General features: G+C 38.5%; 1 protein-coding gene, 1 long non-coding RNA gene, 1 other non-coding gene and 1 pseudogene across 7 annotated transcripts; 1 reads left to right on the top strand and 3 right to left on the bottom strand.

The window, feature by feature from the left end:
• Positions 1-62,956: 62,956 nt before the first annotated feature.
• On the bottom strand, positions 62,957-66,679 carry LOC103401686 (probable mediator of RNA polymerase II transcription subunit 26c). 5 transcript variants are annotated; one of them, XM_029094100.2, is made up of 11 exons: positions 66,390-66,578; positions 66,251-66,278; positions 64,966-65,800; positions 64,787-64,855; positions 64,516-64,601; positions 64,326-64,393; positions 64,151-64,200; positions 64,034-64,067; positions 63,764-63,894; positions 63,414-63,507; positions 62,957-63,307 (listed from the first exon to the last, which is right to left on the bottom strand). In XM_029094100.2, exons 3-11 carry the CDS (start codon positions 65,329-65,331, stop codon positions 63,171-63,173), a joined length of 1,035 nt encoding a protein of 344 aa, XP_028949933.2. In that variant the 5' UTR covers positions 65,332-65,800; positions 66,251-66,278; positions 66,390-66,578; the 3' UTR covers positions 62,957-63,170. The 5 variants fall into 5 exon arrangements, with proteins under 5 accessions (XP_028949933.2, XP_028949932.2, XP_008338618.3 ...); XM_029094099.2 differs by having other exon boundaries at positions 64,966-65,803; positions 66,390-66,551; XM_008340396.4 differs by lacking the exon at positions 66,251-66,278 and having other exon boundaries at positions 64,966-65,803; positions 66,390-66,679.
• A 3,768-nt stretch (positions 66,680-70,447) lies between these two features.
• Positions 70,448-70,777, top strand: LOC103401685 (small ribosomal subunit protein eS27y-like; annotated as a pseudogene).
• A 10,327-nt stretch (positions 70,778-81,104) lies between these two features.
• On the bottom strand, positions 81,105-81,209 carry LOC114822365 (small nucleolar RNA R71). The gene has a single exon (XR_003770441.2). It is a non-coding gene; the product is annotated as a small nucleolar RNA R71 (small nucleolar RNA).
• A 17,080-nt stretch (positions 81,210-98,289) lies between these two features.
• LOC139192233 (uncharacterized) lies at positions 98,290-99,376 on the bottom strand. Its single transcript, XR_011576224.1, has 2 exons — positions 99,322-99,376; positions 98,290-99,195 (listed from the first exon to the last, which is right to left on the bottom strand). It is a non-coding gene; the product is annotated as an uncharacterized lncRNA (long non-coding RNA).
• Positions 99,377-144,179: the final 44,803 nt, after the last annotated feature.

The raw sequence follows: 144,179 nt of genomic DNA, 5'->3' as shown, positions 1-144,179 counted from the left end.
TTTCTCCAATTGATCCACCCTTTTGTCTTGGTTTTGCATTGCTTTGGCTTGATTTTCTTGCCCCTGAGACAAGTTAGTTAGTAACTTAAGGAGTGTAACATTGTCTAGAGATGTACCTGAAGCATTTGGGGCAGATTGTTGTGGAACATGTGGGGGTGCATATGGCTTGGTGAAAAACCCCGAGGGTTGTTGCCTAAAGCCTCCTTGTTGTTGGGGTTGTTGGGCCTCCCTGGGTAACCATTGTTGTTGGGGTTGTTGGGCCTCCCTCCACTTGCAGTTTGGATGGTCTCTCCAACCTGGATTATATGTGTTCGAATATGGATCGTTCCTCGGTTGGTTTTGGCCTTGAAATCCAATTGCGTTAGCGCTCTCCCATCCACCATTCTCAATGAGTTGAGGGCACTTTTCCGAGGCATGTCCTTGGATAGAACATACACCACACACCATTGACCCTTGCATTCTCATTCCTTCGGCCATCTGAGACACAATGGAAGTAAGATTAGCTAATTATGAATGAATGTCGGATGTGGAACTTACCTCATGCACTTGTTGCCGTGGGGGTCCTCTTTGTCCAACGCCTTCGTATTGTTGAGCGTTCAATGCTCGATTAGCAATCAAGATCTTGGCAGCCATGGGTGTTTTGTCCACCAATGCTCCACCCGCTGAGGCATCGAGCATTTGACGTTCAAGTGGTAGGAGCCCCTCGTAAAAGTATTGTAGAAGTAACTCCTCCTTCATCTGATGCTGTGGACAAGAAGCAACAAGTGATTTAAAACGTTCATAATAAGTAGGAAAAGACTCACCTTCTTCTTGCTGAATACCACTAATCTTTTTACGTAGGAGAATGATTCGAGAAGTTAGGAAGAACTTCTCCAAAAATGCCCTCTTCATACTCTCCCAAGATGTGACAATTCCGGGAGCTAACTCGTACAACCAATCTTTGGCTTTATCCATTAAAGAGAATGGAAAAGCCTTCATCTTCAAAATACTTCCGTCGACGTTAACCGGAGTCATGCTTGAACACACCACTTCAAATTCTTTTAAATGCTTGTTCGGATCCTCCATGGACAGCCCATGGTATTTTGGAATGTGGTGGAGCAAACTTGACTTTAACTCGAACTCTTCGGTCTTACCTTGCGCAGTCGTGGGATATTGGATACACAAAGGTGTGGCATTATCTAATCCCGAAGCGGCGAGCTCCTTGAGTGTTCGGTTGTCCATGGCTTCTTCTTCTTTTTCTTCAAATTCAGATTCGGCCTCTGAACTTGAACTAGGTTCACTAGGTTCTGGATGCCTCTTCTTTCTTCTCAAAGTTCTTTCAAAATCCCCGTCGAACTCCGAGATGTTTGTACTAATATGTTGAGAACTACGAGTCATAAACTAGTACCTGAAAATAAGAAATAAACCCAATCAGCAAACTAAAATAAAAACACACAAAAATAAACAAAAAGAAACAACGAGGGATTAGCAATTGTTAATCCCCGGCAATGGCGCCAAAAATTTGATGCGAAATATATAAGCACACAAATTAAACCCTCTTTTTATCAAATGTAGTAAAGTATGTAAGTAGGGATCGTTCTAGGCCGGGGATTAGGAGGGATTTCTAAATCACTTGGAAACTGACTTGAAAACGTAAAAACAAAGTTTAAAACACTAAACTAGACTCAAAGAATGCAAAACTACACTTTAAAACACTAAAACGAACCAAAAGACTCAAAACAGCACCTAAACACTCAAAACTGCCTTAAAAACACAATATGGGCAGTTTTGAACACTAAGGAAGAATTAAAACACTTAAAAACATAATCTAAGACAAGTTCTAATTAATATGACTCAAAGAAATAAGATGGGGTTGATTTTGGACGAAAATAATTAAATTAAGACAAGAACAAAGTAAACAGATTCTTAGACAAATTTGGGTGAATCAAAACAGATTGTAAATGAATTTGAATTTAACTTATGGATGGAAGGCTAGCTAGGAGGTTCATCTCCACACATGTCACACTTGCATACAAAACAATTTCCAGTTGCTTTTCGATAAACTATGAATACTCAACGCCCCAAATTAACCGTGAATTGCACTAATTAACCCTCAGTTTTTCCACAAGTTATTAGGTTGGATGATTGCATACGACAACCCAAAACATTCCCTACAAGTTCCCTACATGAATTGCATAATAGAGATACAAGCAAGAATCATTAAGTTCTATGAAAAACATAAGCATTGACGAGGCACTCGTTACTATGATTTGCATGGAACTTATGCCAAGAATTTACTTAACGTGATTGTGACTAGCAACCTTTACTACTTGTGAATATAAGTTCATAACGATTAGGTGAAACTCCCTTATATTCTAGCGTCAAATTCATACATGAAAATTAAGCGTGCACTCTCAACCAACATACACAAATCAGTTTTTATACGAACGGATAAGTAAATTGAATTCACAACTTATGAATCACAACTGGATGTAATCAAATCATATTGCAAGCATGAACATAGTTTCGAATCACCCCTTAACTAAGAGGGGTTTAGTTCCTCATACTTACAAAGCAAAGATGCATAAATTTAGACATTAAAAACAAAGATAGAAAACACCTAGAAATGCTCCAACACTCCCAAGGCTTGGGCATAGGCACGGCACAAGATGTTCCTTCTCTTTCCTTCCTTGCCAGCAGCGGCACTAGAGGTTTTGGACGGTTTTAGGTGGTTTTTATGGTGTAGAATGGATGGGGAATGGTATGGAAAGGTTTAGGATTGATGGGTGGTGTGGCTAGGGGTGGTTTTTGGCTGAATTTGGAGAGAATGGAGGTGGGAATTTTCGGCCAAACAAGGATCAAAATCTGTTGTGTTGATGAATATGGGAGGTGATATTTATAGGTTTGAGAGAGGACCACTCCATTTCCTTTGCATGTGCATCTTGTGTGGGTGTGAGTTGTCATGTTTCCCCTTTACATTTACACACACATGCTTCATCATTTCAACCACCAAACACACACATTTTCTGCCATGTTTTCCTTTACATTTACGCACACATGCTTCATCATTTCAACCACCAAACACCCACAATTCCTACCCATGTGTGTGTGTTTCCTTTGCCCATGTGTGTATGTTTCCTTTGCCCATGTGTGTGTGTTTTTCCTTTGCATTTGCAGACACATGTTCTTCATTATTTCAGCCAACAATCCACCAATTTTCTGCCCATGTGTGTGTGTTTCCTTTGCCCATGTGTTGCCTTTCTCTTTTTATTAGCCAAATCTGCTTAGCCCTTTTCTGACCTTTCAGTGTTATAATGCCCATAACTTCTTCTAGAAAAATGAGATTAACAATCCGTAAATTGATCATGACAATAGACATCCGTAGCTTTCCAAGCTTATAAGGCTCATTCTCCCATTCATTCTGAGCTGTTTGTAACATGCTTCCAAAGTCAGATAATCTGCACAGGCAGTTTTGACGAATTTGTTACTTAATAATTCACTTGTGCTACTTTTCTTTTCTTTGCTTGATAAATCACATAAAACATAAAAACATAGTAAATAGCTCAAAAATATAAGGAACTAACTAAGAAAAGACAAGTGAATTTTATGTAAAATATATATAAATATGAGCTTATCAGGTAACCCAAGAACTTTTCAGACGCTATTTCGAAAGTGCACTTTTTCGGATTGAGATTCATGTTGTACTTCTAAAATAGGTCGAAGATTCCTAAAAGTTGTCGAGATGGCCTTTTCTCTCCTTACTTTTGACAACCATTTTGTCCACTAGACCTCCATGATCCACAATACCTCTGGTTGACCAACTTTTGATATGTTGCCTTTGCATTTTTTTAGACCAAATGGCATAACTCTGTAACATTACGTACCTCGTACATCATAATCTGCTTTTAACCAGAATAAGCCTCGATAAAGCTTAGCAATTCATGCGCTACCATGGAATCTACTAGCAAGTCGATCTGAAGGAAATGATACAGATCCTTGGGGCAATGCCTTGTTGAGATCGATGAAGTCCACGTGAATTATCCACTTTCAGTTCTTTTTTTGTACGAGCACCATATTCTCCAACCACTCGGGGTGTGGACTTCAACAATGAAGTTAGAGTCTTTGGGTTTTTCGGTTTCTGACTCAATAATCTTGCTCTGCTTTAAGACATGATTTGGTTTTTGTTGGATAATAGGCTTTGTAGTTAAGTCCAAGTAGAGTTGATGGTAAATGATGGAGGGGCCGATTCCTAGCATATCTTTTGCGGACCATGTGAATAAATTCTTGTTAGTCCGTAAAAAAGCTGTAAATAACTCTTTCTCACGGTCATATAGCTTTGACCCTATCTTGGCTCTACACTTTGGCTTGTCGGGGTCGAGGCTGATGTAGACAGCATCCTCATTGACTTTGGACTTTAGAGTGCTTTCATCTTTGGGGTTAAAGTCTAACTTGAATTCTTTGTAGTTTGACTGTTGACCCCCTATCTGTGATCGCTATATCTTTTCATCTATGGTGGTGTTGGAGCTCCGTTCCCCAATTCGAATAGCGTTTATGCTTTCTACTACGTAGCAATGACCCGTTACTTAGTCTCCCCTGATTTCTTTGACACCCCTAGTCCTTGGATAATGAAGCAATTAATGGTAAGACGAAGGGAACACCTTCATTTTGTGCAGCTAGTTTCTTCTAAATATGGCATTGTGAGGTGTTACGCAATCAATAACATGGAAAAACACGAAGTAGGTATATAGTTCATCTTGAATCGCGAGTTTTACCATTCCGAGAGACCGGACAAAAGTTCTGCTGAAGGTGTGGCGCAAGGTCTTGCTTTTGTTAATGTTATCTAGTATCCTTATCCTATTGATTCTGTCTTTGAAAAAGATGTTGACCCCGATCACGTTGTCTATTAAAACGCAACTAACCATAGCATTGAAGATTTGGACTTTGATGACAAGAGCATCATCGTGAGGGGAGTTGACGTCCTCCAAATCCTTACCAGAGAACATCAGGATGTTGGAGTCTATTGGGAGTGGTTTTTTTATGGTTTCTAACAATCGAGGCTTTTCCAATCTGCTTTCCTTTCTTTGTGGGTTTTTCCCAAGTACTCTTGTTCCCCAAAAATGTAGTTGATGTTGAGTGTGGGGCCTACGGCTAGGTCCTGGCCCTTCGAGGTTTCCTAAGCTCTCCAAGGTTTCTTACACGAAGTCTTAGGAGTGCGGCGAAGGCGCTTCGCTTGTGAGTTTAGATCAGTCGTTCTTACTAGGGTCTGAACATGGGTTGCCTCCGCTGCAAGCTCTGCAAAATCAGAGACGACCTCCTTCAGGGTATTTACTCGTCTTTCGAGGTCGACAAGTCTCATGTGCTCTCTATTTGGCAAGTCTCTTCGAAGCTTGTCGACGGTCTCATAAATCTTAGCAGACTCTCCCATTTCGACTTATAGGTGAAACATCTTCGTTGACAGAAGCAATGTTGAGCTCGAGGCGGCGTAATTACACTATAATGTTAATGCAATCACAGTAGTGGTAGAGTGATCTGGTCGAGAAGTTCTTGAGTTCAACTCTCAATGAAAGCACCAATTGTTGAAACCAAATTTGTACACCACCGCTTGTGGTGAAGACGCCCAACCTTGTTAACTTGTAAAAAAACAAACAGTCATTGTTGGAAATGTGCCCTAAAACCAATCATATGATGATACTTTACGGACATTTCACATGTTAAACTAATCTAGTTTAATATCAAGGGCAAAGATTATTGTTTTAAGCCGTCTCATATAAATGTTATATGCTTAAATGATAAGTCCAAGGAATATGTAATTAGGAGAATGTGATTTAAACAAGTTAGATTAATGAGACCATTCTCTTTCGTATACATATCCTAAACGTTCCTGATCATAGGATTGCCAATTGGGCATTGACAGTCCGTTAAGATCAGTACATGCTATGTCTTCTCTTAGTGATAGTGACTAGTCTCGAGTCATTGGTGTGATTGACACCAAGACAAGCATGTAGGTGCTCAATAGCGAATGAGTCCACTGAACACGATCAACGAGGAGTTCTCATACTCATGTCACATGAGAACTCATTGTTGGGATAATGCAAAGTAGTCCTTTGACCTGAGGCATCATAGTTGTCTTGTGGTTAAGTCCTTGATCTTTGATTGTGTTAAAGTCACTCCATTCGAGGGTGTCCACGGCATGATTGGGGTTAAGCCATTTAGCCATGAAGGCAAGTGAATGCGCAACAAGGGATCTCTAACCTTCAAACTGTTTGAGGGAGAATACTCTATGATATGATTAAGAATCTCTGGCCAGAGTATGAATGAGATTTAGGAAGTCGTTCCAAATCACATTCAAGGTAATCATATAAGCACACGAATCACATTGAATAGTAGACATGAATAAACTATCAAACCAAACAATGTGGTCAAGAGTATTGTATTAGGGAAACACCGTATTGCATTTGTAATCCTAAACTGAGTAGGTTCTCCACCTCTTCTGATTAGCTTGGGTAACCATGATATGCTGCTAGGTGTCACTTATGGTTTGTGGAAGCCCTAAACGTGTATAATCACTCAAGGGAGAATTGAAAGTAAGTTTCAATTCACAATCGATTTGAAATGGCAAGGATTAATTAATATGTTAATTAATCAAACGAATAAGTTCGTTAAAAGACCACGGGTTAGTTTTGGGCCTCAAGGCCCAATTGGCTTCGAACGTCAAGCCCATTGACTTAAGTTGTATGACAACTTAATGACAAATAATTCACAAAGGCCTTAAAAGCCCAATGAAACCCTATCGGCCATTTAGTTAAAGGAGTGGGTTTTGGACTTATTTACAAGTTTGCCACTCCAATGAATTAAGGTATAAATATGACTTTATAGCCAAAATTCATTTAGGGTTTCTTTTTGGAGAATTGGAGAGAACATATCTCTCCCTTTTCTCTCTAAGAGGCCGGCCCCCTTGGAGGGGATTAGCTAGTAATCTTTCTCCTCCAAGGTCACTCATTTCTTCATCAATCTTTCCTTGGTGTGGAGACTTAGAGGTTCTCAATTTTGAGAACTTGGAGAAACCAATTCTTCCATCCAAATCCATGGATCTAAGAAGTAAGGAATGAAGGCCCTATCTCTTGGGTGATTATCCTTTGCTTATGCAAAGAGGAATCAACAATGGTATAAATTTCTCAACTCACTTTATTTTGAGTTTAGTCTTGGTTCACCAATCTACTAGGCTTTGAATTTCATGGTTAAATGTTTTGTTTTTAAGTGCATACAAGCATGATTCCGCCTTTAATTGTTAATTGCATGCTAATAGATGTTGCTTAAATGAACATATTTTTCACAAAATTTCCTTCAAGTGGTATCAGAGCCTAGGTCTAGTAGTTGGTGAATCCTTTTGGGTTTTGTAGTTCATAGTCTTTGATTTAAAAGTTGTACTATGTTACAAGCTTTATTCTTGCTTTTTGAATGCAAATTTTGTTAGAAAATTTGCCATCTCAAATGTTGTAGATGTAGTTCATATGAGCATGAATATTGGAGCTAAATTTTGGTGCCATGTTTTTGGGAATTTTCGGCCAAATCCAAAGGGTGGATTTTTGGTTTCTTGTTTGACTTGTTAAAAGTGTTTTCAAGTAACTTTTGGAACCCCTATGTGCCCTAGTTTGGTTATATGTTATTTCCCTTAAGTTTGAATGGTTTTGGGATGTTTTTGGGTGAAAAATGTTCATGGAAATTTTTTGAGTTTTTCATGAGTGTTCTTCATTGTTCTTGACATTTTTGCCAAGAACAAAAAGTTTGGTGTTTTGATTCAAAGTTTTGATTTATTTCATAAAGTTTATGTTTTATATTTTTCAAATGTTTAAATGTGTTAGATATTTATTTAGAAAGGTGTAAGAAATATTGGTGGGTGTGTAAGGATTAATTCCCTTTCACATACACCACTTGCATGACATTTATGTCATGCACCACTTGCATGCTTTATGTCTAAAACTACAATTCAACACACACATCACTCCCTTCTCTCTAAAACCGGCCACCCTATTAAAATAGGGTACTTTTGGGGCTTTTATGCAATTACATAAAGTTTTGATACTTTTGTGTATTTGCACTTTGGCCCAAAAGTTTACGTTTTTACGTTTAGGTCCAAAAACGCTAAAGGACAAGTTGTTTTGTTCCTTTAATGATGTTTTTGCATTTCTTGAAATTTTTGGGTTCTAGTTGTAATTACATGAAGTAGTGGACTTTTGTATTTTTACAAAGTGACTCCAAAAGTTTATGTTTTTGCAATATAGCCCAAAAAGTTGTGGTAATTGCATTTTGGCCCAAATTAGGTTGAGAACAAAATTGTTTTGTCTCTTTAAATGAGAATTGGATTTTCATTTATTTAGCTCCATTTAAATCAATTTTATGGATACAAAAACCAAATTAAAATGTTGCATTCAATTTAATTAATTAAAGTGTTGATTAATTAAAGGGTGATTATGAACATAAGCCTACGATAATTGAGCTATGTGAAAGGCCGTTTCAAATTTGTTTGAACCATGGGAATGAGTAGATTAGATTTTGGTTGTAATTTGATTTGATCAAATGTTGTAAAAGAGCATAAGCTCTTCTTTACTTTAAAGTAATTTGAATTATTCAAATGTTGTAATGAGCATAAGCTCACCTTTACTTTGAAGTAGTTCTTTCTTACTTTATTTGATATGCATGAAAATGAAGTAGTTGGGTCCAACGCCCCTAAGACAACACGCCTTAATGTGATTAAACGCGTAACTAAAATCAATCACCATCCCTAGACCGAGATTCAACACTAGGCTCGTGTTGAATCTAAACAAAGGTTCATAGTCATCCTAAGGCCCTAAGGCAACTATATAGTCCATAAAATGAATGCAAAGTTTATGTTAGTAGTATCATATACTCTTGCTTTAAAAACCGTTTTATAAGCATAGTGGGAGTATTATATACAACTAAAACAATCAAATGGACCAATAGTTGTAATAGGACCAAAATTGTTTTAATAAAGATTAAAATGAATATTTATATGTGATGAGACCTAAAAACCCTCAACCAAACCATTATTAAGTTGATAAGCGTGAGAGTGCTTTGAACACTCTTTCGTGGCCTTCCACCGTGGTAGGCTCCGATCGTTTGTGACTCGTACACCGGCTTCACCCTATCATGGGGGAGTACAAAGTGCGTGCTTACACTCAGGAGGAGTCTATATGCATACTTGATGTTGTGAATCGTAGGCAATGAGAATGATCAACATCATATCATTGTGAGGTTGTTCTTGAACCCCTACCTGAACTTGCATGGTGGGAATGACTTAACTAAGTGCAATGGAGCCAACATCATATCATTGTGAGGTGACATTCTCTAGAGGCCAAATAAGATGGGTACTTGCAAGAGATGCAAATCAGTAAGCATACTCTCTCATTATTATTAATGCTAGCCAACATCATATCATTGTGAGGTGGGCTTGGTAGTAGTGAGTCTCCCATACCCTACTAAGAGTTTCCTCCAAAACTCTCGAATTCCAATGAGGGATATGGAATTTGCCGAAAATAGTGGGTGGTGCTATATGATTTAAAGACCCGGATCAAATGGCTTAAAATCAATCGATTTATATTCGTTATGTATTTATTTACCAATATATTTGTAAACGCTATCCAACACTTGACAAATAAAAGCCGAAAGCTTGAGTTTCCGGACTTGGTACTACAAAACCATAGATTGTCTTTAATGGCTTGTAAATGTACCTAAGTAGTCTCATCCTCACAATCTTCCTATTGATAATGTATCTGTGAACAAGGAAAATTCCTGAAACGAAAGAGACAAGAACAACGTGCACAAACAAATATTTGTATTTGATGATGATTTTGGGTTACAATCTCTCTCTAATTTGATCCTCTGATTCGATCTCCGTAAGGTGTGTATTTGTGGATGTGTGATTGATCCAAAGGGTCGTTGGGCTTGATCTAAGGATGAACGTTCTTCAAGGGCCGTGGACTTGATCTTGAAGGTGGATTTGAGCGGATTTTCAAAGGGGCTTTTGGGCTTGATCTTTGAAGAACAGTGATGAACGGATCTCCAAGGGCTTTTGGGCTTGATCTTGAAGAACAGTGATGAACGGATCTTCAAGGGCTTTTGGGCTTGATCTTGAAGAACGGTTGGATGTGTGGATTTGTCGACGTTGTTGATCCAAAGGGCCGTTGGGGCTTGATCTTGGATGAACGGATGATGAACGATGGTGCTTTCTTCAAGGGCCGTCGGGGCTTGATCTTGAATTGGTGGATGATTGTTGATCCAAAGGGCCGTTGGGGCTTGATCTTGGAAGAACGATGAACGAAGAACGAAGAACGCTTTCTTCAAGGGCCGTCGGGGCTTGATCTTGAAGGTGGATGATTGTTGATCCAAGGGCCGTCGAGGCTTGGTCTTGGAAGAACGATGAACGAAGAACGAAGAACACTTTCTTGATTCTTCGGGAACCTGGATGCTTGAGAGCTTCGGAGTTTCAGAGCTTCAGAGCTTCAAGGTGTAATATGAATTGGTTCCTCAAAATGAATGAAATGGGCTTGTATTTATAGAATTTTCCAAGGCCTAATTTTGAATATAATATCCCAGATGAAATAAGTCGTTTCTGCCAGGTGTTGACACGTGTCCTATTTGATGACTTTTCCAACTCATTTCAATTTTCGTTGAGTCACACGCTACGTGTAAAATTTATGTAATACATGAGCGTTGACACTTTGATTTATCGGTCAACATTTATTTACCGAAATTTCGATGTCTACAAATGCCCCCACTTCAAGGCACGTCGTATACATGTGCTTGTCACGTGTAGGAGATGCGTTTTGAACTCCCTTACTGTAGATGTCGATCCAAGGGCCATCGAGGCTTGATCTTGAATTGGGCTGGAGATTTCTTCAAGGGCCGTTGAGGCTTGTTCTTGAACTTTTATTTGAAATTTCTTCAAGGGCCGTCGAGGCTTGATCTTGAAGGTTGAAATTGGACCACAAGGAGCTTCATGTGGTAGATGATCTTTGGCTTTGGTAGTGGGTGAATCGGCACGTATTTTGTCGCACTTGTTGACTTTCCACAGCTTTGATCTTGAACTGGGTTGAAGGATTTTCTGGATTCCTCCAATTGTTGATTTTCCACAGCTTATTCTTGAACTAGGTTTTGATTCAAGGGTGGTAGACACTTAATCTTGAATCGGACTTGTGATTTCTTCCAGGGCCGTCGAGGCTTGATTTTGAATTTGGCTGGAAGCTTCTTTAAGGGCCGTTGAGGCTTGATTCTTGAAGGCTGACTCGATGATGTGAAAATTATTTGACACACAAATTAAACCCTCTTTTTGACAGTTGTAGTATAGATGTAAGTAGGGTATCGTTCTAGGCCGGGGATTAGGAGGGATTGCTAATCTATTCTAAATTAATTTAAAAATATTAAATAAGACTCAAGGACACAAAACTAGGCTAAAAACTCTAATAACTCGAAACACACTTAAAATGACTCAAAATAATGAAAACAATCAAATTAGACACTAGGAATTGAAATGGACGGAAATTGAATTAAAAGACTAAAAACAATGAAAACTAACTAAATAATATAATTTAATAATGAGGGGGGTTTGGTTTTGACGAGACGTAAATTAAACTTAAATAAATTACAGAATTGACAAAAGCATGAAATTAAGGTGAAATGATAAGTGACGGATTAGCTAGAGGGTTCTTCTCCACACATGACACATATGCAACCTAAATTGATTTTCAGTTGTTCTTTCAATAAATTGTAAATCTCAACGCCCCAAATTAACCGTGAATTGCACTAATTAACCCTCAGTTTTTCCACAATGTTATTGGGTTGGATGATTGCATACGACAACCCAAAACATTCCCTACAAGTTCCCTACATGAATTGCATAATAGAGATACAAGCAAGAATCATTAAGTTCTATGAAAAACATAAGCATTGACGAGGCACTCGTTACTATGATTTGCATGAAACTTATGCCAAGAATTTACTTAACGTGATTGTGACTAGCAACCTTCACTACTTGTGAATATAAGTTCATAACGATTAGGTGAAATTCACTTATATTCTAGCATCAAATTCATGCATGTAAATTAAGTATGCATCCTTAATCGACATACAAAAATAAGTTATAAATCAAGCAGTTAAGCAAATTAAATCACAACTCAGAAATCACAACTGAAGGTAATCAATTCATATTACAAATATATTCATGGCTTTGAATTAACCTCTAGCCAAAATAAGTTTAATTACACATTATTAAAACACAAATAAACCAAAACTAAAATATAAGTTGGAAAGTTTTAACCGAAAGAGGAGAAGCTTGCTGCTTTTGTTTCTGTCCGTGCTCTTTGAACCCCTGCCGAGGCTCACGCTGCTCCCGCCTTCTCTCTCTGTCCTCTCGCGCAAAGCAGCTCCTCGCAAGTCTCCCCGCAAGTCTCCCCGCGCTGGCACTGCAGCTTTGCTGCTTCTCTCTGACCTCGCTGCCGCAAGGCAGCTGCCTCTGACCTCCCCAAGCTGCCAAAGGCAGCTTTCCTCCTCTGCCGAGCTGCCAAGCAGCTCCTTTGCTTCTTGGTTTTCTTTCTTCTCGCCCCAGCTGCCAAATGGCAGCTCTGATCTTTTCCCCTCCGAGGCTCCTCTCTATTTCTGTGCTTCTCTCGATCTTCTTCCCGAGCTGCCAAATGGCAGCTTTTTCTCCTACTCTCTAACAGCTTTCTTTCTTTATTCTTCAATCTGCCAAAGGCAGCCCTCGTGCCTTCTGTTTCTCCCCTTTTCATGCTGCCCAAGCAGCTGAATTCCTCCTGGTGCTGCCTCTCCTTCCTTGCGTCTCTGCGAGCTGCCCAAAGGCAGCCCTCTCTCCCGTTTCCCCCCGAGCCTCAGCTGCAAAGGCAGCTTATATTTCTCCACGTGCTGCTTCTTCAAATGCTGCCAAGTTCTTCTTATTTTCTGTGCTCACCAACCACACTGCACTCAAGAGTTTTGTTTAATCCTCTTTTCTTACACTAGCTGCAAGTGCAGCTTTCATTTCTTTTGTTTATTAGCTGCACACGCACCTACCGCACTTCACAAATGCCATTCACCAACTCCCTCTATATATAGATATATATGTGATATATATATATATATTATTTATATATCTATATCTATTTATATGTATATATATTATATATATATATATATATTTTATGCTCTCCATTATTTTTCTAGTGGTCCACCCGTGTTCCACTATTTTCTGTTTATTATTTAAAACTCATTTGTGCTATTTTTATTTTCTTTGCATAACAAATCCTATAAACACAAAAATAACGTAAATAGCTCAAAAATATAAGGAACTAACTAAGAAAAGACGAGTGAATTTGAAGTAAAAATATATATAAATATGATCCGATCACTCGAACACATGGCAAGCAGGCACGAGGTGAAGGTGACGACTTGTTGCTTTGTTCAATCTTTCTAATTCACACCTGAGCAGTTTGGTCAACGGTATGATCTTCAAGATTGATTGGCTTTTCTTCCAGTTGGTGACTTGGTCTTTAAGGATTTGATTCAAGGGTGGTGAATCGGCACGTGCAGCCCACAACGCCTAGTAAGTCGACCCAAGAATTTGAGGGTCAAAACGAGTTCACCGTCCTCAGGCAGATGCGGCATCTTCTCGAGTTCTTCATCTCAGACTCTTTCTGCTGAGTTGACTGTGCATGCTGCATTCTTCTCTGCTTGTTTCTTCAGGCAGATGTGGCAGCTTCTCGAGTTCTTCAGTTCGGACTCCTTCTGCTGAGTTGACCGTGCAGACCGCATTTTTCTCTGCTTGTTCCTTCTGCACCTTGTCTCCACATGCTGCAAGGTATCATTTTCACTTGCCTTATCTGTCCTCCAGGCAGATGTGGCAGCTTCTTTGAAAGTACAGCAGCAGTGGAAGACGAGTACTCGAGAGCAGTGCTAGGTAGGCAATCAGGGAAGGGTTCCAAGCAGTCGGTTCCTTACCCGAGTTTGAGTGGAAGTTCCGGCATATTGTTTTCTTTATCCTTGTCTTTGTAGGTAGGAACAAGGACAAAGGAAAGGATGGGGAGAGTGCATGATATGAGATACTCTTGCTTTCTACCCTGGTGATATGAGATACTTTTGCTTTGGAGTCATTGGCTTGCAGAGGTACCCCAAGGAATAAGGAACACTGAATGACTCGAGAGGTTTCGTTGGGAAAGCATTTTTTGAGATGAAGAAAGGCTCTGTATGTCTGCCTTGCTATGGAAGGTGAAGGTGGACAGTTATAGGAGGTCCCTTAATACCTGTAGAGGTACTATTCTTTCACTCGTGTCGGCAACCAATGCGTGATTGATCAGTATGGCTTCACGTGCTTTCTTCTTTATCAGAAATCTTCGACAAATTGTCCGTAATTTTCGTCAAGCTGAGTGTGTATGTGATAGGTGTTGACGAGGCTGAAAAAGACTAGCGCCTCTTTGATATCTGGGATAGGCGCTTCGACAAATTGCCCGTGATTTCCGCAAAGCTGAGTTTGCGCGTGACGGGTGCTAACGCGTCTGGAAAAGCGAGATGCTTCTCCGATTTCTGAGCTTGCCTCTTCGATTTTTGAATCGGCATTTTCAAACTCTGAGCTCACCTCTTCGATCTCTGAAATCCCGTCGAGTGCCCATTTTTTTATAGAGGCACGCAGTTCATTTCAAAACACACTTGAATTTTCGCTTGTAGAAACTCCCTTCTTGCACTTCTAAGGTCTTGATTTGTCCAACCTCTTCTTTCTTCAACACCTTTGAAAATGTCTGGACCCTCCGACCGTCGTTTCGATTTGAACATTGGTGAAGAGGTAGTCCCGTCTTCTCCAGATAACATATGGCGCCCATCCTTCGTATCCCCTACTGGTCCTCTTACCGTTGGGAACTCGGTGATGAAGAATGATATGACCGCTGCGGTGGTGGCCCGGAACCTTGTCACTCCCAAAGATAACAGACTACTTTCCAGGCGGTCTGATGAGTTGGCTGTTAAGGAGTCTCTGGCTCTTAGTGTGCAGTGTGCGGGTTCTGTGTCCAACATGGCCCAACGCCTATTTGCTCGAACTCGTCAAGTTGAATCGTTGGCGGCTGAAGTGATGAGTCTCAAACAGGAGATTAGAGGGCTCAAGCATGAGAATAAACAGTTGCACAAGCTCGCACACAACTATGCCACAAACATGAAGAGGAAGATTGACCAGATGTAGGAATCCGATGGTCAGATTTTACTCGATCATCGGAGGTTTGTGGGTTTGTTCCAGCAGCATTTGCCTTCGTCTTCTGGGGCTGTGCCGCGTAATGAAGCCTCAAATGATCAACCTTCGATGCCTCTTCTTCCTGGAGTTCCGCCGAGTGGTGTGACTTCAAACAGTCAACCTCCGACGTCTCTTTTTCCTAGAGCTCCGCCGAGTACTGAGACACCACCTGAGCAATGAAGACTCCTTCCCGTTTGTTTGCACATTTGTAAATTTTTTTTTTTTTTTTTTTTTTTTTGTATGTAAAATGCAATTTTATGTAATCTTTCTAGAGAAATAAATAAAAATTCTCTCAATGTAATTTTTTTATTTTTTTTTTAATTAATTTTTTTTATATTTAGAAATAAATAAAATGAACTTTATTTCTCTCAATGCAATTATTATATATATAATTTTTATACATATTACATTATATATATATATATGCACACACCGCACCATCATGACCCCTTTTTTTTTATTATATTTTCTTTTTTTTTACTTTCGGTGCTAGCCACAACCACTTTCTTTTGCATGCACCATTCTATATCTTTTCATTATTTTTTCTTTCATGGTGCTGGCACCACCTTTGCTTTTCCCCTTTTTTTTTATTTTTTTATATTTTTTCTTTGCTTTCAGTGCCTGGTGCACCATGTCTCTTATTTTCCTCTTTTTTTTTTTATATTGTAATTTTTTATATGCACACATACATACATACGTACATACATATACATACATATATATATATATAGGATGCGGGATAGGATGGAGAGAAGGCAGGGAGGAGCCTGGTGGATGAAGATGGTGGCTTCGAGCTTCACGTCCGGCTAGTCGTTTGACGGCGGTCGTTGAAGTCGTTGGCAGCTGCGAGGTAAGAGAAGAAGGAGGTCTTTGGGTGTGTATTGATAAACTTTGGTTTCGTCAATCTCATTCAAAGGCGGCAGTCATGGTGGAGGTGCAGAGGAAGACGCTCCACCACTACTGTCACTGAGCACAACCACTGAGCACAGCCATTGCACTGCCTGCCGAGCACAGCCATTACACACCCGTTGCACTGCCACTGAGTACAGCCACAGAGCACAGCCGCTGTACACCCGTTGCACTGTCTGCCATCGCGGATGAAGGCGAGAGAGAGAGTATGGAGCAGACTTCGAGTCGGAGGCCGTCGTCTCTTGGCTTATCGTGTTCTTGTTCAAGGTAGTGAGAAGAAACATCATTCCAAAGGATCTGTTGTTAACGTGACGAAGCATCTCAATTTCCAAGATTTTAACTTTGTTAAAACAAAACCAGAGTTTTGCACGATCTGAGGCTCCTGGGCAATGCCACAATCTCAAGCTCATCGCCATCCATGCAGATCCCCGATGACCATGATTAGTACTCCGACACCGTATTCTTATCCACACAGCGTCTCCAATGCACTACCCATGCCCAACATGACACCGAAGGCGAGTCCGGCGATGACAGAATTTTCGATGGAGACGGAGGCTAGCTCGAAGTCACCGACAAACCCAGCAAAGGTCTGGGTGAGGGCACCCAAGGAGTACTGACAGAGGAAAAATACGACGAGGCGACCGCTGAAGGGCTTGGATTTGCTGTAGCCGTGGAAGAGCTTGGATTTGCTGCAGCCGTGGAAGAGCTTGGATTTGCTGCAGCCGTGGAAGAGCTTGGATTTGCTGCTGCGGCTGAGCTGACCAGGGAAGATGATTTACTTGGTTCTCCTGCCTCACATGGTGAAACTGAGGGAAGCTCTGGTTGGGGCAGAGACCAGGAGCAGAGTGTTGGGGAGCTCAGTGGTGGGGTGACTGGAGCACTTATGGAACCCCCTTGAACAAAGAATTAGGGGAGCTTGGACGGAGGACAGGGCAGCTGAGGGATCCGATCTGGTGGAGCCGGATTCTGCAGAAGCACAGAACGGCGTCGCAGCTGGCGTTGGGTTGAGGAATCCGGATGTTCCGGCTGACGAGCGAGGACTGCAGCGAGTTGACGTACTTCTGCAAGTCGTCCGGCATCATCGGCTGGTCGGGCACCGCCGACGGAGCCGGAGCCGAGGAGGGGAGCTCAAGGGCTGATCTGGCGTGGGCGGCAAAGAGCCAGGCGGCTAGAATAGGGCAGCATCGGCTCCGATCGAGGTTTCGGCCGCATGCTTGGGTGACGCCGTCGAAGAGCTCAGCGGAGAGGTCAAGGTGGCAGGTCTGGGTTGAGTTCTGGGTATGGGTGCGAAGAAGAAGACATGGATTGGGCTTTAAAGAGCCGGGCCTGGGCCTGGAAGGAGAAGAAGCAGAGCCCCTTGCACAGCAAGCTCAAAACAATTTGTGTGTTTGAGAAGGGATGGGCCTGGCATTTGGGCTAGTGGAATGTCCCTTCCTTGCTGGCTTTGGGCCTGAGACACACACACACAGATATATATATATATATATATATTTTTTTTTTTTGAAGAAACTGTATCTTTTTTTTTTCTTTTTTTTTTTTTTGTAAATACATAATAACATATGTATTCATTTTTTTTTCTTTTGTAATAAAATTGACTTTCTTTAAAACATTTATTTTTTTTTATTTTGATATGGTGCTAGGAATCTTTAATTTTGGAGAAGGCAAAACATGATGTTGGAACCCTCATGAAGCTTTCAGAGACCTGGTATTTAGAGTGAGCAAGATGTGGGCATATCTGTGCTTTCTGCTGCCTAGGGTTTATGCAAGAGACTGCAACGAGGTTTCGCTATGTAGTGCCTTTTTTATCACAGTTTTCCCTCGGTGGTGCCTTTGCCGTGTGGTGCTGTGATAGAAACTACAGCGGGGATTTGCTGTGCAGTGTCTTTGAGGCAGAATGTAAGGTGGCAAGCTTCGTGACCGGCTAGTCGTTTGACGGCGGTCATTGAAGTTTCTTCGTTGATTGGAGCATGGTGGCCAAAGTGACGAAGCTGGTGCTGACAGCCTTGCTGCTTGCCCTTGCCGCTTGGAGCTTGTTCCAGTACGTCGCTTTTACCGTGTGGGGTTGTGCAAAAGACTGCAGCGAGTTTATGCTGTGTAGTGCCTTTTGTTGCAACTTTCCTCGTGGTGTCGTTGCCGTGCACACCGACCATGCTGCCTGCCAACTCATTCCTTTAAAGAAATAAAGTATTCGTATTTTGGACTTGCTCTTTATTCTTCAAAGTGTTTGTGTTTTTGTTGATGATGTGACTGTACTTGAAGTTTTGACGTTTCAAGTTGCCTACGTACCCTCTGGTAAGGAGGGATCAAGTCATAACGTAGTTCAAATGGGTGATGAATTTAACAGTGATTTTGATGATGACTTTGATGATGATTTTGTCGTACACAGTTTATGCTCTTGCGGGCCAGGAGCCTTGTGCTGTGTGCAGTTTAGGCTCATGCAGGTGAGGAGCATTGGTGTTGCCTTTTATGCTCGTGCAGACCATGAGCGTTGTGCCATGCAGTTTAGGCTCGTGCGGGCGAGGAGCCTTGTGTCTTGCAGTTTAGGCTCTTGCAGACAAGGAGCTTTTGTTCGTCAAGCGATCTGAGAGAGTCGTTCCTCGCAATCTTCGTAGCAAGGAGCCTTGACTGAGTAGTTGAAGAAGTCTTCTGGGAAGATGTCACGCATCGTGATGGGGATGGATGATCTTCGTGTCAAAGTTTCATTATCTCCAACACTTTCACATTGTTCTAGAGGTGAACAGGAGCTGTTTTGCCCCATTTCCCATTGGTGAGCTTGTGGAGAAGACATATGCTTCTTGTGCAATTTCTTCGGAGTGACATAAGTCCATCCTTCAACTTCACTCGGCTTGACTGGCATGTTTTTGGAGCATGCCCCCAGCGATTGAGGTGAAAATTTTGAGTTGACAGAGCCGGAAGTGACGTCTTTTTCCAGGATTTCGTCTTCTTTGTCTTCTTGGGCCTTCTCTTCAGTGTGGTCCTCTTGGGTTTGTTGCCGTGAAGATTGGCCGGTGTAGATGATGGTGCGCCTCCTTACCTTCAGTGGTCCTTTTGTGTCGACTTCCAAAGTTGCTTGGCGCTTCATCCTTGAAGGAATCAAGCTGTGAACATCGTCTTTTCCTGCTAGACTGTCGAGCTTCTCTCCCTTTGGCATTGTCTTCCTGTTTCTAGAAGGCTTCTTAGTTTCTTCAAGTCTGTCAAAAGCCGACCGTTGCGGAGGAGATCTAGCTGCGCCGCTTTGTTTCTTGGGCTTTGATAACCTTTCAAAGACTGATCTTTGCGGTGTTGGCGTCTCAAGCCTTTTGAAGACAGAAGTTTGGTCTCGACCACTGATGCGATCAAGTACTGCAATTCTAGGTTTTGAATAATTCAGTCTTTCGAAGACTGAAGTTCGAAGGGCGGGTTTAGGCTCCTCTTTTGGCCTTATGGCTTGTGGTCTTGGCTTCCTCGTTTTTTTGTAGGTCACCGATGTCCGCCATTTCTTATCACCAGTAGATGCATCTTGGTTGCTTGCCCCCGGTGATGGTTGTGTAGGAGGTGCCATGTGACTTGAACATTGACGGGAATGATCATGCATGCTTCGGAGATGCACAGGATCGAGTGATTCAAACACGATAGTAGTAGTGCGTGCCGCCACCGTGTCTTCGAGGTCAAGCTCGATTTCCCCTTGCTGTGCTAGCTTCAGGATGAGATCTTTCAGTACGAAGCACTTTTCCGTTGGATGACTGATGAAGCGGTGGAATTTACAGTATCTTGGGTTGTCGGTACGATTCATCTCTTCCGCCCGTCTGCACTCAGGCAAACTGATCACCTTCTTGTCCAACAGGTCATCCAGCATGGCAACTACATCAGAGTCGGGGAATGGATAAATCTTCTCCTCAAGCTCCTTCAAAGTGCGTCTACGCATCTCTTGATCACGAAAGCCTTCGGCTTGAATTGCCTTGCCTCGTGTAGGGATTTTGACGGGAGCTGTGTTGACTGTCATTGCTTCTTTGGTGGATTTCCACGTAGCCTTCTCCACCTTTGGCCCAAGAACTTTATCGTTCTTGTAGTCGGCGATCGGTTCCTTCTTCCCATGATGGGCGATGCTTAACTCCATGTCATGGGCACGAGTGGCCAATTCCTCGAAGGTCCGTGGTTTAATGCCTTGAAGGATGTATTGCAAACCCCATTGCATGCCTTGGATGCACATCTCGATTGAAGAGGTTTCCGAGAGCCTGTCTTTACAGTCGAGGCTTAGAGTGCGCCACCTGTTGATGTAGTCAATGACTGGCTCGTCCTTCCACTGCTTTGTGCTCGTTAGCTCTAGCATGCTCACAGTGCGGCGGGTGCTGTAGAAACGGTTGAGGAATTCCCGCTCTAATTGCTCCCAGCTGTTGATGGACTCAGGCTCTAGGTCCGTGTACCACTCAAAGGCATTTCCTTTCAGCGAGCGCACAAACTGCTTGGCAAGGTAGTCTCCCTCCGTCCCCGCGTTGTTGCAAGTTTCGACGAAATGTGCAACGTGCTGCTTTGGGTTTCCTTTTCCATCAAACTGCATGAACTTTGGTGGTTGATAACCCTTTGGCATCCTTAGGGCATCAATCTTCTTGGAATAGGGCTTCGAGTAGAACAAGGAGGTATGTGAGCTCCCTTCATACTGTGCCTTGATGGTGTTGGTGATCATCTCCTGCAGCTGCTGGATAGAAAGAGATCCCATGAGTGCCGCTGCTTGGTCTGGCTCCGGCTTCCCATCGATTTTCTTCACCGGGGGTTCTTTGTCTCCGCCAGCTCTTCCCTTTAGTGGATCATCCTCTGGGTCGGGTTTATCGCCGTCCTGCGCCTCTAGTCGGTTGACTAGTGCTGCAATTTGCAAGTCTTTTTCTTCCACAGTTCGGGTTAGCCTTGCGATTGCTTCATTCATTTGAGCCAGCTGCTCATCGATTGAAGTTGCTCCAATGGTCATGACTTGCATGGCTGAACTGTCGCTTGAATCGGCATCGGAGAGCATGGATTCAGAGTATTTCCTTGGGCTTTCCCCCCTTGGTGCCCTTAGTGAGGCTAAGGTGATCAAGGGCTCGTGCCTTGGGTGCTTTTGTTCCCTTGGCAGAGTTAATGCAGAGGTGAAAGAGGCGGCAGAAGTAGCTCTTGCCATGCTTCGAGTCGTGATGCCCAAAGTGACACCAGTTGCGACGAGGACGCTTTTGTTCTTTGCGCCGGTTGCGGGAACAGTTTGAGCCTTCCTTGATGCCATTAATTTTGGAAGTGCGCTTGAATTTCTTGAACGGAGAAAGAGATGAGAGGCAGAGATTATCCCACCGAGCGTGCCAATTTGTGAACAAGGAAAATTCCTGAAACGAAAGAGACAAGAACAACGTGCACAAACAAATATTTGTATTTGATGATGATTTTGGGTTACAATCTCTCTCTAATTTGATCCTCTGATTCGATCTCCGTAAGGTGTGTATTTGTGGATGTGTGATTGATCCAAAGGGCCGTTGGGCTTGATCTAAGGATGAACGTTCTTCAAGGGCCGTGGACTTGATCTTGAAGGTGGATTTGAGCGGATTTTCAAAGGGGCTTTTGGGCTTGATCTTTGAAGAACAGTGATGAACGGATCTCCAAGGGCTTTTGGGCTTGATCTTGAAGAACAGTGATGAACGGATCTTCAAGGGCTTTTGGGCTTGATCTTGAAGAACGGTTGGATGTGTGGATTTGTCGACGTTGTTGATCCAAAGGGCCGTTGGGGCTTGATCTTGGATGAACGGATGATGAACGATGGTGCTTTCTTCAAGGGCCGTCGGGGCTTGATCTTGAATTGGTGGATGATTGTTGATCCAAAGGGCCGTTGGGGCTTGATCTTGGAAGAACGATGAACGAAGAACGAAGAACGCTTTCTTCAAGGGCCGTCGGGGCTTGATCTTGAAGGTGGATGATTGTTGATCCAAGGGCCGTCGAGGCTTGGTCTTGGAAGAACGATGAACGAAGAACGAAGAACACTTTCTTGATTCTTCGGGAACCTGGATGCTTGAGAGCTTCGGAGTTTCAGAGCTTCAGAGCTTCAAGGTGTAATATGAATTGGTTCCTCAAAATGAATGAAATGGGCTTGTATTTATAGAATTTTCCAAGGCCTAATTTTGAATATAATATCCCAGATGAAATAAGTCGTTTCTGCCAGGTGTTGACACGTGTCCTATTTGATGACTTTTCCAACTCATTTCAATTTTCGTTGAGTCACACGCTACGTGTAAAATTTATGTAATACATGAGCGTTGACACTTTGATTTATCGGTCAACATTTATTTACCGAAATTTCGATGTCTACAGTATCATTAGAAGAATATGTTAGAAAAAGTCTATCATAAAGAGGACAACACTTTTAATGTCATAATTCTTCAATTACAATTTGTTGTATGAAGAAATAAGAATTGCTTTGAACAACTCTTAGTTAAATGCAAACATTAGTGCTTGTTTCTTTGTTACATGAACAAGGAACTTTAGAAGTAAGCACAAGGGCATGGACACTTTATGTGCCATGATTCTTCACTTACAAATTGTTGTATGAAGAAATGAGAGTTGCCTTGAACAACTCTTGAAAGTTTGTTATTATGTTTAGAACATAATGGTTGTTTGACAAAAATAGTCCATCAACATGGACATATGATGATTTTGAATCATTGAGTGTTGAAGTGATAAACCACTTAACGAGGCGGAAACTAGGCTAGGACTTCACCTTTATGTCCCTATCCTAATGGTTCACTAAGTTTATTATAAACTATGTAGTGAACAATAAACACATGCTCTCCAAAATGTTTGATGTGTATAACACAATTGAAATAAGTTTCAAGAGAGATAGTGGGAGTTTAGGGACCATGACTATTGTAGTCAAAGGAGAAGTCAAATAAAGAAGATAAAATTAACTCCAAGGGAACAAACTTTCTTTATGAAAGGATGGACATTGGAAAGGGTATTTGCAAGAAATGTCTTGCAAGTGTCAAGAACACACCTTTCGAAGGTGTTGTAAATTGTTCTTGAATAGTTCAAAACAGTTGGTTCTTCTACTTGAATGCTTGATTCCGTATTAGTAACTATGTTTTACAATCGTTGTAAAAGTGTGACTAATAAGAAGTAGAAGATATATGAGAGAAGAAAAAGGTGCTTCACATTCGGAACGTGAATAAAATATAGATCTCTGCGAAAGCAGATAGTACTTACTTCCTCATATGAACTACCAAAGAAATTGGAAAAACCAAAGATTGTCTTTACATTCCAATTTTAAGGAACTTAATTCCGTCACTATAGTAGAGATGGATGAATGTTTTGTTTGACAAAACATTGTTCTTTATTAATCAATGATTGGATTATAGTAATCTAATTGATTGTCTCTATAGTAGAGATGATATGGTAGTGTTAACTGTTTAGAATATAAAGATGCTTAAAACCCAAAAGGTTGCAAGATAGTGACTAATCTCAACTGAGTTGTGATACCTCTAAAAACATAAAATACGAGTTAGTCATAGATGGATGCTTTGGATCGTTAGATCCGGATCCAATACCTTCTTGTTAAAATTGTATAGAGGCGAAATGTTCGAATCTTTATTCTTTTGGAAAGAAGAAAGAATCACAAAGTTGTTGAGGTTAATTCATATAGATGTTAGTGGCACTTGTCCACAATATAATACTACTCATGTTATATGACATTCACCGAAGATCACTCTCGGTTGGACTATAGTTTATTTTGAATAAACACAAGTCCGAATACTTTGCAAAAGGTTTCAAAGAATTCAAGAAATGTAAGTTGATGAGTAAGACGTCTAAGGTATTTACTTCCTTAGATTTGATCCAAGGAAAGATAACACTTTAGAACAGTTTCCTTGATAATTATCAAGGAAAGAAGCATCAGAAGATAATGTCTTCTCCATTAGGAGAAGAACAAACTCGAATAAGATTTAGTTCGTTAGATGTTATCAATTACCCATATATAAGATATACTTCTAAAAACAATATGATTGTCAATTAGAAGATCTTCCAAGATTTTCATGACTCCATAAGATGTAGTTGGAAAGAAAGACAAATCTTAATCATGTTAAGATTTGGGGTTGTGTGCTAATAAGCAATATTTGTTTGAGAATTATCTTGTGGGTATCCTTAAATTAACATTTGGATATCACTTCTATAAACCAACTAACAAATGTTGTTTGTTGGGTAGTTCATTGTAATCCTACACTAGGATTTCCCCAAGATAGAGCAAATGAACGAGGGATAGAACTCAAAGAATGGTTCTTTAAGAAACAAGATAGTGATCAACAAATATAACAACCTAGTTCCTATACCACAAGCTCCAAGGTAGTTGAGAAGGATTTATAAACCGTCTCAGTCGAGAAGGAAATGGTAAAGTACCATTTGACCCGAAATAATGAAACCTTTATAGCTAATTGGTAGCTTAAGGTGACTACAATTAAAGAGATTGGTTGACTTGGAAGAAACCATCTTTAACGTAGTCTTGGTTTCAATTAATTCGAAGATTGCTAGCTACAACTAAATGGTGATTCAATGTTTGGACATAATATAGGTTTCCGAAACCATTATTAAGATAGTCTTGATAATATATGTCTAAAACTATGAATCACAAGACATGTAAGTTGTAGAGATCCAACCATCATGGATCTTAGCAAGCTTGTGGGAGCTGTAAATGTCTTATGAGAGAAAGATCAAAACGTTTGATTTCTCATAAAGATGTAAATGAATCTTTTGTTTACTAGGTTTACAAAAGATTAGTGGGAGTTAATCATGTTCCTAAATTTGAATATATATATATATATATATATATATATATATATACACAAATATATGATATATTGATTTTGGAAATGAAAAGAATACTTCTTCGTTAAAGTTATGACTTTAAACATTCTATAACAATAGAATGTATATGGGAGACATAGTCTAAATACATGGGATAGAAATCTATAATGATATATTTCAAGATATAATTCGATTATATCAATCCCTAATAATAGACAAGAGATGCTAGGAAGTTTCTCATATGATGATAAACTTCAATTAGAAGGACGACTCTAGTGAGACTAGCAAGTTGCTCTTCTCAAAGAGAACGTACTCTTTGACTCCCAAAGAAATAATGCGTAAATAGAATCCTTTATGCATACGCAGAAAGGTGATTTATGAATTTCATATTGTATGAAAACATTGATATGAGTTGTACCTAGATAGGTACAAGACGATATCAGTGCAAGCCCAGGATCAGAACCACGGCAACTGTCAAGTGAATCCTTAAGTATTTAAGAAATACTAAAGGATAGATTCCTCAAAGAATGAGGAAGAATTAGAGTAACGTAAAGGAAGCGTAAATGTATTAGATTATGAATCTAATCCATCATTTGATGTTTCTTCATTATGAATGAAGAGATAATCAGATATCTCTTTATTATGACTAAAGAGATATTTGGATGGAAACATTAAAAGTAATGACTTTAGTGTGTTCTAATATGAATGCAAATATATTGCCATATAGAAGCTTACAACAATGTTGTTTGGATGGGAAAGTTCATTCATGAACTCTCTATACGGTTCCAACCAGAAAGTGTCTCTAGTGTATCGACACTACGACACTAATGGGGCGATAGCTCAAGCCAGGGAATCAAGGTCTCATCAAGATCTGAACTCATATGAGAGACTGAACCACATGATTGAGAATCATGTATAATGGTGACGTCGTTATTCTCAAGGTTACTTCTATGGATAACATATAGATATCTATTGCCTAGGCCTACTACTCAGCCATTTTTTGAAATGACTACAGAAGAGGTATCATCATTGATAACCAAGCTGATTGGCTCTAGTTTAATATCATCATTGATAACCAAGCTGATAACCAATCATATGATGATACTTTACGAACATTTCACATGTTAAACTAATCTAGTTTAATATCAAGGGCAAAGATTATTGTTTTAAGTCGTCTCATATAAATGTTATATGCTTAAACGATAAGTCCAAGGAATATGTAATTAGGAGAATATGATTTAAACAAGTTAGATTAATGAGACCATTCTCTTTCGTATACATATCCTAAACATTCCTGATCATAGGATTGCCAATTGGGCATTGACAGTCCGTTAAGATCAGTACATGCTATGTCTTCTCTTAGTGAGAGTGACTAGTCTCGAGTCATTGGTGTGATTGACACCAAGACAAGCATGTAGGTGCTCAATAGCGAATGAGTCCACTGAACACGATCAACGAGGAGTTCTCATACTCATGTCACATGAGAACTCATTGTTGGGATAATGCAAAGTAGTCCTTTGACCTGAGGCATCATAGTTGTCTTGTGGTTAAGTCCTTGATCTTTGATTGTGTTAAAGTCACTCCATTCGAGGGTGTCCACGGCATAGTTGGGGTTAAGCCACTTAGCCATGAAGGCAAGTGAATGCGCAACAAGGGATCTCTAACCTTCAAACTGTTTGAGGGAGAATACTCTATGATATGATTAAGAATCTCTGGCCATAGTATGAATGAGATTTAGGAAGTCGTTCCAAATCACATTCAAGGTAATCATATAAGCACACGAATCACATTGGATAGTAGACATGAATAAACTATCAAACCAAACAATGTGGTCAAGAGTATTGTATTAGAGAAAGACCGTATTGCATTTGTAATCCTAAACTGAATAGGTTCTCCACCTCTTCTGATTAGCTTGGGTAACCATGATATGCTGCTAGGTGTCACTCATGGTTTGTGGAAGCCCTAAACGTGTATAATCACTCAAGGGAGAATTGAAAGTAAGTTTCAATTCACAATCGATTTGAAATGGTTTTAATCGCCCACTACTTCGCTAAAAGGAACCTAATGGATCGTACACCGTGAAAGGTAGAGATTGAAGAAACAACGGAGATGAGTAAGAATAATTAAATGGTTTAATTATTTATGGCAATGATTAATTAATATGTTAATTAATCAAACGAAGAAGTTCGTTAAAAGACCACGGGTTAGTTTTGGGCCTCAAGGTCCAATTGGCTTCGAACGTCAAGCCCATTGACTTAAGTTGTATGACAACTGAATGACAAATAATTCACAAAGGCCTTAAAAGCCCAATGAAACCCTATGGCCAGCCATTTAGTTAATGGAGTGGGTTTTGGACTTATTTACAAGTTTGCCACTCTAATGAATTATGGTATAAATATGACTTTATAGCCAAAATTCATTTAGGGTTTCTTTTTAGAGAATTGGAGAGACCATATCTCTCCCTTTTCTCTCTAAGAGGCCGGCCCCCTTGGAGGGGATTAGCTAGTAATCTTTCTCCTCCAAGGTCACTCATTTCTTCATCAATCTTTCCTTGGTGTGGAGACTTAGAGGTTCTTAATTTTGAGAACTTGGAGAAACCAATTCTTCCATCCAAATCCATGGATCTAAGAAGTAAGGAATGAAGGCCCTATCTCTTGGGTGATTATCCTTTGCTTATGCAAAGAGGAATCAACAAAGGTATAAATTTCTCAACTCACTTTATTTTGAGTTGAGTCTTGGTTCACCAATCTACTAGGCTTTGAATTTCATGGTAAAATGTTTTGTTTTTAAGTGCATACAAGCATGATTCCGCCTTTAATTGTTAATTGCATGCTAATAGATGTTGCTTAAATGAACATGTTTTTCACAAAATTTCCTTCAGTCATAAGCAAGTTTATGACTAGGGAGGGTGTGCCGATTCGAGTCTCTCTAACAGTCAATTTAGCACTACGATCCATTAGGTTTTAGTGAGCAAGGCAGTGGGCAATTCGAACTCGTACTAATCGATTATGAATTGAAACTTAGTTTTAATTCTCCTTTAATGATTATTAATCATCAGGGCTTCCACAAACCATGAGTGACACCTAGCAGTATGTCATGGTCACCCAAGCTAAGCAAAAGAGTTAGAGAACCTATTCAATTTGTGATTACAATTCAATATAGTCTTTCTCTATATCAATACTCTTGAGCACATTGTTTAGTTGATAGTTTATTCAGTTAATTATCCAATGTGATTCTCTTGTCTATATGACTACCTTGAATATGATCACATTGTTTGGTTGATAAAGTATTATCCCTTAACAAATTGAAGTTTTGAGATCGTTTGTTGTATATTCATATGCCAACATAATTAAGTAGCTTAATTGTGGGACCATAGTTTTCTAAGGTTAGAGTAAGGCGGATTCGATACAATTACTTCAAAAGTCTAGTTATGGACTCAACAGCTCCAAGCAGAGCTGGATTAACGGAGTTGTGGTGCCACCATGTAACATCCCACATCGACCAACAGAGAGGGGGTGATGTGCCTTATATGTACATACCCACCTTCATATAGCACAAGGCCTTTTGGGAACTCACTAGCTTCGGTATCTATCGAACGTCTAAAGTTAAGCGAGTTTGGGCAAGAGCAATCCTTGGATGGGTGAACCATTGGGAAGTTTTCACGTGAGTTCCCAGAAACAAAACTGTGAGGGCGTGGCCCAAAGAGGACAATATAATGCTACGATAGAGTCGGGACTGGGATGTGACAGAATGGTATCAGAATCACTCTGTCATATGGTGTGAGTGTGCCGACGAGGACGTCGAGCCCCTAAGGAGGATGGATTGTAACATCTCACATCAAGGTTAACCATTCTTGTTCCACAAGACATGGAAACCTAATCCAACAACAAATCAACAGGTTCTTTATGTTATTGGATTTCCTACAATCTAAGAATTAGGTGCGCTGCAAGTAATCATACTCTTAAGAGGATACAATATCCACTCTTAGATATCCTTTTGGGCTCTTTCAGCTCGGTATAAGATTCTATCCTAGAAATGTGTCTTTCATGACTGGTATAAATACACCTTCCAAGGGTTCATCTCTGGTAAAGCAATCATTGCACTCTAACTCTCTTGCCCACTACTTGAGTCTTATATTTGCTTACTAACTTGATTGTCGGAAAGCCTTTGGCAGGCACACATACACAGCCTCTTCCCCTATCTTAGACTCACTCATAATTGTTTGCTCTTTTACAGATTACTCAGATTTGTGCATCTCCACACCTACAACAGTGTGGGAATTTGTTTCCAATATTAACCCCAACCATGTTATGGACACCCTCGCATTAGAGTGCATTTAACATAGTCAAAGATTGAGGACTTAATCACAAGGCGACTAAGATTTCTTAGGTCAAATGACTACTTTGCTATATCTCAACCAGTGAGTTCTCATATAACATAAGTATGAGAACTCCTGATTGATCGCGTTCAATGAACTCACTCTTTATTGACCACTTACATAATAGTCTTGTTGTCATTCATAATAATGACTCGAGACCAATCACACTCTGAACAGAAGACATAGTATACACTGATTTATCCAGGTTGTCAATGCCCAATTGTAAGAGCAACAAGACAATTACTTAATTTCATATTCCTCAAACTTATCGTTTAAGCGCATAACATTTAATGAAACGACTTTAAACAATAATCTTTACTCTTAGCTTAAACTAGATTAGTGTAATATTGAAATGTTTGTAAAGTATCACCTCATGATTGGTTTTAGGGCACATTAATTTCCAACACACATGGCATGGCATTTTGTGGAGGCGAAAATCTAAGCAAGAGATTCCCTGGGGTATATGGTGATTTATTCATATAAGGGATGATCAATATTCAATGTCATGGAGGTGATTGTCTCGTTGCAGCCAACAATCTTAGCCTTCTCCATCTTGAACCTATTGATGGAATTGCGAAGTAATTCACTAGGCTTATTTTTCCTCACTACTCGGTATGAGTGTGGAACCAATCATGGGCCACTTCTTGCAGGTTATTAGCAAAGACCTTGCTCATTAGCGCATCATTCCTTTTTTGGAGTATTATGATACTAGGTCGTGTTTCACATGCGGAATTTTGGATGGAGTCACCCTTAAATAGAGTGAAGAGCAGCTAGGTGAATCGCCTGACGGTGGGCACTTGTTCAATCTCATCGCTAAAAGGCAAACCATTAACTTGGGCCACTTTTCTTTGCAGAGCTTCCTTGACATAACCTTTTCGAGAAGGTTATGGACTCAATCGTTGACCAAGCGAAGGACATCGTTGACTTGAAAGGGCCTTGGTTCTTCTGTAGCTTGCTGACGCTGTGACGAGAGTTTAGACCGTGAAGCTATCTTCGCCAGTGGAAGACCTCTTCCATATTATCATGTAGGGCAACATGAGAGGAGTATACCTTAAACCTATAATGAATTCTTCTTGTGCCTTAAGTCTCTCAAAGATGTTGGTCTTTAATCCCAGATGTGAATGTACGCTAGCCGTAAGCCGATGGGCTTAAGACTCTGGGTGCAGATTGCCTTTAACAAGCATTGCAAGGATTGTCTGCATGTGCCCGGTATTTAGCTCTTGCTTATTAAGTTGGCTGACAAGGTGATCAATCATGGCAGATTACAGATCATCCCTTATTCTCAAGTACGTGTTTTGCACGCTAATGTCTTCTGTGATACTAGGGGAATGGAAAGTGCGATGATCATAATTATGGGGCCTTACGTTGATTGATGGTTGGGGTGTGTGTCAATGCCTAAGGGTTGACAAGGCCTCGAGAAGGTTGGCCTAAAGCTTTTAGGATTTCCAAAACAGATGGGTCGAAAGTAGTGAAACTCGTGAGGGGCAAAATATCTCGAGCTAGAGGAAGCCTAGCCATATCGCCAAGTGGGAGATGAGCCATCATCCTTATGGGTTGGGTCTGTCCAATCATAATCGTGGTGGCTAGGGTGGAGTTGGGTAGTGGCACAGTTGCAGTTGTACTTGTCATGGTGGTACTAGGGGTGGGTTTGAAAAATCGAAAACTAAAAAAAAATTGAACTTCTAAGCCAACTATTAACCCTAGCACATTTCTCTCTTCTTTCCCTTCTTTTTTCCCCATCCACATTCATTCTTTCACTCATCTCCCTCATCTTTCTTTTTGTTTTATGCCCTCTTCTGCTGTTCTTATCTCAGCCACATCTTCATTTTCTCACCCACCTACTCCATATCTAAAGAACTCAATAGCTTGACGGCTCGAATCCCTACGCCATTCCTTCATACTTTGTCGGTTTGTCCTTTGTCCTTTTGCCTCATGCCATCGCTCACAACTCTTCTCCTTGCACTGTCGCTCACAGGTTATCAATAATAAAATATTAAGTCTTGCAAATTACGTAATTTCTGGAATTTATCAAGATGCAAGTGGCTTAATCACCTCTCTCTCAATTATGTTGTAATTGAGTAATTAATTAATCATTTCTCATCTGAAGCTCCTTGTTGGATTTTAAATTGTATCACTGTTTTGGGTGCATGTTGCATTAAATTTGGATTATAGATTGAAAACTGATTAGATTCATCATTAGATGAAGACCCTGATTGTGTTCCTCTAAAATCACTATAGCCACTCCTAAAAGCTCTATTACCATATTCCATGACTTGGTTTTGAGCAGAAGCAGAATCCACTTGAAGAAAAAAATAGATGATTTGGATTATACATTCAAATTTAATAAGTACTACCTTTTTCTTAATTCTTCTCAGTTTGCAAAATTGGATCAAACAACGTATCTGAATCTCACTGCAATTCTATGGGTGGCTATATAGGTTAGCTAAAATGTGAAGAAGATACTTGATTTAAGTGTATTTTGTAATCATTTTCTGATTTTTTTTCTCTTTAAATCAGGTAGAAAAAATCGAACTGAACCGAACTGAATAGTAATTTTGGTCCAATTTTCAGTTTTGGTAAAAAATTGAACCCACCCTTAGGTGGTGCGCCATGGATGTCACCTCGCGGCGGTGCAATTCAGCCTCTTCGATTGGCAGCCACGGTGGAGACCTTGGTGGTTGGTTGCGAAAGAGTCGTGGCCCGAGATGTAGGGAGCGACTCAAGGCTGGTGATGAACAGGGCTAAGGTCGGCTGTGGTGCCACAACATGTATGTTACGCCTCAAAGATCTATAAGTTTCCACAATTTTTATATGAACACGATAAACATGAAGAACAAAATTTGAAAAATGGATTTGTGGATTTGGAATTTGGCTCAAAGGAAGAGCAAATCAGGTGTATTTTCAAACTTTCAATGAAACCACCAATTTGTTTTTGCAAATTTTCGCCGGGGTTCAATTGATGAGAAACCTGGAAGATAAAATCATAGAAACAAACAGAGTTATGATGCCTAAGTAGGGATAGAATTCTAGGTCTGTATAACTGTGGCTAGAGAGGAATTAACCTAAAAAAGGATGCAGACTCGGCTACTTATAGGCAAAGAAGAAGTAACCCATCGCGCCCAGGTTCATTTAATCTTAGAGTAGGGTAGTACCATGTTTGCAACATTGATGTGGAAGCATTCTACATAGTCGTTGCAGAAGACGCACTCCTCGAATGTCTCAAGTATGCGTTTTTTTTTTGTAGTTCTCACCAAGCGCAGGGATTGATAGGTAGGCTGATATTATATCAAGGTCATCCGCGTTAGGGTTGTTTGGTGACAAGATGAGTCTCAGGGCTTGATGATTGTGGACTTCTTAGGAGCTCTGCAGAGTAAAGGCTCGAAAGCCTGATGCGAATTTTTGCTTAACACACAAATTTGACCCTCTTTTATCAATTGTAGTAAAGAATGTAAGTAGGGATTGTTCCGGACCGGGGATTAGGAGGGCTTGCTAATAACCTCTAAACTGACTCAAAAACAAAAAACTAAACTTAAAAATACTTAACAAGACTTACAAGACTCAAATCAAACTTAAAATATTCAAAACAGCTTAAAACAACTAAATAAACTTAAACTAGACACTAGGAATGACTTTGGACGAAAATTGACTTTTACTTGAATCAAAACATTTAAAAACACAAATTAAAACAGATTCTAACTAATTAGACACACTAAAGTAAAAAGTAAAGGGGGATTGAGTTTTGGACGAAGTTGAAACAAACAAACAAGTATGAAAAACTAGACAAATTGTAAAACAAATTTGAGAAATAAGATGATGGATGGGATAGCTAGAGGCTTTTTCTCCACACATGATATGTATGCAAACAATTCGATTTCCAGTTACTACTTCATTGAATTATGAACGACAATGCTCCAAATTAACCGTGACATCACTAGTTAACTCTAAGATTTTCCTTGTTTTATTGGATTGGATGACATCATTCGACAACCCAAAACACTCTTCTAAAGTTCCCTACATGACATCATAATAGAGATACAATCAAAGATCATTACGTTTAATGAAAATCATAAGCATTGACAAAGCACTTGCAACTATGACATCATGTCACTCATGCTAGGAATTGAACTTAACGCGATCGTTTATAAGCGACCTTCACTACATGTGAATATAAGTTTGTAACGATTATGTGAAACTTCCTTATATTCTAACAACAGATTTATGCATGCCAATTAAGTGTCGACCCTTAATTAACAAATACAAATAAGTTATCAATCAAATAGTTAAGCCAATTGCATTCACGATTTAAGAGTTCATAACTAGAATTTATCAAATTATATTGCACACATAATCATGGCTTTGAAATCACCCCTTGCCAAGAGGGGTTTAGCCACTCATATTTACAAAAAAACGAAAGGAAATGAATTTAAACATTAGAAACAAAAGAAAGAAAACACCTAAACGCTCCAACGATCCAAGTTGGACAACAAGTCTAAGCACTTTCTTTCCCTTCCTTTGCTACGGCACAAGGTGTTGGTGAGTGTTTGAAGGTTTGTTTGTATGGAGGAATGGATGTGATGATGAATGGATGTGTTTGGATGAAGGTTGTGTTGAAATGGGAGTGAATGATCTAACAAAGTATGAACTAAATTTATGTTACACACACTTCCTTTTATAGAGGAAGTGCATGGCAATGGAGGGGAACATGGAGTGGTGTAGCAATTGAGTGCAATGATGCATGAAATCTGAAATGATGGAGGGAACAAGGAATGGTGTAGCAATTGAGTGCAATGATTCAATGTAATGATGCATGAATCTAAAATGATGGAGAGAACAAGGAATGGTGTAGCAATTGAGTGCAATGATTCAATGTAATGATGTATGAAATTTGAGATGATGGAGGGGACAAGGGTGATTATCCATGGCATGGGTGGAAAGGTGAGGAAGTGGTGAATCAATGAGTGCAATGAGGTGAAAGGATATTGTGCACATGGTAGACAAAGGAAAGGAAGTGGAATGATGCAACAAATGAGTCAATGGAGGGAACATGGATGATGATGCACGGCATAGGAATCCAAAAGGAGTGCAATGGTGGTGCACGGCAATGATGGAAAGGTGAATGATGGAGTGACACCCCTTTGTGGCTGAGCTCTTTGTCCTTTGTACATTAATTCTTTTTTCTCTTTAACACATTCCTAGCCTCTTTAGTCTTCAATTTCATCCATCCACCTTGCTCCATGCATGTGCTATCATTCCAAGCCCAAAAAAGCTCCAAAATGCATCTTATTGCTTTATAAGGCCTATGGGCCTACAAACACACGAAAATAGCTTAAAATACATAATTAACTAAGAAATAACAACATAAATGCATGAGAACAAGCTAACTCAGTCGCATAAATATACTCCTATGAAATTCCCCCACACTTAGCTTTTGCTAGTCCTCGAGCAAAACAAAACACACGAAACAATCAAAACACATCTTAGATCTTCCAACATTTGCCTCAGGGATTTTTAATGGCACATGACATGTTAAAAATCATCATTCCCAATGATTTTGGTCATCTTTACACTTGAGCACATACTTAATCACAGTCACCACTTACTAGTTCACAATTAACCAATTAAAACAATGTTTTGAATGTAGTAACATGCCTTAGAGAATTTGCTCAATTCCTTACAAGATACTCTCTATTTTCACACACATTTTCTGACTACACACCCTACACTAGTATATGTGAGAAGATTGATGTAAACACGAAAGACTAGGACTCACATATGTTATAACAAAGAAAGCAATTTTCTGGAGTTATTAAGCATGTTTAGATATGATCTCATGAATGGAATGCTACTACTTAGATGTGAGAACCAGTGACACCATATGCTCATACCAATTTCGAACTCCACAAATTGAAACACACAAACTCAAGATTGAAGTCAAGGGTTGTAACAGGGCTTGGGGGTAATGGCTAATAAAGAAAGGATAGGAATAACAAACATTCTTAAAGCGATAGCAAGCAAAGCAATGAAATAGACACTTGGAATTCACTTTAGAATGCAGAATCAACTTTTAAATACAAAGGGAAGATTCATGCAACACTTAGGGCTCTTTTTCATACTCTTTTCAATTCATTTTTTTCTTTTCACTCTTTTTTTTTTCTTTTCTACCCATGCCTTATTAAGGACTTTGGCACGCACACACACATAAGAATCACTTCCCCCACACTTGCTTTCTGCAATACATTGATAAAAAAGGAGTTCATTTTAAGTCATGCTTTACTATGCTTCAAGAATAAGGGTATGGATGGTCCTAAAACTAGGCTAGGTAAGGATAGTGTGGGTTAACAAAGAACATAGGCTTAACAAGGTTCAATGGGGTTAAACTTAAACACATAATGAAATAGGGGCACGACAATTTGGCTTTGGTGGTCACTACACAACTTCATCTTGAATATGTGTTATGCAAATCAATAGTATGCTTTGAATGAAATAGGCATGAGTTCTAGCATTTGGAACTAAATGATGAAATACCTTCTAAGTAGCAACCAAGCAAACAATAATGAGAGCATGCAACGACTTTAGAAAACAATGGTGCACAGATTGTTAACTCTCCAAATAAATGTTTAGGCTCAAGTCTCTTAAGGTTGTAGCGTTCATTTGAGTTCCTTCCTTCAAGCATGTTACAAAACTGATTTTTCCTTTATGATTGCATGTGAATTCATAAATTATAACCACAACCAAGCATACACCAAAGAGTAAATCAAATTTTCATCCATGTTTATAACTTTCTTTAATAGTCATGTAATTAAAAACCAAATCCTCGTCATTGTGTTGGAAGGTACCCTAAGACACAAATAAACACACAAAAACAACTCTTTTTGGGTTTTTCAAAACAATTTTTCAAATTTTTATGAGATTTTCGGATTTTTATGTCAAAACACACAAAAACACTCCAAAACAGCTTAAAAACACTTAAAAACAACAAGGAACAACACTAGAAGTAATGGGTGATAAACTCTTACGAATTTCATGCAAAACAACTTGGTTACCCCCTCATACTTAAATCAAACATTGTCCTTAATGTTTCAAGCATAAACTCACACAAAAACAAGAAAACAAACAAACAACGAATAAACATGACAAGTATGGCAAAGTAAAAACCAGACAGAGTAAAGTTTAAGAACGCAAATATGGTTTTCGAGATGGATGATCTTGTTGACTTTCCACAGCTTTGATCTCGAACTGGTTTGGAATTCTGAGCGAGGAATATCAGAGTTCCTTGGTTTCAAATCAGACTCCTTCTGCTGGGTTGATTTGATTATGCAATCTGCATTCTTCTCTGCTTGTTTCTTCTGCACGGCAGGCAGGCACAAGGTAGAGGTGATGGTCTGTTTCTTTCTTCAATCTTTCCAAGTGCCCACCATTTGCTTTATTTCTCCTTGTCCCTAGCTGAGGATGAATTAGCACATTGTCTCCACATGCTTCGAGGTATCATTTTCATTTCCCTTATCTGTTCCCTAAGTAGATGTGGTAGACGAAGAGGAAGCATAAGATGTTGAAGATGAGTACTCGAGAGCAATGCTAGGTAGGTAATCAGGAAAGGTTTCCAGGCAGTCGGTTCCAGATCGGAAGATTGATACCAAGTGCTGGCTGATTGCTCTCTTTCTCCTTGTCCGGCAGATGAAAACAACGACAAGGAGAATGATATGGAGAAAGCATGATATGAGATACTCTTGCTTTCAACCTTCATGATATGAAATACTTTTGATGAGTTGTTTGCAGAGGTACCCCAAGGAATAAGGAACACTGACTGACTCGAGAGGTGTTGGAAATATGCCCTAAAACCAATCATATGATGATACTTTACGGACATTTCACATGTTAAACTAATCTAGTTTAATATCAAGGGCAAAGATTATTGTTTTAAGCCGTCTCATATAAATGTTATATGCTTAAACAATAACTCCAAGGAATATGTAATTAGGAGAATGTAATTTAAAGAAGTTAGATTCATGAGACCATTCTCTTTCTTATACATATCCTAAACGTTCCTGATCATAGGATTGCCAATTGGGCATTGACAGTCCGTTAAGATCAGTACGTGCTATGTCTTCTCTCATGGAGAGTGACTAGTCTCGAGTCATTGGTGTGACTGACACCAAGACAAGTACGTAGGTGCTCAATAAGGAATGAGTTCATTGAACACGATCAACGAAGAGTTCTCATACTCATGTCACATGAGAACTCATGGTTGGAATAATGCAAAGTAGTCCGTTGACCTGAGGCATCATAGTTGTCTTATGGTTAGGTCCTTGATCTTGATTATGTCAAAGTCACTCTATTCGCAGGTGTCCACGGTATAGTTGGGGTTAAGCCACTTAGCCATGGAGGCATGCGCAACAAGGGATCTCTAACCTTCAAACCGTTTGAGGGAGAATACTCTATGATACGATTAAGAATCTCTGGCCAGAGTATGAATGAGATTTAGGAAGTCGTTCCAAATCACATTCAAGATAATCATATAAGTAAATGAATCACATTGGATAGTAGACATGAATAAATTATCAAACCAAACAATGTGGTCAAGAGTATTATATTAGAGAAAGACCGTATTGCATTGTAATCCTAAACTGAATAGGTTCTCCACCTCTTCTGATTAGCTTGGGTAACCATGATATGCTGCTAGGTGTCACTCATGGTTTGTGGAAGCCCTAAACGTGTATAAACACTAAAGGGAGAATTGAAAGTAAGTTTCAATTCACAATCGATTTGAAAGAGTTTTAATCGCCCACTGCCTCGCTAAAAGGAACCTAATGGATCGTACACCGTGTAAGGTAAAGATTGAAGAAACAATGGAGATGAGTAAGAATAATTAAATGGTTTAATTATTTATGGCAAGGATTAATTAATATGTTAATTAATCAAACGAATAAGTTCATTAAAGACCTCGGGATAGTATTGGACCTTAAGGCCCAATGGGCTTTGAACGTCAAGTCCATTGACTTAAGTTGTATGACAACTTAATGAATAATGATTCACAAAGGCCCAAATACCCCAATAATACCCTAAGGCCGGCCATTTAGAGGAAGGGTAGTGAACTTGCTTTAATTACAAGTTTGTCACTCCAATGAATAAAGGTATAAATATGACTTTATAGCCAAAATTCGTTTAGGGTTTTTTTTGAGGAAATTGGAGAGAACACAAAGCTCTCCTTTCTCTCTAAAGAGGCTGGCCACCCTTGGAGGGATTAGCTAGTAATCTTTCTCCTCCAAGGTCACTCATCTCTTCTTCACATCTTACCTTGGTGTGGAGACTTAGAGGTTCTCAATTTTGGGAACTTGGAGAAACCTATTCTTCCATCCAAATCCATGGATCTAAAAAGCAAGGAATGAAGGCCCTATCTCTTGGGTGATTATCCTTTGCTTTTGCAAAGAGGAATCTACAAAGGTATAAATTTCTCAACTCACTTTCTTTTGAGTTGAGTCTTGGTTCACCTAACTACTAGGCTTTGAATTTAATGGGTAATGTTTTGTTTTTTAGTGCATGCAAGCATGATTCCGCCTTTAATTTGTTAATTGCATGCTATAGATGTTGCTCAAATGAACATGTTTTTCACAAAATTTCCTTCAAGAGGCTTCGTTGGGAAGACATTCTCAGAGATGAAGAAAGGTTATGTATGTCTGCCTTGCAATGGAGGGTGAAGGTTGACATTTATAGGAATTAGTAACCGGTACTATTTTTTCACTCTTGTCGGCAACCGTTGGATGATTTAACAGTAAACTTCACGTTCCTTCTACTTCACAAGAAATCTTCGACAGATTGCCCGTAATTTTCGCAAGAATGAGTGTGCATGTGACAGGCCCTGACACATCTGGAAAAGCAAGTGCCTCTTCGATATCTGGAATCGGTGCTTCGACAAACTGCCAGTGATTTTCGTAAAGCTGAGTGTGCATGTGATAGATGCTGACACGTCTGGAAAAGCAGATGCCTCTCTGATTTCTGAGCTTGCCTCTTCGAGTTCTGAGCTCACCTCTTCGAGTTATGAGCTCCGTCGAGTGCAGAGGTTGCATGTGACAAGTGCAGACAAATCTAGAAAAGAAGATTGGCCCGTGGTTTCTGAGCAAGCCCAACTTTTAAGAAAGTTAGCGCCTCTTCGATTTTTGAATTGGCCTCTTCGATTTCTGAGCTCGCCTCTTCGATTTCTAAGCTCGCCTCTTCGATCTCTGAAATCCCGTCGAGTGCTGATTTTTATAGAGGCGCGTAGTTCGTTTCAAAGTACACCTGAATTTTCGCCTGTAGAAACTCCCTTCATTGCACTTCTAAGATCTCGATTTGTCCAACCTCTTCTTTCTTCAACACCTTTGAAAATGTCTGGCCCCTTCGACTTGAACCTTGGTGAAGCGGTATCCATGCCTTCTCCAGATAACATATGGCGCATATCCTTCATATCCCCTACTGGTCATCTTACCGTTGGGGATTCGGTGATAAAGAATGATATGACCGCTGCGGTGGTGGCTCAAAACCTTGTCACTCCCAAAGATAACAGACTGTTTTCCAAACGGTCTGATGAGTTGGCTGTTAAGGATTCTCTGGCTCTCAGTGTGCAGTGTGCAGGTTCTGTGTCCAATATGGCCCAACGTCTATTTGCTCGAACCCATCAAGTTGAATCATTGGCGGCTGAAGTGATGAGTCTCAAATAGGAGATTAGAGGGCTCAAGCATGAGAACAAACAGTTGCACAGGCTTGCACACAACTACGCTACAAACATGAAGAGGAAGATTGACCAGATGCAGGAATTTGATGGTCAGATTTTACTTGATCATCAGAGGTTTATGGGTTTGTTCCAACAGCATTTGCCTTCGTCTTCTGGGGCTGTACCGCGTAATGAAGCTCCAAATGATCAACCTCCGATACCTCCTCCTTCTAGGCCTCCGCCGACTGCTAAGGCTCCGTCGACTACTGAGACTTCTCCTAAGCAGCCTTTGTGAAGGCTCTCTCTTGTATTTATCTACCTCCTGTTCATTTTCAACGAATTTTAATGTAAAAATACCTTGCATATCTGTCAATGTTTCAAAAATAAACCCACACAAAAAACAATTAAACAAGCAACAAATAAAAATGACAATCATGGCAAAATAAAAATGCAGAAAATGGAAAGTTCTTAGAAACGCAAAACTGATTATGGAGCGATTCAAAGATCTTCCTTTTTTTTAATACATGGGTTGCCTCCCAAAAAGCGCTTGCTTTAACGTCTTCCAGCTGGACGAAACTTCCTTCTAAGCTTGGATAGGGCCCATAGCATGGAAATGATCCTTGAATGGAAGGTGATACTTGACGTGATCCGGCAATGGTTTAAATTCTAGTGTAAGTGCTGAAGGAAAATTTTGTGAAAAACATGTTCATTTGAGCAACATCTATGGCATGCAATTAACAATTAAAGGCAGAATCATGCTTGTATGCACTCAAAAAAAAACATTACCCATGAAATTCAAAGCCTAGAAGAAAGGTGAACCAAGACTCAACTCAAGAACAAAGTGAGTTGAGAGATTTTATACCTTTGTTGATTCCTCTTTGCATAAGCAAAGGCTAATCACCCAAGGAGAGGGCTTTCATTCCTTGCTTCTTAGATCCATGGATTTCTTGGATGAGGATGGTTGAAATGATTCTCCAAGTTCCCAAAATTGAGAACCTCTAATTTTTCCACACCAAGGAAGGACTTGAAGAAGAGATGAGTGACCTTGGAGGATGAGAGATTGCTAGCCAATCTCCTCCAAGGGGGCCGGCCTCTTAGAGAGAAAGGGAGAGACATTGTGTTCTCATCTTTTCTCTAAAAGAAACCCTAATGAAGAAAAGGCTATAAAGTCATATTTATACCTACCTTCATTGGAGTGGCAAACTTGTAATAAGTCCAAAATCCACTCCTTTATCAATATGGCCGGCCATAGGGTGTTATTGGGCTGTTTGGGCCTTTCTGAATATTTAGTCATTAAGTTGTCATACAACTTAAGTCAATGGGCTTGACGTTCGAAGCCCATTGGGCCTTAAGGCCCAAAACTAACCCGAGGTCTTTAACAAACTTTATTCGTTTGATTAATTAACATATTAATTAATCCTTGCCATAAATAATTAAACCATTTAATTATCCTTACTCATCTCCGTTGTTATTTCAATCTCTACCTTACACGGTGTACAATCCATTAGGTTTTTTTTAGCGAGGCAGTGGGTGATTAGAACTCTTTCAAATCGATTGTGAATTGAAACTTACTTTCAATTCTCCCTTTAGTGTTTATACACGTTTAGGGCTTCCACAAACCATGAGTGACACCTAGCAGTATGTCATGGTTACCCAAGCTAATCAGAAGAGGTGGAGAACCTATTCAGTTTAGGATTACAATGCAATACGGTCTTTCTCTAATACAATACTCTTAACCACATTGTTTGGTTTGATAGTTTATTCATGTCTACTATCCAATGTGATTTATTTACTTATATGATTACTTTGAATGTGATTTGGAACGACTTCCTAAATCTCATTCATACTCTGGCCAGAGATTATTCTTAATCATATCATAGAGTATTCTCCCTCAAACGGTTTGAAGGTTAGAGATCCCTTGTTGCGCATTCACTTGCCTCCATGGCTAAGTGGCTTAACCCCAACTATGCCGTGGACACCTCTGACAGAGTGACTTTGACATAGTCAAAGATCAAGGACTTAACCACAAGACAACTATGATGCCTCAGGTCAAATGACTACTTTGCATTATCCCAACCATGAGTTCTCATGTGACATGAGTATGAGAACTCCTCGTTGATCGTGTTTAGTGGACTCATTCTCTATTGAGCACCTACGTGCTTGTCTTGGTGTCAATCACACCAATGACTCGAGACCAGTCACTATCCCTGAGAGAAGACACAACACGTACTGATCTTAACGGACTGTCAATGCCTAATTGGCAATCTTATGATCAGGAACGTTTAGGATATGTATACGAAAGAGAATGGTCTCATGAATCTAACTTCTTTAAATTACATTCTCCTAATTACATATTCCTTGGACTTATCGTTTAAGCATATAAAATTTATATGAGACGGCTTAAAACAGTAATCTTTGCCCTTGATATTAAACTAGATTAGTTTAACATGTGAAATGTCCATAAAGTATCATCATATGATTGGTTTTAGGGCATATTTCCAACAATCTCCCACTTGAACTAGAGCCAATCAGCTTGGTCATCAATGATGATACCTCTTTTATAGTCATTTCAAAAATGGCTGAGTAGTAGGCCTAGACAATGGATATCTATATGTTATCCATAGAAACAACCTTGAGAATAACGACATCACCATTATACATGATTCTTAATCGTGTGGTTTAGTCTCTCATTTGAGTTCGGATCATGATGAGACCTTGATTCCCTGGCTTGAGCTATCGCCCCATTAGTGTCGTAGTGTCGGTACACTAGAGACACTTTCTGGTTGGAACCGAATAGAGAGTTCATAAATGAACTTTCTCATCCAAACAACATTGTTGTAAGCTTCTTTATGGTAATATATTTTGCATGCATAATGTAACACACTAAAGTCATTACTTTTAATGTTTCCATCCAAATATCTCTTTAGTCATAATAAAGAGATATCTAATTATCTCTTCATTCATAATGAAAAAACATCCAATGATGGATTAGATTCATAATCTAATACATTTATGCTTCCATTACGTTACTCTAATTCTTCCTCATTCTTGAGGAATCCATCCTTTATTATTTCTCAAATATTTAAGGATTCACTTGACAGTTGCCATGGTTTTGATCCTGGGCTTGCATTGATATCGTCTTGTACCGATCTTGGTACAACTCATATCAACGTTTTTCATACAATATGAAATACATAAATCACCTTTCTGCGTATGCATAAAGGATTCTATTTACGCATTATTTCTTTGGGAGTCAAAGGGTACATTCCCTTTGAGAAGAGCTACCTCCTAGCATCTTTCTCACTAGAGTTGTTCTTCTGATTGAAGTTTATCATCATATGAGAAACTTCCTAGCATCTTTTGTCTATTATTAGGGATTGATATAATCCAATTATATCTTGAAATCTATCATTGTAGATTTCCATCCTATGTATATAGACTATGTCTCCCTTATCCATTCTATCTTTATAGAATGTTTAAAGTCATAACTTTAACGAAGTATTCTTTTCATTTCCAAAATTAATATATCATATATATGTTAAATGTTTAGGAACATGATTAACTCCCACTAATCTTTTGTAAACTTAGTAAACAAAAGATTCATTTACATCTATATGAGAAATCAAACGATTTGATCTTTCTCTCATAAGACGCTTATAGCTCCCACTAGCTTGCTAAGATTCATGATGGATGGATCTCTACAACTTACATGTCCTGTGATTCATAGTTTTAGATATATATTATCAAAACTATCTTAATAATGGTTTCAGAAACCCATATTATGTCCAAACATTGAATCACCTTTTAGTTGTAGCTAGCAATCTTTGAATTAATTGAAACCAAGACTATGTCAAAGATGGTTTCTTCCAAGTCAACCATTCTCTTTGATTGTAGTCACCTTAAGCTACCAATTAGCTATGAAGGTTTCATTATTTTGGGTCAAATGGTACTTTACCATTTCCTTGAGTATATGTCGTATATACACTCAATGTATTCATAAGGATTTTCATTCTTATTTCGTTCAAATTAAGAGGTGTAACTCTATGACATAGTCATAAAGTTCAAACCATTCAATTGAGACAGTTTATAAATCCTTCTCGACTACCTTGGAGCTTGTGGTGTAGGAACTAGGTTGTTATATTTGTTGATTATCATCTTGTCTCTCAAAGAACCCATTCTTTGAGTTCTATCTCTCGTTCATTTGCGCTTAGGCAAATCATATTGTAGGATTACAATGAACTACCCAACAAAACAACATTTGTTAGTTGGTTTATAGAAGTGATATCCAAAGGTTAATTTAACGATATCCACAAGATAATTCTCAAACAAATATTCCTTATTAGCACACAACCCCAAATCTTAACACGATTAAGACTTATCTTTCTTTCCAACTACATCCTATGGAGTCATGAAAATTTTCGAAGATCTTCTAATTGACAATCATATTGTCATAGAAGTATATATCCTATATATTGGTAATTGATAACATCCGACGAACTAAATCTTATTCGAGTTCGTTCTTCTCTTAATGGAGAAATCCATTATCTTATGATGCTTCTTTCCTTGATATCTTTCAAGGAAACTGTTCTAAAGTGTTACCTTTCTTTGGATCAAATCTAAGGAGGTAAATACTTTAGACGTCTTACTCATCAACTTACATTCTTGAATTCTTTGAAACCTTTTGCAAAGTATTCGGACTTGTGTTTATTCAAAATAAACGTTAGTCCAACCGAGAGCGATTTTCGGTGAATGTCATACAACATGAGTAGTATTTTGTTGTGGACAAGTGCCACTAACATCTAAGTGAATTAACCTCAACAACTTTGTGATTCTTTCTTCCTTTCACCAAAAGAATAAAGATTCAAACATTTTGCCTTTATACAATTTTAACAAGAAGGCATTGGATCCGGATCTAACGATCCAAAGCATCCATCTATGACCAACTCATAATTTATGTTTTAGAGGTATCACAACTCAGTTGGGATTAGTCACTACCTTGCAACCTTTTGGATTTTAAGCATCGTTATATTCTAAACAGTTAACACTACCATATGATCTCTACTATAGAGATAATCAATTAGATTACAATAATCTAATCATTCATTAATAAAGAACAATGTTTTGTCAAACAAAACATTCATCCATTTCTCATACGGAATTAAGTTCCTTTATTCAAATTGGAATGTAAAGACAATCTTTGTTTTTCCATTTTCTTTGGTAGTTCATATGAGGAAGTAAGTACTACCTGCTTTCGCAGAGATCTATATTTGATTCACGTTCCGAATGTGAAGTACTTTCTCTTCTCTCATTAATCTTCTACTTCTTATTAGCCACACTTTTACAACGATTGTAAAACATAGTTACTAATACGGAATCAAGCATTCAAGTAGAAGAACCAACTGTTTTGAACTTTTCAAGAACAATTTACAACACCTTCGAAAGGTGTGTTCTTGACACTTGCAAGACATTTCTTGCAAATACCCCTTCCAATGTCCATCATTTCATAAAGAAAGTTTGTTCCCTTGGAGTTATTTCCCCTTCTTCATTTGACTTCTCCTTTGACTACAATAGTCATGGTCCCTAAACTCCCACTATCTCTCTTGAAACTTATTTCAATTGTGTTATACACATCAAACGATTTGGAGAGCGTGTGGTTATTGTTCACTATATAGTTTATAATAAACTTAGTGAACCATTTAGATAGGGACACGAAGGTGAAGTCCTACCCTAGTTTCCGTCTCTAGAAGTGGTTTAACACTTCAACACTCAATGATTCAAAATCATCATAAGTCCATGTTGATGGACTATTTTTGTCAACCAACCATTATGTTCTAAACATAATTACAAACTTTCAAGAGTTGTTCAAGGCAACTCTCATTTCTTCATACAACAATTTGTAAGTGAAGAATCATGGCACATAAAGTGTCCATGCCCTTGTGCTTACTTCTCAAGTTCCTTGTTCATGTAACAAAGAAACAAGCACTAATGTGAAGGAAATTTTGTGAAAAACATGTTCATTTAAGCAACATCTATAGCATGCAATTAACAATTAAAAGGCGGAATCATGCTTGTATGCACTTAAAAACAAAACATTAACCATGAAATTCAAAGCCTAGTCGATTGGTGAACCTTGACTCAACTTAAAACAACATTTGTTAGTTGAGAAATTATACCTCTGTAGATTCCTCTTTGCATAAGCAAAGGCTAATCACCCAAAGAGAGGGCCTTCATTCCTTGCATCTTAGATCTATGGATTTGGATGGATTTGGATGGATGAAATGGTTCTCCTAGTTCCCAAAATTGTGAACCTCTCAGTCTCTTCACCAAGGTTAGATTGGAGAAGAAATGAGTGACCTTGGAGTAGTAGGATTGCTAGCTAAACCCTCCAAGGAGGCCCGCCACTTTAGAGAGAAATGAGAGCTTATGTTCTCATCCTTTCCCCAAAAGAAAACCCTAAATGAATTTTGGCTATAAAGTCATATGTATACCTTGATTCATTGGAGTGGCAAACTTGTAAATAAGTCCAAAACCCACTCCTTTAACAAAATGGCCGGCCATAGGGTTTCATTGGGCTTTTAAGGCCTTTGTGAATTATTTGTCATTAAGTTGTCATACAACTTAAGTCAATGGGCTTGACGTTCGAAGCCCATTCGGCCTTAAGGTCCAAAACTATCCCGAGGTCTTTAACGAACTTATTCGTTTGATTAATTAACATATTAATTAATCATTGCCATAAATAATTAAACCATTTAATTATTCTTACTCATCTCCATTGTTTCTTCAATCTCCACCTTACACAGTGTACGATCCATTAGGTTCCTTTTAGCGAGGTAGTGGGCAATTAAAACGATTTCAAATCGATTGTGAATTGAAACTTACTTTCAATTCTCCCTTTAGTGATTATACATATTTAGGGCTTCCACAAACCATGAGTGACACCTAGCAGCATATCATGGTTACCCAAGCTAATCAGAAGAGGTGGAGAACCTATTCAGTTTAGGATTACAAATGCAATACGGTCTTTCTCTAATACAATACTCTTGACCACATTGTTTTGTTTGATAGTTTATTCATGTCTACTATCCAATGTGATTTGTGTGCTTATATGATTACCTTGAATGTGATTTGGAACGACTTCTTAAATCTCATTCATACTCTGGCCAGAGATTCTTAATCATATCATAGAGTATTCTCCCCCAAACGGTTTGAAGGTTAGAGATCCCTTGTTGCGCATTCACTTGCCTCCATGGCTAAGTGGCTTAACCCCAACGATGCCGTGGACACCCGCGAATGGAGTGACTTTGACATAATCAAAGATCAAGGACCTAACCACAAGACAACTATGATGCCTCAGGTCAAAGGACTACTTTGCATTATCCCAACCATGAGTTCTCATGTGACATGAATATGAGAACTCTTTGTTGATCGTGTTCAGTGAACTCATTCTCTATTGAGCACCTACGTACTTGTCTTGATGTCACACACACCAATGACTCGAGACTAGTCACTCTCCCTGAGAGAAGACACAGCACGTGCTGATCTTAACGGACTGTCAATGCCCAATTGGCAATCCTATGATCAGGAATGTTTAGGATGTGTCTACGAAAGAATGGTCTCATGAATCTAACTTCTTTAGATTACATTCTCCTAATTACATATTCCTTGGACTTATCGTTTAAGCATATAACATTTATATGAGACGGCTTAAAACAATAATCTTTGCCCTTGATATTAAACTAGATTAGTTTAACATGTGAAATGTCCGTAAAGTATGATCATATGATTGGTTTTAGGGCACATTTCCAACATAATGTTTGCGTTAGCTAAGGGTTGTTCAAAGCAACTCTTATTTCTTCATACAACAATTTGTAATTGAAGAATTATGACATTAAAAGTGTTGTCCTCTTTATGATTGACTTATCTAACATGTTCTTCCAATGATACATTTTCAATAGGAAGATTGTGAGGATGAGACTACTTAGGTACATATACAAGCCATTATAGACAATCTATGGGATTGTAGTACCAAGTCCGGAAACTAAAGCTTTCGGATTTTTCTTTGTCAAGTTTTGGATAGCGTTTGCAAATATATTGGTAAATAAATACATAACAAATATAAATTGATTGATTTTAAGTCATTTGATCCGGGTCTCTAAATCAAATAGCACCACCCACTATTTTTGGCAAATTCCATATCCCTCATCGGAATTCGAGAGTTTTGGAGGAAACTTTTCGTAGGGTATGGGAGACTCATCATTACCAAGCCCACCTCACAATGATATGATGTTGGCTAGCATCAATAATAATGAGAGAGTACACTTAGTCATTTGCATCTCTTGCAAGTACCCATCTTATTTGGCCTCTAGAGAATGAAGCCTCACAATGATATGATGTTGGCTCCATTGCACTTAGTTAAATCATTCCCACCATGCAAGTTCGAGTAGGGGTTCAAGAACAACCTCACAGTGATATGATGTTGATCATTCTCGTTGCCTACCTTCACAACATCATGTATGCATATAGAACTCCTCCTGAGTGTAAGCACGCACTTTGTACTCCCCCATGATAGGGTGAAGTCGGTGTACGAGTCACAAACGATCAAAGCCTACCACGGTGGAAGGCCACGAAAGAGTGTTCAAAGCACTCTCACGCTTATCAACTTAATAATGGTTTGGTTGAGGGTTTTAGGTCTCATCACATATAAGCATGCATTTTAATCTAATTAAAACAATTTAGTCCTATTACAACTATTGGTCCATGTGATTGATTTAGTAGTATATAATACTCCCACTAAGCTTGTAAAACGGTTTTAAAGAAAGAGTATATGGTACTACTAACATAAGGTTTGCATTCATTGATGGACTATATAGTTGCCTTAGGGCCTTAGGATGACTATGAACCATTGATTAGATCCAACATGAGCCTAGTTTAGATCTCGGTCTAGGGATGGTGATTGATTTTAGTTACGCATTTAATCATATTAAGGCGTGTTTTTCCTATTGGGCGTTGGACCCAACTACTCCAATTTCATGCATATCAAATAAAACAAGAAAGGAATACTTCAAAGTAAAGAAGAGCTTATGCTCTTTTACAACATTTGATCAAAACAAATTAATTTAAAGTAAAGAAGAGCTTATGCTCTTTTACAACATTTAATCATATCAAATTACAACCAAAATCTAATCTACACATTCCCATGGTTCAAACAAATTTGAGATGGCCTTTCACATAGCTCAATTATCGTAGGCTTAGGTTCATAATCACCATTTCTTTAATTAATTAACGCTTTAACTAATTAAACTTGAATGCAACATTTTCATTTGGTTTTTGTTTCCATAGAATTGATTTAAAGATACAAAACTATTTTGTTCTTAACTAATTTGGGCCAAATGCAATAACCTCAACTTTTTGGGCTATGTTGCAAAACACAAACTTTTGAGGTCACTTTGTAAGAACACAAAAGTCCACTACTTCATGTAATTACAACTAGAACCCAAAAATTTCATCAAATACAAAAACTTCATTAAAGGAGCAAAACAATTTGTCCTTTAGTGATTTTGGGCCTTTACGTAAAAACGTAAACTTTCGGGTCAAAGTACAAATACATAAAAGTATCAAAACTTAAAGTAATTGCATAAAAGCCCCAAAAGTACCCTACATGTAGGGTGGCCAGTCATGGTGAGAGTTTTGTCATAAAACTTTTGAAATTTTTCAACAAAGTGAAAGGTGATGGGTTGAAAAGGTGATAGGTTGGTTTGAAAAAGTGATTTCCATAAAACATGGATCCTTGAAACAAGGAAAATGTGCAAGTGATTGGTATGGTGTGAATGATAGAAAATGATGGAAAATTCAAATCATCCATCACTAACAAAAACTTTATGTAATCAACCAAAACTTTGAATCAAAATACCCAACCTTTTGTTCTTGCCAAAAACATAACAAGAACAATGAAGAACATCCATGAAAACCCATAAGAGCTCCATGAACATTTTTCACCCAAAGACACCCCAAAAACTCTCAAACTTAAGGGAAATAAGATATTACCATACTAGGATACTTAGGGGTTCCTAATGTCACTTTAAAACACTTTTAACAAGACAAACATGAACCCAAAAATCCACCCTTTGGATTTGGCCGAATTTCCCCAAAAACATGGCACCAAATTTTAGCTCCAAAATTCATGCTCATATGAACTACATCTACAACATTTGAGATGGAAAATTCTCTAACAAAATTTACATTCAAAGAAGCAAGAATAAAGCTTGTAACAATTACAACATTCAAATCATAAACTATTAAATTACAAAACCCAAAAGGATTCACCAACTACTAGACCTAGGCTCTTGATACCACTTGAAGGAAAATTTTGTGAAAAACATGTTCATTTGAGCAACATCTATGGCATGCAATTAACAATTAAAGGCGGAATCATGCTTGTATGCACTCAAAAACAAAACATTACCCATGAAATTCAAAGCCTAGTAGAAAGGTAAACCAAGACTCAACTCAAGAACAAAGTGAGTTGAGAGATTTTATACCTTTCTTGATTCCTCTTTGCATAAGCAAAGGCTAATCACCCAAGGAGAGGGCCTTCATTCCTTGCTTCTTAGATCCATGGATTTCTTGGATGAGGGTGGTTGAAAGGATTCTCCAAGTTCCCAAAATTGAGAACCTCTAATTTTTCCACACCAAGGAAGGACTTGAAGAAGAGATGAGTGACCTTGGAGGATGAGAGATTGCTAGCCAATCTCCTCCAAGGGGGCCGGCCTCTTAGAGAGAAAGGGAGAGACATTGTGTTCTCATCTTTTCTCTAAAAGAAACCCTAATGAAGAAAAGGCTATAAAGTCATATTTATACCTACCTTCATTGGAGTGGCAAACTTGTAATAAGTCCAAAACCCACTCCTTTATCAATATGGCCTGCCATAGGGTGTTATTGGGTTGTTTGGGCCTTTCTGAATATTTAGTCATTAAGTTGTCATACAACTTAAGTCAATGGGCTTGACGTTCGAAGCCCATTGGGCCTTAAGGCCCAAAACTAACCCGAGGTCTTTAACAAACTTTATTCGTTTGATTAATTAACATATTAATTAATCTTGGCCATAAATAATTAAACCATTTAATTATCCTTACTCATCTCCGTTGTTTATTCAATCTCTACCTTACACGGTGTACGATCCATTAGGTTCCTTTTAGCGAGGCAGTGGGTGTTTAGAACTCTTTCAAATCGATTGTGAATTGAAACTTACTTTCAATTCTCCCTTTAGTGTTTATACACGTTTAGGGCTTCCACAAACCATGAGTGACACCTAGCAGTATGTCATGGTTACCCAAGCTAATCAGAAGAGGTGGAGAACCTATTCAGTTTAGGATTACAATGCAATACGGTCTTTCTCTAATACAATACTCTTGACCACATTGTTTGGTTTGATAGTTTATTCATGTCTACTATCCAATGTGATTTATTTACTTATATGATTACTTTGAATGTGATTTGGAACGACTTCCTAAATCTCATTCATACTCTGGCCAGAGATTCTTAATCATATCATAGAGTATTTTCCCTCAAACGGTTTGAAGGTTAGAGATCCCTTGTTGCGCATTCACTTGCCTCCATGGCTAAGTGGCTTAACCCCAACTATGCCATGGACACCTCTGACAGAGTGACTTTGACATAGTCAAAGATCAAGGACTTAACCACAAGACAACTATGATGACTCAATCACACCAATGACTCGAGACCAATCACTCTCCCTGAGATAAGACATAGCACGTACTGATCTTAACGGACTGTCAATGCCCAATTGGCAATCCTATGATCGGGATCATTTAGGATATGTATACGAAAGAGAATGGTCTCATGAATCTAACTTCTTTAAATTACATTATCCTAATTACATATTTCTTGGACTTATCGTTTAAGCATATAATATTTATATGAGATGGCTTAAAACAATAATCTTTGCCCTTGATATTAAACTAGATTAGTTTAACATGTGAAATGTCCGTAAAGTATCATCATATGATTGGTTTTAGGGCATATTTCCAACAGGTGCCTGAATCATCAAAACCAGCAAGTTAGTATAAAATAAAATCGAAGTTGGAGAAGATGGCTTACTTGCTTGCTCCGACACAAACTCAATTACGAACACCACATCTTTGAAGGTTTCAAGGATATGGGATTTGGCCAGATTTGGTGTTTTGAGAGTTATGACTTGTCCCGTGTCATAAAATCCAACTTCTTTGGGATTTTTTGTCTCAAGTGATCTTCTTTGATGAATTCTAGACATTCCCCATCCACTTCTTGCTCTTGATTCTTTGGAACGGTTTCGAAGATGCCTTTCTCACCCTCTTCTTCCTTGGATTGCTTGATCCTGCAAGGAATAAGGACATTTGGTGAAATGGGGTCAAGACGAATTGAATTTAGGCTTACCTTGGTTGTAGTGGACGGCATAGAGGGCATATGGGGCTGTGGCAAGGGTGGTTCTTCCCTTGCCGTGGCCTTGTTATTCTCCTCTTCTTCGAGCATCAGTTGTTCATCCATGTTTTGGCTTGGTTTGGACGTCTTGGGTTCACCTCCAACCTCCATAGCACTTCCCAAAGTGATAGCATCATAGATTTCAAAATCTTCCTTCAAATTTTCAATAGTTGAGTTGGAGAGTTCACTTTGCTCTTGAATTTGTGCCGTGAACTCCATAATCTCTCCAAGTTGATTTTTCAATTCGCTCATCTCCTTAGCTTGATTAAGCATTGTTTCATTTTGATTTTGCTGCCCCTGCACCAAAGAGGTTAGTAATTGAAAATTTTGATCACTATCCGTGGACATACTTGAATTTGATTGGAATTGTTGTAGGGGAAGCTGTGGTGGCTGCATTGGTGTTAAATAAAACTCATCAGATTGCTGCCAATATCCATCTTGTTGGAATTGTTGAGGTTCTATGTAATTTGAATAATCTCTCCAATCCGAATTGTAAGTGTTGGAAAACACGTTGTCCCATGATTGGCTATGGCCTTGATAACCCCAAGCATCTTCATTCGCAGCGAATTGAGAATATTGCTGAGTTGGATATCCTTGCCCATAGGACACACCGCATGTAGGAACACTTTGCATTGTGGTCCTTTCGGCATATTGTGACAATTGAGAAGTAAGTTCCGCCAATTGAGCTTGAATGGTAGCAAAATCCATGTCTTACTTCTCTAGTACCTGAAATCAAGGAAACAAAACTAAATATTAAAAGTAAAAAAAAAATAAAAATAAAAAAAAACACAAACAGAAACAAAGTTAGTAACTAAAAACAAAAGACACGAAAATAAACAAAAAGAAATAACAAGGGATAAGCAAAGTTGCTAATCTCCAGCAACGGCGCCAAAAACTTGATGCGAAATTATCTTAGCAGACAAATTTAACCCTCTTTTATCAATTGTAGTAAAGAATGTAAGTAGGAATTGTTCTAGACCGGGGATTAGCTGAGGAATGACTTTGGACGAAAATTGACTTTTACTTGATTCAAAACATTTAAAAACACAAATTAAAACAGATTCTAACTATTTAGACACACTAAAGTAAAGGGGGATTGAGTTTTGGACGAAGTTGAAACAAACAAACAAGTATGAAAGACTAGACAAATTGTAAAACAAATTTGAGAAATAAGATGATGGATGAGATAGCTAGAGGCTTTTTCTCCACACATGATATGTATGCAAACAATTCGATTTCCAGTTACTACTTCATTGAATTATGAACGACAATGCTCCAAATTAACCGTGACTTCACTAGTTAACTCTCAGATTTTCCTTGTTTTATTGGATTGGATGACATCATTCGACAACCCAAAACACTCTTCTAAAGTTCCCTATATAACATCATAATAGAGATACAATCAAAGATCATTACGTTTTAAGAAAATCATAAGCATTGACAAAGTACTTACAACTATGACATCATGTCACTCATGCTAGGAATTGAACTTAACCCGATCGTTTATAAGCGACCTTCACTACATGTGAATATAAGTTTGTAACGATTATGTGAAACTTCCTTATATTCTAGCAACGGATTTATGCATGCCAATTAAGTGTCGACCGTTAATTAACAAATACAAATAAGTTATCAATCAAATAGTTAAGCCAATTGCATTCATGATTCAAGAGTTCATAACTGGAATTTATCAAATTATATTGCACACATAATCATGGCTTTGAAATCACCCCTTGCCAAGAGGGGTTTAGCCACTCATATTTACAACAAAACGAAAGGAAATGAATTTAAACATTAGAAACAAAAGAAAGAAAACACCTAAACGCTCCAACGATCCAAGTTGGACAACAAGCACGTCCAAGCACTTTCTTTCCCTTCCTTTGCTACGGCACAAATGTTGGAAATGTGCCCTAAAACCAATCATATGATGATACTTTACGGACATTTCACATGTTAAACTAATCTAGTTTAATATCAAGGGCAAAAATTATTGTTTGAGCCGTTTCATATAAATGTTATACGCTTAAACGATAAGTCCAAGGAATATGTGATTGGGAGAATGCGATCTAAAGAAGTTAGATTCATGAGACCATTCTTTCGTAGACACATCCTAAACGTTCCTGATCATAAGATTGCCAATTGGGCATTGACAGTCCGTTAAGATCAGTACGTGTTGTGTCTTCTCTCAGGGAGAGTGACTAGTCTCGAGTCATTGGTATGTGTGACATCAAGACAAGTACGTAGGTGCTCAATAGAGAATGAGTTCACTGAACACGATCAACAAAGAGTTCTCATATTCATGTCACATGAGAACTCATGGTTAGGATAATGCAAAGTAGTCATTTGACCTGAGGCATCATAGTTGTCTTGTGGTTAGGTACTTGATCTTTGATTATGTCAAAGTCACCCCATCCGCGGGTGTCCACGGCATCGTCGGGGTTAAGCCACTTAGCCATGGAGGCAAGTGAATGCGCAACAAGGGATCTCTAACCTTCAAACCGTTTGGGGGAGAATACTCTATGATATGATTAAGAATCTCTGGCCAGAGTATGAATGAGATTTAGAAAGTCGTTCCAAATCACATTCAAGGTAATCATATAAGCACACGAATCACATTGGATAGTAGACATGAATAAACTATCAAACCAAACAATGTGGTCAAGAGTATTGTATTAGAGAAAGACCGTATTGCATTTGTAATCCTAAACTGAATAGGTTCTCCACCTCTTCTGATTAGCTTGGGTAACCATGATATGCTGCTAGGTGTCACTCATGGTTTGTGGAAGCCCTAAACGTGTATAATCACTAAAGGGAGAATTGAAAGTAAGTTTCAATTCACAATCGATTTGAAATGGTTTTAATCGCCCACTGCCTTGCTAAAAGGAACCTAATGGATCGTACACCGTGTAAGGTGGAGATTGAAGAAACAATGGAGATGAGTAAGAATAATTAAATGGTTTAATTATTTATGGCAAGGATTAATTAATATGTTAATTAATCAAACGAATAAGTTCGTTAAAGACCTCGGGATAGTTTTGGACCTTAAGGCCCAATGGGCTTCGAACGTCAAGCCCATTGAATTAAGTTGTATGACAACTTAATGAATAATGATTCACAAAGGCCCAATTAGCCCAATAATACCATAAGGCCGGCCATTTAGAGATGGAGTGAGTTTTGGACTTATTTACAAGTTTGCCACTCCAATGAATTAAGGTATAAATATGACTTTATAGCCAAAATTCATTTAGGGTTTTCTTTTGGGGAAAGGATGAGAACATAAGCTCTCCTTTCTCTCTAAAGTGGCCGGCCTCCTTGGAGGGTTTAGCTAGCAATCCTACTACTCCAAGGTCACTCATTTCTTCTCCAATCTAACCTTGGTGAAGAGACTTAGAGGTTCTCAATTTTGGGAACTTGGAGAACCATTTCATCCATCCAAATCCATATATCTAAGATGCAAGGAATGAAGGCCCTCTCTTTGGGTGATTAGCCTTTGCTTATGCAAAGAGGAATCTACAAAGGTATAATTTCTCAACTAACAAATGTTGTTTTAAGTTAAGTCAAGGTTCACCAATCTACTAGGCTTTGAATTTCATGGGTAATGTTTTGTTTTTGAGTCATACAAGCATGATTCCGCCTTTTAATTGTTAATTGCATGCTATAGATGTTATTCAAATGAACATGTTTTTTCACAAAATTTCCTTCAACAAGGTGTTGGTGAGTGTTTGAAGGTTTGTTTGTATGGAGGAATAGATGTGAAGATGAATGGATGTGTTTGGATGAAGGTTGTGTTGAAATGGGAGTGAATGATCTAACAAAGTATGAACTAAATTTATGTTACACACACTTCCTTTTATAGAGGAAGTGCATGGCAATGGAGGGGAACATGGAGTGGTGTAGCAATTGAGTGCAATGATGCATGAAATCTGAAATGATGGAGGGAACAAGGAATGGTGTAGCAATTGAGTGCAATGATTCAATATAATGATGCATGAATCTGAAATGATGGAGAGAACAAGGAATGGTGTAGCAATTGAGTGCAATGATTCAATGTAATGATGCATGAAATCTGAAATGATGGAGGGGACAAGGATGATTATGCATGGCATGGGTGGAAAGGTGAGTAAGTGGTGAATCAATGAGTGCAAGGAGGTGAAAGGATATTGTGCACATGGTAGACAAAGAAAAGGAAGTGGAATGATGCAACAAATGAGTCAATTGAGGGAACATGGATGATGATGCACGACATAGGAATCCAAAGGGAGTGCAATGGTGGTGCACGGCAATGATGGAAAGGTGAATGGTGGAGTGACACCCCTTTGTGGCTGAGCTCTTTGTCCTTTTTACATTAATTCTTCTTTCTCTTTAACACATTCCTAGCCTCTTTAGTCTTCAATTTCGTCCATCCACCTTGCTCCATGCATGTGCTATCATTCCAAGCCCAAACCTGCTCCAAAATGCACCAAAATGCACCAAAATGCATCTTATTGCTTTATAAGGCCTATGGACCTACAAACACACGAAAATAGCTTAAAATACATAATTAACTAAGAAATAACAACATAAATGCATGAGAACAAGCTAACTCAGTCGCATAAATATGCTTCTATCAAAACCCATCAAGGTATGGATAACGTCTGCACGATCAGTTAAAAGCAAGATGATCATATTGAGCTGATAATACACATGGCATGCTTTAACAGGTAGGGATAATTTATGTCCCAACAAATGCCCCTCGCTTCTTGGAATGACGTATGAATCCCAAGAAGGTGCAAATATGAAAATATTAGTTGTTCTTCCCTTTGATAGGTTTGAGTAAATTGATCTCTGTCTTGATTCCCATGTTAAGATGGAGATTGCTTCCTTTTCAGATTCCTTAATTAAGTGGGAAAATAAATCCTGCCCAATTTGGAATCATTATATATAAAGTTAGGGATGCACTGAGGGAAGTTTAGCCTCGCATCTCTAGCAAGATCGTCGCCAAGGCCAAGAGCCCTCTTTCTTCAACAATTGAGTCGACACCGCCATCTAAGAAGTTCTCTCACCCTCGACTTAAGTACTTTTGCGACAATTCCGGCCCGGATTACCACATCATGCGCTACCGTAATGCCATGACGTTGTACAACAACGATGCTTGGATTTACAAAATGTTCCCATCAATGTTAGAAGATCCCTCCATGAGATGGTTCTCGGAATCACTAGCCCATTTTATCGACTGCTTTGAAAGCCTAGCCGATATCTTCACACACCCCTATTCAATGTATCGTGATGTCCGCAAATGTCATTAAGCCATATTCAGCATGGTCATTCAAATCAAAGATGAAAGTCTTAGGGTTTCCTCAAAGCTATTCGTGCGGAATTAGCTAAAGTAGAGAAACCTGACTATAGACTTGCCACCATAACTTTCAACCAGGGACTCTATTTCCACTCAACCCTCTCCCAGAAGCTGAACAAAATTACGATTACACCACTTTGGCGAAGTGTTTTGATGTGGCGGACCACCTCACTGGCTGGGAAAACTAAACCCGAAAAAAGGTCCCTAATCAAGGCCACAATAGACGATTCTATCAAAAAGTGGGAAAATCGCGATACTCCATCTCCCTATCCTCGTCGGAATGATAGGAAGGGATGCAAGGGCAGATCAGTTCAGCCTAAGCCAAGGCAATACACTGCTTTGAACACTATCATCAACAACATCCTTCTTAGCATCAAGGATAAACCTTTCCTCAAGTGGCCAAAACCCTTCCCTGAGCATCTGAATAAGAAAAGGTCGAACGAATACTGCTCCTTCCACCAATGAACTAGTCAGGCCACTTAGAACTGTTGTACGCTAATAGACCGCATTGAGGAGCTCTTTAACCAGAGGTATTGCTAGGAGTTCATCAAAAGCAAAGCCAGGAAAGAGAAATCCAGCAAAGAAGCCCACCCTTAGCATCAATTGCATCTATGGAGGATAGAGGATGCTCAAGGAAAGAAAAGTTGGCAAACCTAAGCAAAAAAGGGGAACTTCGACTACTTTGAGGTGGACCGTCCTCAAGCCCCACCATATTGTTTAAGAGAACCCTTAATGTTGAACTACAAGTGGTTTGATTCTTCGATGACATGAGAAGATATATAGGCCATCCATTTCAAATTCAACCACATTAATTTCGACATCGCCGTCTACCCGTAGACAAGTGCATGGAGAGTTCATCTCCTTAACGCGTTACAATAGGCTATTCGTCAAAGATGATACCTGATGTAACACTTATGTTGTATCATCTTTTAATTAAAACTACACCAGTGATTTGATCTTTCTTCCAGAGATATTTAGGCAATCAATCACGTGTTCTTATCAATTCAGCATTCTTTTACGAATAAGAGTTTAATGATTGATTATGCTACATCTTTTGTTTGTTTGTTCGTTCTTTTCTATTTTGCGGTGTAGGGGATACCTCAAAATCACGAATAGCACACATCTTTGAAACTTTGCATAATTGTAGGTTTACAAATTCAAAGTGATAATGTCAGAGGAGTCACCTAAACGTATTTCGTGGTGTTTCGATTAACAGCTTAGGAGGTGTGAGCCATATTAAGCACGGTTATGATAGGCAGGCTACGGGCACAGGAACATAGCTTCCTAAATTGGTAGTTCAACGTACAATCCAACCTTCGAAAAGTTTAAGCAACCTAAGGGTTGTGGGTTGTGACTCAAACCTAGGCTCTACACCATTCGAAGAATAATTGAAAGGGCGATCTAGATCAAATAATCCATCAGAAACATTAAAGACATCTGGAAGATATTATAGGTACAGATCGATGCTTTCTGATTTTTAGTTTGATGAATACATTAAAGATTTCTCATAGGCTTAATACCTGGTAGAGGAGTGAGGTGGTACTCTGACTATTATAGTGAAAATACTTATAGACATTACATTTGGGAGGTGATATTCTTCCGAATCAACGTTACCTTGGGGGCTTCGAGCTCTATCCTAAGCTTACAAACTTACCTGTGTTTCACCTTAGTACTCTATATTCCAAAGTTAGCTTACTTCATAAAGATTAGCTGACTAAACTATATTCCACAATGTGGAAACAAAAAAGAAAAATCCTATTTATTCTACTCTAACAAGCTTAAAGATCTACGTAAGACTTCTTAATTAAATACGATCAACATGCAAAAGGTTGATTCATTCTAAGGAAAGTGTGAGAACGTCCTGTGACTTGGGCAAGTTTTGCAAATTACGAAAGGGACAAGCCTTTTCTTTGGCCAAATAAATTGTCTCAGAATTTGTGGAATTAACCCTCAGAAATAGTCATGACATCGATTGCCTTACCTGTATCTACAGCAGACAGATCTTCATAGGGAACCCTTGAATCAACAAACTCTTTCAGTATTGCCTCAAAGTCAGAACTTGACTCAACCTCTTCACAAACCTCTAATTATGCGACCTCCCTTGCCAATTGGGAATGGATTGGTAAGTTTGCTTTTTGGTTCTCTGTCATTTTGTGACGAGCATCCCATTCATTGTGATCGTCCATGGCTTGTTGCCACTTCAACCATTGCATGGATTTTGGTCAACTTCGCCTCGTTATCGTCCATGGCTTGTTGAACGGCTTCAATGTGAGCTTCTTCCCCCAAGCTGGACTCCGCCTAGCTCAAACTTAAGAATGGACCGATCAGCATCCCATATGCTTCGTTCTGTCGCAGCATCCATTTTGTGTTGTTCTTGGCCTTAAGTGCTTGAACCGACTTCGCTTCAAGTTTGGCCATCTTTGCCACAAGCTCATCATCCTTCTTCTCTTCATGACATAGTTGCTGGATCTAGTAATCTCCTTCTACACCCCAAGCTATGCCCCTTGTTCTTTGGCTAAAAGCTTCTCTAGCTTCACATTTTTCCCTTGAAGCTGTCTTACTAACTTGATTTTGCCACCGATCTCACTCTTGTGAGCTGCCTTTAACTTACATATTTTTTCCATTTAGCTCAAGACTGCAGCTTCTGTCCAAGCATTAGCCTGATTTTCCATATTCGTGAAAAAACAAGATAATGAACTAAAGGAAGCAGCCTCAAATTATTAAAAGAAAAATAAGGACAATGCGTACCGGCTTTGATAGCAATTCTTCACCAGATGGTTAGACTCTGCAATCACTTCTTCAAAGTCGGTGGGGGAAATTGTCAAGCAGATCAGAGCCTGAGCATGCTATATGTTATAAAGACCGCTTACATTGAAGAGAAGCACTTTGCAACAGTAGACGGGCTTGATTATTACATGAGAATAGGCTCCTCTCACGGCAGCATCGGAAGAACTTGATGTTTTGGCATATGAGGAGGAAGTCCAACGGAGTTGCTTATCATTACTTTGCTCCCCAAGAATAGGAGTACAATACCACTCAGAAATCACCCTTTGGATAGGAGTAGGTCATCTTGTTTTTGTTATTGTTGTTGTTGCTGTTATTCTTGTTGTTGTTCCATGACTGCATGAACCTGATTTTGAGGAACTTTAACAAAATCTTCACCGCTGCTTAAGGAAAGTTTCCCTTCCTTTTCTTCGCCAACTACCAAAGCATGTTGCTGTTCCGCCTCAAGTAGCCTTAGCTTGAATGAAGTGGGATCTCAAACTTCAAGCATTCTGTCAACTCTCCCTTGAGGAATGTCAGAACTTCCCTCTACACCAGACTTCCTTTTGGAAGGCCTAACATCATCGGCTTTCTTTGTGGTACCCTCAAGTCGTTTCCTCTTCTTTTTCTCCGACTTAGGAACTTCTAGGATTTTCACCAAATCCTTCCTATCCTTAGCTACCTTTGCATCAACCCAGGCTAAATCCTAGATGGGATGGTTGGAACAGTGATCCACAATGGCATCTCTACTGTCTTCTCCAAGTCTTCTGGTGCAATAAGCCACTTCCAGTTCCGATGTTCAACTGGGATGACTTTGAAGGCCTATCAATCAGTTAAGGGTGGCGCTGACCGATACATTCCACATCATTATCACATCAAAGAAGATAGAGATCCGAAGATATTTACAGAAGATATTTCGAAATCATCTTACTGGTGAATTCGAGTCATCTCACCTCAGGATCAGCATATCTGACGGCCAAAATTAATCGAGAAAGCAATTGACAGTCCCTTGTTCCCCATCCACACGCAACTAAGACATCCCTATCCCTACGATATAAATGGCATGCTTATCAAGACTACACGCTTTAATCCAGAACGTCTCGATTGCTTTGAAGCATTCATAAGGTAGAATAGCCATGCTTCAGAAGATTTTAAAACGGTATGTATTCTAATTTACTCCTAAAGGAATGGTCTTTGGACAACTATCCATCCTCAAGGGAACAAGTATTTTTCAATTACATAGATAGGTGCAATTGTGGGACCATGATTCAGAGCCGGAGTAAGGCGAGTAGGAATATGAATACCTTAGAAGTTTGATCATGGACTCAACAACCTCCGTAGTGGAGCTGCACAGACGAAACAATGATGTTACTATTATCCTAATTCTAGAGCAGTGGGTGAAGTTCGACGACTTTGCTGAGATTGACCATGCTTGTTCCATAAGACACGGAAGCCTAATCCAATAAGGAATCACCAAGTTTCCTATATTCTTGAAGTCCTTACAAGATTAATAACCTCTCATCTCCCTCATTTTCTCCGGTGTTCGACCATCAATAATCACAAGCGACAGATTTCTTTTCCGACTTCATTCTCATTCCACTCCGATTAACTATCTCTTGGATTTTCAAATTTCGTATCAATTTTGACATTTCCGGAATGTAGGTTCAAGCATTCTTTTTGAAATTTTCGTATATAGAAATAAGGATTTTTTAGAGGGGTTCCATTGGACTGGATTTGACGGATCCTTTCATCTTCTGAGTTCACCACTCACTTCAAAGGAGTCAAACCTAAGTACTTCACTTACACATGAATGAATAATATTTATACTATGATGATGCTATGCTGGAGTTTCCTGCAAACTTATAAATATGACCAAAATAGTGCGTTCCTATCTCCTTTTGATTTCACTTCTTCCAAGGCTCCACCACCAACAAACTACAGTACGTAATACTTAGGTCCTTGATAATGACGAGTGCAAGTCCACAAGAGCTACACCAACCTCTCCACCAACAACAAGGCCTGCCAGCCTAAGTACATTGTACAGCCAGCTTTCGTTAGATACTGTTTATGTTCAATTTTAAATAAAAAATTTAAAATGATTTTTAGCCCCATGATGAGTGCTGAACTGATAGAATGAATTGATCGCTATGATCGTCAAAAACAGGATCCGAATACGATCCTGTTACCAAATCCCCTACCCGTCAACGGTCTCATGGCACATTTCTCTCAAAACTTGATCCTTGAAAACATGTTTAAAACATATAATTGTTTGGGGTCATTGTCTTATCCAAACCCCAAAGCAAAAGAACAAAAATTAAAGAAAAAAATAGATGACACAGTTTATAGCTGGGTTCCATAACGATAAAATTTTAAAATGTTGTGTTTGTTATTAAGCAAAAAACAATTAATAATAACAATAGAAAAATTGTTCTTATCTTGTTTTGCTTAATACATGAAAATGTAATAAGAAAGGATAAGCAGATTTAACACCTTTTGTGCGTCACCCAGCCAAAATTCCCAGAAGCCTTTTTTTTGGTACTGTAATATTATATATCTGTCGAGTGTGAGGCTTTGCCCATTTTCACCAATGCCTGCCTTGATGAGAGCCACTTCCGCCTCCTCCCCCTCCTCCACCACCCTTGTTCCTCGCAATGAAAGAATTCTTCGGCTTTGGTATCTCATGGATGTCCATCACTTGAATTGTTCTCTGCTTTTTGGCTTCACAAAAAAGGCACATTCCAATCAACATTAACACCAATGTAATGAACTAAAACATACAAAAAAATTAAAAAAAAACCAACAAGTCGATAGTTAAAGAGCAAACCATTTTCAGCTTCTCTATAATTTGCCTGAAGTCGTCTTCTTGCAGAAGCCAATCTATCAGAGTCTAAATCGCTTTCCTTATGCCCCATCTGTCTCTGCAAAAATCAATTAAGAGACAAAACAAAACTCAGTGAAAATAATTCGCTTCGAATTATGGCTTTAGAATTCACATTATGAAGCAGCACTGAGATTACTTACAGTTGCACTCGACTAAGCTATAAATTGAACTAATTGGCTTAGTTGAATTCAGTTTCTTATATTTTGGAAGTATAAGCTTCATATTTTATATTATCTCCCTCAAAAGTTCAGCAACCAAACATAGAGTTAGATACTCTAATTTGGTATCCATACATTTTGAGGAGCAGAAGCAGACACAGGGGTCCATTGTGTAGGTTTTGGTTTTGGTGGAGCAATCCTCCTAGGAGCTGCCTTTGGCTTGCGTTCTGGTTCTGAATAGTTCTTGTCTGACCCAGAACTCCCATCTGTGTGAAAAACAATAATATTAATAATAATAGTAAGAAAGTATAAACAACACAAACAGACCCAGCTAAATCAAACTGCAAACGACTGAATTTTCAGAAAAAGATGAAGAGGAAGTGTAGAATCTGATTCAATACTTACTGTGAGGATTTGGAGAGTATGCAAAATCAGGAACCTGAAAATTATAAGAACTGAATATTAGAAAGCAAGAATAAAGGACAGCCACTAACCCTTATCCAAAATAAATGTTTCTTTGACCTGGTGAAGGCCATTTTGGGGAATTTTCTGCTGCGGTGAGTCTTCATCAACTGCAAACAACTTGAGTTAAGAATCAAAGTGACTAGGGCAGGTTTGCAATTTCTGAACATTGATTTAAGTTTTCCCAAGAAGAGAAATTAAATTAATTCATAAGAAATAAGGATCTTATGTTTACCCATTGTTGAAGATGATGGTTGTTCTCCATGTAACTTGACCCATTCATTCACAATACCTTTCCATTTACTGTAAAAATAAAAATAAAAATAAAAAAGCAACAAAATAAATCAATAACTTATGCTTTCTTTCAATGTCCAAACTAAAAACTTTCACCGCCAACAAGTGAAGAGCAACGATATATGACATACTTGATAATTTGCTTTGCCAATCTCCTAACAACATCGCTTGGATGCTGCTTCCGCAATTGACTCACACGCTTTCCAATATCAGCCTCCTAAAAATCCCAAACAACAACTAAAAATCACAAACATGGTGGAAGTTTGTTTACTCTTCATTAACCATGGAGTGGGATTCAAAATTGGAGAAGGAAAAAAATTAAAATGACTAAATCAAGAGATAATTGGTGAGAGAAGTGCTTTTCTGCTTATAAGAGCATATATAAGAACAGCCCATAATTACCTTGAGTTCTTGGACTGATATTTCCATATCTGCTAGACTTTGAAGCAACTCAACCAGAGTATCCTCAGACTGACATGAACAAAGTGGCTAACAATCAATATAAAAAAGGCGAAAAAGGACAAGATACAACTAAACCGAAAAAGGAAATGAATTGAAGACTGGCAGAAAGAGAAATTGACCTGATAAGGATCCTCAAGATGCTTCTTGATGTCTAGAATATTCTTTGGCTCATCATCGAACAACCCTGCATAGGGATCCAACTCCTCCTCATCGTCCTCACCACCATCTTCACCAACAGACTGCGGAGTGTACGGTGAAACTGCTTTGGGCTGGTTAACATTGGGCCCATTAGGCCCATCAGCATTGCAGTTCGGGCATTGAGGTGGAACGGAAGCTGTGGCATAGAGGCGCTCGACAATGCCATCCCTCCGGTGCTTGAGCTCAATGCCATAATCGGCCAAAGCGACAGCTATGGCAGTGTCCATGAACGTCCATATATCCACTCCCGAGCTTTCTAAGATGGTCCGGAAGTCGTCGTGGTCCATTGTGTCGGCCTTGTAGTCAAATACAAACACCGTCTGCTCGATTATGGATTGTTCTCAGATTTTGAGATTGCATCACCAGATCATGAATGGAGTTATAAAAGTCTAATCATCACAAGAAACAACATCCAAATCTCCAAAGGCAGAGATCTGAGTCGGTGTTGCAAACGTTTCAACAATCCAAGCTCCAAAGAGAACTCCCAGGCAAAAGATCAAATTGTCCAAGTGAAGATGAGAGAAAACTGAATTGATTTCCGGGTTTGTGTGTGAGTTCCTTGATTCTTTGTTCACTGTCCAATTAAATGAGACTTGTGGTGAATTTTTCGGACAATTGAACAGGCAAGGGCTATACTTCCAAATCCTATAGGAACCCTAAAAAGTGGCAGAAAAACTCTACATTCTTTCTGCCCTCTATCAAATCCCACCAAGCAATGTCCAATCAAAATTCTTTACACTTTATCGCTTTCACAAACTGCTGAAACCGGAAAAGAAATAGACAAATTTTCAGTCGAAAAAAGGGTTAATGAACCATAGATATCCATTTTTAGAGAACATCAAAGTTCATGTAGTGCTATCAGAAAACCAAATACATGCAGAGTACCCAAATGAAAAAGCTTACTGAACTAGAGAGCAAATGAAAAAAGATGAAAAACAGATAGAGCAAAAACAGTAGAGTCCTATAAACAATTAAGCAGCCTATCATCATATCAGCAAAATTCAGATTAGAGAGTAAACACACACTAAATACAGAGATAGATACACAATACGGCAATTCAAAGGAAAATATTAAAATCTCTAATCTGGAAAAACACATGAGCAGCCAATAAATATTTAAATAAATAACAAAAAAAAAAAAGACAACCTGAATTCAAACAGAAAGCAACGTTTAAGCAGAATGATGTTTACGATTTAGATAACATACCAAAATTAGACAACTGAAAATCCCTAATCTGGAAAAAAAAAACAAAAAATTAAAACCCTAACCCTACATTCAGAGAAATTTATAAAGAAAGTAATATAAAAGGAAGTCAGATCTGAGGAAAGATAGAAATGGAAAATACCGAGGAGAATGAGAGAAGGAGATGCCGTCCAGCGGAGGAGGGAGGAGGGAGGAGGATGCTGTGAGCTGTCTTAATTCCTTCTGTTGTCCGGTTTATTTTACAGATAGAAATAAAATCATGGAATTTTCTGAAAGGCGAATCAGCACGTAGTGCGACTGTGCGAACCCACTTTTGACCTTTGGATTAGCTAATTTAATCCAATGGCCGTTGATGAATCTGAAAAACCCAAGTATGCAAACAAAAAAATTAGGCAATTCAATTGGGTTTTCTATTTCACTGCTCAATTCAATTAAAAATACGTGGTAAGTGGCTTTTTATTACAGTAATAGAAATGTATTGAATCTTTTAATGATAGTGTGGATATACATTTCATTAGTGTCTAATCTAACATTTAATTTAACAAAATCTGTCATTTAACAAAAAAATAAAAGTACTTGAATTTTTGGGTAAGTAGCAAGTGAAGAGTAAATTCAAACTTCCAAAACAAAATTGTGTTGGGTCGAGTTGAATAATTCGTTTATTTATTCAAGATTGTAATTTTTTATCTTCTTTTTATTTCTTTATTTTTTTATTTTTGAATTGGTTGGTTTTGGTGAGGTTTAGGAGATTTGGGACTTCTGGGTTTCGTCATATGACTCTTTGAATCCTTAAAAATTGAGCATAATGATCAAATAATCCGGATGGTTGAATTTTGATTTAACGGATACAATTATTATAACTTTTAGAGGGATCCCCTATTTGTAGCCGTTATATCAAATTTCAACGGTCCGAATCATTTCATTCTTCGACTCAAGTTTTTAGGAATCCATAGAAGATCCGGGTTGATATGACTCAATGACTCATGGGTGCGCCTCGTAAGCAGGTTTTTGTTTGTTATTTATGACATTATCTTAGTGCGTGTTGGTGTAGGGCGGCATCATTGGTGCAAATGTTGTGTGCGTCCTATGTACTGGGAATCATCGTGTGTATATTCACCTTTGGATTTTGCTTCCTTCACCAGGAATTTAGATTATCAATTACATTTACAGAATTTCCAATTATTTATGCATCTTAATGATTCGTTATTTTTTTTTTTTTTAATTTCAACATGCAATACAGATAGCTACATACCTTTGTGGTTAAAACATATTATTGTCACACATTTTTTAATAAAATATATAAAATTCACGTATTATGCTTTTTGTAACATATTATTGAATAAATAAAAATAAATAAATATTAGAATTTAAAAAAAATGACCAAATTTTTAAAAATATTATTTTAGCACAGTTGCTAAATAATACACGTACTTAATTTTCACCTATTATATTTGCTCCATATTTTATTAACTATATTAGTAATCTAGTCGTCTAGAGAAAAACCAAAAGAAAAGTTTTGGTGCCGACTGCTGCATTTGACTTTAAGGCGGTGGCAATCTTCTTGAAAATCATTTTTCGCTTCTTCCCTCTCACTTTTTGTTTACTTTATTTGGTGTTTGTGGCTTTGAAACGTTGTAGTCATCGTAATGGTCGTCATCTTTTTACCCATGCACACAGTTATCACAAGGTTTTGGATCCAGTTATCATCTTCGATGTGGGTTGAAGCAAGAAGCCATGGAAGATGTCAAATTGCGTCGGGTTGAGTTTAGTCAGTACGATTTCTTGAATTTAGCCAGTGCAATGATATGACAAGCGGATGTTCAGAGGATGTGGAGCAGCGACATGATTTTATCTTTTTATTTTATTTCAATTTAATAATTTCCAGGAATTGTCCTGTAATTTGGTTTGATTTCTCCTTGCAGGAGAGTTTGCTAGTTTAATTGTTGTCTATAGGACAATGCATGGTTTAATTTTTGTTTTGGTGTGCTACCACTTTTGGATCTATGCGTGAAGAGTTGAGCTGTTTAATTTGCTGGATCTACTTCATCTGGTGTTCTAGGACTGTGGTAGTAATTAGGTGATGTGATCGATCCATGGGCATTGTATTCCCTATCCCAATTTATGGTTTGAGATTTTGTTCTCACCTGATCTCCTTGTAACACGAAGTTAAATAATTTTATTGATCTGTGTAATTGTGCAGTTCCCTATGAGTTCAAACAAGTGCTTGAAATCTACTCATTGCTTTGCAATTAATGGTGCTTTGTTGTAATATTTTTAGAGCTAGTTTGCAAGCACCCTTTTGAGGCTGAGTTCTTCATGATATATATTTGTAATGCCATTTTATCAATGAACAGAAAAATTGTAATCTTCTTTAAAACTATGTTATCAATTAATTTGAATTGCAAATTCAATAAGCTTCGATTTTTTCTATACATTATGGCATTTTACCTACATTTGGAAGGGGTCAAATTGGAACGAAGAGAAGTGGAAATAGAATGAAATGGCATTTTAATATGGATCCAAATTTTAACCACAATTTTAAATTGAATCCGCTAGTATTACATCTCATAAGTGGGGTCTAGTAAGTCAACACACTTCCACGTCCTATATTTACTTGTCCTTAATTTTAACACAAATTACAGATGTTTGTACCATACTTAGAGCATCTGTATTTAGATCTCGTATAAATACTCAGATGACTCAAATGTAACTATGTAATAAATAAAGGGGCAAATATGTAATAAGTGAGGAGTCCTTATTCTAAAAAAATGACCCCTCACTCTCCTCATTAGGGGAGGTCAATTCCTAGGCCAATTCTTAGGCTATGGGAAGAGCTCTCTCACCCTCGTAAGCTCTCACCCTTTCCTTCACAATCATCTAAGAGAAATACAATATCAGTGTGGACGTACCCCAAACATTGGGGTGAACCACGATACACTTGTGTTATTTACTTTCTTGCAGATTCACAGTCGGATTTATGTTGTTCCAAGACCTCCGGTTTTGTGCATCAACATTTGGCGCCGTCTGTGGGAATCGACACGAAAAGCTGTGTCGATTCTTTTTCATTTTTCCATCTCACCACAGTGAAATCTTCACAACCTCACCACTGTCCACCGTGGATCTGTAAAACCCACACAGAGACACAGACACAGAGCTATCTCTCTCTCTCTCTCCACGCTCACCAATCCACTCCAAATTCTAAATTCTAGAGCCATAATCAGAATCTGTCTCATAAATGGAGGTCTCCTTACAAAGCAACCTTTGGGATAATGTGGTGGAACTGACCAAAAGGGCACAACAAAAGAGAAAAGAGAGAGCTTTGTTTGAGTATATTTATCAGCTTCCAGAGAGAGAAATAGTGGAGAGAGAGACTTAGCATAGCAACTCAAAGCAAACTTTTTCCTGCCTCACCATCACAGCCACTTTTTGTAATGGGTACTAAAAGAATGATTATTTTTGTACTACTAATCCAGTGATCTAGGAAGATGTGGAAGATCAAGTTTGGAGAGGGTGCAAATGACCCTATGTTGTTCAGCACAAACAACTTCCATGGGAGGCAGACATGGGAGTTCGACCCAGATGCAGGTACCGAGGAGGAGCGAGCAGAAGTTGAAGCTGCTCATGAGCATTTCTACCAAAATCGCTTCAAGGTCCAGCCTAGCAGTGACATCCTATGGCGTTATCAGCAGGATTAGCCCGTTTAGGAATCTAGCTCGGTGGGATTGGGAGCCATCTCGCAGGAGGACCCATCTCGCAAGACTAGGAGCCTGCCGTCATCAGGACCCCATTTTTCCCAGTTTTTCGCAAGCAAACTGAGGCTGCTCCGGCGAGAGTTCTAGAGGAAAATAGAGCAGGAGTGGCGGTCAACGCAAGTCAAATAGGATCAGTGCCGCCATTCTGCCATAGCGGTCCAGTTCAAATTCAGAGGCTCCGTCAACTTTGAATCCACCGCCATTAACGGCCACGCCTCCATCTCCGTTCACGATCTCAAATCCAAGATAATTCGCCACAAGAACCTCAACCTCTGCCAAGACTCCGAACTTGTCTTCTCTGATGCCGTAACCGGTTAAGGTGCTTGACGACCCAGATCCTCAGCAATGGCACCGAAGAATAGGTGGCCTCAGATTCCTGAAGGTTGGGACTCCTCTGTCTCGACCTCGCCGACAACAACCTCCGGGGACCCTTTCCGGACAATCTCACGCACTCCAGCTCTCTCTAAAGGTTCTTGCGGCTCTGTGTTTCTGGTTTGCTACAATCTGCATCGATCAAGATGGTGCTTCAGAATGATACCGATTTGCTTCACCCACAAGCTGAGCTCGAAACGAGGAAGCACAAGCTTAAGAGGCTTGTGCAGACGCCCAACTCTTTTTTCATGGATGTTAAGTGCCAAGGATGCTTCAGCATAACAACTGTGTTCAGTCACTCGCAAACAGCTATGGTGTGTGGGAATGCCAGACAGTGTTGTGCTAGCCTACTAGAGGTCGAGCCAAGCTTACCGAGGGTTGTCTTTTCAAAAGAAATGGGGACTGATGTTGGTACTTTGATCGTATTTACTTGTATTTGGCAAATTGCAAAAGAGCTTTGCGGGGATGATTTACGGAGTTTCCTCCCAATGGCGACCATCAGATTGCCGATTCTTAAATCTCAATAGTCGTCATCTCACGCCACTGCTAATGCCATCCCGTAATTGGAACTGTTCCTCTTTCTCCTCCACCTTCATTACCACTAGCTGGATCACTTTTCGGGTCAGATTGAGATGATTCTTAAAGCCCAGAACGGGTCCAAGACCGTTGCCCGGTTTGAGGAGTCCAAGGAGCCTATGAAGGCGTAGTGCGTCGCGGACAGAAACGAGATCATGCAGTTCCACTACCTCGGTCCCGCCAACTCTGGCGTTACGGTGTACGACGCTTGTAGGGGGAATATGGGGGTTTCATGGGAAAAAGAAAGAAAAGCAAAAGTAAGAAAAAGAAAAATGAGGAGGATATATCTTGACCAGGCTGCACATGTTCCCACTTTGAAATCTCAACTTGACCAACAAAAAGTTGTTGTTTATAATCTTGTGTCTAATACACGGCTTTTAGAAAGCAAGATACAGGAGGCATGATACCCTAAAAGCACGTGCTTAGTCTGCGAAGACTGCAACTAAAATGAGTGAGATGGTGGGAAACGTCAATACAAGTAGTGCTTTCTTAGCTTTTGATAAGATGGAAGAGAAAGAAATTACCTTTATTTCGTCAAAAATAAGAAAGAGTAGGGCCGAAGTGACAGCAATAAAGGAAGACCATGACAGTTGTGATGCTCATCAGAGAAGCATAGATAATTGTGGTGGTGATGGCATACAGAAAAGGGAATTATGGGCGTGACCCATTGAAGGGTCGGATTTTATTTTTAAATGATGTGATTTATTTTTCTTATCTTTCGGAGACATCTGTATAAACCCCATCAGAGGGTAATAAAAAAAAATAAAAAAAAAGGGCAAGCCAAAAATAATGGGTTGGAATGTTATGTGGAGGGCCAAGACCCATATGCCCAAAAGAGCCTGGCCCTATGGCTTCAAGTTTATTCGGCACTCTGCCACTATTATCACCAACCAGGTGATCAAAAGTACGCCCAATACTCCAAAATTATTCGGCACCCTACCACTATTATCACTAACCAGGTGATCAAAAGTATGCCTAATACTACAAAATTATTCGGCAACCTGCCACTATTATCACCGACCAGGTGATTAAAAGTACGTTCAGTATTATAAAAATTATTCGACAACCTGCCGTTATTATCACCAACCAGGTGATCAAAAGTACGTCCAGTACCCCAAAATTATACATGAGTATTACTTATGTCAATCATACATAAACATTCATGAGCATTATTCATGACAATCATACATAAACATTCATGACCATCATTCATGTCAACATTCATGAGCATCATTCATGTCAACATCCATGAGCATCACTCATGTCAATCAACATAAAACATTCATGAGCATCACTCATGTCAATCTGCTTCGAAAACTTCATTTACAGAGCTCCAACTTCGAGAGCTCCAGCTTCAAAAGCTTCAGTTACAGAGCTCCAGCTTCGAGAGCTTCATTTACAAAGCTCTAGCTTCAAAGCTTGACTTACAAAGCTTCAGTGCAAGGTATACAAATACCACCTCCGAACAATCGCCACTTCGACCTATACATGGATTGAATTTGAAGTCTTCAACCAACAGCCAACAGCCTCGTAACATGTGTTACTTTTAGTTAAGCATCATTTCAGATTGAGCACCGCCTCATATCGAGCATCAGTTCAAGACGACATCTAGTTACTTCGGCCCACACATGGACTGGATTTCAAGTCTCCAGCCAAAAGACTCTCTTAACTGAAGACTTAGGGGACTACTGTTTGTACCATACTTAGGGCTTCCGTATTTAGATCTCGTATAAATACTCTTAGGACTCAAATGTAATTATGTAATAAATGAAGAGGTAAATATGAAATAAGTGAGGAGCCTTTATTCTATAAAACGACCCCTCACTCTCCTCATTAGGGGAGGCCAATTCCTAGGCCAATTCTTAGGCCCTGGGAAAAGCTCTCTCACCCTCGGAAGCTCTCACCCTCTCCCTCACAATCCTCTTAGAGAAATACAATATCAGTGTGGACGTAGCCCAAACATTGGGGTGAACCACGATACATCTTGTGTTATTTACTTTCTTGCAGATTCACGGTCAGATTTACGTTGTTCCAAAACCTCTGGTTTTGTTAGATTGCAAAAATTTGGGGGAGTTATACAAACCCTATGCACTATTCTAAAAATCCTGCCTAGGTGGCAAACCACCATCCTGATTAATTCTTAGGCATTTGAAAATTAAGAAAGGGCATCTAGACCTGCTTAGGTGTTCACTTAGCCCACCTGAACATGCCTAGGCACCCGCCTAAGTAACGACTCTCACTTAGACAGAAGATAGATAAATTTCATTTTTCATGTTATTTTTTTCAATAAATTGTAAGAGACTTGTAAATACTTATATGAGCACACATTATATGTTCATTCCCCATGTTTTCATTATGTTCTAAAACTTTATAATCTATATATCGTTTTATTTTGCAATTTATGTATCCCATTTAAATTTTGTAGTTTTTAAGTATAAGCAGACACTTATTTATATGATACTTAATAGATTTACTTAACTCTCCCTAGTTCGCTTAGGCCCCCACCTAAGCTCCACCTAGTCGCCTAAGGCCCCAATCCACGCGCCCGACTAGTTCCTAGCATCTTTTGAAACCTTGACCTTATCCCGTCAATTCAAACGATCTAAAAAAAATAAAAAATCTTCCTGATTCCAATGTTTTAGAGATTATAGTTTGAATTATGATACCACGTTGGTTCCTGTGAATGATAAAACCACATTGCAGCTGATTTGGGTTTTGAATTGGTTTCCTCCATGGCGCATAGGTTAAATATGTCCCTAATGTTGGAAGTATGCCCACAAAGCCATTAATTTGATGTAATAGCTCTTGGAATACTTATTGTATTAAACTTTTATATGTTTAATGAAGGGCAAAGCTTATTGTTAATCACTATTTATTGTATCATGTGTTTAAGCAATAAGGGAATCCAAGGAATGTATTTGATCTAAGAGATAAGTGATTTAAGTAAGTTAGATTAACGAGACCTTTCTCTTATGTTCATTCCTAAAACATTCCTAGCCATAGGATTGCCAATTGGGCATTGACAATCCGCTAAGGTTAGTATGTGTTATGTTGACTCAAGCGCGAGTATGACAAGTCTCAAGTCATTTAGTGTTGGACACTAAGACAAACACATAGGTGCTCGAAAGAGTAATCGAGTACACTGAACAACGATCAAAAGAGAGTTCGAACATACATGTCATGTAAGAACTCGATAGTTGCAATATGCAAAGTAGTCCTTTGACCTGAGGCATCATAGATGTCTAATGGTTAGGTTCTTGATCTTTGATCATGTTAAATGGCATTCCATTGGAGTGTCCACGGCATTCTTGGGATCAAGCTATCTTGTCATGTAGGCATATGAATGCACAACAAGGGATCTCTAACCTTCTATGGTGGAAGGAGAATACTCTAAGATATGATTCGGGAGTCTTTGGCCAAAACATATGAATATGACTTAGGAAATTTGTTCCAAATCATATTCAATCGAATCATATAGAGAAGCATCACATTGGATAGTAGACATGAAACAAACTATCACTCAAACAATGTAATTAAGAGTATTGTATTAGAGAAGGACCGTATTGCATTGTAGTTGTAATTGGATAGGTTCTCCAACCACTTCTACTTAGCTTGGGTAACCATGATATGCTGCTAGGTGTCACTCATGGTTTGTGGAAGCCTTGAAGATTAGCCAACACTAATCAAAGGGAGAATTGAAATGTTGTTTCAATTCACAATCGTTCGTTAAGAGTAACAATCGTCCACTGCCTCGCTAATTGGAACCTAATGGATCGTACACCGAGTAAGGGTGAAAGTGAAGAAATATAAATGAGATGGATAAGCAATTAAATGGTTTAATTGAGAATGGTCAAGATTAATTAATTAGTTAATTAATTTTACGAAAGGTTCGTATTGGGCTTTTAAGTTGGTTTTGGGATTCGGGGCTCAAAAGCGTTTTGGTCCACAAGGCCCATTATGTTTAAGTTGTATGACAACTAAAACAAAATGGGCAATTAGCCCAATAACAAAGGTAAGGCCGGCCATAAGGGTGAGGGTAGCAAACTTGGATTAATTACAAGTTTGCCACTCACTTGAAATAAAGTATAAAATCAACTTTATAGCTTTATTTCTCATTAGGGTTTTTCTTGGTGAAATGAGGTGAAACACTTTCTCTCATTTTCTCTAAAGAGGCCGGCCACTTAGAGGGGAATTAGCTAGCAATCTTTTCTTCTCTAAGTCATCCATTTCATCTTCACACTTCATCCTTGGTGTGGAGACTTAGAGACATCAAGCTTTTGATGTTTTTGGAGAACTAATCCTCAAATCCTCAAAGAAGCAAAGGAGCACTAAAAGGAGGAAAATCACAAGGAAGATCCAAGGAGCAAGGAGGTGACTTGAAGGCCCTCCACTTGGGTGAGTCCCTTGTGTAATCAAGGATGAGCTTCAAGGGTAAAGAAACTCTAAATCTTTCCTTCTCTTTAATGTTGTTAAAGAGTTTATTGGTTCACCATATACTAGGCTTTGAAAGTCATGGGTTTTATGAATTGTTTTTTAATGCATGCCTACTTTAATGTTGTTGATGCACAAAATCAGTGAGGACTTTGGTACAACAGAAAGTGTCAGGTTTGTGACCTTCGCTTGGTTGCTTCGATCACTAGTGAAGATAAGTACGTAAATGAATAGGGACAGGGAAGCAAACACAAGATGTACGTGGTTTACCCAGATCGGCTACGTCTACGGAGTAGAGGAGTTCTCATTAATTGTGAAGGGTTTACACAAATACATAGGTTCAAGCTTTCATTTTGTGAGTTCTAGTGAATAGTTTAGTACAAAATGACATTAGAGATTATTGTGGGAGAATGATCCCTATTTATAGAAGAGAGTTTCTAGTTTTGTTCTAACATTGACACGTGACGTGTTGTGATTGGCTTCTGATGTTGACACGTGTCTAGCTGTGATTGGCTTCTGATGTCGACACGTGTCGCATTGTGATTGGCCTCCTGGTTGAAGGGAAGCTCTTCTGGGTCCTTGACGGTATAACGTTGACCGGTGCTCAGTAGTTTCGGGATTGGTCAAGTATGGTACAAACAGTGCTCCCCTAAGTTCCCGAGTGAGGGAAGCTCCTCGGTTGGGGACTTGCAAGATCCAAGCCATTGAGTAATCATGAAACTTCTAAGTACTGAAGTGTGGTATCATTTTCACGTGCCTTATCTGTCTCATATGTAGATGTGGCATCTTCTCTGGAAGTACTTTTCCTCCATCCATGGGTGGTATCTTTAACCGATGAAGATGCACAAGGTAATGTATCAATTTCACTTGAAGCTTACTTGTAGTTTCAGGCTTGGTCAAGTGCGATACAAACCCTGTAATAGGAGTCCCCTAAGTCGCCGAGCTAGGAGATCTGCCGAAAGAGGTGACAGACAAGGTAGTGCACCCTTAATTTCCCGAGTGAGGAAAACTTCTGATAGGAGCATATTTATGCGACTTAGTATGTTTGTTTTCGTGCATTTATGTTCTTAGTTCTTAGTTATGTTAGTAGTTTAAGCCATTTTCGTGTGTTTATAGGTTCTATGGGCCAAAGATGCAAGAAGATGCATTTTGGAGCATTTTGGAGCATTTTTGGGCCAAGATTGGATGGTGCAAACATGGAGACATGAGGATGGACGAATTTGAATATTAGAAGGCTAGGAAATCAGCATTTGTGTGTGCAAGTGTGTTGGCCTACAACTACAAACATCATAGCTGCCATGTGATGGCAGAAAATGTGTTTATTGCTAGCTAAATGGATGAAGAGCATGTATGTGCAAGTATAAACACCACATGGGCAGCAAGGAATCAGAAATTAAAGCATGGAAGAGTGGGAAGTGATGAGGACAACACACACACACACACACACGGCAATGGCAGATTTCTACAATAAGGGGAGTGAATGGACAACAGAAAAGCAAGGAAATTGGACCACTATGAAGTGGATTTCTTGTTGGTCTCCCACTTATAGCTTTGGGTGGCTTTGGAATGATTATTTCTAGGTGGAAAGAGCACAAAAACAGCACACACACATGCAAAACAAAGCTGGCAGCATCCTTTCTTCCCTTTGCCGTGAGTTGTCATGTCCATTACCTTGCATTTCTTTTCATTTTCAACCTCTATATAAACACCATTCAGCCTTCAAGGAAGACACACAGAAATTCATACACATTTACATTAGTTCCAAGGCTTGCAAAGAAGGAGGAGTGCTTGGAGTTGTACTAGCCATTCCATTGGAGTTGTTGGAGCATTCTAGGTGTATTCTACTTTGTTTTTCTATGTTTAATATCAATTGTTTTTGTTTAATTGCAAGTATGAGGAACTAATCCCCTACTTAGCTAGGGGGAAGTTCAAAGCCATGAATATATTTGTAATATGAATTGATTACCTTCAGTTGTAATTTCTGAGTTGTGATTTAATTTGCTTAACTGCTTGATTGATAACTAATTTGTGTATGTTGGTTGAGAGTGCACGCTTAATTTTCATGCATGAATTTGATGCTAGAATATAAGGGAGTTTCACCAAATCGTTATGAACTTATATTCACAAGTAGTGAAGGTTGTTATCCACAATCGTGTTAAGTGAATTCTAGGCTGGATTAACATGCGTATTCCATAGTTATGAATGCCTAGTCAATGTTTATGATTTCCGTTGAACTTAATGATCTTTGTTGAATGTCTCTATCATGCGTATTCCATAGTTAGGGATTTTGATGAGGAATAATTTGGTTGTAATGCGTATTCCATTCAATCCAATGAATCTAGGGAAATCTAAGAGTTAATTTAAGCGGACCTAATTAACTTGGAACATTGAGATTTACAATTTATTGAAAGAACAACTGAAAATCAATTTAGGTTGCATATGTGTCATGTGTGGAGAAGAACCCTCTAGCTAGTCCGTCACCTGTCCTTTCACCTTAATTTCATGCTTTTGTCAATTCTGTAATTTATTTAAGTTTAATTTACTTCTCGTCAAAACCAAACCCCCCCATTATTAAATTATATTATTTAGTTAGTTTTCATTGTTGTTAGTCTTTTAATTCAATTTCCATCCATTTCAGTTTCTAGTGTCTAATTTGATTGTTTTCATTATTTTGAGTCATTCTAAGTGTGTTTCAAGTTATTAGAGTTTTTAGCCTAGTTTTGTGTCCTTGAGTCTTGTTTAATATTTTAAAATTAATTTAGAATAGATTAGCAATCCCTCCTAATCCCCGGCCTAGAACGATACCCTACTTACATCTATACTACAATTGTCAAAAAGAGGGTTTAATTTGTGTGTCAAGTAATTCTCACATCAACTTCTCGTTTGGAGACTTGAAAAATCTAAGTCACTAAGTGGTCGTGAGACTTCCGAGTATCAAGGTGCAGTAGCATATGGTAGGAGTCCCCCAAGTCTCTGGTCGAGGGAGTTGACGAATGAGGCATTTCCTTTCTAAGTGGTAGCCCAAAACTCCTTCTTCATATATATTTGTTATGAAAGTTGTTAGGCCCAAAGAAGAGGAGGCTTAGGCAATTGTTTTTTTTTTTTTTGAATTTCCAAATTTCCGGATTTTTGAATTTTCGAATTTCCGAAAAAATAAAAAATAAAAATAATATATATATATATATATATATATATATATTTAAAAGCTTTGTAGGTGAAGCTTTGGTGTTGAAGCTTTGTAGGTGAAGCTTTGAGGTTGAAGCTTTGTTGGGCATCATGAATTGATTTTGCTTCACACTATCTTGATGAAGAGTGTGTGAAGCTTTTATATGTTTTGGTGTTGAAATTTTGTATTGTAGGTGAAGCTTTGGGGTTGAAGCTTGATAGGTGAAGCTTTGGTGTTGAAGCTTTATAGGTGAAGCTTTGGTGTTGAAGCTTTATAGGTGAAGCCTTGGTGTTGAAGCTTTTTAGGTGAAGCTTTGGTGTTGAAGGGTTGAAGCTTTATAGGTGAAACTTTTGGTGTTAAAGCTTTATAGGTGAAGCTTTGGAGTTGAAGCTGATGAGTAGATTTTATATTATATATTTTACCATAATCTTAGTATATTTTGGTTAATATTTTGGAAGAATTTTGATACTTTGAATTGTATTTTCAATATAGGACTTTCGACTTCCTCTGGAGCAAAACAGGATCAAATGGACGAATTTTGGAGTAATTCCAGTTGGAGGACGTTCATGAGTCACTTAGCTTGATCGTATCAAAATTTGGGATTTTTCCACCAAGCGGTTATTTTCTGGCGATGAAAGAAAGAAGCAATGCGCAGTGCTGGAAAATGACGTTTTTGGGCTTAAATGACGTTTTTGGAGCCCAAGATGACCTCGAATGGGTTCGTGGCCTTCTGGAAAAGTGTTCAGAATATTCCAAACATCAAATCCAGCTATATTGGGCCAGTTTTAGAGCAGCTTATGGGCCAAAACGTGGCTGTTCAGATTTTAGACGAATTTTACTATTTTTATTTAGGGTTTTTATTAATTTTAGTTTGCTAGGGTTTGGGTGGTGGCTTAGCAAATATATTGCTTAGCCGTCTACAGTTTTAGTGGACGCTTTCTTTGATGCAATTTTGGAGACAGAGAGAATTGCTAGGGTTTTGGAGATTTTCTACTTGAAGGTGTTTTCAATCCTTTTCTTAATAATATTTTCTATGATTTCAATTATGAATATGCGGAACTAATTTCTATTGCTAGGGCGAAGCCTTGAGCCTTAGCATGAATATGTGATTTTTATTTAATTGCTTATGGTTGATTGCATGCGTACTTTGAATTGTTAATCACCGGGATAAAAACTATCTAATTGTTTTAATGCCTGATCACCATTAGGATTTTTAGAAAAGTAATTTGATGCAATTTTGGTCGGAAGGTTCCCTGAAATTGACGCTGGCTTCTTGTGATTAATAATTGTAATTTCTTTTAGGATGAATATCACGTCTTAAGGATTGCATGGTTTTTCAAAGGATTTTCATAAAGCATAATGAGTCTTTCATGTTTAGATTTGATCCGAACGTCCGGACGGGTTGCATGTTAGATATACGTTCTATATTGGAGGTTCCAAGTAGAATATGAATTAGGAAAATCTAACCTTCAAAGTGGCATGTGTAGATCATAAGTAATGGGTAAAAATTCATAGGATTGCTAGGTGATGGTGGAACCCTAGTGCTTTCTTAATTTGATTTTTCTAAAAACTGTTTTCTTTTCTCTCTAGCTTTAATATTGCAGATTATCTATTTTAATTCATTAAATTCGTTTTTACTTTAATTAGGTTATAAAATCAATCATCCAAATTTCTACTTTACAATCATTAATTAAAATCTGATTTGTTTCGAATTATTTAATAATCCCTGTGGAGAATGACCTTGCGAGATCCGTTTATACTACAATAACCTTGTGATTCTTGCAAGTAAAATAGAAGGTTTTTATCGCATTCACATGAGTTGTAAAAATCCCTATCAAGAAAATGGCGCTGTTGCCGGGGATTATTTAAAATAATCCCTACGAATCAGATTTTTAATTAGTTATTGCTGTTTATACATATAAAAAAAAAATTAATTTTCGTTTTATTTTATTTTTACAGATTATAACAGTACAACAGTACAGATTTCAGAAACTGTGCGAAACTGTGCATGGTCAGCACCCGTTCAACAGTGCAGAAATTGATTCCATTTGATCCAGAATTTGAGCAGCATTTAAGGAGGAAACGCAGGGAGCAAAATTTGCAGCGGGTTCGTCCACTGCAGGAGACATTTCTGGAAACAGTATCTACTGGGGACCTGCACAACAAAGACAAAATGGCGTTTGTAATTCCAGAGGCAGGTCTGCCCCTGGGTGATTCACTGACAGCCCATACAACAAATATACCCAGTTGCATTACATATCCGGCAGTGGAAGAAGGGACTGCATTTGAAATAAAACAGCACATGTTGAATATTCTACCTACGTTTCATGGGTTTTCATCTGATGATCCTAACATGCACATTGCAGAATTTTTAATGGGGTGCAAAAACATTTTGGTGAGGGGATTTTCGGCTGAATCTATTAAGTTGCGGTTATTTCCATACACTCTAAAGGATCAGGCAAGGAGATGGCTCCTCACACTCCCATCTGGAAGCATTACAACTTGGGCCCAACTCAGTGAAAAATTTCTAAACAAGTATTATCCAGCTTCTAAGACTCTTGACATGAGAACTCAGATTTTATCTTTTGCCCAAAAACCAAACGAAGAGTTTCATGAGGCGTGGGAGCGGTTTAAAGAGTTGATTAGAAAATGTCCGCATTCGGGTATTAGCACAACTGATCAAATGCACATATTTTTCAGAGGGTTGAATATGACTACAAAAACTCTTGTCAACGCATCATGCGGAGGTACCTACAAAGACAAAAATGCACAAGAGGCTTGTTTGTTATTTGAAAAAATGGCAGAAGATACTCAGCAGTGGGCAGTGGAGCAGCCACAATCTAGGTCAGCTTTTGAGATGTCTACTGATTCCCCATATGTTACAGCACAAATTGAAAAAATGGAGAAAAGGCTTGACGCAAAATTTGACATGTTATTAAAAAGAATGCCAGGTTCTCAAGTTGCTGTACAGCAGTCCTTACAATCTGCCTGCAGCATTTGCAGTTTGACAAATCTTGATTTTTTGAGCTGTCCACATAAAGATGCTTATCCGGAGTTTATGGCGGAGCAGGTTAATTCATTCAATAATTTTCAACGTCCCAGATATGACCCGTATTCAAATTTCTACAACCCAGGTTGGAGAGATCATCCTAATTTAAAGTGGGACAAAGATCAACACACTAGGCCTCAATTTCAACAGCAGGTACAACAACATGCTGCACCTAAGGCTGCTTGGGAAGTTGCAATTGAAAAATTAGCAAATACTACCAGTCAAGAAATCCAAAATCTGCATGCATCAATGAAAAATATGGAAAAACAAATTGGGCAAATTGCTTTGCAGGTTTCAGAAAGGGCACCAGGTTCATTTCCTAGTCAAACAGTACCTAATCCAAGAGGACGAGAGGAATGCAATGCTGTACACACTTTACGGTCTGGCAAAATTTACAACAGCAACCATGAAAATTCTGTTGAAAATTCGCAGGTAGCAGAACTGCCTCAACCTAAATCTGCAAATTTTGCAGATTCTGGAATTTCTGCAGATTCTGGGCAGTCTCAAGACAGATCCGAAAATACTGAAGAAGCTACCACAAAAACTGCAGAACGTGTTTATGAGCCTCCTATGCCCTACCCAGAAAGGTTGAAGCCTAAAGCTAAAGATCAACAGTTGACAGATTTTATGAAAACTCTGGCTAAGGTTCAAATTAATCTTCCATTAATTGATGCAATCAAGAACATTCCATCTTATGCCAAGTTTTTTAAGGACGTTTGTACAAAGAAAAAGAAGCTTGTGGATTCTGAAAAACTTTAGTAACTAGAAAAGGGCCTCTCCATCGAGACTCTTGTTTCCCTGGAAATATCTTGAAATCTGAACTTAATAACCACACTTTTTTACCAGGCTGTATTTTCTTAAAATTTGGGCTGCTTGGCAAATTTTCATATATTTTCATAGTGTTAATTGGCTGGTCTTCATGTAGCACCATTTGCTGCTGTGGTTTAGGACTTGTACAATCACGAGTTAAATTTGGGGGCTTTATGGACAGATGGTCAGTTGATGATCTGTTCATAAACTTGGCGCTTGGTAAACCATCCAATGCATCAACACGCATGCATTCTTGCTTGTCACCTGAATGTATGCTTGCTTCAAACAACTTGAAAACAACAGTTTGATCCTCAACCCGGAATGTTAATGTTCCGGCTTCAACGTCAATAAGAGTCCGGGCTGTTGCCAGAAATGGGCGGCCCAAAATAATGGGCGTTGTCAAATCCTCATCCATGTCTAACACCATAAAATCAGCCGGTAAATATAAATTGTCAACTTTCACAATAACATCTTCAATGACTCCTCTAGGGTAGGTAATTGAACGGTCAGCCAATTGAATAATACTGGAGGTTGGCTTCAGCTCCCCTTCACCTAGACGTTTGAAAACAGAATATGGCATTAAGTTTACACTAGCACCTAAATCAATTAAAGCACTACTAAAATCACAATTTCCAATGGTGCAAGAGATAGTAAAACTCCCTGGATCTTTTTTCTTTGGAGGCAATTTATGCAATAAGACCGCACTGCACTGTTCTGTTAGAATCAGGGTCGTTAAAAAATTTTCATTCTTGTTAAGTTAATATCCATAGATTATTTTAAACGTTAGAACAAATGGACATGGTAAAGATTAATCCCACATTAGAGTCTTTTCTATTTATCGTTGCTTAGACACTAATTCATTAATTATACTTTGAACTTTGCACATCACATCAACATGGTTTGTGGGGAGTGAGATTGAAACACTTGCTTTTAGTCTAAGTTTATTTTTAATTTTTGTTTTAAGTAAAGTCAGTTATTATTGTGAATAAAGTAATAATTGTCTCACCCGAGGTTTTGCCTAGTAACCGGGCCAGTCCTGCCTAATCAGCAGTGATTCTCGCGTCAAACGGTAGAGTTTTGGCATGAGGCAGGGTGGTTAGTTGGTTTCGTAGCCTTTTCAGTTCGGGTTAATAAGTCCTTAGGGGTGTTCTACACCTAGTGCCCTAAAGCCCTAGTGGTTTGGGAGTCATTGACCTAAAGCTCGCTACATGGGTTGGATTGAAAGCTTAAGTGAACCGACATTGCACGACCACTACTGTTACTGAAAAAAAAAAATGTTATATATGAAAAAAAAAAAGAGAAAAAAAAAGTGAAAAAGAAAAAAAAAGAAAAAAGAAAGAGAGTTATATTTAAAGTTACTATGTGTGAAATAAATAAGGACGACAGGTAAGTGTTTTAGTCGAGTCTCCTTAATTATGTTGGTTCACTTTACACCAAAGGAAGTTTGTGAATTCTTTTCTAATTGATTCTAAATGGCTTAGACTCTGTGGTGGGATTGGTTGGAACTTTTGAAAAAAATGTTCTAGTTTTTAAAATTTGCTATGGATTGCAACTTTGAAGATGAAAATTTTGTCAGTTAATTTTAGCTAGTTGTCTAGTTTGTTAAGTTTTTATTTTTGTTTGAGTCTTGTTTTGCTTGAGGACAAGCAAAAAGCTAAGTTTGGGGGTATTTGATGAGTAGATTTTATATTATATATTTTACCATAATCTTAGTATATTTTGGTTAATATTTTGGAAGAATTTTGATACTTTGAATTGTATTTTCAATATAGGACTTTCGACTTCCTCTGGAGCAAAACAGGATCAAATGGACGAATTTTGGAGTAATTCCAGTTGGAGGACGTTCGTGAGTCACTTAGCTTGATCGTATCAAAATTTGGGATTTTTCCACCAAGCGGTTATTTTCTGGCGATGAAAGAAAGAAGCAATGCGCAGTGCTGGAAAATGACGTTTTTGGGCTTAAATGACGTTTTTGGAGCCCAAGATGACCTCGGATGGGTTCGTGGCCTTCTGGAAAAGTGTTCAGAATATTCCAAACATCAAATCCAGCTATATTGGGCCAGTTTTAGAGCAGCTTATGGGCCAAAACGTGGCTGTTCAGATTTTAGACGAATTTTACTATTTTTATTTAGGGTTTTTATTAATTTTAGTTTGCTAGGGTTTGGGTGGTGGCTTAGCAAATATATTGCTTAGCCGTCTACAGTTTTAGTGGACGCTTTCTTTGATGCAATTTTGGAGACAGAGAGAATTGCTAGGGTTTTGGAGATTTTCTACTTGAAGGTGTTTTCAATCCTTTTCTTAATAATATTTTCTATGATTTCAATTATGAATATGCGGAACTAATTTCTATTGCTAGGGCGAAGCCTTGAGCCTTAGCATGAATATGTGATTTTTATTTAATTGCTTATGATTGATTGCATGCGTACTTTGAATTGTTAATCACCGGGATAAAAACTATCTAATTGTTTTAATGCCTGATCACCATTAGGATTTTTAGAAAAGTAATTTGATGCAATTTTGGTCGGAAGGTTCCCTGAAATTGACGCTGGCTTCTTGTGATTAATAATTGTAATTTCTTTTAGGATGAATATCACGTCTTAAGGATTGCATGGTTTTTCAAAGGATTTTCATAAAGCATAATGAGTCTTTCATGTTTAGATTTGATCCGAACGTCCGGACGGGTTGCATGTTAGATATACGTTCTATATTGGAGGTTCCAAGTAGAATATGAATTAGGAAAATCTAACCTTCAAAGTGGCATGTGTAGATCATAAGTAATGGGTAAAAATTCATAGGATTGCTAGGTGATGGTGGAACCCTAGTGCTTTCTTAATTTGATTTTTCTAAAAACTGTTTTCTTTTCTCTCTAGCTTTAATATTGCAGATTATCTATTTTAATTCATTAAATTCGTTTTTACTTTAATTAGGTTATAAAATCAATCATCCAAATTTCTACTTTACAATCATTAATTAAAATCTGATTTGTTTCGAATTATTTAATAATCCCTGTGGAGAATGACCTTGCGAGATCCGTTTATACTACAATAACCTTGTGATTCTTGCAAGTAAAATAGAAGGTTTTTATCGCATTCACATGAGTTGTAAAAATCCCTATCAGAAGCTTTATAGGTGAAGCTTTTGTTGGCACCATAAATTAATTTTGCTTCACACTATCTTGATGAAGATAGTGCAAAGCTTTTGAGATTGATATTTGTCCTCCATTGATGAAGCTTTTGTTGGCACCATAAATTGATTTTGCTTCACACTATCTTGATGAAGATAGTGCAAAGCTTTTGAGATTGATATTTGTCCTTCATTGATGAAGCTTTTGTTGGCACCATAAATTGATTTTGCTTCACACTATCTTGATGAAGATAGTGCAAAGCTTTTGAGATTGATATTTGTCCTCCATTGATGAAGCTTTTGTTGGCACCATAAATTGATTTTACTTCACACTATCTTGATGAAGATAGTGCGAAGCTTTTGAGGATTGTAGTTGTGTTCCATTGATGAAGCTTTGTTGAATTTCCCAATTTCCAATTTCCTCATTTTTTTTTTATTTTTTTTTTTTGGGAAAACTAGAAATTTGAAAATGTGGGAGAGACAACGTATACAAATTTTGCTTCCATACTGTTAAGCGAGAGATTGTGATGCAAGCCACATCTTGTAGTAGTCGAAGGTTTGGATGAACCATATAAATTGAATTTGCTTCAAACAGTCTTGATCAAGAGCGTTTGAAGCTTTCTATGAGTTGTAGTGTTTGCATTGTTATAGGAGGATAAATGTCTGAAGCAGATGCAAGAGGGCTGAAGAGCTTGATCTTCGTATACCATGCACTAAAGCCATTGTTGGCTTGCAATAAGACTTTGTGGGTGACTATAACTTTTGTTAGGCATAAGTGCTCCCCTAGTTGAGTTGTAAAGCTTGATGGTTTTTGATTATTTGTGAATGCTAGGAGTTCACATGTACAAGTTGTACCACTTGTCTTCTGGTTAGTGGAATGAATGGTGGGTTGCTTTCATCACTTGGTTGGTGGTACGAATGTGAATTCCTTAATCACCTTTCATCACATTTCATCACCTGGTTGGTGACATGAAGGAGAGTACGCGTTGTACATTTCATCACCTGGTTGGTGGCATGAAGGAAAGTACGCGTTGTGCATTTCATCACCTGGTTGGTGGCATGAAGATGAGTTCCTTCTTCACCTGATTGGTGATAAGGGTGGCAAGTTTCCAAATAATATTAGAGTACGGGTTGTACATTTCATCACCTAGTTGGTGGTACGAAGGTGAGTTCCTTCATCACCTAGTTGGTGAGAATAAGGGCAAGGTGTCGAGGCACATTGTGGCAAATGTCGAATGACACAAAGTGTGTTGAACCCTTTCGAAGCACAGTTGGCTTATGTATGGATGTGTTGGAATGTATGATGTTTATGCATGAATGTGTTGGAATGTATGATGTTTATGTATGAATGTATTGGAATGTATGATGTTTATGTATGAATGTGTTGGAATGTATGATGTTTATGTATAAATGTGTTGGAATGTATGATGTAGATCCTTTGTATAGTCTTGTTGACACATACTTAGATTTTGTTTTGTATTGGAAACATTTGCGTTGAAGCTTCAACACTTGAGTGTTTCATTGCTCAGAATGTAAAAGAGTTTATGGCCGAGTTGGCTAAATCACCTCTTTATTGAATTCATACCAAATGGTCTTTGTTACATAGGATGCCGAACGGCTGTAGCTTAACACTTGTACAATGTGAGTCTATTTGTAATAGTACTTCAAGTGGTCAGCATTCCATGGATGGCCAAGGATCTTGCCATCGGAGTTTCTGAGCTTGTAGGAGCCAGGACGGCTGATGCCGACGACCTCGAACGGTCCGTCCCAGTTAGGACTGAGTGTTCCTTCACTCGGGACCCTATCACAGAGTAATCTTTTCTTCAGTACCCAGTCTCCCACTTTGAAAGAGCGAGGTTTGACCCTTGAGTCGTAGTAGTTGGAAATGCGCTGCTTGTAGGCGACATTCCTCAGGTGAGCCTGATTTATGTGTTCCTCGACTAGATCCAGGTTGAGGGTGAGTTGTTTGTCGTTCTCACTCTGCATGTAATTCTGGATTCGTTATGTTGCTTGCTCAAGCTCAACCGGGACAACTGCTTCTGTACCAAAAGCAAGTGAGAATGGAGTTTCTCCTGTGGAAGTCCGATATGAAGTGCGGTATGACCAAAGAACTTGGGGTACGAATTCTGGCCAACAACCTTTAGCTTTGTCCAAGCTAGTTTTCAGAGTGCACTTGATTATTTTGTTAACGGCCTCGACTTGTCCATTAGACTGGGGATGGGCTGGAGAGGCAAAACATAAGTTGATGTTGAACTTAGAGCAGAACATCTTGAACTTCTTGTTGTCGAACTGCCGCCCATTGTCCGTGACTATCGCATTGGGAATGCTGAATCTACAGAGGATGTTCTTCCATACGAAGTCTTCTATTTTTCCTTCAGTAATGGTTGCCAAGGGTTCTACTTCAGCCCACTTTGTGAAGTAGTCAACTGCAACGATTGCATAGCGGACCTTGCCCTTCCCTGTAGGCATTGGGTCGATCAAATCAAGTCCCCATTAAGCGAAGGGCCAAGGGCTGATCTGATCATAGGAGTGAGCGGCTCGGGATGGGAGTGAGGGATAGTTGCGTAGCGTTGACACTTATCACATGAGCGAGATATTCTGATGGCATCTTGGTGGAGTGTTGGCCAATAGTATCCTTGGCGAAATGTCTTGTGTGCTAGGGATCGAGACCCAGCATGATCTCCGCACCTCCTTCATGTATTTCCCGAAGGAGAATTTCCGCCTCCGCAGGTGTAAGGCATCTTAGGTAGGGCAGGGTAAAACCGCGCTTGTAGAGTTGGTCATTAATGATCAGGTAGTGAGCAGACTTGTATCGAATCTGCTTAGCTTGGACTTTGTCATTTGGGAGGGTGCCATGGGCAAGGAATTTATAAATTGGGGTGATCCAACTATTTCCTTGTTGTAAATTGCACACTTCCGCGACCATGGTGCTTGGTGCTGCCAACAATTCGATATGAATTTTTCTCCCAATCTTGTCTTCCACTACCGAGGCGAGGCGGGCCAAAGCGTCTGCATGACTGTTTGCCACTCGAGGAACTTGGGTGATCTGGTAGTGGAAGTGCTTGAGCAAAAGTCGTGTTTGCACAAGATATGCTGCCATGAAGCTATCATTCGCATCAAAGTTGTTCGTGACTTGGTTGACCACTAATTGGGAGTCACTGAAGATATCAATTTGTTTAACTCCAAGATGCTTGGCCAAACGTAAGCCTGCTAGAAGGGCTTCGTATTCGGCCTCATTGTTCGATGCCTTGAATTTGAAACGAAGAGCGTATTCTATCGCCACTTTGTCAGGGGTAGTGAGGACTATTCTTGCTCCGCAGCCCTGTGATAAGCTCATATTTATATATATTTTACATAAAATTCACTTGTCTTTTCTTAGTTAGTTCCTTATATTTTTGAGCTATTTACTATGTTTTTGTGTTTTGTGTGATTTATCAAGCAAAGAAAAGAAAAGTAGCACAAGTGAATTATTAAGTAACAAATTCGTCAAAACTGCCTGTGCAGATTATCTGACTTTGGAAGCATGTTACAAACAGCTCAGAATGAATGGGAGAACGAGCCTTATATGCGTGGAAAGCTACGGATGTCTATTTTCTGGAGCAATTTACGGATTGTTAATCTCATTTTGCTAGAAAACGTTATGGGCATTGTAACACTGAAAGGTCAGAAAAGGGCTAAGCAGATTTGGCTAATAAAAAGAGAAAGGCAACACATGGGCAAAGGAAACACACACACATGGGCAGAAAATGGGTGGATTGTTGGCTGAAATAATGAAGAACATGTGTCTGCAAATGCAAAGGAAAAACACACACACATGGGCAAAGGAAACACACACACATGGGCAAAGGAAACACACACACTTGGGTAGGAATTGTGGGTGTTTGGTGGTTGAAATGATGAAGCATGTGTGTGTAAATGTAAAGGAAAACATGGCAGAAAGTGTGTGTGTTTGGTGGTTGAAATGATGAAGCATGTGTGTGTAAATGTAAAGGGGAAACATGACAAGTCACACCCCCACAAGATGCACATGCAAAGGAAATGGAGTGGTCCTCTCTCAAGCCTATAAATACCACCTCCCATATTCATCAACACAACAGATTTTCTCCTTGCTTTGGCCGAAACTTCCCACCACCATTCTCTCCTTGCTTTGGTGCGAAATATATAAGCACACAAATTAAACCCTCTTTTTATCAAATGTAGTAAAGTATGTAAGTAGGGATCGTTCTAAACCGGGGATTAGGAGGGCTTGCTAAAACCTCTAAACTAACTCAAAAACATAAAAACAAAGTTAAAAACGTTTGAATAGACTTAAAGAACTCAAAACAGGTTCACAAGACTCAAAATAACTTAAAGACACTCAAAACTGCCTAAAAACACAAACTAGGCAGTTTCTGACTCTAGCACAACTTTGGACGAAATTTGGGTTTTGACTTGACTCAAAACACTCTAAAACACAAACAAACAAATTTTAAACACTTTGAAACAAGAAAGTAAAAGGGGGATTTTAGTTTTGATGAATTTGAAACAAACAAACAAGTTATAAAACTAGGAAGATTGTAAAACAAATTTAAGAAATAAGATGATGGATGGATTAGTTAGAGGTCCGTTCTTCACACATGACACACTTGTATATGAATTGATTTCCAATTGCTTTTCAATAAACTATGATGCTCAACACCCCAGATTAATTAGGTACGCTTAAATTAATCCTCAGATTTTCCTAATTTCATTGAATTGGATGATTGCATACAACAACCCAAAGCATTCCCCACAAGTTCGCTACATGAATTGCATAATAGAGATACAAGCAAGAATCATTAAGTTCTATAAAAATCATAAGCATTGACGAAACACTTGTAACTATGAATTGCATGAAACTTATGCCAAGAATTCAATTAACGCGATTGTGATAAACAACCTTCACTACTTATGAATATAAATTTGTAACGATTAGGTGAAACTCATTTATATTCTAGCATCTAATTCATGCATGAAAACTAAGTATGCATCCTTAATAAACATACAAGAATTAGTTATGAATAAAATAGATAATTGAATTGCAATCACAACTTATCAAATCACAATTGGAAGAAATCAATTTAAATCTCAAGCATGTTCATGGCTTCAAACTTCCCCCTAACTAAATAGGGGTTTAGCCACTCATACTTACAAAGCAAAGATAAACAAATTTAAACATTGAAAACAAAAGAAAGAAAACACCTAAAAACGCTCCAACAATCCAATTTGAATGGCAAGCACGCCCAAGATCCTTCTTCTTCTCTTTGTAGCGGCACAAGGTGTGGTTTGATGGATGAGTGGTAAATTATGGTGGTGGATGGATATAGGTGGGTTATGGTGAAGGGTGGATGGGTGGATTGTGTTCTCTTTTGTTTTCTTCCCCCTTGTTATGGTGAAGGGTGGATGTATTTATAGGCTAGGGAGAGGACCACTCCATTTCCTTTGCATGTGAGCTTGTGTGGGTGTGTGTTGGCATGTTTCCTCTTTACATTTACACACACATGCTTCATCATTTCAACCACAAAACACACACATTTTCTGCCATGTTTTTCCCTTTACATTTACACACACATGACCTCCATCATTTCAACCACAAATCAACCCATTTTATGCCCATGTGTGTGTGTTTCCTTTGCCCATGTGTGTGTGTTTCCTTTGCCCATGTGTGTGTGTTTTTCCTTTGCATTTGTACACACATGTTCTTCATTATTTCAGCCAACAATCCACCCATTTTCTGCCCATGTCAAACTATCCATGCCTTGCCTTTCTCTTTGTGTATGTGCTGTCCACGTTTCTGAACCTTTCAGTGTTACAATGCCCATAACTTCTTCTAGAAAAATGATATTAACAATCCGTAAATTGCTCCAGAAAGTAGACATCCGTAGATTTCCACGAATATAAGGCTCATTTTCTAATTCATTCTGAGCTGTTTGTAACATGCTTTCAAAGTCAGCTAATCTGCACAGGCAGTTTTGACGAATTTGTTACTTAATAATTCACTTGTGCTACTTTTCTTTTCTTTGCTTGATAAATCACACAAAATACAAAAACATAGTAAATAGCTCAAAAATGTAAGGAACTAACTAAGAAAAGACAAGTGAATTCGAAGTAAAAATATATATAAATATGATCCGATCAAATACCCCCACACTTAACTTTTGCTAGTCCTCGAGCAAAACAAAGAAAACAAGAACAAGAAGTAACAAGAAAAACATTAGCTTCCCCCTATGTGACCCTCATAGAATTTCATTCGAGAACACAAATCAACAAGAACCATAGCTAGCATCAAACAAGCTAATCCAAGTTCATCTTCCTTATTCAAATATTAGCAGTAATCTTTAAATCATCCTTGAAGTGTAGTGTGTGAGATAGCCATGCTAATGCAATTTCAAGTTTATATTTTTAAAATCATCATATGCAAACTAGCGACCTTCTCACGGGATATGCACTCAATCACACATGTGTTTAGTTTTAATGTGTTTCGCTCAAAAATTCAAATGTGAAATTTCTACCATAAGCTTGCATAAAGATCACTTCTCCACAGTCATAATTGCAAAACTTAAATCAAGAGGACTTTTATTGGATGTAATGAGGTTTAGGGATATGGTTATTGAAACGATAGAATAGGAAAACACAAGTTCCAAGCTACATTGCAAGCAATTCTTTTCTTTAGATTTATAAGAACTCAAGCTCTCCAGCAATTCTTCTAGCACCTCCAACCACAACCTTAAACTGAAACTTTAAAAACTTTTTATTTCATTTGTATACAATCTTTCTTTTTCTTTTTCTTTTCTTCTCTTTTCTCTTTTTTCTTTTAAATACAAACATGAAATACCCTCACACTTATTCTTTTGCCAAACACCTTCAAAGTACTTCACAAACGTTTCTCATAAGACAATCTCGCATTGCTCGCTTGGAAAGGGTAAGGAAAAATGTTTCAGGTATAAGGGTAGACATATCTGGTGATAAGAAATAAAAGGCTCAACATACACGGCTCAAATTGGCAATCTAATGATATCATTTTTATTTGGGAAACATGGTTATTTGGGCCATAGTGGTAAACCTAATGCCTCTATCATTTCCAAGTTCATGCAATCAATGACAAACATTTCGAAAGATCGTTACGCAAGTTCTAGAGATGTATCTCACATAAGTTCATCACACATGAAAGAATAGGAGTGTATGAAAAATGCACACACTTTCAATAGGCTCAAAAACTCACATAGGATGTATATGGTCACTAAATTCACATATGAAGCTTTAAGTCATACTTTAGTTTCACATTAACAAGGCTATGTGCATTTGGTTTTTCAAAGATGATCAAACATGTACAAAACTAACAAGAGAATTAGGAATTTCACAAAACACATGTTAACTAAGTTCTTGATAATCATGATTCAAATTTGATCTAATTATATCATTGGGTCGGGAAACTAACAAAAATCTAATTCAAAACAATAAGGGAAACAAGACAATATTTTTGGATTTATAAATTTTCCGATTTTTTTTTAATTTAATTTAATTTTTTTTTAAAAGAAAACAAAACTAATTAAGAAAACAAAAAGCAACAACATGGAAACAAATGAAACTCGTTCGTAGTTGAAGGTACAAAAAAAAAAAAATTTCAATTTGGTCATTTTTATACTCTTTACCCCCAAACTTAAACTGGACATTGTCCCCAATGTCAGAAAACACTATAATGCAACAAAAAAAAAAAAAAAAAAATAATAAGAAACAAAATAAAGCAATTGGACTGAAAACTTCCCTAGTTTGCAGTAAAACCAAGCGATGACCCCCCAAGCTAAAATTCTGCAATCAACTTCAAGGGTGGAAATAACAAAAAATTCCTGCAAAGAAAAGAAATAATTCAGTTAAGTAACGCAAGAAAATGTAAAAAAAATTGCAAACGAAAAATTGAAAATCACGATAAAAGACAATGAATAGAACTAATAAGTGATCATTGATCGTGCTTGTTGACTTTCCACAGCTTTCCTCTTGAACGGGGTGACACTTAGCTTTTTACTTGCAAGTGATGATTTGATGATATTGTACGGCGAAGCTTTGCTCTTTGGTGATGTTGCAGTTCCTTATTTGTTCTCCAAGCAGATGTGGCAGCTTCTCTAGTTCCTCAGCTCGGACTCCTTCCGCTGGGATGATTGTGCAAGCTGCATTCTTCTCTGCTTGTTTCTTCTGTACGTTGTCTCCACATGCTGTTGGTATCATTTTCGCTTGCCTTATCTGTTCTTCAGGTAGATGTGGCAGCTTCTTTGGAAGTACATCAGCAGTGGAAGACGAGTACTCGAGAGCAATTTCTCCATGTCCTGCAGGTTAGAACAAAGACAAGGAAAAGGACATGGAGAATGCATGATATGAGATACTCTTGCTTTCAACCTTTATGATATGAAATACTTTTGCTCTGGATGGGCTGTTTGCAGGGGTATCCAGGGAATGAGGAATACAGTGTGACTCGAGAGGGTTCTTTGGGAATGCATTCTCGGAGATGAAAAAGTGCTGAGAGGGTGTGCCTTTGCTGTGGAAGGCGAAGGTAAATACTTATAGGACTTTTCTTCACAACCGGAACTATTCTCTCACTCATTGTCGGCAGCCGGTGGATGGATGAATAGTACAAATTACGCGCTTTCTGACAAAGCTGCCCGTAATTTCCGCAAAGCAGATTCCTGATTGATATCTGGAATTGGCGCTTCGAACTCTGAGCATCGTCGATTGTAGAGGTAGCATGTGACACGTGCGGATAAATCTGGAAAAGAAGATTTGCCCGTGGGTTGAAGCCCAGCTTTTGAGAAAGCTAGCGTGTCTTTGACTGTTGAATTTCCCTCTTCGATTTCTGAATTGGTGCTTCGACAAACTGCCCGAGATTTTCGCAAAGCAATTTGCGTGTGACGAGTGACGACACGTCTGGACAAATTGATCTTTTGAAATCCGGGGTTCGGCTCGTGGTTTCTGAGCAAGCCCAGCCTTTAAGAAATGAAACGCCTCTTTTGAGAAAAGAATCCGGCTTTTGAGAAAGGAGCCCCGACTCTTATATTTGCGAGAGGACGCTTCTCTGAGGAGCGCCTCTTTGATTTCTTCTTTTTATAGAGGCGTTAATTTTGTTCCATAACACACTTGAGCTCCCTCCTGTAAACTTCCAAAATCTTAATCAGTCTGATCTCTTCTTTCTCAACACTTTCAGAAAATGTCTGGCCCTTCCGATCGCCGTTTTGACTTGAACCGTGGTGAAGAGGCAGCCCCGCCTTCACCAGACAACATATGGCGCCCATCCTTCATATCCCCTACCGGTCCCCTTACCGTAGGGGATTCGGTGATGAAAAATGACATGACCACTGCGGTGGTGGCCCGAAACCTTGTCACCCCCAGAGATAACAGACTGCTCGCTAGACGATCTGATGAATTGGCGGTTAAGGAGTCTCTGGCTCTTAGCGTGCAGTGTGCCGGTTCCGTGTCCAACATGGCCCAACGCCTATTTGCCCGAACCCGTCATGTTGAATCGTTGGTGGCTGAAATACAGAGTCTCAAAGAGGAGATTAAAGGACTCAAGCATGAAAATAAACAATTGCACAAGCTCGCACACAGCTATGCCACCAGCATGAAGAGGAAGATTGACCAGATGCAGGACACCGATGGTCAAATTTTACTTGATCATCGGAGGTTTGTGGGTTTGTTCCAACCGCATCTTCCTTCGTCTTCTGGGGCGGCACCGCGTAGTGAAGCTCCAACTGATCAACCTCCGATACCTCCTCCTTCCGTGGCCCCGCCGACTGCTGAAGCTCCGCCGACTACTGAAGCACCACCTGACCAATGAATGTTTATTAGTTAACACATCATTGTAAAATATTTTTACTTTTATGTTTTTTTTTTTTTTTTTTTTTTATGTATTATTATTATTATTATTATTATTATTATTATTATTTTTAAATATGTAAATTAATGTAAAAAAAAAACTTTGGTTAACCTTCCCCCACACTTAAACTAAATAACACAAACTCACAGAAATCAACCAAATAACACAACTAACTAAACAAAACAAAATGAAAGCAGTAAAGATAAGGGTGTAAGAATTCAAATCTGATTTGGTTAGCGATTCCAAAGTCTCCCTTCGTTGAATGCTTGGGTTGCCTCCCAAGAAGCGCTTGATTTAACGTCTTTAGCCGGACGAAACTTTCCTTTAAACTCCCATCGGCTCCAAAGCATGAAATTTATCTTTTAATGGGAGGTGATACTTGAAATGATTCGGCAATGGTTTAAATTCAAGAGTGGGTGCCTGAATCATCAAAATCAGAAAAATGTTAGTATAAATAAAAATTAAAATTGGAGAAGATGGCTTACTTTATTTTTCCGACATAAACTCAATGACAAACACCACATTTTTGAACATTTCCGGGACTTTGAACTTGGCCAGGTTTACTATGATGGTTGTGGCTTGTCCCGGGTCATCAAACTCAACTGCTTTGGGCTTGATTGTCTCATGCACAGCCTCTTGGATGTATTCTTGATATGCTTCAACCACTTCATTTTCTTGAATCCCTTTTCTTGGTGTGCAAGGTTCTTTGAACATTTCAATACCATCGGGAACTTGTTTTGGTGCACCAAGAATTGGGATATCACTTTGCACCTTTGGAAGAGCTTCCACAATGTGTTTTTCACTCTCTTTGATATTTGGAATCAAAAACCTGCAAGGACAAAGGACATTCGGTGGAATAATGTTAGAATGAAGTGAATTTAGAACTTCCTCACCTGAGTTGGATGACATAGGGATTTGAGGAGCTTGCAGCAAAAATTCTTCTAAACTGCCCAGGTCGTCCTCCTCCTCTTCTGCTTGCAGCAGCAATTCATCCATGTTCGGGTTGTGTTTGGATGGTTCTGGGACAACTTCATCCTTCATGTCACCTTCCAAAGTGATGGCTTCATCGATTTCACTTTCTGCCTTTGAATTTGCAATGTTTGAGTTGGAAAGTTCACTTTGATCTCGAATCTGTGCCATGAATTCCACAATCTGCCCAACTTGCATCTCCAATTCGTCCACTCTTTTGACTCGGTCTTGCATCTCCTGGTTTCGATTTTCTACTCCCTGATTCAAAGAGGTGAGTAACTTATTAAGTGTATCATTATCCAAGGACGTACCTGAATTGAATTGGGTTGATTGTTGTGGTGGCTGTGACGGTTCATATGGCCACTGATAGAACTCTTCCGATGGCGGCAATTGTTCTTCTTTTCGTAAACCCTGCGCTACAGAAATTAGTCCTTCAAGAATTTCATTATAATTCATGGGCATACTTTGATTTGATTGGAATTGTTGTGGGGAATGCTGTGGTGGCTGCATAGGTCTTGAATAGAACTCGTCTTGCTGCCAATATCCAGCTTGTTGAAATTGTTGAGGTTCATCCCACATATAATCTGAATTACCTCTCCAATCTGAATTGTAAGTGTTGGAAAAAATGTTGCCTCTCGATTGGTTATGGCCTTGATATCCCCAAACATCTTCATTTGCATAAAATTGAGGACTTTGATAACCTTGCCCATAGGGCACATCAAATGTAGGGACACTTGGCATTGTGGTCCGTTCGGCATTATGAGTCAATTGAGCAGTGAGTTGTGCCAATTGAGCTTGAATGGTCGCAAGTGCCATGTCTCGCTCCATTTGTACCTAAAATCAAAGGAAGAAAAATAAATCAAATATCAAAAGTAACACAAAACAAGGAAAACAAAACTAAGTCAGAAACTAAAACAAAAACAAACTAAACAAAAAGAAAAGAACCAAGGGATTAGCAAAGTTTGCTAATCCCCGGCAACGGCGCCAAAATTTGGTGCGAAATATATAAGCACACAAATTAAACCCTCTTTTTATCAAATGTAGTAAAGTATGTAAGTAGGGATCGTTCTAAACCGGGGATTAGGAGGGCTTGCTAAAACCTCTAAACTAACTCAAAAACATAAAAACAAAGTTAAAAACGTTTGAATAGACTTAAAGAACTCAAAACAGGTTCACAAGACTCAAAATAACTTAAAGACACTCAAAACTGCCTAAAAACACAAACTAGGCAGTTTCTGACTCTAGCACAACTTTGGACGAAATTTGGGTTTTGACTTGACTCAAAACACTCTAAAACACAAACAAACAAATTTTAAACACTTTGAAACAAGAAAGTAAAAGGGGGATTTTAGTTTTGATGAATTTGAAACAAACAAACAAGTTATAAAACTAGGAAGATTGTAAAACAAATTTAAGAAATAAGATGATGGATGGATTAGTTAGAGGTCCGTTCTTCACACATGACACACTTGTATATGAATTGATTTCCAATTGCTTTTCAATAAACTATGATGCTCAACACCCCAGATTAATTAGGTACGCTTAAATTAATCCTCAGATTTTCCTAATTTCATTGAATTGGATGATTGCATACAACAACCCAAAGCATTCCCCACAAGTTCGCTACATGAATTGCATAATAGAGATACAAGCAAGAATCATTAAGTTCTATAAAAATCATAAGCATTGACGAAACACTTGTAACTATGAATTGCATGAAACTTATGCCAAGAATTCAATTAACGCGATTGTGATAAACAACCTTCACTACTTATGAATATAAATTTGTAACGATTAGGTGAAACTCATTTATATTCTAGCATCTAATTCATGCATGAAAACTAAGTATGCATCCTTAATAAACATACAAGAATTAGTTATGAATAAAATAGATAATTGAATTGCAATCACAACTTATCAAATCACAATTGGAAGAAATCAATTTAAATCTCAAGCATGTTCATGGCTTCAAACTTCCCCCTAACTAAATAGGGGTTTAGCCACTCATACTTACAAAGCAAAGATAAACAAATTTAAACATTGAAAACAAAAGAAAGAAAACACCTAAAAACGCTCCAACAATCCAATTTGAATGGCAAGCACGTCCAAGATCCTTCTTCTTCTCTTTGTAGCGGCACAAGGTGTGGTTTGATGGATGAGTGGTAAATTATGGTGGTGGATGGATATAGGTGGGTTATGGTGAAGGGTGGATGGGTGGATTGTGTTCTCTTTTGTTTTCTTCCCCCTTGTTATGGTGAAGGGTGGATGTATTTATAGGCTAGGGAGAGGACCACTCCATTTCCTTTGCATGTGAGCTTGTGTGGGTGTGTGTTGGCATGTTTCCTCTTTACATTTACACACACATGCTTCATCATTTCAACCACAAAACACACACATTTTCTGCCATGTTTTTCCCTTTACATTTACACACACATGACCTCCATCATTTCAACCACAAATCAACCCATTTTATGCCCATGTGTGTGTGTTTCCTTTGCCCATGTGTGTGTGTTTCCTTTGCCCATGTGTGTGTGTTTTTCCTTTGCATTTGTACACACATGTTCTTCATTATTTCAGCCAACAATCCACCCATTTTCTGCCCATGTCAAACTATCCATGCCTTGCCTTTCTCTTTGTGTATGTGCTGTCCACGTTTCTGAACCTTTCAGTGTTACAATGCCCATAACTTCTTCTAGAAAAATGATATTAACAATCCGTAAATTGCTCCAGAAAGTAGACATCCGTAGCTTTCCACGAATATAAGGCTCATTTTCTAATTCATTCTGAGCTGTTTGTAACATGCTTTCAAAGTCAGCTAATCTGCACAGGCAGTTTTGACGAATTTGTTACTTAATAATTCACTTGTGCTACTTTTCTTTTCTTTGCTTGATAAATCACACAAAATACAAAAACATAGTAAATAGCTCAAAAATGTAAGGAACTAACTAAGAAAAGACGAGTGAATTCGAAGTAAAAATATATATAAATATGATCCGATCAGAAAGCTACGGATGTCTATTTTCTGGAGCAATTTACGGATTGTTAATCTCATTTTTCTAGAAAAAGTTATGGGCATTGTAACACTGAAAGGTCAGAAAAGGGCTAAGCAGATTTGGCTAATAAAAAGAGAAAGGCAACACATGGGCAAAGGAAACACACACACATGGGCAGAAAATGGGTGGATTGTTGGCTGAAATAATGAAGAACATATGTCTGCAAATGCAAAGGAAAAACACACACACATGGGCAAAGGAAACACACACACATGGGCAAAGGAAACACACACACTTGGGTAGGAATTGTGGGTGTTTGGTGGTTGAAATGATGAAGCATGTGTGTGTAAATGTAAAGGAAAACATGGCAGAAAATGTGTGTGTTTGGTGGTTGAAATGATGAAGCATGTGTGTGTAAATGTAAAGGGGAAACATGACAAGTCACACCCCCACAAGATGCACATGCAAAGGAAATGGAGTGGTCCTCTCTCAAGCCTATAAATACCACCTCCCATATTCATCAACACAACAGATTTTCTCATTGCTTTGGCCGAAACTTCCCACCACCATTCTCTCTAATTTCAGCCAAAAACCACCCCTAGCCACACCACCCATCAATCCTAAACCTTTCCATACCATTCCCCATCCATTCTACACCATAAAAACCACCCAAAACCGTCCAAAACCTCTAGTGCCGCTGCTTGTAAGGAAGGAAAGAGAAGGAACATCTTGTGCCGTGCCTATGCCCAAGCCTTGGGAGTGTTGGAGCGTTTCTAGGTGTTTTCTATCTTTGTTTTTAATGTCTAAATTTATGCATCTTTGCTTTGTAAGTATGAGGAACTAAACCCCTTTTAGTTAGGGGGTGATTCAAAACTATGTTCATGCTTGCAATATGATTTGATTACATCCAGTTGTGATTCATAAGTTGTGAATTCAATTTACTTATCCGTTCGTATAAAAATTGATTTGTGTATGTTGGTTGAGAGTGCACGCTTAATTTTCATGCATGAATTTGACGCTAGAATATAAGGGAGTTTCACCTAATCGTTATGAACTTATATTCACAAGTAGTGAAGGTTGCTAGTCACAATCACGTTAAGTAAATTCTTGGCATAAGTTTCATGCAAATCATAGTAACGAGTGCCTCGTCAATGCTTATGTTTTTCATAGAACTTAATGATTCTTGCTTGTATCTCTATTATGCAATTCATGTAGGGAACTTGTAGGGAATGTTTTGGGTTGTCGTATGCAATCATCCAACCTAATAACTTGTGGAAAAACTGAGGGTTAATTAGTGCAATTCACGGTTAATTTGGGGCGTTGAGTATTCATAGTTTATCGAAAAGCAACTGGAAATCGTTTTGTATGCAAGTGTGACATGTGTGGAGAAGAACCTCCTAACTAGCCTTCCATCCATAAGTTTCATTCAAATTCATTTACAATCTGTTTTGATTCACCCAAATTTGTCTAAGAATCTGTTTACTTTGTTCTTGTCTTAATTTAATTATTTTCGTCCAAAATCAACCCCATCTTATTTCTTTGAGTCATATTAATTAGAACTTGTCTTAGATTATGTTTTTAAGTGTTTTAGTCCATTAGAAAACCAAAATTCGTCCAAGTTTGTGTTAGGTGTTCAAAACTGCCCAGAAAGTGTTTTTAAGGCACTTTTGAGTGTTTATTTGCTGTTTTGAATCTTTTTGTTTATCTTAGTATTTTAAAGTATAGTTTTGCATTCTTTGAGTCTAGTTTAGTGTTTTAAACTTTGTTTTTACGTTTTCAAGTCAGTTTCCAAGTGATTTAGCAATCCCTCCTAATCCCCGGCCTAGAACGATCCCTACTTACTTACTTTACTACATTTGATAAAAAGAGGGTTTAATTTGTGTGCTTATATATTTCGCATCACCCTGTTGGTTGGATGAGCCATCAACATACAGACTCCATGCTGGGGTTGTTGATTCTATCTTCTAAGCTTCCGATGGTAATGAAGCTATTGCTTCAGGTGTAGAAGCAATGTCAACAGGATATGTGAAGTCGGCGATGAAATTTGCTACTGCTTGATCCTTTTCGGCTGGTTTTGGTTGGTAGGAGATGTCAAACTCACCCAATGCTATCGCCCATTTGATCATTCGCCCAGACGTGTCAGGACTCTAAAGTATCTGTCGAGCAGGGTGATTGGTAAGCACGATGATGGCGTGTGCTTGGAAATAAGGGCAAAGTTTTCGAGCAGACATGACCAATGCTAGAGCTAATTTCTCAATGTTGGAGTATCATGTCTCCGCATCTTGTAGGGCCTTGCTAGCATAGTAGACGGGCCGTTCGACACCACTGTCATTTCGAATAAGAACAGAACTGACTGCTGAAGCCGAAACCGATAGATAGATAATAAGAGTGTCACCAACTTCTGGTTTGGAGAGCAGAGGGGCTTTACTCATGTACTCTTTGAGGTTCCTGAATGCCTTGGCACATTCCTCCGTCCATATAATGTACTTCTTATTTCCGTTAAGTGCTTTGAAGAAAGGAGCACATCTGTCTGTGGCCTTAGAGATGAATCTAGTTAAGGCTGCCACCTTGCCAGTAAGGCTTTGGATGTCTTTTAAAGTTACTGCCTCTTTCATGTCGAGGATTGCTTTGATCTTCTCGGGGTTAGCTTCAATGCCTCGTTGGCTAATCATGAAGCCTAAGAATTTGCCAGAGCCCACGCCGAAGACACATTTGTTGGGGTTCAACCTCATTCGATACCTCTTTAGAATGGTGAAAGTTTCAGATAGGTTGGTGATGTGTTGGTCAGCATGTTTGCTCTTGAATAACATATCATCAACGTAAACTTCCATGCTCTTCCCAATCTGTTCGGCGAACATTGAATTGACCAGTCTCTGATAAGTTGCTCATGCATTCTTTAGACCGAAGGGCATGACTTTGTAGCAATATAGTCCCCTGTCAGTAGTGAAGGCTGTGTGTTCTTGGTCTGAGGGGTTCATGAGGATTTGGTTGTATCCTGAATAAGCGTCCATGAAGCTCAAGAGGTCACACCCTACCGTAGAGTCTATAAATCTATCAATGAGAGGAAGGGGGAAACTATCCTTCGGGCATCCTTTGTTTAGGTCGGTGTAGTCGACACACATTCTCCACAAGACCTTTTGAAGCAGGAGACTTTCCTTGGTCGGATTTTTCTTAACAAGGACAACATTTGCTACCCATGTTGGGTAATTGACTTCACGGACGAAGCCTATGTCCTTGAGTTTTTCAACTTTTGCATTCATCGCCTCGTATCGTTCAACATCATAAGATATTCGCTTCTGTTTTACTGGTTTGGTCTTGGGATTAATACTCAAGTGGTGACAGATGATATTGGGAGAGATGCCCGGCATATCTTTATATGACCAAGCGAAGACCTCGGCGTTCTCTTGCAAAAAGGAGATCAGCGACAACCGAAGGGGTAGTGACAAAGTGGTGCCAATCTTCACCATGCGATCTGGATGGTCTTTGGAGATAGAGACATTATCTAACTCTTCAGCGGGTTGTGCTTGCTGGGTGAATGAGTCATCTCGAGGGTCGTCGGGTTGACTGTTGCCATCATGAAGATCCGAGTTGGCTTCATCTGGACTAGTCTTTACTACCTGGTTATGTATAGAGAGGGTCTCCTTGGGGACAGGTAGGTGTTGTTGCTTAACTGAAGTGTTGTAACATGATCGAGCACTAAGTTGATCTCCCCTGATGTATCCATTGCCGAAAGGGGTTGGAAACTTCATCAACAACATATGTGTGGATACCATGGCCTTGAGATCATTGATGCCTGTGCGCCCAAAGATGACATTGTATGCCGTCGGGCAATTGACCACTAGGAAGTTAGTGGTAATAGTAGCTGTGTAGGGGCCTGTACCAATGGTGAAGGGTAAGTGTATACTCCCTAAAGGTTGCACGATATCGCCAGAGAAGCTTATCAGAGGAGAAATCGAGCTATCGAGCAAGTGTTCAGCTACATTAAGTGCCTTGAAAGCTTTAGCAAACATGATATTGACTGAAGCACCTGTGTCTATCAGGATTCGTTTCACATCAGGGTAGAAACATATTGGATCCCAGTTAGGTTTTTGATACTTGCCTCCCCTGATGTCTTCCACGTGAAACACTTGATGGCCATGTCTCAAAGTTCGTTCACTGTTTTTCATGGCCCTATTGGAAGATTCAGACATGGGTGTGCTGCCGCTTATGGAGTATATCACATTCACTTGGCGTTGGTTACGGTTATCCTTTGGAGGGTGAAGGAGGAACTGATCAATTTTTCCTTCACGTGCCAAAGCTTCGATATGTTCAAGGAGGATGATGCATTTCTCGCCGTCATGGCCATCTAGGAGATGCATTTCTCGCCGTGTTCTTCGTGGACTTGTAATCTGGCTGCCTTGGCTTTGGCTTTGGTATCAGGTAAGCTATACTGGGGTAGATGGCCGCACATGTAGCGTTCAAAGGTGTGTATGTCTCATACCTCGGGGTAGGGCCTGTCTTGACACGCGATTAGCCCAATGCGTTGACTGCCTGGGGATTGTGACGATATACTGAGTTATCGCGATAGTGCCCCTTATTCTTTTTATTAAAATGAGATTGGTGAGGATGGAAATCTTTCCTTTTGCCCTGGGATTGATATGTCTGCTGACTTGGCGAAGCATTAAATGAGGCCGAGGGGTGTGCTGCTACCGTTTGGAAGGTTGAGGTCTTTTCATTCGGTTGGATCTGGCCTCCACTCCCTACTTGCTGATAAGGGGTGACTGTAGGGGGTTTCCCTTGATATGTCCTTGCCTCGGCAGAGGCATGGTTGTAAGCTTGTGCCATCACCTCAGAGTAAGTCTTCCAAGTGTTGGCATTGATCATGTACTTAAAGAAACAGTCACGTAAGCCTGCCGTGAAGACCTTGAGGGTGGTCTTGTCATCTGCCTCAACGCAGCGGGAATACTCATGGCTGAAGCGGCCAGCATACTTTCGTAATGACTCGTCCGGCTTCTGGCGAATAGTGTACAAGTCACCTGCGGAATGCAAGCGATCGGTCTGGAAGATGTGTCGAGAGACAAACAACTTCCTCAACTCTTCAAATGAGTCTACCGTCTCAGGTGGAAGACGGCAATACCAGTTTAAAGCTCTGCTAGAGAGGGTGGAGGGGAAGAGAAGGCACCGTTCTTCATCGGTGTGTCTCCGGTATACCATGGTGGACTCAAAGAGGTTAAGGTGTTCAATCGGGTCTTCCCTTCCAGTATTGAGTTGTAAGTCAAGCTTCTGCTTTGTCTTCGCTTGGAGGGGGTGTTGAGGATCCTTCTTGTGAGGGGGCCAGGCCTGGGTTGGTTCCAGTCAGGTATCTCGGCTTGACGTTCAGCCTTCAACTTGTTTACTTCCTCCAGGAGCTGTAAGACGAGGGGGTCTTGAGTGGAGTCATGCATCACTGAAGTTTTCTTCCGTAAGTCCCCATCGCCTCTTGGAAGTAGGAAAGTTTGATCAAGATAGCATGATTTTTCCTTGGACTCGTCACACTGACTCCTAGAGTGAGTATGTCGGAACATTTCCGAGTCCCCTGTACCTTCATGTTCTTCTGGGACTTGTTGCCCATTCCCTAGATTAACTGCTGGCCTGGGTTATGGGAGAGGACCGAGTCTTTCAGAAACTCTTGGGTCATTGATCTTTGAGCTTATGTGGATGGGATTCTCCCGACGTTGCTTTAGGAAGTCTCGACAATCGCGATAGACGGCTTTTGATCCTTCCACTCCTTCTGTGAGGAGGTGCTTTCCTTTACTCCTTCTGCTTCGGGTTGAAGCAGCTGGGTTGAGAGAAGTCTCATGTTGATTATCACATTGATGTGTAGCTCGATCCCTATCAGGGATATCCGTGTTGGATATCGGTGACCCTCCATGTTGGGGGGCATTCAGATGATTGTTGACCTCAGCAGGGGTGATAGGAGCATATTTATGCGACTTAGTTGGCTTGTTCTTATGCATTTATGTCATGTCTCTTTAGTTATTTTAGTGTTTAAAGTCATTTTCGTGTGTTTTCAGATTTTAAGTACAAAGTAGGCAAGAAGAAGCATTTTGGAGCATTTTGGAGCAAAATGGAGCTTGGAATGCATGTCACATATTTGGAACCAAGGTTTGGACGAAATTGAAGACTTAAAGAGGCTAAGAATGTGAAGAATTAGTGTACAAAGGATCATGAACTCAGCCACAAAAGGACACACATCCTTGCCATGCAATCCACATAGCATTCCCTTTGGATTTTGCATGCTTAATCATCCTTGTCCCCTAAAATATTTCTGATTTCATGCCTCAATACACTCAATTATCACACTCAATTGCTGCATACCTCTTGTTCCCTTCACCCATCAGATTTCACACAACTATCACAACCATTCCATGCACCAATTGATGCTCATCATCCACATTTGGGATCCAATGCTGTGTGCAACACATGTTGCTGCACCTTTGACTAATTTCTGAAACATTTCACCTCCCCTTTTCATTTCCATCCAATAAACACAATCATTCATGCTCCCTAGCTAAAATACCACTCCATTTTACCCTCCATACTTTGCATCATCGCTCCATTTTCATCCTTGGACCATTGCACACCACAAATTCACCCTCCTTGCTGTGCATTTTCCCCACTGCCCAATCTGATTCTCTAGGGTTTTTGGGGCCTATATATACATGTTTACACCCCTTGGCAAAGGGTTCACACTCTCATATTCACCATTCATCACAGAAATTCGTCCATACTCACCCTAGGCAGCAAAACACCCCAAAAACACCATTCTAGTGCCCAGAAAATATCACAGCCACTCCATCTTCTTCCACCCTTCCACCACCAAACACTCCTCCACACTCACCATAAACCTTTCCATACCATTCCCCATCCATTCTACACCATAGAACTACCCAAAACCTGTCCACAAACCAATCTGCCACAAGCAAGGGAAAGGAGGAATCTTGGATGCACTTGCTGCCAAGTTGGAGCATTCTAGGTGTTTTCTTTCTTTGGATTTTAATGTTTAATTCATGTAATCTTTGTTTTGCTTTAAGTATGATTGGCTAATTTCGTTTTGGCTAAGGGTGGATTCAAAACCATGATTATATATGTGAAATAAGTTGATTACTTTCAGTTATCGTTGTATAAGTCGTGAATACAATTTGCTTAACCGTTTGATTTAGAACTTATTCTTGTATGTTGGTTGAGAGTGCACGCTTAATTTGCATGCTTGAATTTGATGCTAGGATATAAGTTTGTTTCACCTAATCGTTATGAATTTATATTCGTAAGTAGTGAAGGTCGCTAGTCACGATCGTGTTAAGTAGATTCCTGGTAAGAGTATCATGCTTTTCATAGTTACGAATGCCTTGTCGATGCTTATGATTTCCAAAGAACGTAATGATTCTAACTTGTGTCTTTATCATGCTGTTCATATAAAGAACTTGTTGGGAATAATTTGTTTGCGATGCATATTCATCCAATTCAATGATTCTAGGGAAATCTGAGGGTTAATTTAAGCGGACCTAATTAACTTGGAGTGTCGAGATTCATAACTTATTAAATTGATAACTGAAAATTGATTTAGGTTGCATATATTTCATGTGTGGAGAAGAACCCCTTAGCCATTCCATCATCCATTGATTATTCACAACTTTGTGTTACAATCTGTTTTCCTTGCAATCTGTCCATTTAGTTCATTTTCGTCCAAATCAATTCCCCATTTATTTTGAAGTCCTAGATTAGTTAGAAAGTGTGTTGGTTTATGTTTTTAAGTGTTTTGGTACAAGTTAAAACCCAAATTCGTCCAAATTGGTGCTTTTTGTTCAAAACTGCCCAGAAAGTGTTTTAAAGGCACTTTTGAGTCTTTTAGTTGCTGTTTTGATCTATTGGTTTATTTTAGTATTTTAAACGTGAGTTTTGCATTCTTTGAGTCTAATCTAGTGTTTTAAACTTTGTTTTTACATTTCTAAGTCAGTTTTCAAGTGTTTAGCAATCCCTCCTAATCCCTGGTCTAGAACGATCCCTACTTACATACTTTGCTACAATTGATAAAAAGAGGGTTTAATTTGTGTGTTAACTTATTTTTCACATCAAGGGGCGACGTGCTTGTGTGCTTGAGCATGCCTAGCCTCGTGAAGCATCTCGAAAAGTTTTTCATACTGCTTCTAGTGGACCTCGTTCCTCATCCCTATCTTGTTGTTCTGAGCTTCTAACTCATCGACTTTAGCTTGAAGAGTAACTCTATTTCCTTCCTGCTTTCGTTGCTTCATACTAGGTCCAATGGGGGTGTCATTCTGTGTGGTATGGCTTCTTTTGCTCCCCATGTTGGAGAGAGATGTTTGGCCAAAAGAAAGTGTACAAGCGGTGGAAACCAGCTTAACAAAGCTGAAGAGAGTGGGAGTAAGTGTTTTTCCCACAGACGGCGCCAAATGTTGATGCACAAAATCAGCAAGGACTTTGGTACAACAGAAAGTGTCAGGTTTGTGACCTTCGCTTGGTTGCTTCGATCACAAGTGAAGATAAGTACGTAAATGATTAGGGACAGGGAAGCAAACACAAGATGTACGTGGTTCACCCAGATCGGCTACGTCCACGGAGTAGAGGAGTTCTCATTAATTGTGAAGGGTTTACACAAATACATAGGTTCAAGCTCTCATTTTGTGAGTTCTAGTGAATAGTTTAGTACAAAATGACATTAGAGATTATTGTGGGAGAATGATCCCTATTTATAGAAGAGAGTTTCTAGTTTTGTTCTAACATTGACACGTGTCGTGTTGTAATTGGCTTTTGATGTTAACACGTGTCAAGCTGTGATTGGCTTCTGATGTCGACACGTGTCGCATTGTGATTGGCCTCCTGGTTGAAGGGAAGCTCTTCTGGGTCATTGACGGTATAACGTTGACCGGTGCTCAGTAGTTTCGGGATTGGTCAAGTATGGTATAAACAAATGTGTTAATAGTTTGCATATGTATTCAAATGTTCTTACTTGTTATTAGTTAGGACAAAATTTTTCCTTCACCTAGCATAACTCCCATTATCTTGCCTGTCGAGCAAGGTTTGTTGCTGCGTCTTCTGCGATATACGTTTATTGTTAGTTTGAATGGCGCCTTTGTAGGGCCTTTATTAGGCCTTAAGACTCACAATCAAAACTAACATGAATCTAAGCGTGCTACTATTCCTTGTGTCTAACAAATTGTTTACTTGGTTGTTCAGTTAATCGATTTCTTGCGCTACAAGTCACTTTCACTTCTTGGATTATTAGGATTGTTCACAGATGGGTTAAGTCTATATTAAGTTATTTTCTTGCCTTTATATCAAGGATTTTCATTTATAGTGTTATCCATTCGTTCACAAAGGCATTCAAGGTCATTCAAGTTAATTCCTTAATTATTAGCTTAGGCGGATGGCAAAGAAACAAGAGTAATTAGTTTAACAGGGTTAATTATAACTAACACTTGAACGAAATTAGTTAAAAATGACATAAGGTTTAATTCAAGATATAGAAATAACATATTTATTCTACGTACATACAAATTAAGGAGGTTTGGGAAAGATTACAACCTTGTTGGGCAAGGTTCATCCTCTTGCAAACACCTCTCCTTGTATTTGATAGTGATTGAAATCTTGAAAAAGGAAATATAAACGAGGTTTACTAAAGGGATTTGATACCACAACAAAGGGAATTGTAGCAGAGCTTTTAAAACTAGATAGAACAGAGCTTTCTGTGGTAGACATGTGACTTGAAAGGGACAGGGATGAACAAACTAAAGCTTTTTCAAGTTTTGCTGTTGAATGTATTAAGAGTTGCTTGATTGATTGGTTAAGAGAGAGACCTATGCTTGTACCCTTTATAGCTTTTATAGACTTTTCTAGCCTGATTGTCCAAGTCTTCCCTTTTGGTTATGGCTTCCAGACCACGGTAAGTCATCATCAGTCTTTAGTAATTACATACCCATGCCATGAAAAAGTACTTTTTGTTGAGGGTGAGCTACCCTCTACTACTTGTCATTTCTGACATAGGCATGCTGCCTATTAACTGCTAGAAATGATTTTAAATTCTTCCCGGGCTGCCACCTGTCCCAGCCCAATTTCTTTCTAATTTTGGCATGCTTAGGCCTTTAATTGTATTGAGTCCACCATTAAATATCCACCCAAACAGTGCCCCCTTTAATCATTATTAAGTCTGCTAATCAAGAAATTGATAATAATCAAAATTAAATGTTTGCAGAAACTTGGTATTAACGCCTTTTAACTTAGCCATTTTAAATAAACCTTTACACTAACTCACGATTTCCAACGTTAACTACCTGCCTATTATATAACTTCCACTTTACTCTTTTTGGCCATTACCTTTAATAAGCTTAATTCTCAGAGTCACCAAATTCTCTCAAATTTTCAATCTTTCCTAGATTTAGCTTTAGGTACTTCTTCATCATTTGATTTTAGTAATGGCTCCAAAATCACGCTCTGCATGTGAGTCTGGAGAAGGCATCGCCATTCTTCATCATCATCTCAATGGTCTTCATTGTCCTCGGGCTAGTCTCAACCTTTCTATTTTATTTTTTGAAGATAAGGCCCACTTATTGGGACCTGCTTAGACTACCAGAGTCTATGTTGTTGTGGAAAACAACATGTCTGCCAATGAATGGTTCACCCATTGCCCTTATGAAGTTGAGCAGGGCATTTCTGCTATTAAATGGTCCAATTTAAAGGGAAGCTTTCCTTCCATGATTGATGCTGCTTGATCAAACTGGGTAGACGAGATAAAACCCATATAGAAGGAAAAATGGATGGCAAATGGTATTTATGAGCTAATCATGATGTCCAAGGTTATCATCACCATTAAGCATGAGCTTCTGTCAACTGCTCTTCTCTTCTAGAACAATGGGACCAACATTTTTTACTTCAGCATCAGTGACCCCAACTGTTATTGACATGGCTCAGGTGTTCGGGCTCAGGCCGTCTAAGAGGTGCGTGGACATTACTCATGACTGGTCTTCACCCTCTCAGCCAACTGCTAAAAGCTTCGAAACCTCACAAGACATTGTGAGCTTGGAGTATGATTCCACCACTTTCAAAAGTTATAAGACTTCCTTTACAGGTTTCATCCCTTTTGCCAAGAAGAATTTATGCCTGCCATCTCCTTATGCTGACACAGCCCAATAACACATGTACTTACTCTTTTATTGATTGAATAAACATATGTTCCCCAACAAGGCCAAGGGAGTAAAGCTGGAGTGGATCCATTTGGTGAAAGCCCTGCACTCTTATGGTTTAGATTTGGCTCTAGCGATACTTGCCCAAATTTTGGGCTCCAAACCTGGACTTTCCTGAAGGAGTAGCTCCTGCCCCAATTCTGGCAAAGGCTCCAGCTACCAGCCACTCAACTTTCTCTTACCTCTACTTCTTGAAGATCTGTAAAACCAGAACTGACCTGGAGTAGGGTGCCTCCATGCTTAGGAGGTATAGTTGGTTCTCATACAATCTTTTCCAAGATTTATTCAAGGCAGATACCAACAGATTATGCAAGGAAAAGTTTATCAGCTGCATCTAGCAAAGAGATTTAGCTTGGGGAATGAGGAATGACTGAGCTGGCTGTAAACGTGGGCTGAAGGTGTACCATCCTAACTTCTTTGGTAGACAACTAGGATTCAGGCAGACTATCCCAGTTCTTTTCTTTCATTCGGTCCAGTATGGAACCTATTATCGCCTCCGATTTCCTTTTGAGGCCACGTTTTGGGCAAGCAGGCATAGCTTGGAAGTGATGAGTAAAATTTCCCACAAGCCCACAACCCTCAATTTTGAGTGTAATGCTCTATTTACCACTTGGTGGGAAGTGAAGTGGTCCAACAAATATGGTGGGGACATCAGAGAAGCTCATGACAGGCTCTTCAGGCAAGTTTTCTTTAAGTTTCTCCTAAAAAATGAATAACTTGATAGATGGAAGAAGGATATCAATGAGAAAAACCAACTCTTATTGATAGGTAACTTATCTTTCTATTCCCTTCCTTTAATTATATGATCTTTATCAATGTTGATCTTGTTTTCCTCATCCTAGAGCCCAAGGCAATCCTGATGAAACAATCATTGGGTAAGAGAAAGAAGAGGTTGCTGATGCCTTAGTCTTATAAGAAGCCGCCACTAAAGCTGCTAGGCAAGAGGAAGGCCCAAGCCAAGCTCTTAGATAAGTTAAAAACATCTTTGAGATGTTTAGTGAATCTGAGACAAAGGCTACACCTAAGGCAGAAATCAGGACATCTCGTCTGACCAATCCCAATGTGGTTGAGTCATCTAATTTAGAGCCCAATGAGAGGTCCAAGGCAAGGCATGATGCCCTGCCCCCAATAACTACTCCAACTAGGAAAAGAACTAGGTCCCAGACATCTCAAACCTCTTGATTTTTTGCTGCTCTTCCAGCTAAAGCAGGTAGAAAAAAATAGAAGTATACCAGTAAACACTTTTTCCTTAAATTTTCCCATCTACTCACTTCTCGTAGATATCAAACTCACTGCTTTTTTTCCTTATGATTAGGACATGCTACTAGTAAAAAGCTTGACTCTTCTCCCAATGAGGTAAAGGATAGTGAAGAAAGACATCAAAGTGACAAGGAAGTTCTGTCCAAGATTTAGGAGGAATTAAAGGTAGGTTTTTTTTTAACACTCAATATCTATTCTCTTTTCAAATTTTAACCTTTCCATATTGACCCAATTGGTTCTTGCAAAGCAAGCTTCCAAGGTAGAAGGCATCTCTCAGGAAAAACCCTGCTCACCTCCAGCCAGACCTTGATGTGAAAAATAAGTTAACACACAAATTAAACCCTCTTGTTGACAATTGTAGTATATGTATAAGTAGGGATCGTTCTAAACCGGGGATTAGGAGGGCTTGCTAAAACCTCTAAACTAACTCAAAAACATAAAAACAAAGTTAAAAACGTTTGAATAGACTTAAAGAACTCAAAACAGGTTCACAAGACTCAAAATAACTTAAAGACACTCAAAACTGCCTAAAAACACAAACTAGGCAGTTTCTGACTCTAGCACAACTTTGGACGAAATTTGGGTTTTGACTTGACTCAAAACACTCTAAAACACAAACAAACAAATTTTAAACACTTTGAAACAAGAAAGTAAAAGGGGGATTTTAGTTTTGATGAATTTGAAACAAACAAACAAGTTATAAAACTAGGAAGATTGTAAAACAAATTTAAGAAATAAGATGATGGATGGATTAGTTAGAGGTCCGTTCTTCACACATGACACACTTGTATATGAATTGATTTCCAATTGCTTTTCAATAAACTATGATGCTCAACACCCCAGATTAATTAGGTACGCTTAAATTAATCCTCAGATTTTCCTAATTTCATTGAATTGGATGATTGCATACAACAACCCAAAGCATTCCCCACAAGTTCCCTACATGAATTGCATAATAGAGATACAAGCAAGAATCATTAAGTTCTATAAAAATCATAAGCATTGACGAAACACTTGTAACTATGAATTGCATGAAACTTATGCCAAGAATTCAATTAACGCGATTGTGATAAACAACCTTCACTACTTATGAATATAAATTTGTAACGATTAGGTGAAACTCATTTATATTCTAGCATCTAATTCATGCATGAAAACTAAGTATGCATCCTTAATAAACATACAATAATTAGTTATGAATAAAATAGATAATTGAATTGCAATCACAACTTATCAAATCACAATTGGAAGAAATCAATTTAAATCTCAAGCATGTTCATGGCTTCAAACTTCCCCCTAACTAAATAGGGGTTTAGCTACTCATACTTACAAAGCAAAGATAAACAAATTTAAACATTGAAAACAAAAGAAAGAAAACACCTAAAAACGCTCCAACAATCCAATTTGAATGGCAAGCACGTCCAAGATCCTTCTTCTTCTCTTTGTAGCGGCACAAGGTGTGGTTTGATGGATGAGTGGTAAATTATGGTGGTGGATGGATATAGGTGGGTTATGGTGAAGGGTGGATGGGTGGATTGTGTTCTCTTTGGTTTTCTTCCTCTCTTGCCTTGAGTTTGCATGTGGGCTTCTTTGCATGTGTTTATCCTTGCAATTACACACACACATTTGCACACACAAAAGCCCAAAACGTCCATCCTCATGTCTCCATGTTTGCACCATCCAATCTTAGCCCAAAAATGCTCCACAATGCTCCAAAATGCATCTTCTTGCATCCTTGGCCCATAGAACCTACAAACACACAAAAATGGCTTAAACTACTAACATAACTAAGAACTAAGAACATAAATGCACGAAAACAAACATACTAAGTCGCATAAATATGCTCCTATCAAATTCCCCCACACTTAGCTTTTGCTAGTCCTCGAGCAAAACAAAGAAACAAAACATAAGAACAAAACAAAACCTAAACCTTCCAATATTTACCTTAGGGATTTTCAATGCAACATGACATGCAAAAGATCATCATAACCACATATTTTGGCCTTCCCTACCCTTGAGCACATACTTAATCATAGTCACCACATACTAGTTCACATATAACCAATTAAAACTATGTTTTGAATGTAGTAACATGCCTTAGAGAATCTGCTCAATTCCTTACAAGATACACTCTTATTTTCACTCCGATTTTCTGACTACACACCCTACACTAGGTGTATGTGAGAAGATTGATGTAAACATGAAAACGAACACTCACATATGTTTATAGCAAAGAAAGCAATTTTTGGAGTTATTAAGCATGTATAGATATGATCTCATGACTGGAATGCTACTACTTAGATGCGAGAACCAGGGACACCATATGCTCGTACCAATCCCAAACTCCACATATTGAAACGCATAACACTCAAGATTGAAGTTAAGGGTTGTAACGGGGTTAGGGGTGATTGGCTAACAATGAAAGGTAAGGAAACAAACGTTTTTAAAGCATAATAAGCAAAGTAATGAAATTGATGCTTAGAATTCCCTTTGAATGCAGCAACTAACTTTAAACACAAAGGGGTTATTCATTCAACTTTTTAGGGCCGATTTCAACTATAAACAACACTTGTGAGTCTTTCCTCACTTATTTCAAACTCTTTTTCTTTTTTTTTTCTTTTTCTTTTCTAACCCGTGCCTTATTACTTTCTTTTGGCACACAAAACACAAAAATCTCATTCCCCCATACTTGTTTTCTGCATAAAAACAATCAAAAGGAATTCATTTTAAGTCATGCTTCATTATGCTTTAAAAACAAGGGTATGGATAGTCCTAATCTAGGCTAGGTAAGGGAAATGTGGTTTAACAAAGAAAACAGGCTAAACAAGGCTCAACGGGGTTAAACTTAAACAAATATGCACGGGATAAGCTTTTTGGCTCTAGTTCACTACACAACTTCATCTTGAATATGTGTTATGCAAATCAATGTCATGCTTTGAATGGAACGGGCATAAGTTCTAGTATTTGGAACTAAATGATGAAACGCCTTCTAAGTAGCAACCAAGCAAAGAATGATGAGATCATGCAACGACTTTAGAAAACAAAAATGCACAGATTAATAACTCTCCAAAGAACGTATTAGGCTCAAGTCTCTCAAGGTTGTAGTGTTAGTTTGAGTTCCTTCCTTCAAGCATGTTACAAAAACTGATTTTTTTCTTTGTGATTACATGTGAATTCGTAAACTATAACTATAACCAAGCATAAATCAAGAGCATATCAAACTTCCATCCATGTTTATAACTTTCTTTAACAGTCATGCAATTAAAAACCAAATCCTCATTATTTGTGTTGGAAGGTACCCTAAGACACAAACAAACACACAAAAACAACTCTTTTTGGCTTTTTCAAAACAATTTTTTCAAATTTTTGTCAAATTTTCGGATTTTTATGTCAAAACATACTAACATGCTTAAAAACACACTAAAAACACTTAAAACAGCAAGAAACAACATTGTAAGTGATAGGTGAATAAAATCCCACGAAAATCATGCAACAGCAACTTGTTTACCCCCCCACACTTAAATCTAACATTGTCCTCAATGTTTCAAACATAAACTCACACAAAAGCAAACAAACAAACAACGAGGAAACATGATAAACATGGCAAAGTAAAAGCAACAGAAAGGAGGGTTAAAGAACGCAAACACCTGGTTTTGGAGTCGGAAATTCCTAGGTCTTCTTTATTTCCATGGGTTGCCTCCATCACTAATGAGAACTCTAGGCATGCCAAACCTAGCAAAGATATTAGTTTTCACAAAATCTGCAACAACCTTTGAATCGTTAGTCCGGGTGGCTTTGGCTTCCACCCATTTGGAAACATAATCAACAGCTAGCAAGATATAAGTGAAACCAAAAGATGGAGGGAAATGACCCATGAAATCTATACCCCAATGTCAGAAAACACTATAATAAAAATAAAATAAATAAATAATAAGAAACAAAATAAAGCAATTGGACTGAAAACTTCCCTAGTTGTAGTAAAACCAAGCGATGACCCCCCAAGCTAAAATTCTGTAATCAACTTCAAGGGTGGAAATAACCAAAAGTTCCTGCAAAGAAAAGAAATAATTCAGTTAAGTAACGCAAGAATTGCAAACGAAAAATTGAAAATCACGATAAAAGACAATGAATAGAACTAATAAGTGATCATTGGTCGTGCTTGTTGACTTTCCACAGCTTTCCTCTTGAACTGGGTGACACTTAGCTTTTTACTTGCAAGTGATGATTTGATGATATTGTACGGCGAAGCTTTGCTCTTTGGGAATGTTGCAGTTCCCTATTTGTTCTCCAAGCAGATGTGGCAGCTTCTCTAGTTCCTCAGCTCGGACTCCTTCCGCTGGGATGATTGTGCAAGCTGCATTCTTCTCTGCTTGTTTCTTCTGTAGGTTGTCTCCACATGCTGTTGGTATCATTTTCGCTCGCCTTATCTGTTCTTCAGGTAGATGTGGCAGCTTCTTTGGAAGTACATCAGCAGTGGAAGACGAGTACTCGAGAGCAATTTCTCCATGTCCTGCAGGTTAGAACAAAGACAAGGAAAAGGACATGGAGAATGCATGATATGAGATACTCTTGCTTTCAACCTTTATGATATGAAATACTTTTGCTCTGGATGGGTTGTTTGCAGGGGTATCCCAGGGAATGAGGAATACAGTGTGACTCGAGAGGGTTCTTTGGGAATGCATTCTCGGAGATGAAGAAGTGCTGAGAGGGTGTGCCTTTGCTGTGGAAGGCGAAGGTAAATACTTATAGGACTTTTCTTCACAACCGGAACTATTCTCTCACTCATTGTCGGCAGCCGGTGGATGGATGAATAGTACAAATTACGCGCTTTCTGACAAAGCTGCCCGTAATTTCCGCAAAGCAGATTCCTCATTGATATCTGGAATCGGCGCTTCGAGCTCTGAGCATCGTCGATTGTAGAGGTAGCATGTGACACGTGCGGATAAATCTGGAAAAGAAGATTTGCCCGTGGGTTGAAGCCCAGCTTTTGAGAAAGCTAGCGTGTCTTTGACTGTTGAATTTCCCTCTTCGATTTCTGAATTGGTGCTTCGACAAACTGCCCGAGAATTTCGCAAAGCAATTTGCGTGTGACAAGTGACGACACGTCAGGACAAATTGATCTTTTGAAATCCGGGGTTCGGCTCGTGGTTTCTGAGCAAGCCCAGCCTTTAAGAAATGAAACGCCTCTTTTGAGAAAAGAATCCGGCTTTTGAGAAAGGAAACTCCTCTTTTGAGAAAAGAATCAGGCGCTTGAGAACGGAGCCCCGACTCTTCGATTTGGGAGAGGACGCCTCTTCAATTTCTGAGAAGTGCCTCTTTGATTTCTTCTTTTTATAGAGGTGTTAATTTTGTTCCACAACACACTTGAGTTCCCTCTTGTAAACACTCCCTTCTTGCAATTTCCAAAATCTTAATCTGTCCGATCTCTTCTTTCTCAACACCTTCAGAAAATGTCTGGCCCTTCCGATCGTCGTTTTGACTTGAACATTGGTGAAGAGGCAGCTCCGCCTTCACCAGACAACATATGGCGCCCATCTTTCATATCCCCTACTGGGCCCCTTACCGTGGGGGATTCGGTGATGAAAAATGATATGACAGCTGCGGTGGTGGCCCGGAACCTTGTCACCCCAAGAGATAACAGACTGCTCGCTAGACGGTCTGATGAATTGGCGGTTAAGGAGTCTCTAGCTCTTAGCGTGCAGTGTGCGGGTTCTGTGTCCAACATGGCCCAACGCCTATTTGCTCGAACCCGTCACGTTGAATCGTTGGTGGCTGAAATACAGAGTCTCAAAGAGGAGATTAGAGGACTCAAGCATGAAAATAAACAATTGCACAAGCTTGCACACAATTATGCCACAAACATGAAGAGGAAAATTGACCAGCTGCAAGACACTGATGGTCAAATTTTACTTGATCATCGGAGGTTTGTGGGTTTGTTCCAACCGCATCTTCCTTCGTCTTCTGGGGCGGCACCGCGTAGTGAAGCTCCAACTGATCAACCTCCGATACCTCCTCCTTCCGTGGCCCCGCCGACTGCTGAAGCTCCGCCGACTACTGAAGCACCACCTGACCAATGAATGTTTATTAGTTAACACATCATTGTAAAATATTTTTACTTTTATGTTTTTTTTTTTTTTTTGTTTTTTTTTTTTATGTATTATTATTATTATTATTATTATTATTATTTTTAAATATGTAAATTAATGTAAAAAGACTTTGTTTAACCTTCCCCCACACTTAAACTAAATAACACAAACTCACAGAAATCAACCAAATAACACAACTAACTGAACAAAACAAAATGAAAGCAGTAAAGATAAGGATGTAAGAATGCAAATCTGATTTGGTTAGCGATTCCAAAGTCTCCCTTCGTTGAATGCTTGGGTTGCCTCCCAAGAAGCGCTTGATTTAACGTCTTTAGCCGGACGAAACTTTCCTTTAAACTCCCCTCGGCTCCAAAGCATGGAATTTATCTTTTAATGGGAGGTGATACTTGAAATGATTCGGCAATGGTTTAAATTCAAGAGTGGGTGCCTGAATCATCAAAATCAGAAACATGTTAGTATAAATTAAAATTAAAATTGGAGAAGATGGCTTACTTTCTTTTTCCGACACAAACTCATTGACAAACACCACATCTTTGAACATTTCCGGGACTTTGAACTTGGCCAGGTCTACTATGATGGTTGTGGCTTGTCCCGGGTGATCAAACTCAACTGCTTTGGGCTTGATTGTCTCATGCACAGCCCCTTGGATGAATTCTTGATCTGCTTCAACCACTTCATTCTCTTGAATCGTTCTTCTTGGGAAACAAAGGCCTTTGAAATATTCAACACGATCTAGAACTTGCTTTGTTGCACCAAGAATTGGAATATCCTTTTGTACCTTTGGAAGAGCTTCCACAATGTCTTTTTCACTCTCTTCTTGCTTGGGAATCAAAAACCTGCTAGGAAAAAGGACATTGGGAGGAATATCATTAGAATGAAGTGAATTTAGAACTCCCTCACCTGAGTTGGATGACATAGGGATTTGAGGAGCTTGCAGCAAGAATTCTTCTAAACTGCCCAAGTCGTCCTCCTCCTCTTCTGCTTGCAGCAGCAATTCATCCATGTTCGGGCTGTGTTTGGATGGTTCTGGGACAGCTTCATCCTTCATGTCACCTTCCAAGGTGATGGCTTCATCGAGTTCACTTTCTGCTTTTGAATTTGCAATGTTTGAGTTGGAAAGTTCACTTTGATCTCGAATCTGTGCCATGAATTCCACAATCTGCCCAACTTGCATCTCCAATTCGTCCACTCTTTTGACTCGATCTTGCATCTCCTGGTTTTGATTTTCTACTCCCTGATTCAAAGAGGTGAGTAACTTATTAAGTGTATCATTATCCAAGGATGTACCTGAATTGAATTGGGTTGATTGTTGTGGTGGCTGTGACGGTTCATATGGCCACTGATAGAACTCTTCTGATGGCGGCAATTGTTCTTCTTTTCGTAAACCCTGCGCCACAGAAATTAGTCCTTCAAGAATTTCATTATAATTCATGGGCATACTTTGATTTGATTGGAATTGTTGTGGGGAATGCTGTGATGGCTGCATAGGTCTTGAATAGAACTCGTCTTGCTGCCAATATCCACCTTGTTGAAATTGTTGAGGTTCATCCCACATATAATCTGAATTACCTCTCCAATCTGAATTGTAAGCGTTGGAAAATATGTTGCCTCTTGATTGGTTATGGCCTTGATATCCCCAAACATCTTCATTTGCATAAAATTGAGGACTTTGATAACCTTGCCCATAGGGCACATCAAATGTAGGGACACTTGGCATTGTGGTCCGTTCGGCATTATGAGTCAATTGAGCAGTGAGCTGTGCCAATTGAGCTTGAATGATCGCAAGTGCCATGTCTCGCTCCATTTGTACCTAAAATCAAAGGAAGAAAAAATAAATCAAATATCAAAAGTAACACAAAACAAGGAAAACAAAACTAAGTCGGAAATTAAAACAAAAACAAACTAAACAAAAAGAAAAGAACCAAGGGATTAGCAAAGTTTGCTAATCCCCGGCAACGGCGCCAAAATTTGATGTGAAAAATAAGTTAACACACAAATTAAACCCTCTTGTTGACAATTGTAGTATATGTATAAGTAGGGATCGTTCTAAACCGGGGATTAGGAGGGCTTGCTAAAACCTCTAAACTAACTCAAAAACATAAAAACAAAGTTAAAAACGTTTGAATAGACTTAAAGAACTCAAAACAGGTTCACAAGACTCAAAATAACTTAAAGACACTCAAAACTGCCTAAAAACACAAACTAGGCAGTTTCTGACTCTAGCACAACTTTGGACGAAATTTGGGTTTTGACTTGACTCAAAACACTCTAAAACACAAACAAACAAATTTTAAACACTTTGAAACAAGAAAGTAAAAGGGGGATTTTAGTTTTGATGAATTTGAAACAAACAAACAAGTTATAAAACTAGGAAGATTGTAAAACAAATTTAAGAAATAAGATGATGGATGGATTAGTTAGAGGTCCGTTCTTCACACATGACACACTTGTATATGAATTGATTTCCAATTGCTTTTCAATAAACTATGATGCTCAACACCCCAGATTAATTAGGTACGCTTAAATTAATCCTCAGATTTTCCTAATTTCATTGAATTGGATGATTGCATACAACAACCCAAAGCATTCCCCACAAGTTCCCTACATGAATTGCATAATAGAGATACAAGCAAGAATCATTAAGTTCTATAAAAATCATAAGCATTGACGAAACACTTGTAACTATGAATTGCATGAAACTTATGCCAAGAATTCAATTAACGCGATTGTGATAAACAACCTTCACTACTTATGAATATAAATTTGTAACGATTAGGTGAAACTCATTTATATTCTAGCATCTAATTCATGCATGAAAACTAAGTATGCATCCTTAATAAACATACAATAATTAGTTATGAATAAAATAGATAATTGAATTGCAATCACAACTTATCAAATCACAATTGGAAGAAATCAATTTAAATCTCAAGCATGTTCATGGCTTCAAACTTCCCCCTAACTAAATAGGGGTTTAGCTACTCATACTTACAAAGCAAAGATAAACAAATTTAAACATTGAAAACAAAAGAAAGAAAACACCTAAAAACGCTCCAACAATCCAATTTGAATGGCAAGCACGTCCAAGATCCTTCTTCTTCTCTTTGTAGCGGCACAAGGTGTGGTTTGATGGATGAGTGGTAAATTATGGTGGTGGATGGATATAGGTGGGTTATGGTGAAGGGTGGATGGGTGGATTGTGTTCTCTTTGGTTTTCTTCCTCTCTTGCCTTGAGTTTGCATGTGGGCTTCTTTGCATGTGTTTATCCTTGCAATTACACACACACATTTGCACACACAAAAGCCCAAAACGTCCATCCTCATGTCTCCATGTTTGCACCATCCAATCTTAGCCCAAAAATGCTCCACAATGCTCCAAAATGCATCTTCTTGCATCCTTGGCCCATAGAACCTACAAACACACAAAAATGGCTTAAACTACTAACATAACTAAGAACTAAGAACATAAATGCACGAAAACAAACATACTAAGTCGCATAAATATGCTCCTATCAGACCTATACATGCTTCTCCTTCTCGGGCTAAACCTTCAGAGGTACATTTTTTTTCCTCAAAGCTTTTACTTTTCAAATTCTCAAGATCCAATTTCTCACCTGATTTCTGCTATTTTTAGGCAAGGAAAAGCACTTTGGCACTTCCAACTCAGCAAGCACCTATTCCATCCCCGTCTTAGGTTCCTCCAGTCATATTAGTGACTCCTACCTCTCAATTTAACCCTACAATCGAATAGTGGTTTCATTTTGTAGAAGATGATAGCACCTCTGTAATTTTTCTTCTTTTAGGTACATTTTCGCTTTAAGATCTTTTTCTTGATGTTTCAAGCTTTGTCTTTGCCAGTCTTCACCTCTTCTAAAAGCAGCCAAGTCTCCCACACCAGCTGCTAAGGAACCAATAGCCTATGAGATACCAGTTGTCTCAAAGGTGACTAGTTCTAGGGCATTCATGTTCTATCTTCAGCAAACTAGCCATTTCTTCCCAAAGTAACTGCATCAGAAATCCTTCCTACCATGGCTCAAGGCTCAGTTAAGGTATACTTAACTCGACAACTTGTCTTTTTCCCATTTCAGCTTAAGGTTAGTCGTCTAACTTATTCCTTTTACATCTGATAAGCCTTTGGCGAGGGTTCGGGCAAACATTCTCAGCTCGCTGTGAGTAAAGTGACCCATAATTGACCTCATCGGGCTACTAAAGCTTAAGGGATTCCAACCCCTAAGCCTACGAAGGAGGTTACTAGTGGATCTTCTTCTTCCTCTGCTGCTGCTTCTGATGATATTGCCACTACTGTTGCTGCTTCAGGTGGTGCTGGCGTTATGCCCCTTCTGTTGGCTTCTCTCCTAACCACAACCTCATTGCTCGAACTAGTTATGGTGTTCGGGAAAATTAGGACTAAGTTGAGGTCCCCAAGGCGCCATTCTGAGCATCAACACATTCAAGATCAAAGTAGGATTTTCAGAAAGTAGAAGCAAATGGACTTTTCTGCCTCCTTCAGTCTTAAGGCACTTCAAGATGCTAAGAAATCTCTAACTGAGCTATATTAGTCCAAGCAAATGACCAAGGTGTAGTATGAGTCCTTCCTCTCTTTCTTTGAGAATCTGAAGGTGAAAGAATCAGAAGCTCAGCTAGCCAAATAGAAGAGCCAAGTCGTGTTTTCACCATAATACAGACTTATTACTCTAGGATATTTGCTCTGGCTAAGGATGTAAATCTGTGAAACATTTTTTAGCTTTTAGCGTCTGTACTTTCATAATTATTAAATAAAAATATTTTCCATTGTTATGCTACTTTTATTGCTTATTTACAATTGCTTGTCATTTTACCCAAAAGCAACTTCTTTAAATATAGAGTTTCCAGAAAACCACTATAAGTATCAAACTTCATCAATATAACAGTCTCTAGCATCCCAAAGAGTTTGGTGATACTTCTTTAGGAACTTAGCATTGATTAGATGTTTCTGTGGATCTCCTTCTAGATTGACCAAGTAATATGCCCCTTTATCTAATACTACGAGGACTGTAAAAGGTCTTTCCCAAGTAGGACTCCACTTCCCAAACCCTCTAACTTGGGCTCCCAAAGGTAGAACCACTTTCCATACCAAGTCTCATTCTTCAAAAGACTTCAATTTTAGCTTTTTATTATAAGCTCAAGCAACAACTTTTTTTCCTTCTTAAATCTTATTTAGAGCCTCAATGAGGGTGACATCTAAATCTTCTATCCCTTGACACATGGCCTGCATAAACTCATAACTGTGTAGATCGAATTGGTTATATATTCTTAAAGAACTTACATTAATCACCATAAAAAGCACTGATCTTCCCCCGAATGTTAATGCATAAAAAGTAGTTCCAGTTCCTGCCCTTTTTTAAGTTTTGTAAGCCCAAAGAGTATCTCCGAACTTCTTATGCCATTTTTTTGGGATGTCTGCCACCATTATTTTGATGATACTAATCAAAATTTTGTTGCTGGCCTCTATATGACCATTGGATCGGGGGTAATAGGGACTGGACTGGATCATCCTTATCTTGAAATTTTATGCAAACGTTTCTACATCTTTTGAAACAAATGATGATGTCCTTTATCTGTGACAATGACTTCGGGCACCCCATACCTTAGTAGGATCTTGGTCTTAATAAACCTCTTAATAGTAGCTGAGTTAATAGTCTTCATAGCTGAAGCCTCACCCATTTGGTAAAGTAATCAGTTGCCACAGTTATAAAGATGTGTCCTTTGCGGAAAGTTGGATATATTTGCCCGATAAAGTCCATAACCCACCCTCTAAAAGAAAATGGCTTTACAATCGGATTTAGAGGTACTGATGGAATGTGTTGCAAAGGACCATGCCTCTAACATTCTTCACATCTTCTACCATAAGCCTTATAGTCTTTCTCCATATTAGGCCGTAAGTAACCATATATTCTTAGAACCATCTCTTTTTGTTCTTGCTTGGTGAGCTCCATAAATTCCCTCATGCATGTCAGCCATTATTCTCATTGACTCTTTCAAACCCAAGCATTTCAACAGAAGCCCATCTGAGGTTTTCCACAACAAGATCTTTTTCCCATAGAACAAACTTAGTTGCCTGTTGTTTGGTCCCTTTGCAAGTAGGGAGAGAAAGATCTTTTAGGTACTGAAGGATATGAGACCTCCCATATTCTATCTCAGGCTCTTCTGTCATTACTTCCAAGTTGAATTCTTTCAAATGCTGAGATGTAGAACTTTAAAGGCTTCCCCCTTTATGGAGGCATGAATACTAGAAAGGAAACAAAGTAGGCTTTTACTTTATCAAAATCTTCTTGGTGCTGCAGGACCTACTCAAGCTTATCTTGATTCTTTAACCTTAGCAAATGAGATATTGAATCTTGCCATCAGGTTGGCAATAAATCTTCCTAAGAAATTAATCTTTCTCATTAATCTTTGCAGTTTACTTTGTTGGTAGGTGCATGTGACTCTATTATGGCTTTAGATTATTTTTGTCCACCTCAACACCTCTTTGATGGACTAAGAACCCCAAAAAGTTGCTCGATCTAACTCCAAAGACACATTTTCTAGGATTCATTTTCAATTTGTGGGTTCTCATCCTCAGTAAAGCTTGTCTGAGATCTTCTAAGTGTTGCTCCTCAGTTTTCAACTTCATCACAATGTCATCAATGTATACCTCCATTCTCTACCCGATGAGGTCATGAAATATAGCATTCATTGCCCTTTGATATGTAGCACCATCATTTTTGAATCCAAAGGGCATAATAACATATTCATAAGCCCTTACGTGTCCAGGACACCTAAATGTCGTCTTATTTATGTCCTCTTTAACCATTTTTATATGATTATATCCAGCATTTCCATCTATGAAAGACAGCACTTTGTGTTTTGCGATTGCATCAATGGATAGGTCAGCCATGGGCATATGATATTTATCTTTAGGAATTGCTTCATTAATGTTTCCATAATCCACACAACATCGAATGGCATTATTTAATACTTTTAATACAGGTACAATGTTTGCCAACCACTCTACATACTTTACAGGTCTAATAAAGCCTGCTTTCACAAATTTCTCAGTTTCTTCTTTAACTTTCTCTTCTATCTCTTTTAACATCCTTCTTGGGGCTTGTTTCACGGACTTGTACCCTTCTTTTATAGGTATTCTATGTTTTACTATCTTAGAGTTTAATCCTAACATCTCTGTATAATGCCATCCAAAACAATCTTGAACTCATGCAAAAGATCAACTATTTTAGCCCGATATGTAGGTTCTAGCATACCACTAAGTTGTATTGGCCTCGGATCTTCCTTAGTCCCCAAATTATGGTTTCTAAGGGGTCTTAAACTTCCAGTGCTGGTTTGTCGGGCTATGTAGACGAAAACTCCATCGTCTTTAAGGCTTCGAGCACTTTATCAGGCCAATCCAGGTCATATATACATTTTGCCATGTGTACAGCAACTTTTATACCCTCTTTAAAAAACTTTCCTTCTTGATTATCTTTTGTGCTAGATTTTCCTTCTATCTACCCTGCCATTTCTTTGGCTGGGCATTGCTTAATTTCCTTTCTTTCCTTTTCTATATTGTAACAGTTTTTTTATTAAGAACCTGACTACTATTACTTAGTCTTTCTTCTTTTGGTATGTCATCATTGGTGGTTGTTGGCTCGGATGATGTGAGGCTTGTCCCATTCCTTCTTAGTGAGCAACAATCCTCATTCCAAGAGCTTCTGGGCCATTACCTTGGTAGAGCGGCAGTTCTGATCGGCTCCTGAACATTGTAAAATCCCAACATTGGAGGTTGTAGAAGTTGGCCTTAGCAACATTGGATGTAGGGAGAAATGGTCGTGATTCAGCCTCCACTATCTCCTAGAACCCTCGCTTTATAGTAGTTGGTTCATGGTAGATAACAACTTGTTGATGCAAGGTTGATGGTATAGACAAAATTTGGTGTATCCAATCTCTTCCAAGTAAAGCCCTATAAGTGAATTGTTATCCACTACAAAGAATGCCATCATGATCTTCTTAGACCCTAGATCCACCTCTAAAGGCAATATACCATGTGTTTTAGTAATTGCCCCAAAATAACTGAACACTGTGAGGTCTGTTAGAATAAGATCTTCTTCACTCCTGGCAAGTCTCTTCATCTACTCAAGTGGTAGCACATTAACTGCTGCCCCTCCATCTATCAATATTCTTTTGAAATGAACTCCTTCTAAATGAGTTATCAAATAGATAGGTTTCAAATGGTTTGCCAAGGTTATACTTGGCTTTTTGAACACTATTTCATCTATGTAAACCCTTTCAGGCATTTTCCCATGGGATCGGGCAAGACTACCACTCTTGATTCTTCTCTGCTAGTTTCTTCAAGGTTCACAAGGGCCATCATTGGTTCTTGTGATAAATAATCTTTTTGTATCACAATTGGTTGATCAGGCTCAGCACAGAATATTGACGACAAAACATAGGTCATGTTAACATGAAAATTGCTAAGTCCAAGTCCCCCTTTCTTTTTCTCCCCAATCTGGAACATGAACTGATCCATCAAAGCTTATCCTTCTTCATTCAACATCAACTCTAGTTCCTTATCTCATTCTCCTACTGGATTTATATTAAAATTAAGTAGTTGCTCTGGGGTCCCAAAAGAAATGCACCCTTGTGAGGGTAGGGGTGTAACCATTTCAAGAAACATAGTCCCAGAACAAATAGGCACTAGGTTCCACCTTGGTATGGGTACCATCATCGTGTTTTCCTGCATTCTTCTCAGTACCTTGTATTCCCAGGGTGAGGTGTCTGAGAAACATGTTATCCCTCTCATTCTGCCCTACTATTAGCCCTTTCTATCTCTTTCTTAATTCTCCAGCTTGGCTGCCTCTTACTCCCTTAAACAAACTTTTCCATTTTAATGTTCTCAGAGGCTTCTAATAGTGTGGGAATTTTTAGTGAATTCATATGACCTTTGTGTTGTCTCTAAACCCTTCTTATCATGGATGCCCATATCTCTCTCACAAGCCTCCCATCATTCCCTATCACATACCATTTTTGGACCATTTAGGCTGAATTCACCTTGGTAACTGGTGGCATTGGGTTTATGTTTCTTTCTATTCTTCCTAGTCTGAAGCTACCGTGACCAGTGGACTGAGGCACTCGAACATCCTTCCAATGTGGTAACTTCCCATCCTAATCTTCTACTTCTTCTGAGGCTTCAAAATCCCTGAATACTTCTGATAAATTCTTAGGTTCTGAATCTCCTCCAAGCCTATGAAACACCATCTTAGAGGTATCTTTCTTCAATTCAGATGCTTGGAAAATAACCTTGCGGGCTTCTTGTTTCTCTTCCTTTTTCTTTTAACTAACTCTTGATCAATAATGGCACTTGGTACCAGCACTTCCAACTTACATTCACATTGGCATTTGCTACACAAGACAACTCCTTTAACCACAGCTACTTAAGGCTTATGGGGCAACCTTGTACTTCCTTCAATCGACTTATCTGCACCTCTTCTACCTTCTCCTATATTTACAGTAGCCTTTCCTTCCCCCCTTAACCTAGTTAAGGTTTATCATATTTATTGGGCATTCGGGAAAAGGATCTGCATCAACCATCATGTTGGCCAAGGGCTTTTCTAGCAACAACTTCCTCTTAACTATTAAGTTTTGGATCCAGTCTCTGAACTGCACACTATTGGTGATAGAGTGATTGAAAGGGTAGTGGATCTTGCAATACTTATTTCCCCTTAATTCTTCATGCTTAGGCATCTTCTTGGTATTGTTGGGCAAGGTTACTTAGGCTCTTACTAGCTCTTCATAGATATCAGCAGCCTTAGTCTAGTCAAAAGTATAGGATTCATACTTTGGCGGCTTGATAAGAACAAATCCCCCATCATTCATTACAATCTTTTGAGCCTTGATTGGTTGAACCAAACTTTTCACTCTCATAGGCTTAAAAAGAGTAATCATCTCTGCAACACACAATTTTATTCCTTCTCCCAAGCCATCATTACTTTCTCCCTTTTCCATACCATCAAACTCCAATTGATGTATTGGTGGTTAATTTTTGTAAAATGGAGGGGTTTTAGATAAATGCTTTGTTTGCAGCTCTTCTATTAAGAACTTCTCATACTTGGTAGCACTACTATGTTTAACTATTTGCGCAACGAGCACAAGTTGGTCGCGCAGCTTTATTTCTATGGCACAAATGTCTACGCAACAGAAACTTCATCGCGCAAAATCCGTCGCACAAAAAGTGTGAAGAAAGACTTTGCGCAATAAACAATAGTGTTAGTCGCAAGAAAACGGTGCAACGGTTTGGCCTTCGTCGCACAAAATTTTTAGGAACAAATGTATTCGTCGCACAAAGTGCCAGGATACATACATGGGATGACTAATATTCGTCCATACAAACTTTGTGGGATGATAGGTTGTTCTTACGCGACGAAATCTTGTTAGTTGCAAAAAGAAAAATATATTTTTTTTGAATATATTTTGTTGTTTTGTTTTTAATTTTGTAATAAAATAATAAAATTAAATTTCAATTAAAACATGTAATGAAGAGAAAAATCATTTATTTAAATAAATAAATAATGTATGTACAAGGAAAATGTTTAAAAAGTAAAGGAGTGATAAACTAAGAAAATAATGCAGAGTATTCTACGGGTTCGTCATTCACAAGTGACTGGAAATCTTAGGGCAAGAGGGTCTCGGGGTTGGGGGACGGGCTCAAAGGTCGAAGGGGAAGAATTTTGGGTATGCTCGGGTTGGAGGGGCTCGGATGTCAACAGAGGATGAATATTTGGGAGACGAATGCCGGATTGACTGAGAGCCTGTACGATCAGTGACATCTGGCTTTTATAAGAGGCGAGCTCAATCCTAAGGTGGGCTACCTCTGCTGTCAAAGCTGTCACCTCACCCTTTGACTGCGATGAGGAAGAGGCTCTAAGTTCCCGCCCCCGGGCATTCCCCATCCCTCTACAATACGTCCCTGGCCTCCGCCCGAGAGTCTGATCTAAGGTCTCTGTAAGGATCTGAAAGCCCGCATCCTCGGGGGGATCCACAGACTTGAGTGGAGTCTCGAGATGAAGCTAATAAGTAACCTCTTGAAGAACCAACTACCTTTTCTCCATCATCGTTGCCTGTGTAATATAACATGAAATATTAATAATAACATTCAAATAATAACCATGATACTTGAATGCGTAAGATAGTAATTACAATTGAAGAATACTTACATGAAGAGACTCGGTCAACTCATCCTCGGGTCGAACATAAACATCTCCAAAGACATCGATCTCTGGGAATTTTGAACTCCCCTTGAATAGAACAAGATAAGAAAAATGTTAGTACACAAAAAAAAATAATATTATTGACATATTAAAAATTGAATATGAAAAGCTTTATTATTACATGTCTCTGTGCCTCTATCTTATATGAGAAGGGCCTCGAACCTGAATGGTGGATAATAGTCTTCTTCCCCCGATTGATCTTGTTGGCTTTCGCCTTCTTCTGTTATACAAAAAATAAACGTATTAGTTCTAATTTAAATGAAAAATAAAAACATCAATAAACATTAGTAAGAAACGTATAACACTTTTAGACTTAATATAAAAAATGTACCACATAGCTGGGCTCCTAAAAATGATTGCAGAGCCACACCCAATTTTCTTCCCGGTCCTTAAACTTCTTTGGGCAACCCTCCTCAAGAGCAACCTGCAAATCATCATGTCTCAAAATATTGGTGTAGGTTAATCTTCCACTACTTGTACCATTCAGCGAAGAGCCTGTTGACGCACTCCAATATATCGTCGTTAATGTCATCGAAATTGTAGTTCATCTGTAATGTAACAAATTAATTACATACATTAAGTAATATAAATATATAAAATTTAAAGGAAAAGCAATAAAAAGGCAGGACACTTACCAACAAATATGAGTTCACCTTCGTCCTCACCTCGTCTGGCATCACCTTCCAAGAATTCCATTGCATAGGTCCGAACAACGTGACCATTGTCATGGGCCAATGCACTATGTTGCTCCGCCGTTAGTCTAGCCCGATGCCAGTCGTCGTATCAAATCGTGATACGTCCGTTGGTCACCCGGGTGACCTTTGCCGTCTTCAACTAACCGCAAGGTCCTTGAGTATTTTTCTTTACTGCAAAAATAAAAAACAGTTAACCCTAAAAACTACCAAGCTTACATGGCACGCAAGTCGAGTAATTAGTAAGTTAACTACGTCATTCGGTTGTATGCGGGGCGTGCCAACTCGTCGACCGAGCTCGGCCAAGGAGTAAAATTTGTTAATATTGCGTTGGGTGCGTTGCTAACTTCTGAATCTCACGACTGCGGCTGAGGAAGGAACTTGTCTCGGCCTTCGGGTTCTAGAGCCTGAAAACAAGGCTGCTAACTTAGCGAAGTTCAATATCAAATTTGGCTTTCAATGTGCCGAATGTAGTAACTTGTAACACCTCACTTTGTCGACAAGGCTAATGAGATGACCTCGACCAATAAGGATTCAGAAATCCTTTTTTATCGAGACTTGGATAGATAACCAACCGTCCTCGTCACAGTGCTGTTGATGCCAACGGAAGATGCTGCGAGATCGGCTGATTCTATGGTGACAGAGCTATCTATGCCAATTGAAGATATCATTGATTGCTTTCACAGTGCTGTTGATGCCAACGAAAGATGTGTCAGTGAAAAGAGAAAATAAAAAAAATCTCAAAGTTGTTGAGAGAGTTTGCACAAGGCAGTTGTGTGTTGAATTGGAGGTCTCATCAAGTTGCACAGTGCCTTTGTATTTATAGGAACAAATGTTGTGTGGCGCAGCTTCACACTACTGCAAAATTTGATTTCAATTCAAACTCGTCAGCTAGAGTCCAAGTCAAAAACTTCTCCAGATAAGCAACAGCCTATCTTTTAGATGCCATCATTATCTTCTAGACTCGGCAATAAAGAAAGCACTGCCAAAAAACCACCTTGATCACGTTGTTTGCCTTCCATGAATGGCAATTCCCTTCCACGTGTATGCATATCCCATTGAAGAATTGCAAATGAATGGCAATTCTTCTTCTGACTATTGATTATTATAACCATTCTCATTTAATATTATCCCATGCAAAGTTTGATTTCAAAAAAACAAACACCGTGATATCGATGATTTCAAACAAACATCGTGATATCAATCATATTTAGTTTAGATAAATTGATATATTATTAAAAGATATATCATGATTAAAACCACAATATATCCTTCAATAATAATTATCTTAACTATTCCGATCCAACGGTTGAGAGCTATGCTCACTCAACGGCCTCGATTACTTAGGCCGATGGTGTAAATTTAGGTCCAAACACAAACACAACAAAGTAAACCAAAATTTCGGCATAACCTCCCTTAAAGTTATAACAATTCCCAAACCCTGACATTGTAATGAATAATATATAATATACAACAACAATCACAACAGTTGAATGCTTCAGTAGTGGATGCCAAGTGAAATATTACATAGTGTATATCTAGTTTGTAACCTATCCATAATCAAAAGCCAACTAAAATTTTTAATCTCATGAGGAACATTTAACTCCCACATTCAATTTAGCAACTCAGTTTTTAAGTTGTTTGTTGTTACATTATGTTGAATTTCAAGTTGTAGGTTTGATAGTAAATCGACCATTGCCATTCAAGCTCTAACAAATAGAATCATTTATATGAAACACTCATAACAGAATACGGCAAATTTTATTAGCAATATAAATATTGACAAAATTTAGCATAAGATATTTATTCGAGCAATTATTGGAAATAAAATGACAAACTTTCAAGTTCCAAAGCTTAATTGATCTTCCTGTATAAGATGGAACATTCTATATGGAGAAATCACCAAGGCACTATAGAAAAATTCGTTTCTCAGCGTTTATCACATGTTGACCTTGTTGGGACCCCAAGGCATCAATAGTGGATGCCGATGTGTCGGGCATGCGAAGGCGGCGATGACCACGCCTGCATGGTGGGAATGACTTAACTAAGCATGGTGGGAATGACTTAACTAAGTACAATGACGCCAACATGATATAATTCTGAGGCATCATTTTCTAGAGGCCAAACTAGATGGGTACTTGCAAGAGGTTGTTGCAAATGAGTAAGCGTACTCTCTCATTATTATTAACGCTAGCCAACATGATATAATTCTGAGGTGGGCTTGGTAGTAGTGAGTCTCCCATAACCTACTAAGAGTTTCATCCAAAACTCTCGAATTCCAATGAGGGATATGGAATTTGCCAAAAATAGTGGGTGGTGCTATTTGATTTAAAGACCCTGAATCAAATGGCTTAAAATCAATCAATTTATATTCGTTATGTATTTGATTACCAATATATTTGCAAACGCTATCCAACACTTGACAAATAAAAGCCGAACGTTTAGTTTACGGACTTGGTACTACAAAACCATAGATTGTCTTTAATGGCTTGTAAAAGTACCAAAGTAGTCTCATCCTCACAATCTTCCTATTGATAATGTATCATTAGAAGAATATGTTAGAAAAGGTCTATCATAAAGACGACAACAATTTTAATGTCATAATTCTTCAATTACAAATTGTTGTATGAAGAAATAGGAGTTGCTTTGAACTACCCTTAGTCAATGCAAACACTTAGTGCTTGTTTCTTTGTTACATGAACAAGGAACTTGAGAAGAAAGCACAAAGGCATGGACACTTTATGTGCCATGATTCTTCACTTACAATTTGTTGTGTGAAGAAATAAGAGTTGCCTTGTACAACTCTTTAAAGTTTGTAATTATGTTTAGAACATAATGGTTGGTTGACAAAAATAGTCCATTAACATGGATTTATAATGATTTTGAATCATTAAGTGTTGAAGTGATAAAACCACTTAATGAGACGGAAACTAGGCAAGGACTTCACCTTTATTTCCCTATCCTAATCGTTCACTAAGTTTATTGTAAACTATGTAGTGAAAAATAACCACATGCTCTCCAAAATTGTTTGATGTGTATAACACAATTGAAAAAGGTTTCAAGAGAGATAGTGGGAGTTTAGGGACCATGACTATTGTAGTCAAAAGGAGAAGTCAGATAAAGAAGATAAATAACTCCAAGGGAACAAACTTTCTTTATGAAAGGATGGACATTGGAAGGGGTATTTGCAAGAAATGTCTTGCAAGTGTCAAGGACACACCTTTCGAAGGTGTTGTAAATTGTTCTTGAATAGTTCAAAACAGTTGGTTCTTCTACTTGAATGCTTGATTCTGTATTAGTAACTATGTTTTACAAATCGTTGTAAAAGTGTGACTAATAAGAAGTAGAAGATATAAGAGTGAAGAAAAGGTGCTTCACATTTGGAAACGTGAATCAAATATAGATCTCTGCGAAAGCAGATGGTACTTACTTCCTCATATGAACTACCAAAGAAATTGGAAAAACATAGATTGTCTTTATATTCCAATTTTAAGGAACTAAATTCCGTCACTATCTGAAATGGATAAATGTTTTGTTTGACAAAACAATGTTCTTTATTAATCAATGATTAGATTATGGTAATCTAATTAATTATCTCTATAGTAGAGATAATATGGTAGTGTTAACTGTTTAGAAAATAATGATGCTTAAAACCCAAAAGGTTGCAAGGTAGTGACTAATCCTAACTAAAGTTGTGATACCTCTAAAACATAAATTACGAGTTGGTCAATAAATGGATGCTTTGGATCGTTAGATCCGGATCCAATACCTTCTTGTTAAAATTGTATAGAGGCGAAATGTTCGAATCTTTATTCTTTTGGAAAGAAGAAAGAATCACAAAGTTGTTGAGGTCAATTCACTTAGATGTTAGTGGCACTTGTCCACAAGCATAATACTACTCATGTTGATTAACATTCACCGAAGATCACTCTCGGTTGGACTATAGTTTATTTTGAATAAACACAAGTCCGAATACTTTGCAAAATGTTTCAAAGAATTCAAGAAATGTAAGTTGATGAGTAAGACGTCTAAAGTATTTACCTCCTTAGATTTGATCCAAGATAAGGTAACACTTTAGAACAGTTTCCTTGAAAGATATCAAGGAAATAAGCATCATAAGATAATGTATTTCTCCATTAGGAGAAGAACGAACTTGAATAAGATTTAGTTCGTTAGATATTATCTATTACCCATATATAGGATATATACTTCTAAAACAATATGATTGTCAATGAGAAGATTTTCCAATATTTTCATGACTCCATAAGATGTAGTTGGAAAGAAAGACAAATCTTAAGCATGTTAAAGATTTGGGGTTGTGTGCTAATAAGCAATATTTGTTTGATAACAATCTTGTAGGATATCCTTAAAATAACTTTTGGATATCGCTTCTATAAACCAACTAACAAATGTTGTTTTGTTGGATAGTTCATTGTAATTCTACAATGTGATTTGCCTAAAAGCAAATGAACGAGAGATAGAACTCGAAGAATGGGTTCTTTGAGAGACAAGATAGTAATCAACAAATATAACAACCTAGTTCCTATACCACAAGCTCCAAGGTAGTCGATAAGGATTTATAAACCGTCTCAGTTGAATGGTTTTGAACTTTATGACTACATTGAGTGCATATACGATATATACTCAAGAAAATGGTAAAGTACCATTTGACTCGAAATAATGAAACCTTCATAGCTAATTGGTAGCTTAAGGTGACTACAATCAAAGAGAATGGTTGACTTTAAAGGAACCATTTTTGACGTAGTCTTAGTTTCAATTAATTCGAAGATTGCTAGCTACAACTAAATGGTGATTCAATGTTTGGACATAATATGGGTTTCCGAAACCATTATTAAGATAGTCTTGATAATATATGTCTAAAACTATAAATCACAAGACATGTAAGTTGTAGAGATCCATCCATCATGGATCTTAGCAAGTTAGTGGGAGCTATTTGCATTTTATGAGGAAAAAGGATCAAATCGTTTGATTTCTCATAAAGATGTAAATGAATCTTTTGTTTACGAGTTTTACAAAAGATTAGTGGGAGTTAATCATGTTCCTAAAATTTAAGTATATATGATATATTAATTTTGGAAATGAAAAGAATACTTCTTCGTTAAAGTTATGACTTTAATACATTATATGAAGATAGAATGTATATGGGAGATATAGTCTATATACATGGGATGAAAATCTATAATGATATATTTCATGATATAATTGGATTATATCAATCCCTAATAATAGACAATGGATGCTAGGAAGTTTCTCATATGATGATAAACTTCAATAAGAAGGATGACTCTAGTAAGACTAGCAAGTTGCCCTTCTCAAAGGGAACGTGCCCCTTTGACTCCCAAAGAAATAATGCGTAAATAGAATCCTTTATGCATACGCACAAAGGTGATTTATGTATTTCATATTGTATGAAAAACATTGATATGAGTTGTACCTAGAACGGTACAAGACGATATCAGTGCAAGCCCAGGATCAGAACCATGGCAACTGTCAAGTGAATCCTTAAGTATTTAAGAAATACTAAAGGATAGATTCCTCAAAGAACGAGGAAGAATTAGAGTAACGAAAAGGAAGCGTAAATGTATTAGATTATGAATCTAATCCATCATTGGATGTTTCTTCATTATGAATGAAGAGATAAACGAATATCTCTTTATTATGACTAAAGAGATATTTGGATGGAAACATTAAAGTAATGACTTTAGTGTGTTCCATTATGAATGCAAGATATATTGCCATATAGAAGTTTACAACAATGTTGTTTGGATGGGAAAGTTCATTTATGAACTCTCTATTCGATTCCAACCAGAAAGTGTATGACACTAATGGGGCGATAGCTCAAGCCTGGGAATCAAGGTCTCATCAAGATCCGAACTCAAATGAGAGACTGAACCACATGATTGAGAATCATGTATAATGGTGACGTCGTTATTCTCAAGGTTGCTTCTATGGATAACATATATAGATATCCACTGTCTAGGCCTATTATTCAGCCATTTATGAAATGACTACAGAAGAGGTATCATCAAGATGACCAAGCTGATTGGCTCTAGTGCAAGTGGGAGATTGTTGGAAATGTGCCCTAAACCCAATCATGTGATGATACTTTACGGACATTTCACATGTTAAACTAATCTAGTTTTACATATAAAGGGCAAAGATTATTGTTTGAGCCGTCTCATATAAATGTTATATGCTTAAACGATAAAGTCCAAGGAATATGTGATTGGGAGAATGTAATCTAATGAAGTTAGATTCATGAGACCATTCTTTCGTAGACACATCCTAAACGTTCCTGATCATAGGATTGCCAATTGGGCGTTGACAGTCCGTTAAGATCAGTACGTACTATGTCTTCTCTCAGGGAGAGTGATTAGCCTCGAGTCATTGGTGTGTGTGACATCAAGACAAGTACGGTAGGTGCTCAATAGAGAATGAGTTCACTGAACGCGATCAACGAAGAGTTCTCATATTCCATGTCACATGAGAACTCATGGTTGGGATAATGCAAATTAGTCCTTTGACCTGAGGCATCATAGTTGTCTTGTGGTTAAGACCTTGATCTTTGATTATGTCAAAGTCACTCCATCAGGAGGGTGTCCACGGCATCGTTGGGGTCAAGCCGCTTAGCTATGGAGACAAGTGAATGCGCAACAAGGGATCTCTAACCTTCAAGTCGCTTGAAGGAGAATACTCTCTGATATGATTTGAATCTCTAGCCAGAGTATGAATGAGATTTGGGAATGCGTTCCTAATCACATTCAAGGTAATCATATATGCACAAGACACACATTGGATAGTAGACATGAGAAATAAACTATCAAACCAAACAATGTGGTCAAGAGTATTAGATTAGAGAAGGACCGTATTGCATTTGTAATCTCGAACTGAATAGGTTCTCTAACCTCTTCTGATTAGCTTGGATGACCATGATATGCTGCTAGGTGTCACTCATGATTTGTGGAAGCCCTAAACGTGTGTAATCACTAAAGGGAGAATTGAAAATAGTTTCAATTCACAATCGATGTAAAATGGTTTTAATCGCCCACTACCTCGCTAAAAGGAACCTAATGGATCGCACACCATAAAAGGTAGAGATTGGAGATTAAACGGAAATGAGTAAGAATGATTAAATGGTTTAATCATTTATTTATGGCAAGGATTAATTAATATGTTAATTAATCAAACGAATAAGTTCGTTAATGACTTCGGGATAGTTTTGGACCTTAAGGCCCAATGGGCTTCGAACGTCAAGCCCATTAACTTAAGTTGTATGACAATTTAATGAATAAAGATTCATTAAAGCCCAAAAGCCCAAAAGCCCAAAAATCCCTAAATGGCCAGCCATATGGAATGAATTAGGGTTTTGGTTATTTAGGTCACTTAAAGAAGTGACTATATAAATGACTTTATAGCCAAATATTCATTAAGGATTAAAAGGGTTTATTTTTGGGGAAAATTGGTGAGAATTGTCTCTCCATTTTCTCTCTAAAGAGGCCAACACCTTGGAGGGTACATCTAGCAATCCTACTACTCCAAGGTCACTCATTTCTTCTACAATCTAACCTTGGTGAAGAGACTTAGAGGTTCTCAATTTTGGGAACTTGGAGAACCTATTCTTCCATCCAAATCCATGGATCTAAGAAGCAAGGAATGAAGGCCCTATCTCTTTGGGTGATTAGCCTTTGCTTATGCAAAGAGGAATCTACAAAGGTATTAATTTCAACTCACTTTGTTTTGAGTTGATTAATGGTTCACCAATCTACTAGGCTTTGAATTTCATGGTAATTTTTTGTTTTTGAGTGCATACAAGCATGATTCCGCCTTTAATTGTTAATTGCATGCTATATGATGTTGCTCAAATGAACATGTTTTCCCAAAAGATTTCCTTCAGATTTCACAATTAGTGACAGGCTCAAACTTTAACTCTTCCAATCAACATTTATATTCCCAACAGTCGACATCAAGAATTTTAACACAACTTATGCTTATTTACAATTTCAAAATCAAGCTATAAGTTAGATAGTGTTTAAACCATAAAAGATCATTGAACTGTACAACAAACATCACCTAATGTTCACCTCAAAACAGGCAAGTTGAACTGTAGCTCAAATATAACAATGTTACCGATGTTATCTTCAACCAATGTCCACTCTACTTGACAGACACAAAAATGATACTATCCCAAACTACTATCAAGAAGACAAAATTTAAAAGAAAACTGAAATAAACCCATTGAATGCACAGAATTCAAGATGAACCAAGGTGGAAAATAAAAGTGCAGTTAAATAGATTCAACTTTTTTTACAAAAAACAACTCAACAACAGATTGCAGTCAAAGAAAAATTAGTACCCTTCTCAGGCCAACTGCTAATGTTGACATGATCAGATTGCAGTTAAATATGTTTGTTGAATTGAACTCAAACAACTAAAAAAAAAACCTTCTCAGATCAACTGCTAATATTGACATTTTTAACATGACTAGAAAAGCAATTAAGTATTTCATCATGTTGTTTTCTAGTTAATATTCACATGTTAAGAGTTTTTGTCACCCTTCTATACAATCAGCTCACTCTAACTCAATACAGCACCAGATTTCAGAGATGTTCCCTAATTTTCCCTTGACTGCATGTTCATATATATATGTGGTTTCCTAGGCCTTACTAAAGCATGCCGTTGATAACTAATTCAATTGTTGGAAGTATTCAATCCATAAACTTGTCACACCTCTTTTGATAATAATAATAGAGCATAGCTCTTCAACAAGCACAACCCATTAATTTAAATTTACAAACAACATAGTGTAGCTCTTCGACAAGCATAACCCATCAATGGCACCGACTTTGTAATACTACACTCTCCCTCCTACCATGAATTTGCAGTAGACAAATTATGTGTATAAACATCAATTATAAAAATCAAAGCAATTATCAAAGCATATTAGAACATATTCAAAGCATTAGATTTCAAGCAACCTGAAATCAATTAATTATAAAAATCATATTAGAACCCTAATTCTGGAACTCTAATTCCTAAATTTACTAGAGTTAAGTAAACTGAAAATTACCTCTGAGAGAGAGGGCTGTCATAGGAGGAAGAGAGAGGGCCGTCGGAAGAGGAAGTGTTACACCCACCCCCACATTTTTATTTTATTTCTATTTTTCCCCTGGAACATATTTTAAATCTATCAATTTAATCCCTTATCTCTTTTAATCCTTGCCATTGATCTAGATTCCTTTTTATCCTAAACTGCCATGTGGCAGCTCTCTAACTCTCTTATTTCCCCTATCTTCCTGAGCATTCATTCTCAAACCTCTATCTTTCTCACGGGAACCCTCACTCACTCTAGAGCTCCGAGAGCTCTTGTTTTCTTCCTCTTCAAAAACTAATCAATCCAACAATTTAACCACATATCAAGAATCATTGGGGCTTGAGGAAATCAACTGTGATCCCGCATGCATCATTAGAACACCTCTGTATGTTCTGCCATTGAAGCCGAGAGCTTCAAATTTCCGAAACTTGAACTCAAGCGCGGCTCACTACTCTATTATGTTTTGTTGAGTTATTCTCAGTTCAATTGGAACATTCTAATTTGTGCATGCCCTATATTTTTGTTTTTCAGAACCCGACGAGTTCCGTGATCAACCCAACCATTCTCGACCATAGTCAAGACTCACAGTGGTATAATTCCATTTCCATCATTTTAGCTATCTTCCCTCTTCAATTTGGTACTTGGTTTGAATGTTTAATTTCACGTTTGCCGTCAACCGGAGCTACAACAGCTCCAGTGTTCTTCCCCGTCAACACCTAAGCCACTAGGATTTCTCAAATCACCCACGGGCCTTAGCCCTTACTTGAACCAGCCTTATTCCCTTTTGGTTAGTTGGCTTGCGGGCCATACCTTGTTTTGGGAATGTGTGTGGATGTGTTGGACCATGCGTGTGTGAGGTATGTGTGTGCTAGGTTGTGTGTGTGTGTGTCGTGTATGTGTGTCTATGAGTGTGTGGGTTGCGTGTGTGTGTCCGTACGCGCGCGTGTGTGTGTGTGTAAGTGTGTGTGAATATGTGTTGTGCACATGTGTGTGTATGTATGTGTGTGCAGGTGTGTGCATGCGTGTTGTGCATGCATGTGTATGTGTGTGCTAGCATGTGTGTGTGTTGTGATATGTTGTGTGGGTTTGGGCTCAAGCCCAAACCACCACATTTTTTATTCCTAGGCCTATCCAAAACCAAAACCCAATAAGTTTTAACCTTATGTAACCTAAACCCTAATCCGGATCCAAACCTAAGACCCATTTCCAATTCTTGAAATTCTATAGTTTGGTAGTTTAATAAATTGTACATTTTTGTGCTTAGGTGAAGTTGCTAGTGGGGATTTCCTTAATCATTTTCCGCACAATTCTGCTGCTACGGAGTATCTGTGAGTGGACCCTTTCTAAAATTTTGCATTATTTCATAATTTAATTGCCTAAATGAAATGCACGCCTTACGAGTTTATGAACAGATTTTTATGTTAAGCATGTTATGAAATATGTTGTTTATCGTCTCGTTTTTTGTGAGGAATTAATTGTTGGCCTATATTGAGCTATATTTTAAAATATCGTATTTTCAATAAAAACCATGAACTAGTAGACTATCTTATGGATGACGGTGAAGGAAAAATTTTGTCCTAGCTAAGAACAAGTATGAACATTTGAATACATATGCAAGCTATAAACACTTTAAAGTAGGCATGCATCCAAAAACAATTCATAAAACCCATGACTTTCAAAGCCTAGTATATGGTGAACCAAAATAAACTCTTTAACAACATTAAAGAGAAGTAAAGATTTAGAGTTTCTTTACCCTTGAAGCTCATCCTTGTTTACACAAGGGATTCACCCAAGTGGAGGGCCTTCAAGTCACCTCCAAGCTCCTTGAATCCTCCTTGTGTTTTCCTCCCTTTAGTGCTCCTTTGAAGATTTGAGGAAATAAGGATTTGTTCTCCAAAACACCAAAAGCTTGATGTCTCTAAGTCTCTTCACCAAGGATGTATCTTGTGAAGATGATATGGATGACTTAGGGAAGAAGAGATTGCTAGATGTCCCTCCCCTTAGTGGCCGGCCTCTTAGAGAAAAATGAGAGAAAATGTTTCACCCAATTTCAACAAGAAAACCCTTTAGAGAAAATTGCTATAAAGTTGCTTTTATAACATTTTCTTTAGTGAGTGGCAAACTTGTAATTAAGCAAACTTGCCCATTCACCCAAATGGCCGGCCTCTCCTTGTTATTGGGCTAATTTGCCCATTTTGTTTTTGTTGTCATACAACTTAAACATAATGGGCCTTTTGGACCAAAATGCTTTTGGGCCCCGAAACCCAAAACCAACATATAAGCCCAATACGAACCTTTCGTAAAATTAATTAACTAATTAATTAATCTTGACCATTCTTCAATTAAACCATTTAATTGCTTATCCATTTCATATAATTTCTTCACATACATCCTTACTCGCTGTACGATCCATTAGGTTCCAATTAGCGAGGTAGTGGGCGATGTTACTCTTAACTATCGATTGTGAATAGAAACCACATTTCAATTCTCCCTTTAATGATTAGTGTTACCTAATCATTTGGGCTTCCACAAACCATGAGTGACACCTAGCAGTATGTCATGGTTACCCAAGCTAAGTAGAATTGGTTGGAGAACCTATCCAGTTACAACTACAATGCAATACGACACTAACTAAATAATATAATTTAATAATGGGGGGGGGGGTTTGGTTTTGACGAGAAGTAAATTAAACTTAAATAAATTACAGAATTGACAAAAGCATGAATTAAGGTGAAAGGATAGGTGACGGACTAGCTAGAGGGTTCTTCTCCACACATGACACATATGCAACCTAAATTGATTTTCAGTTGTTCTTTCAATAAATTGTGAATGACAATGTTCCAAGTTAATTAGGTCCGCTTAAATTAACTCTTAGATTTCCCTAGATTCATTGGATTGAATGGAATACGCATTACAACCAAATTATTCCTCATCAAAGTCCCTAACTATGGAATACGCATGATAGAGACATTCAACAAAGATCATTAAGTTCAACGGAAATCATAAACATTGACTAGGCATTCATAACTATGGATAACAACCTTCACTACTTGTGAATATAAGTTCATAACGATTAGGTGAAATTCACTTATATTCTAGCATCAAATTCATGCATGTAAATTAAGTATGCATTCTTAATCGACATACAAAAATAAGTTATCAATCAAGCAGTTAAGCAAATTAAATCACAACTCAGAAATCACAACTGAAGGTAATCAATTCATATTACAAATATATTCATGGCTTTGAATTAACCTCTAGCCAAAATAAATTTAGTTACACATTATTTTCAAATTAAACCAAGAATTAAACATGAGTTTGAGAAGATAAAACCAAGAAAAATGGAGTGGAGCCTCTGCTTTGTGCTACTGCTTATTCCCTCATTTCCTGCGCTTGTCCTCTGTCAGTCCGCCCATTTTTCTGCGCCTCATATCTGACCTCTCTCTCCTCACTGATCTCTGCTTCTGCTCTGCGCAGTCCTCTCGGTTTCTGCTGCCGCAAGGCAGCTGTTCCTCCTCTTTTTTTATTCTGTTTTCTTTTTCTGCTCTGTCCTCCCCCCTCTGCGCCTTCTGCTCCTCTGGCTTCCTCTCTGTCCTTACTTCTCTGTTCTCCTCGTGTCTCTCCCCCCACTATTTTTTTCTTTTATTCTTTCTTTTGTTTTCCACTCAACCCGTGTGCCTTGAACAAATCATGCCATCTTTTTTTTTTATTCCCTTATTCTTTTCTTTTGTTCTTCCATCATGCATTCCTTTTTTTCTTCCACCTGCCTTCACAACATGAATCATGATGATGTTTCAAACATCATCATGACTTATCATTATTATTTTTTTTTTAATTTAATTTAAAAGCTGATCTACACAGACAGTTTTGACGAATTTATTACATAAAATTTCACTTGTTCTATTTTTATTTTCTTTGCATAACAAATCCTATAAACACAAAAATAACGTAAATAGCTCAAAAATATAAGGAACTAACTAAGAAAAGACAAGTGAATTCGAAGTAAAAATATATATAAATATGATCCGATCAAATACCCCCACACTTAACTTTTGCTAGTCCTCGAGCAAAACAAAGAAAACAAGAACAAGAAGTAACAAGAAAAACATTAGCTTCCCCCTATGTGACCCTCATAGAATTTCATTCGAGAACACAAATCAACAAGAACCATAGCTGGCACCAAACAAGCTAATCCAAGTTCATCTTCCTAATTCAAATATTAGCAGTAATCTTTAAATCATCCTTGAAGTGTAGTGTGTGAGATAGCCATGCTAATGTAATTTCAAGTTTTTATTTTTAAAATCATCATATGCAAACTAGCGACCTTCTCACGGGATATGCACTCAATCACACATGTGTTTAGTTTTAATGTGTTTCGCTCAAAGAATCAAATGTGAAATTTCTACCATAAGCTTGCATAAAGATCACTTCTCCACAGTCATAATTGCAAAACTTAAATCAAGAGGACTTTTATTGGATGTAATGAGGTTTAGGGAGATGGTTATTGAAATGAAAGAATAGGTAAACACAAGTTCCAAGCTACATTGCAAGCAATTCTTTTCTTTAGATTTATAAGAACTCAATCTTTCCAACGATTCTTTTAGCACCTCTAACCACACCCTTAAACTGAAACTTGAACAACTTTTTATTTTCTTTGTGTACAATCTTTATTTTTTTTTATTTTTTTTTTAAATACAAACATGAAATACCCCCACACTTATTCTTTTGCCAAACACCTTCAAAGTACTTCACAAACGTTTCTCATAAGACAATCTCGCATTGCTCGCTTGGAAAGGGTAAGGAAAAAATATTTCAGGTATAAGGGTAGACATATCTGGTGATAAGAAATAAAAGGCTCGACATACACGGCTCAAATTGGCAATCTAATGATATCATTTTTCTTTGGGAAACATGGTTATTTGGGCCGTAGTGGTAAACCTAATGCCTCTATCATTTCCAAATTCATGCAATCAATGACAAACATTTCGAAAGATCGTTACGCAAGTTCTAGAGATGTATCTCACATAAGTTCATCACACATGAAAGAATAGGAGTGTATGAAAATGCACACACTTTCAATAGGCTCAAAAACTCACATAGGATGTATATGGTCACTAAATTCACATATGAAGCTTTAAGTCATGCT

The sequence above is a fragment of the Malus domestica genome, chromosome 15 (genome assembly GCF_042453785.1).
Source record: "Malus domestica chromosome 15, GDT2T_hap1".
Classification (NCBI taxonomy): Eukaryota; Viridiplantae; Streptophyta; class Magnoliopsida; order Rosales; family Rosaceae; genus Malus; species Malus domestica.
The sequence above is the reverse complement of the archived record's forward strand: the minus strand, read 5'-3'. Positions and strand labels throughout refer to the sequence as shown.

Bases quoted from the DNA above. Each gene is read 5' to 3' on its own strand.
- LOC103401686 (XM_008340396.4), bottom strand. From the start codon at position 65,331: ATGGACCACGACGACTTCCGGACCATCTTAGAAAGCTCGGGAGTGGAT. The intron at 64,068-64,150 runs GTCAAAGAAACA...TATAATTTTCAG, and splicing joins CCCAAAATGGCCTTCACCAG to GTTCCTGATTTTGCATACTC. The intron at 63,308-63,413 runs GTTTGCTCTTTA...TTTTTTGTGAAG, and splicing joins TTATAGAGAAGCTGAAAATG to CCAAAAAGCAGAGAACAATT.